The sequence below is a fragment of the Coregonus lavaretus genome (assembly GCF_964263955.1).
Source record: "Coregonus lavaretus genome assembly, chromosome: 11".
Lineage (NCBI taxonomy): Eukaryota > Metazoa > Chordata > Actinopteri > Salmoniformes > Salmonidae > Coregonus > Coregonus lavaretus.
This window is the reverse complement of record NC_139998.1, coordinates 35,074,402-35,188,755: the sequence shown is the minus strand read 5'-3', so window position 1 is coordinate 35,188,755 and position 114,354 is coordinate 35,074,402. Positions and strand designations below refer to the sequence as shown.

Genomic DNA, 114,354 nt, shown 5'->3' with positions numbered 1-114,354 from the left:
CTGGCCCCGCTGGCCGGAGCTGGACTGCACACTGATGGAGCGGATTGCTCTAGCTCCGGCGTAACGCATCTGACCGGTGCCGGACCAGGCACCAGTGGAACAGGCACGGGCCGTGCCGGACCGATGACGCACACCACTGGCTTGGTGTGGGGAACAGGTACGGGCCGTGCTGGACTGACGACGCACACCACTGGCTTGGTGTGGGGAGCAGGAGCGGGCCGGACAGGGCTGACGAAACGCACCACAGACTTGGTGCGGGGAGCAGGAACGGGCCGGACCGGGCTGGCGACGCGCACCACAGACTCGGCGCGGAGAGCAGGAACGGGCCGGACAGGGCTGACGAAACGCACCACAGACTTGGTGCGGGGAGCAGGAATGGGCCGAGCCGGGCTGACGAAACGCACCACAGACTTGGTGCGGGGAGCAGGAATGGGCCGAGCCGGGCTGACGAAGCGCACCACTGACTTGGAGCGGGGAGCAGGAACGGGCCGAGCCGGGCTGACGAGACGCACCACAGACTTGGTGCGGGGAGCAGGAACGGGCCGGACCGGGCTGGCGACGCGCACCACAGACCTGGTGCGGAGAGCAGGAACGGGCCGGACAGGGCTGACAAAACACACCACAGACTTGGTGCGGGGAGCAGGAACAGACCGGACCGTACTGGGGACACACACCACTGGCCCTACACCGGGATCTGGAACGGGCCGGACCGGACTGGTAACACACCCCAGTACCTCTCGCCGTGCCTCTCCACCTTCCATCCCCTCTTCGACCAGTGGCCCCCGTAACCTGGCGGCCTCCTCTGCCAACCCGCTGGACCGCTCTATCGCGGCCTCCTGCTGCCCCGACGTCGTGAGCCCCCCCCTAAAAAATTTCTGGGGGTCTCTCCTCCCCGTGGGCCAGGCCTCTATCGTTCTCGCCCAACTCTCGCTCCTCTGTCTCCAACTCCAGCCATTCTGCTCTTCATTAGGCTTGACCCAGTCGAAACTCTTCCTCCACTGTTCCCAAGTCCATCCACTCTGCTCTTTACAAGGCTGGACCCAGTCGAGGTTGCCACGGAGATCTGCAAGCGATTCCCCAGGCAATGGCTCCTGGACACGCTGCTTGGTCCAGTTTTGGTGGTTTCTTCTGTCACGATCGTCAGGGAGAGACCAATGCGCAGCGTTGAAGGTGAACATATTTATTCAATTAATGATCACACGTAACAAAACAACAAACGATAACGTGACGTCTACGGTTTAAACACAAACCAACACTAACAAGAAACCACAAACACAAAGTGAAAGACAGACAGTTAAATATGGCTCCCAATCAGAGACAACCAGCTGACACTCGTTGCCTCTGATTGGGAGTCACTCAGGCCAACATAGAAATACAAACATAGAATTACACACCCTGGCTCAACATAACAGCGTCCCCAGAGCCAGGGCGTGACAATGATCACAAGAACGGTGAGCAAAAATCCCAGAACCACACGGGGGGACCTAGTGAATGACCTGCAGAGAGCTGGGACCAAAGTAACTAAGCCTACCATCAGTAACACACTACGCCGCCAGGGACTCAAATCCTGCAGTGCCAGACGTGTCCCCCTGCTTAAGTCAGTACCTGTCCAGGCCCGTCTGAAGTTTGCTAGAGTGCATTTGGATGATCCAGAAGAGGATTGGGAGAATGTCATATGGTCAGATGAAACCAAAATAGAACTTTTTGGTAAAAACTCAACTCGTCGTGTTTGGAGGACAAAGAATGCTGAGTTGCATCCAAAGAACACCATACCTACTGTGAAGCATGGGGGTGGAAACATCATGCTTTGGGGCTGTTTTTCTGCAAAGGGACCAGGACGACTGATCCGTGTAAAGGAAAGAATGAATGGGGCCATGTATCGTGAGATTTTGAGTGAAAACCTCCTTCCATCAGCAAGGGCATTGAAGATGAAACGTGGCTGGGTCTTTCAGCATGACAATGATCCCAAACACACCGCCCGGGCAACGAAGGAGTGGCTTCGTAAGAAGCATTTCAAGGTCCTGGAGTGGCCTAGCCAGTCTGCAGATCTCAACCCCATAGAAAATCTTTGGAGGGAGTTGAAAGTCCGTGTTGCCCAGTGACAGCCCCAAAACATCACTGCTCTAGAGGAGATCTGCATGGAGGAATGGGCCAAAATACCAGCAACAGTGTGTGAAAACCTTGTGAAGACTTACAGAAAACGTTTGACCTGTGTCATTGCCAACAAAGGGTATATAACAAAGTATTGAGAAACTTATTGACCAAATACTTATTTTCCACCATATTTTGCAAATAAATTCATTAAAAATCCTACAATGTGATTTTCTGGATTTTTTTTCCTCATTTTGTCTGTCATAGTTGACGTGTACCTATGATGAAAATTACAGGCCTCTCTCATCTTTTTAAGTGGGAGAACTTGCACAATTGGTGGCTGACTAAATACTTTTTTTCCCCACTGTATGTTCTATGTTCACTATTTCTATGCTTAAAATACAATATTTTTGGTTATTGAAAATATATTTCACTGCGGTTTAGATGGTACAATGATTCCCTACACTATACATTTCTTGTTTTGTCACATAAACTGAAATTAGGTGAACTATTAGAATTTTAGCAACTAGGAGATGGTGGAGCGATTTCTGCATATTGCACCTTTAAGGTCTGAAAGGTACTTGCCCATTAGGCAAGTCAGGAGTATTTTGGGGTTGGCCAAAGATTGTTATCACTTGCCTGAAAATATTAAGTAGCTATTGTCACCTACATACAGGGGAGGAATCAGAAGAACAGCGACTAACATTCTTTGCATTTTGGTTGTTATCAGCAAGAAAAAAATCACCTGCCCAATGGGACAACCTCACAGCAGGCTCAACTTGTGCGACTGTTCAGGTCACTTTCCCCGGGCAATAGGACAACCCTTGATGTCAATCTCTGTACAATGATTCAAGATGATAACTCACAGTGACAACATTCCCACACATCATCAGGCTTAGATTCTTGGTAAAGGTTCCGACAATGTCGACCAGTGCAGGCCGAGAGCTGGGCAGAACACTGAGAACTAGACACTGAGATCTGAGTGGAGGGAAGCAAGAAGAGAGGGAATAAGAAGATTACATACAAAGTGAGACATTTTTATTTAGTTGTTACAGTAACAAAAGGTTGACATTGTTCTCATTAGGTCCTCCGCATAGGCTGTGCGTGAGTTTCAAGTTTGGAGAAGCTAATTTTCACCATAAAAATTCAACTTTATAATAAAGCATTCCATGCATCATCGCATGTGCAGACTTATGTAAGATAGCCTACTATTCGTAATGTGATGAGAAGATTGGATATTCATAATTTAGGCTATTAATATAACTCAATAAAGTACAACAGTATGAGTCATACTTCCCATAAAACCTAGCGGGCAAATAGGGAAATGGTTCCAGTCGTTTTTCCAGTAGTTTTCCCATAGGGGATTTCCGAAACCCTTAAAATAAGGGCTATGTTTCGTGTAGGCTTATCCTGGCGTGACATTTTCATAACCATGTAAATCTCTCTCGGACAAGGTGACTTTTATCACTATATTCGCCTGTATTTAGCCCAAACAAATGAAATGCTAATTAGCTGCTAATGTTGCTATCATAAAGAACTACAAATGCCATGATGATCTGGACGAGATTGCCAACTCGAAGTAAAGGTAAGAATCTCTGGATTAACTATCTAATGTTAGCTAAATGTAGTAATAAATAAATTGGCTACATTTCTTAAAATGTACCTGTTAGCAAAGGTGCCAGCTAGAGATGACGTGTAGGAGCTTGCAGGGATTTTTTGTCTTGCATGATGTCTACTTTGATGCTAATTAGCATTTTCAAATCTGAGAGTAAATAGAGCCAAATATATTGATAAAAGTCACCTTGTCCAAGAGAGATTTACATTTACATCATTTAGGGGGGGGGGGGGGGGGAGAAGGATTACTTTATACTATTCCAGGTATTCCTTAAAGAGGTAGGGTTTCAAGTGTCTCCGGAAGGTGGTCAGTGACTCCGCTGTCCTGGCGTCGTGGGGGAGCTTGTTCCACCATTGGGGTGCCAGAGCAGCAAATAGCTTTGACTGGGCTGAGCGGGAACTGTGAGGTAGGGGAGCTAGCAGGCCAGAGGTGGATGAACGTAGTGCCCTCGTTTGGGTGTAGGGTCTGATCAGAGCCTGAAGGTAAGGAGGTGCCGTTCCCCTCACAGCTCCGTAGGCAAGCACCATGGTCTTGTAGTAGATGCGAGCCTCAACTGGAAGCCAGTGGAGTGTGCGGAGGAGCGGGGTGACATGAGAGAACTTGGGAAGGTTGAACACCAGACGGGCTGCAGCGTTCTGGATTAGTTGTAGGGATTTAATGGCACAGGCAGGGAGCCCAGCCAACAGCGAGTTGCAGTAATCCAGACGGGAGATGACAAGTGCCTGGATTAGGATCTGTGCCGCTTTCTGTGTAAGGTAGGGCCGTACTCTGCGAATGTTGTAGAGCATGAACCTACAGGATCGGGTCACCGCTTTGATGTTAGCGGAGAACGACAGGGTGTTGTCCAGGGTCACGCCAAGGTTCTTTGCACTCTGGGAGGAGGACACAATGTAGTTGTCAACCGTGATAGCGAGATCATGGAGCGGGCAGTCCTTCCCCGGGAAGAAGAGCAGCTCCGTCTTGTCAAGGTTCAGCTTGAGGTGGTGATCCGACATCCACACTGATATGTCTGCCAGACATGCAGAGATGCGTTTCGCCACCTGGTTATCAGAAGGGGGAAAGGAGAAAATTAATTGTGTGTCGTCTGCGTAGCAATGATAGGAGAGACCATGTGAGGATATGACAGAGCCAAGTGACTTGGTGTATAGAGAGAATAGGAGAGGGCCTAGAACTGAGCCCTGGGGGACACCAGTGGTGAGAGCACGTGGTGCGGAGACAGATTCTCGCCACGCCACCTGGTAGAAGTGACCTGTCAGGTAGGACGCAATCCAAAAGTGAGCAGCGCCGGAGATGCCCAACTCGGAGAGGGTGGCGAGGAGGATCTGATGGTTCACAGTATCAAAGGCAGCGGATAGGTCTAGAAGGATAAGAGCAGAGGAGAGAGAGTTAGCTTTAGCAGTGCGGAGAGCCTCCGTGACACAGATAAGAGCAGTCTCAGTTGAATGACCAGTCTTGAAACCTGACTGGTTTGGATCAAGAAGGTCATTCTGAGAGAGATAGCAGGAGAGTTGGCTAGAGACGGCACGCTCAAGAGTTTTGGAGAGAAAAGAAAGAAGGGATACTGGTCTGTAGTTGTTGACATCGGACGGATCGAGTGTAGGTTTTTTGAAGAGGGGTGCAACTCTCGCTCTCTTGAAGACCAAAGGGACATGGCCAGCGGTCAAGGATGAGTTGATGAGCGAGGTGAGGTAAGGGAGAAGGTCTCCGGAAATGGTCTGGAGAAGAGAGGAGGGGATAGGGTCAAGCGGGCAGGTTGTTGGGCGGCCGGCCGTCACAAGTCGCAAGATTTCATCTGGAGAGAGAGGGAAGAAAGAAGTCAAAGCATAGGGTAGGGCAGTGTGAGCAGGACCAGCGGTGTCATTTGACTTAATAAATGAGGATCGGATGTCGTCAACCTTCTTATCAAAATGGTTGACGAAGTCATCCACAGACAGGGAGGAGGGAGGGGGAGGAGGAGGAGGATTCAGCAGGGAGGAGAAGGTGGCAAAGAGCTTCCTAGGGTTAGAGGCAGAGGCTTTAAATTTAGAGTTATAGAAAGTGGCTTTAGCAACGGAAACAGAGGAAGAGAATGTAGAGAGGAGGGAGTGAAAAGATGACAGGTCCGCAGGGAGTCTAGTTTTCCTCCATTTCTGCTCGGCTGCCCGGAGCCCTCTTCTGTGAGCTCGCAATGAGTCGTCAAGCCACGGAGCAGGAGGGGAGGACCGAGCCGGCCGGGAGGATAGGGGACATAGAGAGTCAAAAGATGCAGAAAGGGAGGAGAGGAGGGTTGAGGAGGCAGAATCAGGAGATCGGAGGGAGAAGGATTTAGCAGAGGGATCCTTCTCCCTCCGTCTTTTCACGGGACCTTCTGTGTTCACGCGCTTGCACGAACAGAATATAATTTTCAGGTACATTTTGTGAAACCCTTGGCGATCTCTCTCCCCACGTAAACCAGAGACTCTATTGATTTTATCTCTTGAAATCTGTGGACTATATACCAGAACATTCTATTCTGTGTACTTTTGATGTTACCAGTCTATATACTAAGATCCCCCATCAGGGCGGCCTAGAGGCCCTCAAGTTCTACCTCAATGAACGTCCCCCTAATGATCTTCCCAGAACCAATTGAATTGTGGACTTGGCTGAACTGGAATTAACCTCCAACTATTTTCTCTTCAGAGGTGTTAGATTAATTTATATTTTAAGAATAATGACTAAAGGATTTCACCCCAAATACAGTATAAATGTGTAAACTGTGTTAGAATTATAATGTAGTGTCAACCCACTAACAGAGGGGGGTGGGACTAAACATTCCAGGGTGAAGGAGAAAGGTGGAAACTGTTTAAGAAAGCCTCCTAAAGGTGGGCGGAGCAAAGTGCCTTTGTGTGTCAAGGGGTATAAAACAGGAGTGTATGGGTTTTGGCGCCAGAGCTCTCCATGAATAAAAATACAGATCATTCTTGCTGGTTGTGGACCTTGAATCATTTATGATTAAAACCAGAGCCTTACAACCTCTGGTAATGATTCAAGCTTAGGTTGAATTAGAGATATCAATTCTCGTGACAGAGGATAGCGATGGGGAGCACAATGGCTCCTAATTGTGCTAACCTATATCTAGGAATGTTTGAAAAACAGGTGGTGCTGAATCCAGACCTTAACCCCTTTCTCTCCAATATTCTCCTAATTCTGAGATATTTGGATGACATTTTCGTGATCTATACAGGGACCCAGGAAGAACTCTTGGAATTCCATGCCTATCTAAACTCTATGAATGAACACCTTCGTTTCACCATTAACTATGACCTATCCCAAATCAGTTTTCTTGATGTGATGGTTATTAAGGATAAAACCTCCCTCTCTATAGGAAACCTATGGACAGGAACACACTCCTTAGAGGTGACAGCTTTCATCCACGTCCACTTATTAAAAGTCTCCCTATAAGTCAATTCAGTCGCATCAGAAGAATATGCAGCTCTGATGCTTCTTATCAGAAACAGACCACGGACCTCATACAGAGGTTTAAGGAAAGGGGGTACAAAGACAATTGGGTAAAACATGCCAATGATCATTTTGAAGGGCTAACACAGCTGGAAAGCCTTCAACCAAAAGTTAAAGAAAAAGCAGAACATGTCCCCTCATGCTTTTCCCAATACTCACCATTGGGGAAGGCATTAAGGACATTATTAGAAAGCACTGGTACATTATTGATACTGACCCACAATTGAAACCCATCATTAAATATCCCCCACGTATGGTCTTTAAAAGACCCCCAAACGTGAGAGACATTGTGTTCAAATCTGATTATCCACCAGAGAAGAGGAAAACTTTCTTGGACAAGGTTCCGGAGGGTAATTACAAATGTGGCCAATGTGCTCAATGCAGTTTCACCCCCTCACACGCCTGATTACCTGCATGTCCACCAATGTTGTTTACATGTTGAAATGTCCTTGTGGTCTGTCTTACATAGGGAAACCCCGTAGAAGCCTTAAGACCCGGATCAGTGAGCACCGCAGCAATATACAGACAGCTGAGACCATTAAACCTGGTTGCTGTTCATTTTGTACAAGCTGGAAATCCTATTAGTTCTCTGAGATACATTGGAATAGAAATGGTCAAGATGTCACAGATGTCACAGATGTCACGCAGGGGGAGGGGACGCTGAGATGAAACTTCTTCAAAGGGAATCTTTCTGGATCCACAGGCTCAACACACTGTCTCCTCTTGTCCTTAATGAGGAGTTTGACTTAAAACCGTTTTTATAGTTTCAAAATGTCCAAATTATTGTGCTTTCTATCCTAATTGAATATTGTGTATATATATTACTGTAAATATTGATCACATTCCTTGTGTATGATCATATATTTTGATACATTGAATGTTAATATTGTGAACCTATGTTATATATTTGTACCTCCTGTTTCAAGAAGTAATGTCACTGAGTACTGCCCCTATATATAGGACCTTCCACCCCCACCTGGGATATGGATGCCAGATGAAGACCTAATGGTCGAAACGTTGTTATAAATAAATATCACCTGGGAGCATGAGCAGCAGTGTGCAGCGTTTTCCTTTCTGTTTTCCATGAATTTGCCTACAACTCCAGCACCTGCGGAAAGTACCTGGATGTGCGTTTGTTCTTCAGCTTTTGTACATGCTGTGGGCTGTCCTGATGTTGTTGATGTCAGAGCGGATGTAGGAATGAAAGGCTTGAGAGGACCAGTGGCTGAGGAGTTGTAAGGTGTGGTCTTGGATGCCGTGTCGGGATGCCATGGAGAAGGCTCTGATGCGGAAGGAGTGTCCGGAGAATTGGTCAGCAGGATAGCCGGACAGGGATAGTATTTGTCTGAGATGGGAATGGAACCATTAGCGAGAGGTGATGGAACCAGAATTGGTGATGAACAGTGGATCGAATGGAGAGGCATGTTGAGATTGTCTGAACTGCAGGAAGTAGGTGAGTGGTCCGTAAGGGCTGAGGGTAGATGGTAGTCGGAACAGGTAGACTGGTGTGGTTCTGCCAAATTGATAGGTTTGCTGTGTTTGATGGTGAAGATGAGGGTATCTTTGTTGAGGATGGTGACGTCTGCTGGGATGACGAGAAGGGTTGTAGATAGCATATGAGGATGTAAACTCCGAACATAGCAGGAATCCCAAAAACCCCAAAGAAACATTTAATCTAGTGTGGAAAAGACTGTGATGGAGATGTAACCAGACCACAGAGTCTGGATGCAGGCAGACAGGATGTCGAGTGTGATGGGCTGGCAGCGAGGGGGTGTCGGACTTCGGTGTGTTGGAGGCCCTTGAGGAGAAGGGAGACTTGCGGGTGAGAGGAGGAGGAACATAGAGACCCAGTAAGCAACTTGAGAAAGAAGTTGATCCCGGCCAGGTACGTCCGGATTGGAGGATGTCTACATGGAGAGGGATGAGCTGGCATGGGTGATGAAGGCAGACATGGTGACCAAGTTGTTGGAGGGAAAAGGCAGGTGATAGATGGTATGGAAACGCTGGAGATGCTGTCCAGCAACAGGACATGGTACTTGATGCAACGACTGATAGGATGGAATGGCGTGACTGGGAGATGAGGCGAAGTAGTGGATGGTTCACAGGAAGGTCATCATGGAATAAGGAGGAACTGGGGATGGTAGGGTTCTGTATACGAATAGGGTTCTGCATACTATTGTTGGGTCCTATTTTGTGTAGAGAAGGGGATGTTGAGGAAAATATATAATGACTAGTGAACAGTCAAACATTTGTTTTAATAAGCCTGATAAACAAATGCAGCATTTGAATTGAACATCCCATCTCCCTTTCATCCAGAGCCTCCCCTCCTAGAGTGAGGAGAAGATACAGTAGACATTCCTAGAGAGATCAGAGGAACCTGCCTTTAGGTCCCCAGAGATATTGGCTCCTGCCAGGATCTCTGTTGCTGAGGCGAAGAAGATGGAGAACAAGCCAAAGAATGGTCCCAACTATGTAATTAGCCAAGGGCACAAAGATGACAAATAAAAAGGGAACCTGGGACTGTAGTTGGTAAAGAACACTCACTTCAAACACAATGCACCACAAGACATAGCTAGAGACATAGTTAGAGGCTCACGAAAAACACCTCAAACAAATTGAATACAAAATACTTACATAATAAAATTGAAGTTAATTTAAATTACACCTCACTTCTCTATTTCTCCTACATATTGAAACCAGGCATGTACTGTAATTTATTTAGAAAGATTGCCCCCTAGTGGCAGGTTAAACTGACCTTGGACTCCCATTCCATCCCAGCCAATGAGATGGCCAGCAGACATGTGACAGTGATCACAGGTGGGAAGTTTGGGGGACAAATTAAAACAAGAGTACAGTTAAAAAATGTAACTCAATTTAAAAGGTTGACTATAAGGGATGTGGGTAAAGGCCTAAGTGATAACACACTGACTTGCCTTAGTGCTTGCACAGTCTCTGTGAAGCCCACTGTGTGCATGGCAACAGCCACAGCATTTGCAAAGGCAAAGATGAGTCTGATGGAGCTGTCCAGCTCTGGACCCAGGGAAGATCTCAATTGCACACTCATCGTGTCCTATCTCCTCGCTCCTCGTCTCCTTCTCAAAACCCATTGGAGGAGAAGGTCAGAGGGGAGGGACCTCTGACTTTCTCAGTCAATGGGTTTTGAGAAGGAGACAAGGAGAGAGGACGCAATTGAGATCTTCCCCCAGACTACGAGAAGTCAGGAAGTAGGTTCCACATGTAAGAGGGCCAGAAGACCTTTTAGATCTTTTGAATAAAGACTCTATAATAGTCTCGCCCGTTGCCTCTCATCCAGAACTCTCAGCAACTGCGTTTTTTATCAACGCTGTCCAGGATCCTGAACCTGTCAGAATACAGGTAAAACAGTTCAGTGCCAATTAGAGGCCAGTGCCTGAGATGATAAACAAATCTTATAAGCAAGCCTATAGCGCGCACTTTTGTTCAGGCAACGCCTCCACATATAAGCATTAGCCTATGAATGTCATCATGAGCGGACATATACCTTGACTAACCGGTGCCCCCACACATTGACTCTGTACCGGTACCTCACTACTGTTATTTTACTGCTTTTATTTTTTACTTAACACTTATTGTTCTTAAAACTGCATTGTTGGTTATGGGCTTGTAAGTAAGCATTTCACTGTAAGGTCTACACCTGTTGTATTCGGCGCATGTGACAAATAACATTTGATTTGATTTGATTTGACATATAGGAGCTTAGTATAGGCCTAAATATATGAGCTGAGGCTGTTCTGATTTAACAAGGGATTATCAGTGGGGAAGTCCACGAATCCCACGAAGACGCATTAAACCATATAGCTGCACCGTGTCCTATAGCTTACGGATGGTAAATCATTGGATCGATGAATTTGTTTCAATGCAATTTTGTTTAAGTATAGGCCTATAACAATTTGCAACAAAAATACATTGTCACAAAATAGCTTTACATGATTTAGCCCATCCAACGATGACATAGCCTATAGGCCTATGTGATCCATCTTTAGCGGGCATACACCCTAAATCAAAGTAGCATTTGAGTCCAGCCTCAAGTGGGCCAGATGCATAGTTGTCAATAGGCCTATGGACACATTACCGCTTGACCAACACCACTGGTATAGAGACGGACACCATGGACTACTGCATAAACCCCATCCTCAATCATTAATTTCACTAAATGGATTGTCTATACTTTTGGCCTATTCAATTGTACCATGTAAAGTGTTGGTACCATGTTTCATGAGTTGAAATAAAATATCCCAGAAATGTTCCATATGTACAAAAAGCTTATTTCTCTCAAATGTTCTGCATAAATGTGTTTACATCCCTGTTAGTGAGCATTTCTCCTTTGCCAAGATAATCCATCCACCTGACAGGTGTGGCATATCAAGAAGCTGATTAGACAGCATGATCATTACACAGGTGCACCTTGTGCTGGGGACAATAAAAGGCCACTCTAAAATGTGCAGTTTTGTCACACAGCACAATGCCACAGATGTTGTGCCATTCATCCTCCGCCATCACCTCATGTTTCAGCATGATAATGCACAGCCCCATGTCGCAATGATCTGTACACAATTCCTGGAAGCTGAAAATGTCCCAGTTCTTCCATGGCCTGCATACTCACCAGACATGTCACCCATTGAGCATGTCTGGGATGCTCTGGATCGACGTGTTACGACAGTGTGTTCCAGTTCCGCCAATATTCAGCATCTTCGCACAGCCATTGAAGAGGAGTGGGACAACATTCCACAGGCCCCAATCAACAGCCTGATCAACTCTATGTGAAGGAGATGTGTCGCGCTGCATGAGGCAAATGGTGGTCACACCAGATACTGACTGTTTTTCTGATCCACGCCCCTACCTTTTTTTTAATGCATCTGTGACCAACAGCTGCATATCTGTATTCCCAGTCATGTGAAATTCATAGATTAGGGCCCAATTCATTTATTTCAATTGACTGATTTCCTTATATGAACTGTATTGAAGAATGTTGTGTTTATATTATTGTTCAGTATATATACAGTAACTAGCCCTGTATTCTTCGTTTTTCTTTTTCTGATGACGTGTCCATCCCCAAGGACCTGGAGAAAACTCCCCACTAAGTTGCAGCGGGTTGGTCGGCTTATTGAGGGAGACACATGGTCGAGCAGTCTGAGTATCTCCTCTCGTGGGACCCTGTACTTCTGCCCCATCATTGTAAGTCTGCAATGGGCTCAGTATGTTGAGAATATGCGCGTTTAAATACACCAACCCGCGCCGCCGGTTATGTTGGAGAGCAACAATCTGCTGAATAGCAGCCATATGCTGTATTATTGTTGTTCTGCTGACGTCTGACAATGGCTTGGCATTTATAGTGTTCAAAGTCTTTCCAATTTGTACCGGATAAGATTCAGCCTAACCGTGCACTTTGGCTGCTCTGAGTGGTCTGGATCACTCGTAGATATGCAAGGGTTTTAAGAGCCACGTTACTAACGAAAGCTCTGGGAAACACCTCGGCTACTAAAGATGTAAGATGGTTCTAACGATGATTTTAACGCTATACGACGGCTCTGGAAAACGAGGCACAGGGCTCGGTTTGCCAAAAGCATCTTAAGGCTAAGTTAATCGTTAGAACCATTCTAACGATGAACCAAGATGATTTTGAGAAACCGGGCCCTGGTCTTTACGCACGGTTGCGCATCGGAGTTTCAAAGGACTATAGGTCCGTGGACAGAGCTGTTTTTGATATCTTACCTTATTATTGATGTAGTTTATAGGCTCATCACAAATGGCCAGATCCTGACATAGGCAACACTAAAAACAGTTCTCCATGGGTCATGACCACTGTATAGATCATTGGTCATGACGCGCGAATTTCACAGTACAGCGGCTGACTGCTCATGTGGTCATGTTGTCTAAATTCGTAGGCACTGAAGCTTGTGGTGATCGGTGGCATTTTATAGAGCCTATCCACAATTATGTAGGTTACAGGTTAGTCGTTAAGGTTGTAAAAGTTGTGGAAGTGACTGTCTCACTGACCTAGACCAATTTGGACTCAGGACTGGTCACATGACCCACTACAGTGACTGTCAACCATCAAATCATTGGAATGAGATTTTAAAAAAATATATATATATATATATAAATAACGTTTTTCTGTATTCGATTTCATATGCATATCAAAAACATAAAGAAAGACCCATTTATCATTTTATGTGTAGTCAGGAAGCCTAATTGGCCTAATTGGCCAAAACATACAGTGCAAATGTTGAACCAGAACCGATAATTAAAAACACAACATTTGAATAATCAAATCATTATTCCGTTTCTCTTTATTTAATATTTCCTTTAGACAATAAAAACAAAAAACTAAACCGTTTATGTGTTGTTTGATTTCGGATTTAAATCAAATTAATGAGGAACGACCCTTTACTCGTTTTTTATCTTGTCATCTAATAGGAAATATTAATTGGCCAAAAAGTACACGGACCGTTCACCCAATATACAGTACTGGTTGATGACTTTTTTCAAATCCTATGTATTTTCCACGTTGATTCCACATCACAATACGTTAACAAATTACGTTGAAACAATCAGTTGATTCAACCAATGTGTGCCCAGTGGGATGTTGTGCCAGCAGCCCTTTCATTGAGTTTCTCATTAACTTGCACATTTGAGCATACCACAATACAGCTGACCCTGCAGACAAGTCTTGGTACAGAAACCTCACTATTCAAAACTCTTGATCCCCCTGACTGCATTTGGGCCAGAATGTAACTTTGTTTTGTTTTATTAATTATATCCTGAAAACATTGCTTTATAACAAATGATCATTTACTTACCTCCTGGAATCCCAACAAGTATAGTGTTTTTGTCTCATTGGGGCATAATTGCATTTACATTTACATTTACGCATTGCTAAACCTGACACAAAATTAAGTAAAAACTCACAATATCATTAAACATGTTTAATCAAATGCTTGTACATGTCATTGAAATCAAAATCACAGCAGACATTTCATCAGGTGAATTGTAGGAACTCTAGCAGGTAATTTGATCTTCAGCTCCTCAAAGCTGCTTCTGTTGCTTGCCCTTGGCATCTCGTTGGCAGTGGTGTAGTGCCACCCTGGTGTTGTGAAATAGCCGGGTTATAGCGGGTGTGTGGCATCGGCCTGATTCACAACACCAGCTGCAGCACACACACCTTCGGGTGGATCCACCATGGCAGACAGGGAGCTCCGGGTCCATGTCTTCTCCATAGAGAGCTCCAGACTGATCTTCTGTAGAGCAGGGTGTGATGTGGTGCAAAGTAAAAGCACCATTTCAATAACAAAGGAAAGAGGACCATAGTCCGAGGAGGTAACTAACTCCAGCACAGATCCAATGATGGTAAGGGCTGTGAGTAAATAGTTAAAGCACTGCAGTAAAAGAGCATGCACAATCAAGTTTGATTCTCTCCATAATGAACACAAGTCCCCTGTGGTGACAATGGGTTAAGTTTGAGAGGAACGGCTTCAACAATCTAGTGCATCCAAGTGAAGCAAAGACTCCCTTCTGTGTTCTCTCAGGGCATTTCCTTCCCTTCTAACCATCTGTCAATAAGTGCAGCAGTGTCACACATGACAGGGCCCATCACAACGTTCTTTCAATTTAGTTGTTATTACCTACTCTGTGGCATTTCTTCAGCTGCTGTGATATTATCGTAGTCATAAAAAAGTATGTTATCCAAAGAAACATATTGGCCTTTCTCGATGACTAGTAGCAAAGATGCATATCATTATCATTTAATTCCTTATAGAAAGCCACCAGCAGGGATACATTTAGTCTCTATGTGCCGTTCCATCAACTTAAGAGTATACAGTGGATGTTGAATTTTCGTTCTAGCACCACAAAATCTCATTATCAATGATTTCTCAAAATACCTTTTTTTAAATCGACTGTGGAGGTGGATTTTAATGTAGAACACACATCTTGTGAATACATTAACTTTTTGCAAACTTTTGTTCTTCCTAGACCACTGGATTATGGCTCGTGCAAGGACTCCCAATTCCCTGTTGCTTCTTTGACTATAGGCAGCCATGGCTGAGGGATAGTTTGAGATTTTGGCAACCAAGCCCTTTTTTCTACTTACCCAGAGTCAGATTTTACATTTTAGTAATTTAGCAGACGCTCTTATCCAGAGCGATTTACAGTGAGTGCATACATTTTCAACTCAGGAATACGATTTTTATGTGTCTGCCTGCAGTTTGAGCACCATGAGTTTATCTGACTCTGGGTAAGTAAAAAAGGTCTTAATTACCAAAAGTTTTAACTATCCCTTTTACCATAAAATTATATGAAAAGGCACAATTCATTTTAAAATCAATAATTCCAAATTAATCTAAGAGTAAAAAAAATTCATTCAGTGTTTTCATTAAATCCAGGTAGTACTCATACCACTAATCATTTTATAGATGACCATGCATGATGCATAATAATGAAAAAACAATATAAGCAAACTGCAATACTAAATGCAAATGAATCAAATGATGGGTTTATAATTAAATGAATGCGTAAGAAATTAAATTGAACTGACATTTTATTTCAATTTATGAAAAAATACAAATATGGAGCAACATAAGGACAAAGAAATGGGAAAAATGGGGACAATGCCAAAAAAATCAAATAAATCAGACAGTTGATGAGAACGGTGGGTATGGCTGGGGGTTGGGGGTATTTTGGAGTCAGTTCATTAGGACCTCCATCTGCACCAGCCGGGCATTGGTGTCGCCTGCCATGCGGTATGGGATAATCCCAGCAAACGTGATCAGTGCTCGAGCCTGGCTGCGCAGTTGCTGTTGACAAACACAGAAAAAGGCCAAAAGGGCATGTTAACATCTTAGAGCTGACAGTGAAATCAACCATGCGTGTCAAAACAGATAAAAACAAGACAAGACGGCGCAGTACTCATTATTCAATGAAATATCACATAATAGAGCAGAGGCATGTCTTTACTGCCCAGTCCATCATAACACGTAGCCCCCAAAAGTCCCTCAAAGACTTAATAAAGTTCCTCCATTTTCATCCCATGGCCAGTATTGCCCTGAGAGGTCACCATCTCCTCACCGAGTCTCTGTCCTCCATGGATCTCTGTGGGCGACCAGGGGTTCCTGCTGCGGCGCCCTTCAGACGCTTGTACTGCATGAACAGGATGTTCATGGTGGCCAGGAGCACCTCCGACAAATTATGCCTGACCTGGAACAACATGCAAAGGACAATGCAGGTTAGACAGGGACCTTTGCCACCCAGAGCCCTGCGCTCCTTGGCCAGCTCATATACAGTGGGGGAAAAAAGTATTTAGTCAGCCACCAATTGTGCAAGTTCTCCCACTTAAAAAGATGAGAGAGGCCTGTAATTTTCATCATAGGTACACGTCAACTATGACAGACAAATTGAGAAAAAATAATCCAGAAAATCACATTGTAGGATTTTTAATGAATTTATTTGCAAATTATGGTGGAAAATAAGTATTTGGTCACCTACAAACAAGCAGGATTTCTGGCTCTCACAGACCTGTGACTTCTTCTTTAAGAGGCTCCTCTGTCCTCCACTCGTTACCTATATTAATGGCACCTGTTTGAACTTGTTATCAGTATAAAAGACACCTATCCACAACCTCAAACAGTCACACTCCAAACTCCACTATGGCCAAGACCAAAGAGCTGTCAAAGGACACCAGAAACAAAATTGTAGACCTGCACCAGGCTGGGAAGACTGAATCTGCAATAGTTAAGCAGCTTGGTTTGAAGAAATCAACTGTGGGAGCAATTATTAGGAAATGGAAGACATACAAGACCACTGATAATCTCCCTCGATCTGGGGCTCCACGCAAGATCTCACCCCGTGGGGTCAAAATGATCACAAGAACGGTGAGCGAAAATCCCAGAACCACACGGGGGGGACCTAGTGAATGACCTGCAGAGAGCTGGGACCAAAGTAACAAAGCCTACCATCAGTAACACACTACGCCGCCAGGGACTCAAATCCTGCAGTGCGAGACGTGTCCCCCTGCTTAAGCCAGTACATGTCCAGGCCGGTCTGAAGTTTGCTAGAGTGCATTTGGATGATCCAGAAGAGGATTGGGAGAATGTCATATGGTCAGATGAAACCAAAATATAACTTTTTGGTAAAAACTCAACTCGTCGTGTTTGGAGGACAAAGAATGCTGAGTTGCATCCAAAGAACACCATACCTACTGTGAAGCATGGGGGTGGAAACATCATGCTTTGGGGCTGTTTTTCTGCAAAGGGACCAGGACGACTGATCCGTGTAAAGGAAAGAATGAATGGGGCCATGTATCGTGAGATTCTGAGTGAAAACCTCCTTCCATCAGCAAGGGCATTGAAGATGAAACGTGGCTGGGTCTTTCAGCATGACAATGATCCCAAACACACCGCCCGGGCAACGAAGGAGTGGCTTCGTAAGAAGCATTTCAAGGTCCTGGAGTGGCCTAGCCAGTCTCCAGATCTCAACCCCATAGAAAATCTTTGGAGGGAGTTGAAAGTCTGTGTTGCCCAGCGACAGCCCCAAAACATCACTGCTCTAGAGGAGATCTGCATGGAGGAATGGGCCAAAATACCAGCAACAGTGTGTGAAAACCTTGTGAAGACTTACAGAAATCGTTTGACCTGTGTCATTGCCAACAAAGGGTATATAACAAAGTATTGAGAAACTTTTGTTATTGACCAAATACTTATTTTCCACCATAATTTGCAAATAAATTCATAAAAAATCCTACAATGTGATTTTCTGGATTTTTTTCCCTCATTTTGTCTGTCATAGTTGACGTGTACCTATGATGAAAATTACAGGCCTCTCATCTTTTTAAGTGGGATAACTTGCACAATTGGTGGCTGACTAAATGCTTTTTCCCCACTGTAGTTTCACTGCTTCCTCAAACAGGCCCTTGTCCTCAAAGTTATACAGCTGCACCATTGAGAGCACCTTGACTGGCTGCATCACCGCTTGGGTATGGCAACTGCTTGACATCCGACCTCAAGGCGCTATAGAGGGTAGGTGCTTACGGCCCAGTACATCACTGGCGCCGAGCTCCCTGCTATCCAGAACTTCTATAGCAGGCGATGTCTGAGGAAGGCCCTACAAATGGTCAAAGACTCCAGCCACCCATGTCAGACTGTTCCCTCTGCTACCGCACGGCAAGCAGTAAAGATGCACCAAGTCTGGAACCAACAGGAGGACCCTGAACAGCTTCTACCCACAAGCCATGAGACTGCTAAATAGTTTGTTAAATAGTTAACCAAATAGCTAACTGGACTATTGGCATTGACCCTTTTTGTACTAACTTTTTTGACTCATTACACACTGATGCTACTGTTTACTATCTGTCACATTTATTCCTAGTTATATGTACATATCTACCTAAATTACCTCGTACTCCTGCACATAGCATTTGTATCTATTACTTTTATTTATATTTTTTAAATTTCTATAATTTCTCTATTTTCTTTCTCTCTGCATTGTTGGGAAGGGCTGTTAATAAGCATTTCACTGCTAGTCAACACCTGTTGTTTACGAAGCATGTGACCAATAACATTAAATTAAATTTGACAGTAGAAAAAAAATGCTAAAAGATTACATGAACACTTTGGAAGTGTGGTGCTGCATACTGAGTGTAATTAGAGTGCAGTATCTCACCTCATCACTGAAATTACGGAATGCAGCAACCCTCTCCTCCACACTGTCCTGACTCAGAGGGACCAGCTTCAGTCTCTCCATCACCTGACATAAATGGAGAGAGAGAGAGAGAGATACAGGGGAGAAGTTAGGGACAGTTAAAGAAGAGGTCATCATAACTACTATCAGTTCCATCTGAATAAACAGCATAGTAAGCCATCAGGCAGGAAGCCCTGGGTGTCAGACTCACATCATAGGCCTGATCTATGTGACCAACATGGTACTCATCAAAGAAGGTCATGAGGTCCAGCAGCAGGTAGAAGGTGCTGTCCACAGACTTCTCTCCAGCAACACCCTGGGTCCGGTACCTGAGACAGAGAACAAGACCACACACTGAAGAACTGAGCCTCAATGGTCCACTCGTCTTTTCTAACACAATTGCTTTCAGTAAGCCTATATGATGCAGTCAAACAAGATCTCATTTCAGTGGTAATGCAGAATGTAGATCATGTACAGTAAGTATGTAAGTGAGAGTAGGTGGCCAGGACGTTACCGCTCAGCGATGGCAACAGCAGTGTTCTTCAGTCTCTCCTTATTGGACTGGGTGGAGCCCACTTGGGCAATAAGAGGACTCAGCAGCCTGTTCATCAGCTCTAGGACTTTGTCTGGATTCTACAGATCAGAGAAGGAAAATAGAGGAATGTGAGGTGACATTTCATTCTTTTCTACTCTTCCTCTCTATCAACCCGGCCCATACCTTCACCTAGAGTAAACCCACTGACACAGCTTGACCCCAACCTTTGCCGCCCAAAGCCTTGCTCACCTTGGCCAGCTCATACAGTTTGACTGCTTCCTCAAACAGGCCCTTATTCTCTGCCTCCAGCGCCACTTTTGTGATAATGGCTTGCGTGTCTCCGGCAAATTTATCAATCACTCCAGGCTGGGGGAGAAGCACATGGCACAATCAGCTCTTTGAACGGCCCGAATACACGTTCCGGAGTGCCGCGAGCACAATGGAAAAATCAGCAGCACCATGAATGCTTTCACAAACGGGATCATTATGAACTGTGAGTTAAATAACAATGAAGTGAATAACATTTAAAATATTCAAAGGATTTCAGATGGGTTTGAACTGAGAGTCTTCTCTGAAAACATACATTTATAATGAGTGAGAACAAAGGTGTGACCATTACCTTTCTGCTGCCATCTTTTTCCAGTCTTCCTAGAAGCATGTCAAACTCTCGACTCTCAATCACCAACTCGCTAACACAGCACATGAACATGTTCTCTCCTTGGCTGTTTTTTTCATTCCTGTGCCCAAAAGGAAGAGAGGATAGACAATCACATACAGTGCCTTACAAAAGTATTCATCCCCCTTGGTGTTTTTCCTATTTTGTTGCATTACAACCTGTAATTTAAATGGATTTTTATTTGGATTTCAAATTGGTGAAGTGAAACAAAATAAATAACGGAAAGGTGGTGCGTGCATATGTATTCACCCCCTTTGCTATGAAGCACATAAATAAGATCTGGTGCAACCAATTACCTTCAGAAGTCACATAATTAGTTAAATAAAGTCCACTTGTGTGCAATCTAAGTGCCACATTATCTCAGTACACCTGTTCTGAAAGGCCCCAGAATCTGCAACACCACTAAGCAAGGGGCACCACCAAGCAAGCGGCACCATGAAGACCAAGGAGCTCTCCAAACAGGTCAGGGACAAAGTTGTGGAGAAGTACAGATCAGGGTTGGGTTATTAAAAAATATCTGAAACTTTGAACATCCCACGGAGCACCATTAAATCCATTATTAAAAAATGGAAAGAATATGGCACTACATCAAACCTGCCAAGAGAGGGCCGCCCACCAAAACTCACGGACCAGGCAAGGAGGGCATTAATCAGAGAGGCAACAATGAGACCAAAGATAACCCTGAAGGAGCTGCAAAGCTCCACAGCGGAGATTGGAGTATCTGTCCATAGGACCACTTTAAGCCGAACACTCCACAGAGCTGGGCTTTACGGAAGAGTGGCCAGAAAAAATTAAGCAAACACATTTGGTGTTCGCCAAAAGGCATGTGGGAGACTCCCCCAAACATATGGAAGCCGGCACTCTGGTCAGATGAGACTAAAATTGAGCTTTTTGGCCATCAAGGAAAACGCTATGTCTGGCGCAAACCCAACACCTCTTATCACCCCGAGAACACCATCCCCACAGTGAAGCATGGTGGTGGCAGCATCATGCTGTGCGGATGTTTTTCCATCGGCAGGGACTGGGAAACTGGTCAGAATTGAAGGAATGATGGATGAAGCTAAATACAGGGAAATTCTTGAGGGAAACCGGTTTAAGTCTTCCAGAGTCTTATTTCTTGTTTGTTTCACAATAAAACATATTTTGCATCTTCAAAGTGGTAGGCATGTTGTGTAAATCAAATGATACAAACCCCCAAAAAGGTTGTAAGGCAACAAAAAAGGAAAAATGCCAAGGGGGTGAATACTTTCGCAAGCCACTGTATTTGATATTCAAACTAAATTATTTGATACACATTACAGCTTTTAAATAACGATAGAGGTCTGAAGGCTCTAATCAAAACTCTTTATTCAATTTAACCCCAAAATAAAGAGTAAATGACCCAACCAATGGCATGTGTGAAAGCCTCTGTATTATTCATGGTGAACTGGATTCATGGCCCACTGGCTTATACATAAGGCCTCATTTCTTCCATCACCCAGAAACCCCCTAACAGAGACTTCATTTTCCCTTTATACCGCCATGCCTCCAAGTGTTATTAGCACACAGTGGAGTGGTGGAGAGTTCTCCCCAACTGAGCGCAGCATCTCTTAGGAGGATGGCTGCAATGTAACTTAACATACCGTAGGAAGTAGAAGTACTGTAGAGCCTCCCGGGGGTCTGTGGACTCAAACTTTCGTGTGTAGAGCATGAGGAGACGGATGAAGTTGAGCCGTCGCACCATAGGGGGGTCCCCAGCCTCCTGACTCACTGAAATGTAGAAAAACATTCACTTATCAGTATCAGCTTCAAAACTACAAAAGGTGTGTGACTAGAAATTAAGCAAATGTAGAGGAAGTCAAACACGTAGCCTGACAGAGGGACTTACACAGTTGTGCGCTCTGTCCTGATGACTTGAGCAGCAGCCGTAACTCGTAGAGAACCAGAGCCACGTGAACAGCATGACTGCGTAGACGCTCTACCCGGAACAGGAAGGCCACAGCAGCCTCAAACTGGGCCGTTAGGAACAGCACCTGGAAGTACAGGAACGGCTGCTGGATGGCTGAGAAGTGAGACTCTCCTGCAGATAGGAGAGGCACAGAAATAAACTCAAAATCATTAGGATCACATTCACAACATGGGAAAGGGAATATAGAACATGCTAACTGAATATAGATGAATAGTCAGCAATGTATTTACTCAGCATTTCAAAGACCAAAATTATTCCACTTCTACTACTTAGTCATCAACATCAACTTGCATTAATCCCTCTCAATAAAGTTCATGTTCAACTAAGTAGGAAGTAAACATGAATACATCAGCCATTTTGAAAGGCAGCAGGCTTATCTATGAGTCACAGTCACCTTTTATTGCACTGTGTTGAAATGAGCAAGATAACAAGCCATGACTCATCCTCCAGGTGGGAGAGCTTTGCCTCCTTATGTCTGATAAAACTTAAGAAAAGTTTAAGTCTTAAGAGTGAACAGTGAAGCACTCTTATCTGAGCAGAGCAGTTCCCAGGAGGGACTGGGAAGTGGTGCTATTACACAACTCTACTTTAATAGAGTCCTCCAGTCCTAGACAGTCTTCTCTTTTAGAATTAGTATTTAAGGTCTATTTCTGTTCAATTTAGTAGTCTGGCTGTCATGTACCCAGCAGTGTTCTGAACTCACCATAGTCCTCTAGAAGCTGTTTCTGTAGCTGGGCCAGTGTCAGTCTGTCCTGAGGTGCACTGCTGCCGTCGTCATCGAAGCACACCTGGTTGAGCTGTGGGCATGGAGGAAGGGACAGGTCTACGTTAATGTGATGGTTCATTTACAACAGGCAACCCTATTTTACCTGATTCTCCCCAACTAGCACTATGAATCATGTACAGTGGTAAAATATTAATATCCTGACTCTACAGACTGGTCATCAGGCAAGCACCTTGAGCCACAGGTAGTCCTCGGTCTTGTCGGCCACCTCTCCATGGTTGTCTGCGATGTCACACTTCCCGATGTGGCAGTAGACGGCCCTCTTGTAGGGGTCAGCGCTGTTCCTCAGCACTCTGCGGTAGTGGAGACGCAGCTTGTTCTCTGTGGCAGGGGCCAAGCTGAGGAAAGGACACAGCACAGGTCAGACAGAGAGCAGTAGACAGAGAGCAGTAGACAGAGAGCAGTAGACAGAGAGCAGTAGACAGAGAGCAGTAGACAGAGAGCAGTAGACAGAGAGCAGTAGACAGAGAGCAGTAGACAGAGAGCAGTAGACATAGATGGAGGGAAAATAAGTACTAAGCAGATTAGATTCATATGAGCAAAGCAATCACACTGGTGCTTGGTGTTCTGAGCCATAGTGTTACAGCACGTCAAATTGCAGGAGAAAGTGAAATGGAAAGCTAATCTGTTTAGACCAGTTTACTACACACAGTGGAGGTACATTATGTATGAGGTTCCTACCGTCTGTCAGGGCTGTTCATATATTCCTGGAACCAGGTCTTGAAGTCTCCCAGCTGGTGCTGAGCCCGGTTCACCACCTGCATGGCTGCCCCCAGGTCCCCACAGCGCAGGCAGTAATAGATCAGAGCCCAGACTGGGTGACCCTCCACTTCACCATCCTGTTATAACACACACACACAGCTGAGTTTACCTGCATGTATCTACACTACACTTAGTAAAAATACCAACTGGAATAGTCCAGTGCTATGTAAGGCTGTGCACAGTGCTGATGTTGTCTCTAGCAGAATGGGCTGCAGTGTGGGGGCAGTAGTACCTGCATGCCTGGCAGAGGCCCTGGCAGTTTGATGTTGAGGAAGCTGCGGACCAGCTGGTAGGTGCCAGGGACTCCGCCCAGCTGGGCCTGGTGCAAGTTCCCAAACACCGTCACCATGGTGTAGTTCTTGTAGCTGCCGTTGAGGGAACACAAAGAGAAACGTTAGTGGAGGGGTAACTACAGGAGTGTAGTTTTGTAATCCATTTAGGAAGTGTTCTCATTCTAATTCTACGGTTCTCTCCTCCTCTGACCTGTTCTCCAGGAACTGCAGGGCCTGCGTGACGAAAGCCATCTGCATGTCCACGGCCGTGCGGCTCTTCAGCGTGTCTTTGGCTGGGACCAGCAGCACGTCTGTCATCTGCTTCACCATCAGCCACATGTCTGTCACGTTCTGTAGAGACAAGCATATACACTCTTTCAGATATACACACTCATTTCCCAAATGTCCACAATTGGCAATTGGAGAATTTACCAACCCAGCGGAAGACAAATGTAGACAGAGACAAAGGTATGTGGAATGGTTCCGTGGAGCTTACCTTGTCATCTAGGCTGTCTGCCACTGAGGCACAGAGGTCTCCCAGGTTGGGCTGGACATGTCCGTTCACTATCTTCTCATTGAAGACGTAGATCTGAGGCAGAACAAAAGCAGAGAAACACTTAGAGATGGGTCAGAGGACAGACAGGTACTGACAGACTGAATGCTGTCCGTTTCAGCACTAAGACCAGGAAGCCCTGATCCGTGCCCTAGTCCCAGTCGTCCCCAGGGAACACTATGGCCGCATAGTGAAGTGATGGATGATGAAAAACAAGACAAAAAGGATGAAAACGTTCAGGAGGTCATCAAAGAAGATCACAAAGACCAGCATGATGACACCGCAGGCGATATGGCGACACATTCTGTCCTCTTTAACCAGTGGACTAAAACTCTGGTGTATATCGAGTGACTGGGGAGGACGAGACAGAGACAGGCTGTCCTACCCCCGTGCAATGGGGCAGATAAATTACCCAGCATGCCCGGGCTCTGCCAGCTAATCAATTCTTTGATCTATTGCTGCCTTGCTTAGCATGACCCCATTACTACGACGTGAAGTGCACTACAGTGCAGCTGCATCCTGACTGAGGCTGTGCATCCATTCAGCCCAGGAGGTTCCAGGGCACTTAGCCCCAGGCTGACTGGATGTATTACAGCCTATTAAAGTCTAATATCTTCACATAGGGAAATGTATAAAATACACGAGAGAGAATGGCTTTGGTGACTCACATCTTTGAACATTTGAAATGAGACTAATTGTAGACTGAACTTCCCTTTTGGCCTATGTACTGTAGGTATCTCACGCTAAGTGGTGCTGCAGTGTAATCAGCGTCAGGCCAAATTACTAACCTGTCGTCCATAGGCTACCTCGACGCTGTCAAGAGCACTCCGCCCAGGAGTCCCTGCGTCACTCACAAAGCTGGGCTGCAACACAAACACACAGGGAGACGATACATGACAAGTGATTTTACTGAATCTCAAATAGAAAGCTGCCATGAGAGGAAAGGGTAAACCTAAAAAATGGTGAATAAAAGTGTGTAGCTATGTGATGGCAAGATAACCCAAGGGTTATCACAATCTTTGTTGCTCATAATTGTAGTCCAATGTCGCGTGGAAGCCATAGTGAACAAAGCTCATGGTTGAATGCACTCGCATTCTAAAATGCATGCACCTACACGCATAAACATTTATCCAGATCAACCATGTATTCTTGAGAACAAAAAGGGACACACCCATACAATGTATATTACATGTATAGGGCAGTATAAATGCTGTATGAGACATGGCATTATAAGAGAAGAGAGCATAGACAGCAACAACTGAACACAGTAGAGGGTGTGTTTCTGGCATAGGGGGTGAACAGCAGGTCAGAAATGTAAAATGTAACTGTTGGTTAATAATTCAATAAGCACAGAGAAGGACAAAATCCCTCCAAATCAACTCTAACACACACTCCACAGGACAATGTGTAAGAACTAAAGTTAGGAAATTGTGATTAGCACAGCAATTTTCCTACTATACTAAATAGCTGGAGCCCTGAAGGTTATCTAAACAAAGCTACATAAAACCAACCTTGCTTTGGTAAAGACTGATAACACTTATTAAAAACAGGAGTGCTTGCCATTTCTAAAAAATATTTTAAAAAAGAATGATACAAAAAAAAAAATCAGCAACATCCATGTGGGTTAGTACATTTTTTTGATGAGTGCATATTTATCTCAATGCGGTCAAGTCATATATTATACGTATATAGATTATATCTGGATGTGTGCTTTATGCACTGGAGTTAATAGGGTTTATAGGACAAAGATAGACATCAGATGGAGAGACACTGACCTCTACATCTTGGCTGAAGTCCAGAGCATCCTCCCCTGCTCCCAGCAAGGTGTGCAGTACTCTCTGCTTCACCTGCTCCCACTGAACCAGCATGGACTCACGGTGGTACTCCTCTGCCAGGAGGAACGTCTGACAGGGGACAAGAAAAGAGAACACGTAAGTACGAAGAGAGAGAGAACAAATTTAATTTGGACAGACCAATTTGAAAATAATTGAGAGAACCAGGCTAGGCTGCATAAATGGGTTAGAAACCATGTGATTGGTTTAAAATAGCCAACGCTGCAAAACCTCTCGCCATGGGAGATGCAGTGCCTTCAGAAAGTATTCACACCCCTCGATTTCTTCCACATTTTGTTGTGTTACAACCTGAATTTAAAATGAGTTAAATTGAGATTTTGTGTGACTGGCCAACACACAATACCCCACCCATAATGTCAAAGTGGAATTATGTTTTTAGATATTCATTTTTTATTAAATTTGTAAAAGCTGAAATGTCTTGAGTCAATAAGTATTCAACCCTTTTGTTATGGCAAGCCTAAATAAAATGTGCTTAACAAGTCACATAATAAGTTGCATGGACTCATTCTGTGTGCAATAGTGTTTAACATGATTTTTGAATGACTACCTCATCTCTGTACCCCACACATACAATTATCTGTAAGGTCCCTCGGTCGAGCAGTGAATTTCAAACACAGATTCAACCAAAGGCCAGGGAGGGTTTCCAATGCCTCGCAAAGGGTGGCATATATTGGTAGATGGGTAAAAATAAAAAAGCAGACATTCAATATCTCTTTGAGCATGTTTAAGTTATTAATTACACTTTGGATGGTGTATCAATACACCCAGTCACTACAAAGATACAGGCGTCCTAACTCAGTTGCAGGAGAGGAAGGAAACCGCTCAGCGATTTCACCATGAGGCCAATGGTGACATTAAAGAAAGGTTAGAGTTTAATGGCTGTGATAGGAGAAAACTGAGGATGGATCGACAACATTGTAGTTACTCCACAATACTAACCTAAATGACAGAGCGAAAAGAAGGAAGCCTGTATAGAATCAAAATATTCCAAAACATGCATCCTGTTTGCAATAAGGCACTAAAGTAAAAATGCAAAAAATTTGCCAAAGAAATTAACTTTATGTCCTTGGGGCAAATCCAACAACATATCACTGACTACCACTCTTCATATTTTCAAGCATGGTGGTGGCTGCATCATGTTATGGGTATGCTTGTCATTGGCAAGGACTAGGGAGTTTTTTAGGATAAAAAGAAACGGAATAGAGATAAGCACAGGCAAAATCCTAGAGGAAACCTGGTTCAGTCTGCTTTCCAAATTCACCTTTCTGCAGGTCAATAACCTACAACAAGGCCAAATATACACTGGAGTTGCTTTCCAAGACAACCTTAAAATGTTCCTGAGTGGCCTAGTTACAGTTTTGACTTAAATCAGCTTGAACATCTATGACAAGACTTGAAAATGGCTGTCTAGCAATGATCAACAACCAACTCGACAGAGTTTGAATAAAAAAAAATAAGAATAATGTGCAAATATATTAACCAAAAAGACTCACAGCTGTAATCGCTGCCAAAGGTGATTCTAACATGTATTGATTCAGGGGTGTGAATATTTATTTAAATTAGATATTTCTGTATTTCATTTGCAATAAATGTGCAAACATTTCTAAAAACATGTTTTCACTTTGTAATTATGGGGTATTGGGTGTAGATGGGTTTGAAAATAAACAAAATAAAAAAAAAAATTATTCAGGCTGTAACACAACAAAATGTGGAATAAGTCAAGGGGTATGAATACTTTCTGAATGCACTTTATCTGTGCACAATAAACATCTCCAATCACCACAGTCACCCATGCAGGTATCCTGGGACACAGTAAAAGTGAGATCTGGGACTATGGTGGCTCTTCAAACTGGGTCACGCCCTGTGATGCCAGGGTGTGTGGAGGGATGGGATTGTGACGCTAAAGTGGGTCTGCATATATGGCTGGTCCAGATTTAGCCAAGAACCGATTAGAATCCAGAGACCTTGTCTATCTCAATCCCACAGGGACAGCGGATGATAATTGGAACTGTTCCTAATTAAACCTGGTCTGAACTCATGCAGAGGAAACCATTTTAGAAAGATAATAGGCTAAGGGTTTATATTGGAACAAGGTGAGCAAGTCATGATTGACAACCCAGGGTATGGGTTTATTCTTTTTATTAAAAAGTGCGAGACAGATTGCAACTGTAGCCTATTCATGAGAAAATGTGGTATGTCAAGATGTCATAGAGGGAAACCATTGGCTATACAATAGCAAAGTGTGAGATTTATCAATATGAACGTTTGCTTGAGACTGTGCGTAAATTTAAACATAGCCATGACCATGTGTACGCACAGTGGCAAGTGGTGGAATAAGGGAACTGCTTGTCAAGTGTAGGATGTGGAAAATATACATGTTAGAGTTAATTGTATTTCCATTGTGACCACATCAGTGCATTTGTTACGATAATAATCCATATAAAAGTACAGTAATTTGCTGAATTAGAGGCACGTGTGAAAGTTAAACTATTGTTGAAATACTATAAAAGACTGAGATAATGGGAAATCGAATGAGAGATGGCTGATCTTGCTCGGTTGGAAGATTTGGCACACGCTGCATTTCGCAGAGCGCGCGTTTTTAGAGACAGGTGGGACTTTTTTTCAGAAACGACAGATTGGCTCATCAGATATCGTTTCCCAAAACCAATCTTATAGGATCCTTATAGGATTTAAAACCCATTTAGAAAGGCCATTCTGGTGCACATCAAAGTGCGATCCACCCTCAGGTTTTTGGCAACGGGCACTTTTCAGCCGGAGCTTGCCCATCGGCATCTCACATCCCTCGACGAACCAATGTTTTGTATGCAATAACATACATTTTGTAACATACCATTTCCATAAACCATAGCACAACAGGTTTTTTTTTGTGCCACCAATGGGTTCCCAAATACGAACGGCGCAATAGCCGGCACCCATATCGCCATAAAAGCACCATCCCAAAACGAGTTGAACTATGTAAACAGAAAAGGCTTCTACTCTTAATGTGCAGGTGATAGGTTATGTGATGCGCAATAAAACGCTGCTGAATGTGTTGGCAAGGTGGAACACACAACTCGTTCATTCTGCAAAACAGCAATGCTGGCCTATAAGCCTACAGGAGGGAGCTGTTGAGAATATATGGCTTATTGGTGCGCGTTGTCTACTCATTTGAAGTTTATTTGCCATTGCTAAAGCAACTTAGAATTGGCCTAATGGTCCTCTCTTTGCAGCGATGTTTAAATGTTGACTGGTCAAACCACAACTGGGTGAGCCAAACAAAATATTTTGGTTGTATTCCATCTCTGACACTAGCACCTCTATTTCAGTCTCGGAAATCTTTTTTTTTTTTTCTTAGCTTTTTGGGGTTGTGCCATTGTAGGCTATTTCATGGTACGGCGTTGTATATTCCCCATGATTGACTATATGGTTAATTAGCAGCGTTTCGAAATGCAAATAGCCAAGGTTGTGCACAAGCACTGAGGCTGAAAACAATTGGTATTTATCAACGGATCTCCTACCAGTGTGCGTATGATGCTCATAGGATTGTTTGATAAATCACACTTTTTCTATGTGTACGAACAATCTAAATTCCGTTCTTAAGTAGTATTTTAGAATAGTTTCAACGCAATATTGATAAATGAGGCCCCAGGTATGTTAAAGAAAATAATATTATATGTGAAATGTGAACATGGGGTGCAGAGAGGGTGTGGTCATGGCAACCAGTCAGCCAGGAGAGAGTGCCACTTACTCTGCGACGTGACTCCTCAATGGCAGAGAGCAGCGCATTGTCCCTCTCATTCTTCAGAAAGCCCTGGAAGGAGAGAAATGGCTGGAGGTTAGAATGGCTTTAACCAACATTCCACTTGACCACACAGTCAGGGCTCCTGCAACACACTAGCTGCAAGGGCTAGGCTAACTAAGGAGAATAACTATCATCATGATCGCTGTGCTAAAAAAATGGGAGACAAGAAATCAGGGCATAGCAACTTCATGTTCTTTGTAGCCGTAGAAGCCTCCTCCTGACCTGACATTCTAACCACTCAAAAATAACTCCTGTTACGCATCTTCAAGCGCTAAGCCATTTTCATGCTCGAACCCATCCCCACACTTCAACAGAGCAAACCCAGAGCCCATCTCAAGGCATTTTACAGTTAATTCAACGAAGCCTGACTGATGATGAGCACCAGTCGATTAGACGCACCGCACCTGGCCCTTTGTCCTCATATCATCCCATCTTCAATTTCCTACCTTAGGGAACAAACTCCACAGCGGGCCGAGATTCATCAGCATCTACATTCAACTGGCTAACATCATATACAAGAGATGGATAGATGCATCTTGAAGAGACTAAAATGTACAATGTCTGCTGTCTCACTCCTTTAAGGGGTCAAAATGGTGATATAGCAAGCCTACCTTTCAGTACCAAAATAAAAAATTCCAATACTATTGCTGTTGCAATACCTACATACAAGGACCTCAAATTGACAACTTGTTTTCTCATGTTAACGGCATAATCATGGGTTTAATTCAAGAGCAAATTTGCACACAGCTGTGTAGGCGCATGTAGACTGTGTTCACCCTCTCACATAGAGTAAGCTAATTAATGTACACTTTGGGACGCACAGAGAAACGTCAGCCTCCGCTCCTTCCGATGTCCGAAGAGAAAGAGAAAACATTTTGTTCCCAGAACAGGCAGAACCACCCTCGTAGTGGAGCTGTACATTGGCACCATGCAGCCAGCCAGCCGAGAGGGGAGGGAGGGGCGGGGGGGGAATCAAACTCACCCACCCACACATAAAGCAATGTAAGAGGGCGGTGGTTGAGGGGTCAACGCATCTAAACCAGGGTGGGGTTAGAGGCTAAGAATAAGATATAGCCTACTATATGCAAAATGGTTGTGCTGAATCGCCCATAGATCCATCGCGGATCGTTAGAAACCAAATCCCAGCCCATGAATGAATGGTACCACAGTGGTGACCGGCCTGCCACAATGACACAGATACCCCTGTAGCTCAGTTGGTAGAGCATGGCGCTTGCAACGCCAGGGTTGTGGGTTCATTTCCCACGGGGGGCCAGTATGAAAATGTATGCACTCACTAACTGTAAGTCGCTCTGGATAAGAGCGTCTGCTAAATGACTAAAATGTCAAATGATACCCTGATAAGACACCGACAGTCAGCGCAATGGATGTCACTCTCACTACGCCCATCATCTGTGATAGTGGACACTGGCTTTAACATCTAGGCTAAATGCGGCCACACCCTTTCACAATGTGAGGACATTTATTTGCCTTAAAAACCTGATAATTTAGCCTATCGTAGCCTTCCATATTCCATAAATCTGCTACAGAGGAAAAACAGATAATCTCATGCCTTTTAGAGTGGAATTCCCTTTTATGCAGACGTGACATTTTTAAAGCTGAAAAGGGTAATGTCATACTTGAGTCTGCGATTAAGGCCTGCAGATCACACTGGCACACAATTACACTTCCTCGCCCAACATTAGGAGATACTATAGAAATATGTAAAAATAAAAAAAGAGCAAATCGAAGCCTAATCGATTTGGTATTTTCCAGGTGTCAGTATGATATGAAATAAATAGTAGTCTATCCCTTCTCTCAGATAATGGGCCTTTTCCTGCAGACCGTCTCGGCGCCTGTCATCTCCAGGACGGACAGCGCAGCATCCCGTCCACCCCTTCCTACCACACGGCTGCCTCAGCCCCACAGCCCCTCCCCCCTCGCCACAGGCTCAAACCTTCCCCCTTCGCCACAGGCTCAAACCCTCGCCCCAGTCTGTCCACTCCATCACATCACCAGACCAGACGTCAGAGTGGCAGCCGTCCGCATCTTGACTGACAGCTATAAATTATCATTGACTTATTACTTCAGCAGCCGACCGTCAAATTAAAAGTGTAAATGAACAGTGCGGTGAGCGCTAAAGGAGGGGGAGGCTGAGGCTTTTCAGTATCGCAAGCAATAAGAGCAGTATCTATCCTCTATTCAATAGATAAATCAAAGGAAGATTTCCTGCTATATCTTGCCAATTACATTTCTTGCTCAGTCATTGCGCTCGGTCCTCCCATCCTCCCGTCGTCTGTGGCAGAGAGAAAGGAGCGCCCCCCTCAGGAGATTCTGCTCTCCAAATGAAACAGGTTCTACCCAGTTTGCACCCTAAGAGCTGACAATGGAGCTATTTATATACCAGGAGAGCTCAGGTCATGTCTCCAAACACAGCAAGACACACAAAGAGGATAGATCTGAATAAAATGTATACATTTCCTTGTGAACTGGCATTGTGTGGCAGAATATAACAGAGTACCAAGATTAGGCTATGCGTTTTATTCTATGGTTTCCAGAAAGTGAAGGGTCAAAAAGGGAGGGGGAACTTATCCGCATTCTTAAATTTAATTTAAAATCGTACACTTTAGGCTATCATTTCATATTTAGGCAACAAAATAAGCTCTAAACTCCCTGAGCAATGTACAAAGAAGCTGTAAACTCCCTGTATCTTTTATTCATGGCATATATCCAGCGAAATACACATATGCAGTATGTAACATATATAGCCAGCTGGTCTGACTCTAGAACCTTCTCCTACATAATTGCATTGTCCCTCACAATTTGTATGGCGTAAACTGCATACGATTTTGCAAGAACAGAAAACATTCACTATAGTTCACAAAAGTTGAACTCAAGAAAGAAAAATACAGCATAGAAACAAATGTACATGTAACACATACACCATATCACCGTGCTGAAACATGTCACATACATGCGCACATACAATTCTTCAAAGGAGCAGTCTAAAGGTTAAAAAATTATCAATTTTGAATTCACAAATTATAGTGATTTTACTGCGTCTGTACATAGTTACAACATCACACACAGAAAGCATTCGATAACATCTTAAAATCAATTCTCTATCATCTGGATTTAAATGTTCAATTCTATGTTTCATCCTTTTCCCTTAGTTCTGCATGTAATGTACTGATGCTGTGAAGGGTCAGTAGCTGAAAACCTGCATCTTCATTTACTCTGTGTTAATGAGCGGAGCAGGGGAGGTGAAACCCCACCCTTATGCCACCACTTCCTGTGTTGGAGAATAAGCATTCATATAACTGACCACCACCATCACCATCTTCATAGTCACAGACAGAGATAGTGACAGAGTGAGAAAGAGGAAAGAGAAGGTGACAGACAGATTGTCACACAGACAGAGCAGATGTATAAATGCAGTGTGTCTGTGTGTGGAGGCGATACTCACTCATGCTGTGGCTCAGCCTGCCAGGCAGGGAGAAAGAAGAGGAAAGGTGCAGGTAGCCAGGCGTAGACAGACCTATGCCTGTCACTAAACACACTGCCCTGTCTCCATCTGAAGAACTGAGCAGGCGCCATTCTGGGGCGTTTTTGGACCCTCCTCTGACAGGCCCGCATCGCAGACGCTGCACCTTCCTCACCCAATGTGGGCCACCAGTGTGAACCCAGAAATGTGCCACATGAAGGGTTACTGTAGGCTGTTTTATTGTTGGAGGACTGTACCAAGTCAACCCTCAGACGCAGGGGGGATCAAGGAGGAGTGATTGCTCAACCTCACAGGCCTTCTTCTCTCCATCAGCAGATCCTCCCCCGCCGCCTGCTTCTTTCCAGCATCCCTGCCGTCCTCTTCTCTCAGTGCCACTCATTTCTTCCTTTTTTATACATCTATGCATCTATGCATCCTTCCCTTTTTCCTCCTCCCCTAGCGCAATGCAATTATGGTAATGGATTTTCTCCCCTCTGCTGATGGCTTCCGACATCCTGTCCAGAAATTGGGCTAATAATCCTCTTAAGGAGTCATGTTTAGTTAATGAGAAGGGTGCAGTGGCTTCTCAGGGGGGCATACACAGAGTACACAGCTGCACAGACCAGACATACTGCACATGTGAAGCTATTTAACCAAAGTCTGCTGTAGCAGCAGCTGCGCTTATCAGACTGTCCAGAGAATACATGCCATCACTATAGCTCCTCTCAGAGAAAGATGGGGGAGGGAGAGAAAGAGGGGGAGGGAGAGAAAGCAGGAGCAGAAAAGGATGGAATAGAAAAACTGGGAAATGGAGAGAAAGACACTTCTCCTTTCCGCCATTTTATCGTTTGACTGTGCTCCAGCTCTCTTTCCATGTCTTTCTCGCCCCTATTCTATCTTCATCTCAGTTTTATTCTGTCCATCTTTTCTCTTCTTTCTCTGCATCTTTCCCTTGGTTATTTCTATCACCCCTTTCTCACTCTCATTCGTTCTTTATCTCCATCCTCACTGATGTGAGCCATGTCTCAACACATACAAATAACACATTAAAACATTTTTAAAAATACACAGTAGGTTATATACAAACCTTAAACGTAAATGCGGGAAATCATATGCATTACCAACCATATATACTACAGACATCATTCACACCCCAATTCCTCTCTGTGAGCCGCCCACATAGAGATAAGAGCGGCTACGCCTCATCAGCATCCAGCTTTTCCTTTGTCTTCTTAAGCTTCCCTTTGAGCATTTGAACATACAGTACTACACAGTGCAATCACAGTCAATGTAAAGAATACCACACAATATTATTACCAGTACCTAGGCTACTGAAAAGACTAAGCTATGAATGCAGTGCAGACAATAGGGAGGATAGCATTCAGTACCACTGACTACACATAGGCTACCACATACAAGTATCATCTCCTGGCCTAGCCTAATTGTCGTGACTAATAAATAGCTGAAAAGGGTGGCAATCCATAGGCTAGGTATAAAAGATTACTTAGCAATCAAGGCACACAGTTTGTAACATAGGCTATTTGAAGAAAAGTGAATTTCAATGTCCGCCAGTTTGATAATAGATCTTCAATAGATTTTTGTTGTACCTTGACTCAACTCTACAGAGGCTCCCTGCCCGTAAGGTTAACACGAGTCACCAGTAATGTGAGAGTAATACTGGCTTTATACAGCAAGGTCACACAGTTTTTCAAAAATATATTTAAACTGTCATGTGAAAAAATGGGCAGGAATGCAAAGGTATGCACAGTGGAGGGGGAGGATAAACAGTAGAAGGCCAGCCACTTCCCACCGTGTCTGGCACACGCACGCAACGAGTCCAGCTAAAAAGGCCTTGTTAAATCCTGCCAAGGGGCTAAGTGCACTTCCAGTAAAACCAAGGCTCCATCCGGCCGGCCCACCACGTCAGGTTGGGGATTATGAGTGGGAGAGGGAGCACTGGGGTCATCAGAAAATTAGGCGATCAATACAGAAATATAACACCCCACTCATTCACTGACTATCTGCTGCCTTCCCATCCCCCCAGACACAACCCCTGTGATAGGCCTAATTGGTATCATAATTTCCTAATGGTGTGGATGACAACCTCCTCTAGAATAGGCTAATCAATGCATTTGATACGCCAACAATATTATCACTGCTAAAATGAATATTGTAGTGTCAACCCAATTAAGAACAAAAGAGAACATTGTGTGTTACCGTTTGACGGTCCGGGTGTGGCCACAGGAATGTAGTCTGTCTTCAGGACTACATTTTCTCATGTGGGTTTTACATGTGACTACTAACACAATGGAATAACTGTATAGTAATGCTGCTAATCTTTTTTTTGTTATTTCAACATACTGACTGGAGGTTCTTCCCCCATTTCCCTTCCTCATCGGAGACAGTTCAGACTGTTCCCACTAAATGGCTTCAGATTTGCAGAAACATCATCCGTTGATGTAACAATTGGCAGAAAGTAAGGGCTACCATTAACTGATTAGCAGGCATTTCACATTTCATTGACTTCCATAGAAACCCAGGGAACATCATCCCAGCTGCAATTCATCAGCACACATGGAGTATGGGGAAAAGCCAGTGTGTAGACAAAAGAAAAACTAATAAAATGCGTCCATAGTGCCTTTTCTAAAACAGCCACAGATCATGGGTGGACACTGGACAGGATATGGAATAGTCATACATACAACTGTTCAAAGGTTTGGGGTCACTTACAGGGCCTCCTGTAGCTCAGTTGGTAGAGCATGGCACTTGCAACGCCAGGGTTGTGGGTTCGTTTCCCACAGGGGGCCAGTATGAAAAATGTATGCACTCACTAACTGTAAGTCGCTCTGGATAAGAGCGTCTGCTAAATGACAAAAAAAAAAAAAGTAAAACTTAGAAATGTCCTTGTTTTCGAAAGAAAAGCAATTTTTCTGTCCATTAAAATAACATCAAATTGATCATAAATACAGTGTAGACATTTTTAATGTTGTAAATGGCTATTGTAGCTGGAAACGGCTGATTTCTAACAGAATATCTACATAGGTGTACAGAGGCCCATTATCAGCAACCATCAGTCCTGTGTTCCAATGGCACGTTGTGTTTGCTAATCCAAGTTGATCATTTTAAAAGGTTAATTGTTCGATAGAAAACCCTCTTGCCATTATGTTAGCACAGCTGAAAACTGTTGTGCTGATTAAAGAAGCAATAAAACTGGCCTTCTTGAGACTAGTTGAGTATCTGGAGCATCAGCAATTGTGGGTTCGATTACAGGCTCAAAATGGCCAGAAACAAATAACTTTCTTCTGAAACGCGTCAGTTTATTCTTGTTCTGAGAAATTAAGGCAATTCCATGCGAGAAATTGCCAAGAAACTGAAGATCTCGTACAACGCTGTGTACTACTCCCTTCACAGAACAGCGCAAAGAAAAAGCAACATCTCAGACTGCCCATCTTAATATTTTATTTTTATTGGCCAGTCTGAGATAGGGCTTTTTCTTTGCAACTCTGCCTAGAAGGTCAGCATCCCGGAGTCGCCTCTTTACTGTTGACGTTGAGACTGGTGTTTTGCGGGTACTATTTAATGAAGCTGCCAGTTGAGGACCTGTGAGGCGTCTGTTTCTCAAACTAGACACTAATGTATTTGTCCTCTTGCTCAGTTGTGCACTGGGGCCTCCCACTCCTCTTTCTATTCTGGTTAGAGCCAGTTTGCGCTGTTCTGTGAAGGGAGTAGTACACAGCGTTGTACGAGATCTTCAGTTTCTTGGCAATTTCTCGCATGGAATAGCCTTCATTTCTCAGAACATGAATAGACTGACAACTTTCTTCTGAAACTTATTTGTTTCTGGCCATTTTGAGCCTGTAATCAAACCCACAATTGCTGGTGCTCCAGATACTCAACTAGTCTCAAGAAGGCCAGTTTTATTGCTTTAAATCAGCACGACAGTTTTCAGCTGTGCTAACATAATTGCAAAAGGGTTTTCTAATGATCAATTAGCCATTTAAAATGATAAACTTGGATTAGCAAACACAATGTGCCATTGGAACACAGGACTGATGGTTGCTGATAATGTGCCTCTGTACACCTATATAGATATTCCTTTTTTTTTTTTTTATCAGCCGTTTCCAGCTACAATAGCCATTTACAACATTAACAGTGTCTACACTGTATTTCTGATCAATTTGATGTTATTTTAAATGGACAAAATAATTGCTTTTCTTTCAAAAACAAGGACATTTCTAAGTGACCGCAAACTTTTGAATGGTAGTGTGTGTGTGTGTATATATATATATATATATATATATATATATATATATATATATATATATATATATATATATATATATATATATATATATATATATATATATATATATATATATATATATATATATATATATATATATATATATATATACACACACACATACAGTTGAAGTCGGAAGTTTACATAAACTTAGGTTGAAGTCATTAAAACTTGTTTTTCAACCACTCCACAAATTTCTTGTTAACAAACTATAGTTTTGGCAAGTCGGTTAGGACATCTACTTCGTGCATGACACAAGTCATTTTTCCAACAATTGTTTACAGACAGATTTTTTCACTGTATCACAATTCCAGTGGGGTCAGAAGTTTACATACAATAAGTTGACTGTGCCTTTAAACAGCTTGGAAAATTCCAGAAAATGATGTCATGGCTTTAGAAGCTTTTGATAGGCTAATTGACATCATATGAGTCAATTGGAGGTGTAACTGTGGATGTATTTCAAGGCCTACCTTCAAACTCAGTGCCTCTTTGCTTGACATCATGGGAAAATCAAAAGAAATCAGCCAAAACCTCAGGAAAAAAATGGTAGACCTCCACAAGTCTGGTTCATCCTTGGGAGCAATTTCCAAAACGCCTGAAGGTACCACGTTCATCTGTACAAACAATAGTACGCAAGTATAAACACCATGGGACCACGCAGCCATCATACCACTCAGGTATGAAAAAATAAAATAAAGAATAATGTATGCACTCACTAACTGTAAGTCTCTCTGGATAAGAGCATCTGCTAAATGACTAAAATGTAAATGTCAGGAAGGAGACGCGTTGTCTCCTAGAGATGAACGTACTTTGGTGCGAAAAGTGCAAATCAATCCCAGAACAACAGCAAAGGACCTTGTGAAGATGCTGGAGGAAACAGGTACAAAAGTATCTATATCCACAGTAAAACGAGTCCTATATCAAAATAACCTGAAAGGCCGCTCAGCAAGGAAGAAGCCACTGCTCCAAAACCACCATAAAAAAAGCCAGACTACGGTTTGCAACTGCACATGGGGACAAAGATTGTACTTTTTGGAAAATGTCCTCTGGTCTGATTAAACAAAAATAGAACTGTTTGGCCATAATTACCATCGTTATGTTTGGAGGAAAAAGGGGGTGGCTTGCAAGCCGAAGAACACCATCCCAACTGTGAAGCACGGGGTGGCAGCATCATCCTGTGGGGATGCTTTGCTGCAGGAGGGACTGGTGCACTTCACAAAATAGATGGCATCATGAGGAAGGAAAATGATGTGGATATATTGAAGCAACATCTCAAGACATCAGTCAGGAAGTTAAAGCTTGGTCGCAAATGGGTCTTCCAAATGGACAATGACCCCAAGCATACTTCCAAAGTTGTGGCAAAATGGCTTAGGGCCAACAAAGTCAAGGTATTAGAGTGGCCATCACAAAGCCCTGACCTCAATCCTATAGAACATTTGTGGGCAGAACTGAAAAAGCGTGTGCGAGCAAGGAGGCCTACAAACCTGACTCAGTTACACCAGCTCTGTCAAGAGGAATGGCCCAAAATTCACCCAACTTATTGTGGGAAGCTTGTGGAAGGCTACCCGAAACGTTTGACCCAAGTTAAACAATTTAAAGGCAATGCTACCAAATACTAATTGAGTGCATGTAAACTTCTGACCCACTGAGAATGTGATGAAATAAATAAAAGCTGAAATAAATCACTCTACTATTATTCTGACATTTCACATTCTTAAAATAAAGTGGTGATCCTAACTGACCTAAGACAGGGAATTTTTACTAGAATTAAAAGTCAGGAATTGTGAAAAACTGAGTTTAAATGTATTTGGCTAAGGTGTATGTAAACTTCACACTTCAACTGTGTGTGTGTGTGTGTGTGTGTGTGTGTGTGTATATATATATATATATATATATATATAAACTTCGATAGTTACATCACAATATTGCAACATTATATTTGCAGTAGTTGGCTGTACCTACATCAAAACTTCATAGCTAGTGATGAGCGATTAGTGCTTTTTCAGGTGGGTTCAGTTTCGGTTAGATTTTCTGTTTTTTTAATCACGGTTTTCCATTTCGATTACTTGCACTACGCCTTATGTGGGTTGAACGCTGTAACAACACAGAATAAAACAATTAATAAAAGTCCCATGATGGTAGTGACTGCCCATTACTGATTATCACTTATTAACCATCATTTATTCACCTTACTTTAATAAAATATTTCAGTTGTTGTGTATATTACATTTGTTTCATTTGATGACTTTATTATTTCATTCCAAGTCATCTCATCTCTATAGAGCTACTGCCTATGCTGTCTGACAAACTCACTATTTTGAAGTTCTTTAAAGTAAATAAGGAATAAGCATACATTCTTCCATACGTAAAAATGTATGCACGCATGACTAAGTCGCTTTGGATAAAAGTGTCTGCTAAATGGCATATTATTATTATTATTATTATTATTATTATTCTCTCTTCCATAGCAGGTGTAAAAAAAACAGACAAGTAGACGCGCAATGGATTACTTCTATGTTCGCATCGAGGCATGCAACACTGAAACATGCACGAGAGCATCAGCTGTTCCGGACGACTGTGTGATCATGCTCTCCATAGCCGATGTGAGTAAGACCTTTAAACAGGTCAACATTGACAAGGCCGCAGGGCCAGACGGATTACCAGGACGTGTACTCCGAGCATGCGCTGACCAACTGGCAAGTGTCTTCACTGACATTTTCAACCTGTCCCTGACTGAGTCTGTAATACCAACATGTTTCAAGCAGACCACCATAGTCCCTGTGCCCAAGAACAGTAAGGTAACCTAACTAAATAACTACCGACCCGTAGCACTCACGTCTGTAGCCATGAAGTGCTTTGAAAGGCTGGTCAAGGCTCACATCAACACCATTATCCCAGAAACCCTATACCCACTCCAATTTGCGACCGCCCCAACAGATCCACAGATGATGCAATCTCGATTGCACTCCACACTGCCCTTTCCCACCTGGACAAAAGGAACACCTACGTGAGAATGCTATTCATTGACTACAGCTCAGCGTTCCAACACCATAGTGCCCTCAAAGCTCATCACTAAGCTAAGGATCCTGTGACTAAACACCTCACTCTGCAACTGTATCCTGGATTTCCTGACAGGCCGCCCCAGGTGGTAAGGGTAGGTAACAACATCTGCCATGCTGATCCTCAACACGGGGGCCCCTCAGGGGTGATTGCTCACGACTCCAACACCATCATTAAGTTTGCTGACAACACAACAGTGGTAGGCCTGATCACCGACAACGATGAGACAGCCTATAGGGAGGAGGTCAGAGCCTTGGCCGTGTGGTGCCAGGATAACAAGCCCTCCCTCAACGTGATCAAGACAAAGGAGATGATTGTGGACTACAGGAAAAGGAGGACCGAGCACGCCCCCATTCTCATAGACGGGGCTGCAGTGGAGCAGGTTGAGAGCTTCAAGTTCCTTGGTGTCCACATCACCAACAAACTATCATGGTCCAAATACACCAAGACAGCCGTGAAGAGGGCACGACAATGCCTATTCCCCCTCAGGAGACTGAAAAGATTTGGCATGGGTCCTCAGATCCTCAAAAAGTTCTACAGCTGCACCATCGAGAGCATCCTGACTGGTTGCATCACCGCCTGGTATGGCAACTGCTCGGCCTCCGACCGCATGGCACTACAGAGGGTAGTGCGTACGGCCCAGTACATCACTGGGGCCAAGCTTCCTGCCATCCAGGACCTCTACACCAGGCGGTTTCAGAGGAAGGCCCTACAAATTGCCAAAGAATCCAGCCACCCTAGTCATAGACTGTTCTCTCTGCTACCGCACGGCAAGTGGTACCGGAGAGCCAAGTCTAGGTCCAAAAGGCTTCTTAACAGCTTCGACCCCCAAGCCATAAGACTCCTGAACAGCTAATCAAATGGCTACCCGGACTATTTGCATTGTCCCCCCACCCCACCCCCTCTTTTTACGCTGCTGCTACTCTCTGTTTATTATCTATGCATAGTCACTTTACCTCTACCCACATGTACATATTTCCTCGACTAACCTGTGCCCCTGCACATTAACTCTGTACCGGTACCCCCTGTATATAGCCTCGCTACTGTCATTTTACTGCTGCTCTTTAAATTTGTTCTTTTTCAAATTTCTCTTTTTTTTTTTTTTACTTAACACTTATTTTTCTTAAAACTGCATTGTTGGTTAAGGGCTTGTAAGTAAGCATTTCACTGTAAGGTCTACACCTGTTGTATTAGGCACATGTGACAAATACAATTTGATTTGATTGTAGTGAATTACCACGTTTTATGCGCTAAACTATCTAGAACATTGGCCTGTTGGAAACTACAACTCCCTACTACATCGCACAAGTCGGGTTGGATATGATTTATCTCTAGAGAAACTGTGCGATGTGCGCATTGAGCTCACAGAAAAATCCCTAACGAAATGGAATTCAAATAATTGAACTGATGTTGGTCAATGAGTTGTTTAAAAACGAAAAAGTTTTTGTTAATCGCTCAGCACTATTCATAGCTTGTTCTCCAACTTCTTTTGAAATAAGGAGCCAATTTGTTTTGAGCACTTTTATTTCCATGACTGATCAAAACAAATGTTCTCATGGCTCTCTCTTGTCCCTCTGCAGCAGACATGGTCAGCAATATGTTTGGAACATCGAATCGCAATACGAATCATATCGGCTCCAAAGTATTGTGATAATATCGTATCGTGAGCTACCTGGCAATTCCCAGCCCTAGTTTGAAACCCACTAATATGCCATTTATTTAGGTTTTGAACAGATTACAGCCCCACTTAATCATCAATGGGTTATTCCATAGCTAGTAAAAATACACTGAGTATACCAAACATTAGGAACACCATCCTAATATTGAGTTGCACACCCCCCGCCCTCAGAACAGCCTCAATTCGTCGAGCAAGGACTCGACAAGGTGTCGAAAGCGTTCGACAGGGATGCTGGCCCATATTGACTCCAATGCTTCCCACAGTTGTGTCAAGTTGGCTGGATGTCCTTTGGGTGGTGGACCATTCGTGATACATACGGGAAACAGTTGAGCGTGAAAAAACCAAGCAGCGCTGTTATTTACACAGATATGTATCATGTGATAGTCCTGATTCATATTTAGGCTCTATTTAATGAAGGCTATTTTTCATTGGTTAAGGCAGAGGAATTCCGCTAATTCTGACTGTAGCTAAATCATCTTCATTGTAATGCAATACCCCCCAATGTAAATCAAATAGACATCTACCAAAGATAGTTAAAATCGAATCAAAAGGACGTTGGATTAACTTTTGTGCATGCGTTTGAATAGCAAACTCTCAGCACTTCAGGCAGTGGGTTTGATATACAGAATGATGAGTAGAGATTTGGACACTATCCACATCAGCCATATTTTCCTAGACACACAACATTTCTAAACCTTCCAACAATAAGAAACTGCAATGATCCTCCAACAGAATCCGTCAGCCTTTTGCCTATTAGCATAAAAATCATTACGCAGTAAACCTCAGCTGTGACATGAACAGAACCAGATATGAAACTGCCAGTTTGACTAAAAGCATCATTACCAGCTCAAAAACATTCACTCCCATCACCTGCCTGGCTGCCTTTGCCTCTGAAAAACGCAAAAAATAAGGTTGTGACATACACAGGTGTGGATGTCAAAGCAGCCCAAAAGCTCAAACAGCCCCACAATCGTAAAGAGAGACAGTATGAAATGAATACCTGGATGTCAGTGTCCTTCACTGGCTCCAGAGGTTCAAAGGTAGTGGCAGCACTCAGGCTCTCCAGACGCTGGGAGATGTGGAAGATGTCCAGGCCTCTGGACCCCAGGAGGATGGAGCTACAGGGAACAGAGGAAACAGCAGATTGCATTCGTTTAGTATACTATCCTCTAGAGGGCGTGAGGAGCATGAAGTAAGTTGACTGCAATGCAGAACATAACACAGACACTGTTTCATATGCCAGTGAAATGTGGGGGGCAGCATAAACCCCAGTCTGCCATTGTAAATCCATTTTTATAGACATCTCTCATAATCTCTAACAGAACAGGATAGCTCCCATAAACTGGATGTCCAAGAGTACAAATACTGATTAAACATATCTGTCCTCTATTTCACACACAACAGTGACAAGATCACATAATTGCAAGTAGCCTAAACGCAGTCAGATGTATTGTTGTCTGAAAAATATCCAGTCATATAACGATGAGCTTTGTGCAGATGACTTCAAAATCTTACTACCATCAGCCTCATTCATTACAGGGGAAATCATGAGATATTAATGGGCCGTTTACTAGAAAAGGGAAATGGCCTACACGGCACATGTGATTTCAAACCATATCACAGCCCTGCCTGTGAGGATCATCTCTAAAACAAAAAAAATATCAGTGACTGACTGATACACAACAGAGAGCATACGCTTTTACGTCGGCAGCGTCTTGTGATGTTCGGGTTAGGGTGCGGGAACGTAGCCTCTCTCCAGCCTGCTGGATCTCCTGAAGGTTCCTCTCAACATGGGGAAGCTCAGACACGGCCTCAGTCTCCGCTGCAAGCTGCTCCGCCTGCTGCAGGAGCTCTCCAAAGCCCTCCACGTCCATGGCAACCACTGGAAATCAAGGGACAGAATGGCTGGATTAAAAACCAATGGCTATTCTGGATTAAATGACATGCAGTCTTTATGGCTGTCCCAGATTGAGTCACATGAGTGTGTGTGTTACAGTGCATTCGGAAAGTATTCAGACCCCTCAACTTTTTCCACATTGTGTTACGTTACAGCCTTATTCTAAAATGTATTAAATTGTTTTTTTCTTCTTCATCAACCTACACACAATAACAAACGCAAAAACAGTTTTTTATAATTTTTTGCAAATGTATAAAAAGTTCAAAACTGAAATATTCTATTTACATAAGTATTCAGACCCTTTACTCAGTACTTTGTTGAAGCACCTTTGGTAGCGATTACAGCCTCGAGTCTTCTTGGGTATGACGCTACAAGCTTGGCACACCTGTATTTGGGGAGTTTCTCCCATTCTTCTCTGCAGATCCTCTCAAGCTCTGTCAGGTTGGATGGGGAGCGTGGCTGCACAGCTATTTTCAGGTCTCTCCAGAGATGTTTGATCGGGTTGAAGTCCGGGCTCTGGCTGGGCCACTCATGGACATTCAGAGACTTGTCCCGAAGCCACTCCTGCATTGTCTTGGCTGTGTGCTTAGGGTCGTTGTCCTGTTGGAAGGTGAACCTTCGCCCCAGTCTGAGGTCCTGAGCAGGTTTTCATCTGTACTTTGCTCCGTTCATCTTTCGCTCGATCCTGACTAGTCTCCCAGTCTCTGCTGCTGAAAAACATCCTCACAGCATGATGCTGCCACCACCATGCTTCACCGTAGGGATGGTGCCAGGTTTCCACCAGACGTGACGCTTGGCATTCAGGCCAAAGAGTTCAATCTTGGTTTTGTCAGACCAGAGAATCTTGTTTCTCATGGTCTGAGAGTCCTAAAGATGCAACGACTAGGATTGTGCCTTTGGGTTCTGGACAACGAAAGAAAGTTGATATGAAAACCAATAGAACAGGAGAGAAATGGCATAGCGGTGGGTCGAATAGGGAAGTAAATGGAAATGAATTTGCCCAAATTATATAATACTCTACAGAAATGAATAAAATAATTCAAAATACTTCACCAGAAAGCATGACTTAGCCACAGAGGAATCGAGGATCATTATCTTCTTTTAAATAATTGCTGTGGACTGTTTGAAATCACAAGCTCGTAGGCCTATGCTTATTTGGGAAGCGCTCGTGGCAATAGGCCTAGGTGATTATTGAGTTGCGACTGTCAGTGAAAAGTATCTAACGTGTGTGAAGATAATGTGTTGAGTATAATTTAAAATGTTGAGACAAGAAGGGGAGGTGTGGCAAAGATATAGGCGAGTCTCTCTCCAGAAATAGCTCCGCTGTCTCCCGCCAATTCTTGCGCATTTGTTTTGACATTTTAGTCATTTAGCAGATGCTCTTATCCAGAGCGACTTACAATTAGTGAGTGCATACATTTTTCATACTGACTGCAGGAATGTCCACCAGAGCTGTTGCCAGAAAATTGAATGTTAATTTCTCTACCATAAGCCACCTCCAACGTCGTTTTAGATTATTTGGCAGTATGTCCAACCGGCCTCACAACCGCAGACCATGTGTAACCACGCCAGCCCAGGACCTCCACATCTGGCTTATTCACCTGCGGGATCATCTGAGACCAGCCACCCAGACAGCTGATGAAACGGAGGAGTATCTGTCTGTAATAAAGTCCTTTTGTGGGGAAAAACTCATTCTGATTGGCTGGACCTGGCTCCCCGGTGGGTGGGCCTATGCCCTCCGAAGCCCACCTATGGCTGCGCCCCTGCCCAGTCATGTGAAATCCATAGATTAGGGCCTAATTTATTTATTTCAATTTACTGATTTCCTTATATGAACTGTAACTCAGTAAAATCGTTAATTGTTGCGCCTATATTTTTGTTCAGTATAAATACCTGCTGACTTCAGTTAGTATGCATGCATGCATCTCTTGCAGACATGCGTTTGCTCATGACCAAATGCACGTGGACAAGACTGAAGTACATGCATGCATACTAACTGAAGTCAGCATGAATTTATATGATTTTGCACGTGCCAGAAATGTCTACTGCAGTACAGTGCTTGAAAAAGTCAACAATACTTTCATGTGGACATTTTATCTAAAATTTCGACCATTTGAAGTACCAACACCACGGACAACCTGTAGAGTAAGTTCAAATGTAATCCTATTAAACATTCTGGCTTGTAAGTAACATTTAGACGATTAGTTTCAGGCTGTATATACCAATTAATTGTGTATTACAGCCTAATTAATCAGACCTCAGCCAAATGTAACCCGATTGTCCTGTTGAGCTTCATGTGCTTCATTCCAAACGTCAATTTTATAAATAACATATGTTCATTATGTTGTCCATATGTAAAAAAAAAAATATATATATATATATATATATATATTCTGTCCCTCTCCTCGCCCCTACCTGGGCTTGAACCAGGGATCCTCTGCACACATCGACAACAGTCACCCTCGAAGCACCGTTACCCGTCGCTCCACAAAAGCCGCGGACCTTGCAAAGCAAGGGAAACAACTACTTCAAGGTCTCTTGCGAGTGACGTCACCGATTGAAACGCTACTACCGCGCACCACTAACTAGCTAATTAGCCCTTTCACACCGGTTACACAAACAAAGACTGTTCAGTGGATTGTTTCTATGGAAATCAGTGTTTATTATTCTGCCGTGGGCCATAGCATGTGAACTTTGGAGCCTTTTGCTCTGTTGTCCACAATGTCAGTGTAAATAACTTCACATTGCTACTACATATCTTTTAACCTAGTTGTTGTGACTTTTCTGCGAACTACCTGCGTCAAGATGCATGCAGCCACGCGATGACAGCTGAATCGAAACCAGCGCGCGCATGCCCCCTTGGCACGATTAGCTACTAGGCTAACTAACTAGCGTGGAAAGCCTCTAAGAACTGATTTTGATATGCCAACAACAACAACCTCGGGAGTCTGTGTATTAGACTCCCGATGTTGTGTCCCAAAGCTAACAACAACCCTAATAAGAATTACACATTTAAAGAATCCGTTCGTTTAGACAGGTACAAGGCACGTTAGCAAGCTAGCTAAGTAGAGCTAAGCGAGTGGCACGCAACGGCAGGCCGCGTACTGATTCATAACTAACGTTAGTTGTAACGCGTATTCGCTGGGTAACTTACGTGAAGCCTGGATAGCAAATTATCCTTTCCCTTGTTCCACAAATAGTAATTATGAAAGTTGTTTTCACTCTTTTGGGCGTATCTCATTTGTTTTCCAGTCGGACATACATTTTACCCGGCACTTCTGAGGTCTCCGCTGATTGGATGATGCCTCGTTTCCCCTCTCTTCTTCTTCTGCTTCTTCTTCTTCTTCAGTGGGGTTAATCGGCGATTGGCATCCAACGTTATGGTGCATTACCGCCACATACTGTACTGGAGTGTGGGCCAGAGACGAGAAACCAAATCCTACCTGCCAGCTCTTAAAAAAGATAACAAAATATTTGAGACTATATCTAATGACGTTCTACTCAATATACTCTTTCAACTAATTTCCTGTATCCCCTTCTCCCTCATACTAGATCTCATCCTCTCTCTTTCCTTCTGATACTGCCCACACTGTAGCAATACATGCTCCACGGTCTCTGTTTCCTGACAATAATCACACTTTCCTGTTGAATGCTTTCCTATCACATTTAATGTCTTATTCAACTGGCTGTGTCCCACCCTTAATCTTGTAAAAATAGCCTCCTCTCTTCTGTCCCTTCCTGCCGAGTGGTGAAACAGTGTCGTTGTCTAACAAAGTGATGTTAGGATATATAAGTTATCCTGTACGAGCTTTTGTTGTTACAGGTGTCAAGCTTATGGGCATGTGGCAGCAGTGTGTAGGAGGGAGGTTCCTAGGTGTGAGAAGTGTGCAGAAGGGCATGAGACAAAGAAATGTGTAGCATTGGGGAAAGTAGTGGTATGTGTTAATTGTAGGGGGGTGGCGCAAAATTGGCCCAGCGTCATCCAGGGTAGGGGAGGGAATGGCCGGCAGGGATGTAGCTCAGTTGGTAGAGCATGGTGTTTGCAATGCCAGGGTTGTGGGTTCGATTCCCACGGGGGGTCAGTATGAAAAATAAAATAAAATAATAATGTATGCACTCACTAACTGTAAGTCGCTCTGGATAAGAACGTATGCTAAATGACTGAAATGTAAATGTAATTATTTAAATCTATTTAATCCTACTTCAGGCCAACAGCCTGAAAGGATGGGACACCACCACTTAACACACCCTGTAACTCTTCTGATGTCAAGTCTCACACACCCAAATACCTCTCTGCAGCTGCCACCACAACTGCAATTTTCTGTGACGTACGTTCCATCCCTGCAGTACAGTTGACAACCATTGCTATAAATCCAATCTTACTGAAACATATATCACTTGTTGTCCTATCCCTCTGTACTGGTACAGACCTACTACTCTCACGACTCCTCTCAGGATCCCTCCCCCTTGACCCATCTTCCTCTACTTTCTCACTGCCTCAGCATATGACAACTTCTGCACTACTCTAACCCTGGAAACCTCAAACTGCCTCTCTCGCACCGGACATTTCTGATCCCCAGCCCCATGGGCACCCCTACAATTAACACATACCACTACTTTCACCGATGCTACACATTTCTTTGTCTCATGCCCTTCTGCACACTTCTCACACCTAGGAACTTCCCTCCTACACACTGCTGCCACATGCCCATAAGCTTGACACCTGTAACAACAAAAGCTCATACAGGATAATTTATATATCCTAACATCACTTTGTTGGGCAAAGACTCAACATCAAAACTCAAAACAACAGACAACGACTCTTCTGTTTCACCACTCACACCACCTTGTCTGCGTTGCATCAAATGACGAGCATCACAAACACCGGGAATCTTCCCCTTCAGTTGGTCAACTTTCACATTTACCGCTACCCCAGTAATCACTTCTTTCAATGGCGACCTTTCTTGAGCAAAAAATTCACATCTCTTGCCCCAATTCGATTAACACGGAGCGCCTGCTCCCTCTTACCAGCAGAAACAAACAATTATCACTAGACCAACAATTATCACAAGACCACTTCTGGTTACCCTCACCAAATCCACAGCACCCAACTCTGTTTTCACCCACCCTGAAACTACAAATGGATCAGCCAAAAGGCAAGGGTGCACTTTTTCCAAAGACTTCACACCTACTGTCACCGACTCAGCTTTATCCTGACCCTCGGTGCAAGCCTCGGGCTCCGAGAACTTCACCAAACCTACCACCTCCGATACTTCCCCCTCATTCACTTCCATTTCTCCTCCTGTCTTCACCTCACTCTGCTTACACTTTCTACCATTCTTCTTTAACAAACCATCTCCCTTTTTCCTGCCATTTTTTACAGACTAAAGCTCAACCTCTTCCTCTCTTAGACCTCCTCTGCCTCTCTTTTTCCCTACATTCCTCCTCTGTATTCCAAGTATAAGTCTCCTTATGATAATACTGCACTTCTCCTGACATACATCTTGTTCTTTCCTTCTCAAGGGATGCCATTTAACAGGCTGTCACAATCTCCATACAATCAGCACGAACCCCTCAGGATGTAGCGCTCAACAGTGCATCCCACTTGTACAGCATCTGCTTCATCTTAATGTTCTTATTCATCAATAGCTACCGCGACGCTTTTCCATTTCAAACAAGCGCACTTCTGGTTCCACCAAGGACTATGGTAATGCTCAGCAATCATGCCTCTTTTTCCCCACAAGACCTTGCACTTTGTACTTGTTGGCAGCTCTCTCACGCCACCTGCTGTGCTGGATGGTAATTAAGGTGATATATTTTGCAACCTTGTGCCTGAACTTGAACATATTTTAGTAAAATCAAAAACTGAGAGCTGATGGGGTTTCCCAGGAGCGAGCAATTGCTTGAATTGTTCCAGCTTGCTATTTATAACCCCTCTATACTATCTTGAGGGAGTGGGTGCTCAGCCTCCAGCCAGTCATTGGTCCAACCTCCCTTCTCGTTGAGTCTGCCTTATCCTCGTTTAGTGATGGGGACTAAATTCTAATTTATAGCAATGAATGTAATTTTCAATCCCTTCATGTGCTGGCATATGCCTTTCATAACCATGCTATGCCTAATTGCTAACTAAGCACCCTAAAAGTAAACACTCCTAATCAACTATTACATCTCAAAGCGCATTGTGGACATGGAGGTTTAGCTGTGTGTAGTATTTAGAGTTGCATTGAAGATTAGATACCAGACACTTGTTCAAGGACATCGTAATAAGAGCTTGCAGGATCCAGTCACTGAAAGTGACCTGCACAGCAGCACATTTACTCTAGTCCCCCAGCAGCAACCGAAGTTCGTAGGGGTCTTCCATCCAAATACTTCTCCCTTTGTTAGGGATACATCATACAGTCGTCCAGCTTTTAATTTGAGTGACCAGGACACATGTGGGTTACTAAAAAGCAACCAGACAGATTAAGACATTCCACCCAAAAACTATTTTCCCAGTTGTCTTGAACTTGATTGTTGAAAAAACATTTGTACTATTAACAATTGACTAATGCCACTTCAGTACAGCACTCTAAAAAGTCAGTTAAGCAATACTTTCCTGTGGATAGTCTCAGATGTCAACCATCTGAAGTACTAAACTAACGCCACAGACAACCGTTAGAGTAAGTTCAAGTGAAGTTTCTTTAAGTCAGTTTAATGTGGATAAAACATTCTGAACAAGCTTATTTCCAACAACTCCAGCAACCCAAGTTAAAGGCAAAAAAACATTAATAAGTTAGATGCAATTTATTGCCTTACATTTGACAAAGTACAAAGTGCAAAATCTATGCTCAAGATGGTACAACCACATGGGCAACTTCATAGTCATAGGGAATGGACTGCATTGTGATGTCATGGTCATGCACCAGGCCTCACTGACAACAGCTGGTATCACAGGTCTTGCCTTTGCACACGCAGCCTGAGGCACACTTACTGCAGCCGGAGGGACAGCAGTCGCAGCAACCTGATGGGACGAAAAAATCTATTAGTTATAACCAAAGACTATTGCACAGCCGACTAATGAGGTTAATTAGGCTAATCATAGGGAGTTAGTGCCACCTGCGATAAGAAAAACTCAGTTGGCCTAACACTACTAGTGGGATTTAGAACGTAACAGACCCACTTACTTGCTTTCTTACAACTGGTGCATGCGCAGTTGGAGCACTTGCAGGATCCACCGCAGTTGCAAGATCCAGCTACAAATAAAACGGCTCGAGTTAGGCTAATATAACCAATTACCTGTCATTAAGAGTTTTCTAAATAAATACGCTTAAGGCGTATCCATAGCCTTTATCCTTGATACATTGATCAATGTACATGAAAACTTACTTTTGGCGCATTCACAAGGATCCATTTTCCAGTTTTTGATCTCCCTTCTTTATTCGAATGGACCGCAGTATTTCGCCTTGGTATCAGTGGTGTGTCGTCAGCTTTGAATTTCTATCTGGCGAGGCACCGCCTTTATAGCGTCCGGGGCAGACAGGTGCGGTGTGCAAAACGGAGTCGCGCATTCACGCAGACAGATCATAAAAGGCTTGCTTGCACACGGTTTGTTCTCCAGCGCGAAAACATTCCCATCACGGGAAGAGTAGCCTATTGTTTGCATAGCCTACATAGACTAATTACCATGTTGTCATTTAGCAGACGCTCTTATCCAGAGCGACTTACAGTTAGTGAGTGCATACCTTTTTTTTTTTCCATACATAACTATGCAAATATTTGTTGGGATTTTTATGTACTTATGAATGCCTTCAAATAACCCACTGGGTCTGGACGTTTCGTTACCAGATATTGTTATTTTACAGGCTAGAATGAGGAAAATGTATGTAATTCTACATGTAGACTTGTCGAGAAGAATTAGAATGTATAGTGTTCATGAAAAATTGATTAAAACGACGATTTAGGCTACAGATCACTACATTGTTGACTGGTTTTCGGCTGGACAGTCATCGTTATTTTGCACAGTGCACACGGTACACAACAGTTGGGCAATGGTTCTTTTGTCACTTTTCCGGGGGAATTTGCTGTCATTGGTGCTCTATTGAGAGCTTCCATGTCCATGCTTCCCTTATTTGCACACGGGCAGCGCTCGTGAGCAACATTCGAATGAGAACGAATCACTGCGCTCGTCGACTGAGTGTTAGTATTTTTCCAGAATATCCTGCCTGAGTAATTGAGCTGTGTCATACCACGAAAATTGTGCAATGTTATACAAATAGTCACTGACAGTAGCAGCTACAATTAATTACAAACGACCGTTATGAAAACAGTGATTGCTGCCAGAACTGTCATAGGCCTACAACAAGGATAGTCTATCATAAAAAATATTTCATATTTCATCATATAAAATGACAATATTTGAACTTTTGTTAAAGTTAAGCATTTACTTTACCATAATACGAATCATATTCGATACAGAAACATAATATAATAGAATCGAATATAATAAATGTTTTCCCCGTGAGTAAACCTTTGTTTTTATTTATTGTTGAAAACCCCCAAATATTTTATTTAATGAAGCCTGTTTATTCAACGATGACTTCTAAGCACATCCTACGGTGGAGTGATGTGCTCGCAATAAAGTGAAGGAGTTATTTTACGCTGGCCCAGGTTTAACCGGGCAAAAGCCCATCACGTCATCGGGCGAAAGCAGGGAGGGAGGAGCGCCCATCTCAAATCGAACAGTAATCTTCTCCTTGCTCTGTCATTTTGTCAACAAAGCAGTATCGTCCAGAAACATAGCCTACAATATCGATTTTCTATAAAATAAATGTTTGAATTTTCTAACTTGTTTTAATTTGGAAGGTACTTTTGCATGTGAAACAGAATCCTACTCAGTACTCCACGTGCTCCTAAATCACTTTGTTTTGAGCTGACTTCGCTGTGGGCTTTTGCTGCGTTCACATCCTAGTCGGAACTAGGAAACGCGGACATTTTCGATTAGCTGATTCGTTAAACGCGGCACGTGTATAATTACAACCAGTTAGCATGTCGGACATTTCAGAGTTTCCTCGTTTTGGAACCGGAGGCAGCCCGGTTCCAAAACGAACGCAATCAACTTTCACCGGGTGCAGAACACGCTTACACGGCGCCCCGGGCGAGATTAATCTAATCCCCTCAGTGTCCCTGCGGGGCACCTGGCTCATGCCCGGGAGCCAGCCCGGTTGCAAGCAACTTTCAGGCGGTGCAAAACACGCCTACACGGGCGCCCGGGCGAGATTAATCGAGCCCCCTCAGTAACTTCAGAAGCTTTGAGTGACAAGTTACGTCATTTGCAAGAGGGAAAGCATCTTGTTGCCTTGTATTCGGACGTTAGCATAGCATGCTTGTAGCTAGCTAGCTAACCCAGAAAGATTGACAGTTAAAGACAGCTAAACATCGAGGACTTCGGTAAGATATAATCTCACCTTATCAAATGTGCCATTCATATGCAATGCTTTGTATGTTGTTGAAAAATCTCGTGTCTTGTTGCAGCTGGAAATGGTGGATAGCATGCTAACTAGTTAGCTAATGAGATACAATCAGTCTGTCTCGTGCCAGTCGTGGATGTCTTCATGATTTGGAAAGATAATTACTGAAATGTTGCACTCTAGTACTAACATTATTTTAATTAGTCATAGCTATGCTATCTTTGTAGTTGTCTGTTTATCTAATGTTGGCTGTTTTTGAAGATAATGAGGAGCCAATGAACATAGCTAACTAGAGAGCAAACTACAGGGATTAGCTAGATGAAAAGCTTTGACAAGCTGCAAAGTGTTGCTAGGGAACGGGACACCCAGCGGGCGACGAGTAATCTGTTTATAACATTAGGGTAGTTTGCAAATATCTGCTAGATTGAAAGAGAGATACAACATGCATGCTTCTCCAGCAGTGATGATTCGATTTTATACTAATCTCAAAACAAGCAACCAGCAGAACAGACACACCATATGTAGCATGATTGGTTATTTTTGTTGTAGGATTGTGCCACCATGTTGGTGCCTATATTCACCCTCAAACTGAACCATAAAATCAACCCTCGCATGGTTACAATGGGCAAGTTTGATGGGATCCACCCATGCCTCACTGCAGCCACACAAGCAGGGAAGGTATGGCCTCACTCAGTTCCCTTTGATAGTTTCCATTTACATGTATGCATGAAGCATTGAAGTATAGCACTGCAGTGAAAGTTATTCGATCTTCTCTCTTCCATCAGGTGTTCATCCATAACCCTCACACGCGTGGCCAGCGGCAGGCAGCCCATCGTCTGAGTCAGAGTGCCCAGGATTCGGACATCTCTCTGCTCAATATCAACCAGGCTGTGAGCTGCCTGACAGCTGGCACATTAGGACCCAACACCACTGGAGACACGCTCCTCGTGGGCACCCAGACAAACCTGCTGGCTTATGACGTACACGACAATGCTGACATCTTCTACAGAGAGGTGAGCTAAGGACAGTGCAAAGGACAGGACACAATGTTATAACATATCAATAGTCTCATGATTCTGTTGTAGCAGCAGTATTACATAAGCCATCTGCCTGCTGAATCATTAACTGAATACAAAGTTGCAAATAAAGATGTCATGTCCTTTTTCACATCATATTCTCTATAGGTGACAGATGGGGCCAATGCCATTGTTTTAGGGAAATTGGGGAACATTGAGTCCCCCCTCGCCATCATCGGAGGAAACTGCGCTTTACAAGGATTTGACTATGAGGGGAACGACCAGTTCTGGACGGTATTGTCTCGTGTTCCTCGTACTCTCTTGATCATGTGAATTGCTGTGCAAAAATGAGATTGAAATAAAAATCATTTTACCGCAATAGAAGAAGTGATAACTGTTGATGTCTGTTTCTATGGGTTCATTTTCAGGTCACGGGGGATAATGTGCGATCATTGGTGCTCTGTGATTTTACTGGTGATGGAAAAAATGAGGTGTTACAAATACTTTGCAATCTACAACTCAACTTCAAATGTTGCGTTATTACATAAATAGGCCTAAAATGGGTAATGTACTGTGTTTTTTTTGTCTGGTCTTTACAGCTTCTTGTCGGATCAGAGGACTTTGACATTAGGGTATTCAAAGAAGACGAACTTGTGTCTGAGATTGCTGAAAATGAGGTATTGCTCATTTTACGTAAAGCCATGTTTTTTCGAATGCTGTTTGATTATTACCTCCCGAGTGGCGCAGTGGTCTAAGGCACTGCATGGTTCGAATCCAGGCTATGTCGTAGCCGGCCGCGACCGGGAGACCCATGGGGCGGCGCACAATTGGCCCAGCGTCATCCAGGGTAGGGGAGGGAATGGCCGGCAGGGATGTAGCTCAGTTGGTAGAGCATGGCGTTTGCAACGCCAGGGTTGTGGGTTCGTTTCCTACGTGGGTATAAAAAAATTATGTATGCACTCACTAACTGTAAGTCGCTCTGGATAAGAGCGTCTGCTAAATGACTAAAATGTAAATGTAATTATGTTTTATGATTTGTATGTTTATAATACATTGTGTGTCAGCAAAGAAAGGATGTGTGCTGATTGCTCTCTCTTTGTGTCATTCAGACGGTTACCTCCCTCTGTCATATGCATGGCAGCAGGTTTGGTTATGCTCTGGCCAACGGCACTGTGGGTGTATATGACCGCACTGCCCGCTACTGGAGAATCAAGGTACTGCAGGTTTTGAATTGGCGGAATATTAGATAGTTTTCTGTCTAAATGCATCCCTGTCACTTTACACAAAACGTATTAAATTTGCACCAGCATTATGTTTAAAGATGTGCCAATAAAGGTTCCTCCTTCTCCCTGCAGTCTAAGAACCATGCAATGAGCATCCATGCATTTGACCTTAACGCTGACGGTGTTGTAGAACTCATCACAGGCTGGTCCAATGGAAAGGTAAACCACCTTGATGCGTCAGTCGATAATCAATTTAGCACCTATTTGTTAAAATGAGTACAGAACCAATCGAGAATCTTCCAAAGTTCTCTAATTCTTCACTTTGTCACATTGTCTGGAACTGGTTGGCACATGGCACCAGCCTTTCCTCCAAGTGTAAGGAATGTTGTAAGTTCCCTTGACTTCACCATAATTTACAGATTGATGCACGGAGCGATCGAACAGGTGAAGTCATCTTCAAAGACAACTTCTCGTCCTCTGTGGCTGGAGTGGTGGAGGGGGACTATCGCATGGATGGACAGATCCAGCTCATCTGTACCTCTGTGGAGGGAGAAGGTAAAGACATGAGGAACACTATAGCTATTGAATATTGTTAATTTGTGTGTGTGTTTTCAGTAAGTGACTCCATGAGTCTTGAATTTGCACCACCTTTCAACTTGGTGCTGCCATTGATATCCAATGTGTTGTGTGCTGGTTGTCAGTGCGTGGCTACCTGCCTGCCAGTAAGGAGATGAAGGGGAACCTGATGGACTCCAGTTTGGAGCAGGATCTGATCCGAGAGCTGAGTCAGCGCAGGCAGAACCTGCTACTGGAACTACGCAACTATGAGGAGAATGCCAAGGTTTCTAAGAACACACACTGACAAACACTTTCACAGAAACAACTATGAGGAGAATGCCTAGGTTTCTAAGAACACACACTGACAAACACTTTCACAGAAACAACTATGAGGAGAATGCCAAGGTTTCTAAGAACACACACTGACAAACACTTTCACAGAAACAACTATGAGGAGAATGCCAAGGTTTCTAAGAACACACACTGACAAACACTTTCACAGAAACAACTATGAGGAGAATGCCAAGGTTTCTAAGAACACACACTGACAAACACTTTCACAGAAACAACTATGAGGATAAAGCTACAACCAAACACTTTTACATTCATAGATGCGCTGAAACTCTCTGAAGTTACTATTATAAGAATTGAATGCTAAAGTCCACACGTACAGTTGAAGTCGGAAGTTTACATACACCTTAGCCAAATACATTTAAACTCAGTTTTTCACAATTCCTGACATTTAATCATAGTACAATTTCCCTGTCTTAGGTCAGTTAGGATCACCACTTTATTTTAAGAATGTGAAATGTCAGGATAATAGCAGAGAGAGTGATTTATTTCAGCTTTTTTTCTTTCTTCACATTCCCAGTGGGTCAGAAGTTTACATACACTCAATTAGTATTTGGTAGCATTACCTTTAAATTGTTTAACTTGGGTCAAACGTTTCGGGTAGCCTTCCACAAGCTTCCCACAATAAGTTGGGTGAATTTTGGGCCATTCCTCCTGACAGAGCTGGTGTAACTGAGTCAGGTTTGTAGGCCTCCTTGCTCGCACACGCTTTTTCAGTTCTGCCCACACATTTTCTATAGGTTTGAGATATGGGCTTTGTGATGGCCACTCCAATACCTTGACTTTGTTGTCCTTAAGCCATTTTGCCACAACTTTGGAAGTATGCTTGGGGTCATTGTTCATTTGGAAGACCAATTTGCGACCAAGCTTTAACTTCCTGACTGATGTCTTGAGATGTTGCTTCAATATATCCACATCATTTTCCTTCCTCATGATGCCATCTATTTTATGAAGCGCACCAGTCCCTCCTGCAGCAAAGCACCCCCACAGCATGATGCTGCCACCCCCGCGCTTCACGGTTGGGATGGTGTTCTTCGGCTTGCAAGTCCCCCTTTTTCCTCAAAACATAACGATGGTAATTATGGCCAAACAGTTCTATTTTTGTTTCATCAGACCAGAGGATATTTCTCCAAAAAGTACGATCTTTGTCCCCATGTGCAGTTGCAAACCGTAGTGTGGCTTTTTTATGGCGGTTTTGGAGCAGTGGCTTCTTCCTTACTGAGCGGCCTTTCAGGTTATGTCGATATATGACTAGTTTTACTGTGGATATAGATACGTTTGTACCTGTTTCCTCCAGCACAAGGTCCTTTGCTGTTGTTCTGGGATTGATTTGCACTTTTCGCACCAAAATACATTCATCTCTAGGAGACAGAATGTGTCTCCTTCCTGAGCGGTATGACGGCTGCGTGGTCCCATGGTGTTTATACTTGCGTACTATTGTTTGTACAGATGAACGTGGTACCTTCAGGCGTTTGGAAATTGCTCCCAAGGATGAACCAGACTTGTGGCGGTCTATAATTTTTTTTCTGAGGTCTTGGCTGATTTCTTTTGATTTTCCATGATGTCAAGCAAAGAGGCACTGAGTTTGAAGGTAGGCCTTGAAATACATCCACAGGTACACCTCCAATTGACTCAAATGATGTCAATTAGCCTATCAGAAGCTTCTAAAGCCATGACATCATTTTCTGGAATTTTATAAGCTGTTTAAAGGCACAGTCAACTTATTGTATGTAAACTTCTGACCCACTGGAATTGTGATACAGTGAATTATAAGTGAAATAATCTGTCTGTAAACAATTGTTGGAAAATTACTTGTGTCATGCACAAAGTAGATGTCCTAACCGACTTGCCAAAACTATAGTTTGTTAACAAGAATTTTGTGGAGTGGTTGAAAAACGAGTTTTAATGACTCCAACCTAAGTGTATGTAAACTTCCGACTTCAACTGTACAAACATACACCCACATCCCAGACCAACATTCAAAGACAAACTTTCTCAGACTTATCAGTTACTGTGCTGTGAGGAGAACACTACGATCCTCTCACTCCCACCTCTAACTATGTACAGACCTACACACTCATGGTGTTTGTGTCATAGTGGAAAATACCTCTGTGTGACTGTGTCTCTGTAGCAGGCTGTCCCAGGAGCTTCAGAAAGGGACACCCAGATGGGGGTGATACCAGCCAATACCCAGCTCCAGACTGCCCTCTCTGTCAGAGCTGCCACGGAGTCCCAGAGGTCACACATAGAGCTCAGCATCTCCACGCCCAATGGTAAAGACCATCACCCCACACAGATACCCTCCTTACGGACCACTAACACACTCACGCCCTAGACTCACACTGTCATCAAAACCCAGTAAGCAGCTCACTTACACAGCCCTAAAACCACACAGAAACTCACCAAGCTGACCAAACCTCAGCCTGTCCCACATTGAACCCAATGACTCTCACCATCCTGTAATTCCAGAATGCGCAGCCTCATGTATGTATTACTGCACTGTTGGAGCTAGGAACACAAGCATTTCGCTACACCTGCAATAACATCTTCTAAATATGTATATGCGACCAATAACATTTGATTTGAATTTGATTTGATGTGGCTTACTGTGGTAAGTGAGTGGGCTGGGTGCTGACCTCTTGGCATTCCCTCTACAGAGACCATCATTCGAGCCGTGCTGATTTTCGCTGAGGGAATTTTTGAGGGTGAAAGTCATGTGGTACACCCCAATGCCCAGAATCTGTCTGGTTCTATCCATGTTCCCATTATTCCTCCCAAAGATATCCCTGTGGATCTACACATCAAAGCTTTTGTTGGCGGCAAGAGCAGGTACACATATGTCAATTATGAAAGAGACATAGCGGAGTCCTCTGCATAGATGTGTTAATGTATTAATTTGCCAATGAAATTCACTTTATTATCCAAACTTTGTAGTTTCAGTGGAACTTTAGCTCTGTCCAATAAAACAAAGAAAACATTATTTTGTCATTTGAACGTGCTTCTTCTGTTCCCTTCCCTGCAGCAGTCAGTTCCACGTCTTTGAGATCACACGTCAGCTGCCTCGCTTCTCCATGTATGATCTTAATGTTGATCCTGAGGCCCCCCAACCTACTGGGAAAGTTACCTTCACCATCAATGACAGGCCACAGAGAGTAAGCACAAACTATCGCTCTCTCTCACTTACTCTTACACACACACACACTTTCATATCCTGTCACATGCTCCTGTGGAGACACTTCCAGAGTGCACGTCTGGCATTCTGTTCCATAGTAATGTTACTGTTACTATCGGATGGCTGTATTCTCTGTCTTTAGGTGGTCATGTGGCTGAACCAGAACTTCCTTCTACTGGAGGGCATTGATACCCCAGATGTGACGTTCACCTCTCTGCGTGCCAGGGGACTACTCACCATCAGCATGCTAAGCACCAGTGGAGAGGTATGTCTACATGTCCTAACACATATCGCTGTGCACAGGATATCTCTAGTATTTCAAAATGGACCCTTCACCTTGCCTTTTCTTTCCAATCAGATCACACTAAACACAGACGACATAGACCTGGCAGGGGATCTAGTCCAATCACTGGCCTCCTTCCTGGCCATAGAGGACCTACAGGCAGAGGCAGACTTCCCCACATACTTTGGGGAGCTGCGAACGACCCTAACTGAGGTAAACTCCCCACCTCAGCCTCCACACCAATAGTATTTATCTCATTACCAACCATTTCTCTCATTATTTTGTGTGGTAGGCCTAAAATATTTTTGTAATCTATTGTTTTAACAGGTAGATGACTATCACTCTGTCCACCAAAAGCTGACGGCGGCCATAGCAGATCATTCTAATCACATCCGCAACATGCTGGTGCAGGCAGAGGACGCACGGCTCATGGGTGACATGTGAGTGACATCACACCAACCACCACCTCCATGATTGTTCTGTAGGATTAAAGGTGATAATGACCTGTTTCTTTTCATCCCTTCATCTTTCTTTGTACCTGACAGAAGGAACATGAAGAAGCGCTACATTGAGCTCTATGACCTGAACAGAGACCTGATCAATGAGTATAAGATCCGATCCAACAATCACAATGCTCTCCTCGCCTGCCTTAAGTCTGTCAACCAGGCCATTCAGAGGGCAGGGAGACTGAGAGGTGAGTAGGGGTTGACAGGGAGATCAATGAAGCATAGCATTTGAAGATAATTTAATGTGTTTTTTTTAAGGTTTCAGTTCTCTGCTAACCTCTCTTCCTCTGTCTCTCTCAGTGGGAAAGCCAAAGAATCAGGTTATCACAGCCTGCCGAGATGCTATCAAAAACAACAATGTCAATGCCCTGTTCAAGATCATGAGAGCAGGCACAGCCTCTTCCTGAGGGCACCCCACTGTGGTTGCCTGAAATCCTGAAGGGATTGGAATCCCTGAGAGGGCAGCCTGGGGGGAGCAAGGGGAGGAGGCGTTTACAAGAGTGAAGAAAGACTAGTTCTCTAGTGGCAAGGCCAGAAGAAGGAACAGGCCACACCTGCAGCCCCAGGTGCCATTGGGCAGCAGTGATGTTTTAGAGGAGTCAGTGGGTGGGAGTAACTGTCAACTTGTAGATGTTGTTTTGTAGCCAAAGAACTATACTCCATGAATGTTAAATGGGACCAGCAGAGTGAGATACATGTTTACTTTTTGTAGATTGTAAATAGACAGGGAACTTTATTATGTGTGTGTGCAGAAATAAACTCAATTAAATTACTGTGTCTTATAACTTAATATTTCTGTGTTATGAGTTTTTCTTTGTAGTATTTGTATTCAAGTCTTGTTGGTTAAATAAATGTATTCCATGTCTGTCTTACCATGCTAAGTGAGTCCAGCTCCTAAATTACAGCCATTTAAGACAGCTAGGGGCTAGAAGAACATATGGTGCCATATTGCAAGGACATCAATCACCACGATAAAAGTACATTGTCAGACAAATAAGTCTGCTAGGTCCTCATCATTATGCTCCCTTCACCTTCCTCCAAATTCTTGGAGTCTGTCTCCGGTTGCTGCGCTGGCATCTGGAGCACTGCTGGACCAGCGACTCCCACACTTGTCACATGGCCAGTGAAAAGAACACCGTTAAAACGGTGTCTTGACAGTTTTGCACATTTCTCCTAAAGTTAACTCTTCCTTACTGAGCCTCCAAACCAAGTAGGTCTGTATTAATTTAATGTGTTTTTCTCTCAATTTTAATCTTCATTTTTGTTGGACCCAGGTTGGACCCCAGCTTGCCTACAGTCTGAGACTGCAGATTTCATACAGAAACCAGATGTTGCCGGGTTTGGCAGTGGCGCTATATAATTGCTTTGGTGATTTTAATCTGTCGTGGTAAGTATGATGACTGATGCGCAGGATACTTTGTACACATACTGATTACAATACAAACGCTGTTATTCAATATAGGGCTCCCTGTGAAATGCAAATATGCAACAGTCTGGCAATTACATGTAAATGTAATGCGTCATGGTAGGATATATATATGAAACAGTTATTCCTTTGAGGGTAAACGCACGTATGTCAGTTTTGCTGACGAAAAATATGTTTTGTTTTGTTAAAGATGCATTTTTGCAAGTTATAAACTGCATGGTTAACCAATAGTTATATTTATGAAGGAGATGAATATGAACATTACGTTAGGAACACTATGTTCTACTGGACACAGGACATGCTTTTCTATTTAGGAATCTTATGTACAGTTTAACATCAGATCCGACACGCCCCCCTCCTATAGCGAATTTACCAAATTTGGGGCTAGGTCCTAAATGGTGTCAATGAAGTCATTCTTCAAAATGTTTTGGAACATTTTGGTATGTTTTTTTACAGTGACTCCCTAAAAACACGCCACTTCGATGGAGTACAGCTACGGAAGTGACTTTTTGTAGCAGGTTAGGAGAGCGTTTTATCTAACCATACATTTACCCCCTTTCCTAACCTTAATCTAATTATCCTAACCTGCTACGTTTTTCTCCTAACCATCTTCATAAATTCTCCCAACCTGCTAAGAAAAAGCCACTTCCGGTGGTAGCTGTATCGAAAGTGGCATGTTTTTAGGGAATCACGTTTTTCCATTGCTTCTTCTGAGGTGTCATTTGAATGCTAGACAACTGGGAGATGGTCTGGGGCCGGTTTCCCAAACGCATTTTAAGGCTAAGTTAATCGTCAGAACTTTCGTAGGAGCATGGTCAAATCTGTTTCCCAAAACCATCCCTCAGTAAAGTTGCTCTTGAAAACGCTCGTTATTTAACGACTGCGTCATTGCGTTTTGGTACACCAGAAGTACATTCATTTCCAATGGAACACTGCGTTTGCCTTGCAGCATTGCGTTGCAGAGGTAGTTCGTTCTGTGTGGTGCATACATTGGATTTCAACCCCTTTACACATACAGTTTGACGCATACGTTTGATAAATCCAATGTATGCACCATACAGAACAACCAATGTATGCACAACACAGAACGCACTGCAACTGCCTCTGCAACGCAATGCTGCAAGGCAAACGCAGCGTTCAATTGGAAATTAATGTACTTGTGGTGTACCAAAACACAACAAAACAGTCAATGTGTTCCAAGAGTAAGGCTTTGAACACACCGACTTCATCATTGCACAAAATAGATGCAGCATCATCTAGATATGTGTGCAACAAAAGTTCAACATTCACTTTCTGCTACCATTTCTGTGAACCCCTTTACGCATACAGTTTGACGCATACATTCGATAAATCCAACATATGCACCACACAGAACGCACTGCAACTGCCTCTGCAACGCAATGCTGCAAGACAAACGCAGCGTTCCATTGGAAATGAATGTACTTCTGGTGTACCAAAACGCAGACACAGTCGGTGTGTTATAAGCGTAAATGTGTCATCTGTTAGATGCTTTTTTTGCCCTTCCGCCTCCCTTTATACACAGAAGACCTCCGTTAAACAAAATCCAGATGTTTATCTGTCTTTCTGTGACCACCGATAACTTCAGAACGACTTTGACTACAAATACAAAGTTGCCAATTTCTTTGCAATTGTTACTAAGAAGCGAAGTATAAAAATATGATTAAATGAAAACAGAAGTGACTGTATTAGAATACAGTAGGCTATAGGCTACATATACCAATATACAGTATTTCAATTATATTAAAGTCAATTTCATGTTTATTCAATGTAGTTTTATTTAGCTATTTGTATGCTACTGTGTAATTTTTGCCTCAATATATTTCATGATGTGGAACATGTGCGCAATGATGTGGCAAATCTTGATTTAGTGCATTATAATAGGGTAAGCATTACAATAAGCCGCCTCAATATTTGTAGCCATAGGTGATATCTCTCTAGGAGCTGATCTGCCGTCAGTATTGTGGAATAATTCTAATGTTAAGGTATGATTTGAAAGGCAGAATGCTGAACCGAGAGCAGAGCTGCCTTTCTTTCGAGCATATCAGTATCGACATATGCCTCAAATACACAGTTAGTGAATGTTCTCTCTGCATGGTGTTTTGGGAAACGCATGTTACAGCTTTGGCTGTTGTACAAAAGATGCATCATTAAAACACTCGTAAGCCTAAATTCAATCGCAATTGGGAAACCGTAGATTGATGAAGAACGTTCTTGCAAATAGTTCTGGGAACTTGGGGAAATGCGTTTGAACGATTGCAACTGCAGATATCACGGTATAAAGCCTGAGATATTTTTTTTATAATAACTTAAAAGAAAAACAGGAAACAAATTATACAAAGTAAGTAACTGTAAATATAAATATAAAAAGTTAAATATGAAATGTACTTTTGTAAAATATATTTTTGTTCCTTTCCTTGCATGTTTAATTCTCATGTGATTTATCTTCATATCTAGGAGCACAGCCTGCTGATGAGATGGGATGGAATGTGTGTCATGGAATAAAGGGAAAACCCCTCAGATACTGGAGGAGAAACATCAAGACTGCAGAGTGTTGGGTTACGGAGAATAATCAGGCAGGACCTCAGGGTCCTAACTGTTCCCTGTCATTATGTTGACTCAGTGAATGGAAACAATCCGGTTGGAAATAATCCATAAAACCTCCGCATGGATGATCAGTATTGTGAAATCCTCACAGGATGCTGTGTGGCGCTTTCTGATCTCTGAGATCCTGAGGGAGAGGAAAATAAAGATATATGGGAAAAGAGTGGTAAATAAAATCAGCCTTTGTAGACATCAGAGGGAAATAGGTTCAGTGGGACACAATGAGGAGAATTCATATAAAAGGAGATGTTCTGTGCACACTGCTCATGCTGGGGCTACTCTGTCTGATGTTGTATGCCCACCAAGGCTTCACTTCCACCTGGGACACCTGGCACTTAGAGCAGGGCTGTACAAGCTCCCGCGCTCTTTTAGGGGCCCCACCAGAGAGCCATGTAACTAAACGGGTCCCTTCTACGCCCCCAGACAAGACAAAGTGCCAGTCTGCGCCTCAGTCCCATTCTAAGTCTCAGACACATCCCAAGTCCAAACTTCAGTCTAAATCCAAACCTCAGGCCAAGACCAAATCTAAATCCAAGTCAAAGAAAGATGAGGGGACAAAGGCTGTTCTGGTTTTACCCACACAACCTCCTTTTGACTTTGAGGGTTACCTGAGGGATAAGGACAACCGGGACTTCAAACTGCTGATGGACCAGCCAGGGAAGTGCTCAGGCGAGCTCTACATGCTCATTGCTATCAAGTCAGTAGTGGCAGACTTTGAAAGGAGGCAGGTAGTGCGGCGCACCTGGGGAAGAGAGGGTGTGTTCCAGGATGGGCAGACAGTAAAGACTGTATTCCTCCTTGGTGTACCCAGGAACAAGTCCACCCTGCCTTTATGGGACCGGCTCCTTGCCTACGAGAGCCACACCTTTGGGGACATTCTCCTCTGGGACTTTGATGACTCATTTTTCAACTTGACACTTAAAGAGACCCACTTCCTCCAGTGGGTGAATGACAGCTGCTCCAATGTCCAGTTCATCTTCAAAGGTGACGCTGATGTCTATGTAAATATAGAGAACATTCTGGAGATGCTGAAGGGTCAGAAGCCTGATAAGGACCTCTTTGTGGGTGACATCATCCACCATGCCCACCCCATCCGCCGGCGCAGCAGCAAGTACTTTGTGCCTGAGTTTGTGTACGGCCAGACTATGTATCCGTCATATGCAGGAGGGGGAGGCTTTGTGATGTCTGGTCACACCGCCAGGCGGCTGAGTGGAGCGTGTCAGCAGGTAGAACTATTCCCCATTGACGATGTGTTCTTAGGTATGTGCTTACAGAGAATTGGAGTGAAACCGTCACACCATGAGGGTTTTCGTACATTTGGCATTGTGCGCCCCTCTGCTGCTCCCCACCTCCAGGTGTTTGACCCTTGTTTCTACAGGGAGCTGATGGTGGTACACAGCCTGACAGTGCCACAGATCTGGCTCATGTGGAACCTGCTGCATGACCCCCAACTGAGCTGTCACAGTAAACTGGCCCCCACCCTGTGGCCCTTCAAGTGGAGGGGCAAGGTACTCGGGACAACAGGACAGAAGGACTCAAAGACTACAGTGGAACAGGACTATGATGTTAAAGTGTTTGTAAAGCATTGAGGGGTTTGTGTTATGTTGATCAGAGGGACTACACTGTGAAAGCCATTGGGATATGGAAGCTGTGAATGAATGTTTGGTACAGTTATTTTTAGGCAATTCAGTGGTTTTTGCTTAAAAGTTTACAGCCATGATAAATGTACCCTTTTTCTAAGAAAAAAATCCTGTTACCTTTTTCTTCATAAACTTCCTGGATGTATAACCAGCAAAGCTCAATGCATCAACTGTAGCTGTGGCAGGAAGTCCCCAAGGGACCTCATTACATAGTTCCACACTCTGGGGGAACTTTCCTAGAAACGTTCCAGCAGAGGTATAAACCGTTATATAAAGAAACAGTTTACACCTTCATGAATGTTATGTGCACAGCACCTACTTTTTTAGTTCACAGATACACTGAAGACGACAATCACCAAGCAACAAACCAAAGGTCAGAGTAAATAAAGCCTGAACAGTTAAGATGGGTGGGTGGTGTGCTATCATTTACAATACTTCTGATAATCAGATATAATACATGCTGTTTCTTTTTCAACTTGTATGTTCAGCTATACCTCCAACTGTAGTCCAAATGCCTTCTTTACACTACATGCTGTTGATATCAAAATGGAAAGCAATCAGTTAACACAAATGTATTGTTCTTAATTAATAAATAAAACAATACTTTTTTTGGTCATATTTATTACATCCATTTTTTCATATCCTTTTTGTACACACGGTAACAGGATTTTTTATTTATTAACAGAATTCAGAATGAGCAGTGTTATAAAATTATAAATGTTGAGTTTCAGTAGATTTAATGAGGAGCTCATCTAAACTTATCACAGCAACCTTGCATCGTTTCAGTCGGAAGCATTGTGCAAGCTTTAAGCAGACCATTCTGATTCACCACAGTTATGGTTATTGCTTTCTATGACATGCTTGATAATGTTGATCTACATGTCTTTATTGTACAGAAGTAAAGGTATCCAAAATATAAAACACCACATTCCAATGAATTTGATTCACAAGTTTAATTAAGGATAATTCCCATTTCCAGAAATGGGTTAAATGTACTGAATCCACCAAAAAGTATTACTTTGGGGGAGGAGGATAACACACAATATAAAGGGAGACAATACATATAATTAGTATGAGTATTACACTGAACTGAAGTTGTCCATTTCTAATTACAATCTTAAGGACAACCATTCATTCATTCCAATGCAAAAATAGGATCTACTCAAGAGGAAATAAAATAGCTAAAACCAACTGATGAAAATTAAGCATTTACTTGCTCCTGGCATTAAAAAAATATCTGATATGTCCACCTGAGATTGGGCAAGCACAGCCCAGCACACTAGCTACTCACTCTCAGCAGTAACATTCCAGAAACATCACCACAACATTGGTTGTGTTGCATTTGTTTTCTCGCTGAAGGCTGAGTGTGCATTGTATTTGAATTCCAACACAACCAGTGTGTGTATCCATCTCAGGTCATGAAGGGCTGGCCTGTGGGTGCTCAAACTGATGTTATAACCATTGTCTTGCTGTGAGATGTTCAGAGTGATATACGTTTCTCTGTCCAGCAATGAGAACATAAGACAAAACAATGTATTGTGTACTGTGCAAATCTTCCAAATCAGAATACCAGGGGATATGTGATGAGGATGATAGTGATGCCCTTCATGACTGAGCTCAGGACCTCTATGACAAGGGCTCTATTCAATCCATATCGAGGAAGTTGAGTTACAGCATAATTGAAAATGAATTACCTTTACATTTATATCGTGCAAGCTGTAACACTTCAGCGATACAGATTGAATAGTGCCCCAAGTCTTTAATCTACTCCTTATTGTTATGTTTTCTGGAGCAACAGGACAATGATGACTATGGGTGACAGTCAGCCGACCATGTTAACTTTTCATGCTCAGTCATACACAATGCAGTTCAATAGCCTAGTTTAATTTACAGAGCGAAGTCAAGACAGGCTTGGTGGGAGATGAGGCACAACGTTAATAAGCCATTTTAGCTTTTTCTTTTCTTATACAACTTGCACAAAGCAAGGGATAAAATTAAAACAACAGTACAGTCTTTTTTCATCGCAACTCATGAAACAAGTCAATGTAACAAAATGAACAATGCCCATGTAATAAGCGCTGTAAAGCTGAGGCCTGGAGGGCTGGGCTGACATGATGGCATGTAGATACACAAGATGGGAGGAGGACACACACTTATGAGCTTCAGTCACACCTCTGATCTAGCACCAGTACATTATCAACCCACTGTAACAGGGCTACTGACCACACACACATCCTGGTGTTCTAAACATCATAGGCTGTACAGGGCTCCCTTCCCTATCCAACAGTAACCCCTCTTTGTCTCTGCTTTATCCCATCTTCAGCATCTGTCTCTAGTACTAATAGTGGTTAAAGCTGAGCTAGAGAGATGAATGAACCCTCCAGGCCCAGAGCTTAGGAGTGCCACTGTTCTCTCCACTAGGGGGAGAGAGACATCAAACAGAATTCCTAAGTAATACAAGTGTCACATCTGGAGTGTGCTCTGACCTTAAAACAATTCAGGCCCACACTGTACCATTAGCTTAAAATGACAAAAGAAAAGAGCACACTATTTACAAATCTGTACAAACACCAAAAGAGACTGCTGCTGCACATAGTCCCAAATCTACCTGCTACAAATAGGGAGAAGTCTCAGTAGAGTAAAAACGGAATAATAAAATATCTGCATTAAAAAGCACAAATAATAAAGATTATATACTCAAGAAGTACTTAAGATTATGGGTCAGGGGTCTGCAATAAAATATATATATTGTTTAGGAGGGAATGTCTGCTCTTTGGGCAAAAGGTCAAGTTTTGACAAACTAAAATGTTTGGATAACTTAAAACATGCTGAACCATCTTTGGCTACAATTTTGGCAATTTAACACTTTTTTAAAATTAAGAAAGAGCAATGATGAAGTACATCTGAGGGATTCATTTAGGTATCTCTTGTGAAGAGAAAGGGAGATAGAGAGGAGGGGGAAATAGAGAAAGAGAGTAATCATGAGCATTGGGAGGAAGGCTGTAAAGGACAGTGGTAGCAGTGGACAGTGGAGGGGATAGTGTACATGTGGAAGGGAAGGAAGGAAGTCAGTCATGGGATAGAGGAGCTGGAGCCTTTCCTCTGTCATCACTAATAGAAATAAAATACACAATCATCTTAATTGGATAGGAGACAATAATCAAGTAAATAGGGTGTATCTTAGTGCAAATGTTAAAACCAATGTTCCCATCGTTCCTTGCAAAAAAACACAAAACAAACTACAAATGCAGTTAGTGCTTCACAGCCTTGCAATAGGAGGTGACTTATGCTGTGGACTTGTTCATGGCATGAGTGTATGAATTTGTGTGTGGTGTATGTGGACCAGTATGCGTGTGTCTGTGTTTGATCATGTGCCAAGAAAGTTCCCATCAAAGCATGCAGAGCACTAGGCCACTCCACAGTGAGGCCAGTTTGTGCTTTTCATCTTTTACCCCTCTTAATTGTGTGTCTGTGTGCATGCATGGGTTTATGTCTATGTGCATTCATGTTTGTTTCTGTAACTGTCTGTGTATGTATGTAATGGTGTACTTGTTATGCAATTGTTAGTGCTGCAGATATGAGATGAGCCTGCATCCATATGCATGTGTTTTAATCGGTAACATGAACATATAGTGGAGAAAGGATTGAAATGCTTTTGGTGTCTGTGTGTGTCAGGCTTTTGGTATCTGTTTCTTATATATGTGTGTATGTCAAGCATGTATTAAGTCAATTTAAAAACTGCAGTATGCACGCAGGTGCTCATTTGTGTATGCAGGTGAGCATGTGTTTGTGCACGCCGGCATACAAATGTGCATTGATGAAACACCGCCAACACATCTAACGATGGCTAACGAGTGTTCTGATGATGAAGACCATTGGGACAGGGTGAGTCAGAGAGGGGAGGGGGGTGGGATGAAGGCTGCCGTAAGGCTCCTAGCAGGGCTCTGGATGATGTGCCCGTCACAGAGGGGCAGATGGGTCCAGAGGAGCTCCTCTCTGGTGTGAACATGGCAGTGGGTGAGAGATTGAGTGAGACAGAGTACACTGCTCTGATCAGCCTAGGGATGCTGTGGCGTGGAATGGAGGAGGGGAGAGACAGCCCTCAGGCTGTGCCTGGGTTGGCAGTAGGACGCTGTTCAGTGGGCGCTGGCCTCGGCTCGGGCCCGGCTGATGGGTCTGGGGGCGCCGTACAGAGTCACTGAAGCTATGTGGTTGTTCTGCATCACCTGGGACGACAAGTTAGCACAGTTAGGACACATAGTTTACATACAGGGCTTTGTTCTACTCAACCTAATACCATCATCACTCATGACACACACCAAGTTCTTACCTCAAAGATCATTCGCTGTAGTCCAAAACAGAACGTAGAGCCGAAGGGATTGGTATTATTTGCTGAGGATGACCTGTGAAACAGAAAACATGAACACCTTTTTGATAACTGCAGGGCCAGCAGTCAGTTGTCCATTGAAAACATTTAGGTCGGAATGTAGTCATGTAAATTCTAAATCAGGCATCTCTTACCTGTGGAGCACGACAGGCTTCTCCATGGGGTGTCCAAGAAGCTCCTGAATCTGATCCCACTAAGGGAGACACAACCCTAGTCAATCAGGAGAACACAAACCTTCTCTGAAGTCACAGATAGCTATAAAGTTAAAACATAGTTGCTTGTGTGGTGTTTTTCACAACTCTTTATCAATGTTATTTATGTTGTAGGAAAACATTCAGGTAGGCAAAGACTGAGCAGTGTAGGCATGTCTGACCTTGCTGTAGGTAGTGAGGATGCAGTCCTCCCACTGAGCATCGGCAGCTTCTGAAAGACACAGACATGGATACATGATGAGACTTGACAGAGGTCAGAGAGGAGACAGGCAGAGTTCAAAAGGAGCACCAAAAACCTCAGGAAATACAATACAAAAGCTGATTAGAAACTCACCTTTCTTGATGACAAGTGGAATCTTGAAATCGCATCGATGATATCTAGTGTTGAGAGAGATAGTTACATGTTACTGAGTGTAGTGCACAGCAGTCCTGCGACTACATTAATTAACCACTAAAGAGTTAATAGCCTCTTATGGCTCTACCGCAAATAATTAATTCAAATGAATCATGTCTGAAAATTGTATATTTGAGCCAAGGGCAAATAAGGTGCCAGTCTTAACTGAGGCAGAGAGACTTACATGTTGAAATTGTAATGACCAGGGAAGTTGGTGTGAAGGACAAACTTCTTCACCAGGTGTGTGGTGGAATCAAAGAGTATGTCCTGGAACGACACGAAGAGGGAACAATCAAACAGAGGTCAAAACTGTACATTGAGCTTTAATGTCAACATAAAAAAAGACAAGCCCTCTCTTTACCCACCCCCCACATAACACCAATACCTACCACCCCCAGGGTGAAGTAGTTGAAGAAGTAGTCATTGCATTTGGATGGGACCTGCTTGTGAGGTGACGGAGAGTGGATCTTCATCTGAAACAGGAAACCAAAACATGAAGAGAGCTTGTTTATAAACATAGAGAGGGTCATATCAACTGAGAGCAGCAAGTCAAGCCTGAGAAAAGGGGGTGAGGGTAAAAGAGGGAAAGGGGGAGACAGGGAGGAGAGTTAAGGGCCATACCTTGTCCTCAGACTTGTAGAAGACCTTGTGTGGCGAGCCCAGAGCACTCAGCACATCTTGACAGGAGTCTCCAAAGTAGATGTTCCTCTCCACAGCACGCACCTTGGCATCAGCCATCACCCCTGGCCCACAGCCTGAAAACAGGACACAAGTACACTCATTATCCAAGCTTAATATGACCTGATGTTGCAAAACTGTTGGAGCACATCTTCATTTACTATGAATGTATATAATACAACAAACCAGAGACAACAAAAACAGCTGGTCAAAAGAGACATGTCTAAACACTGGATGAGGGATTCCAAGAAGACTCTCAGCTGACTTGCATATTTTGACAGCCCTCTTCCCCATCTCCTAAAGGGCGTAGTGTACAAACTACATAGTGTACGTGGCTCCTCATGTAGGTTATTTGTTTAGCTCAGCCTCCCCAGGGGTGGGGCTTGTCAGAGGTGATGTCTGGTGATGAGATCAGCAGGGCTTTACATATGGACTGGAGAGAGCATGGAACGTGATGGAACTGAGGGACTGGCAGGAAAGCACTATTCTGTAGCTACAGACCAGGAGGCTCTATTACAGTCCTAACAACAGAGCTGGAGGAAGGAATTCATAAAAGGAAGGAAGAGAAGAGTAGCCTGATCCAATTAGAATCGTGGATGGATTGATCTACAGGAAGAGAATACCTACATCCTCCAGTTCCCGTCAGTGGCATGTGCTCAGAATGCCTCAAAATGAATATTAACCTGAACAGATTTAGCTAGAATTCCACAGTTCTGATGGTGTTGTACTCAGACATGAGTGGGTTGAGATGTCCCTTTGCTAAGTACCTGCAGTGAGGAGGCGAAGTCTCAGACCAAGTGGTCCCGCACCATTCTTCAGCACGTCCACACACTCTGCATACACGTTGCCAAGGAAACAGGCAAGGGGCATCACTGGAGCCCTGAGGAGCGACAGAGTGAATCACAGTCAGGTCATTACAAATTCATGTTTTTTTTTCTGCAATCCAAGATCACATATCTCGCAATACCTTTAAACCTAACCATATTCAAGGGAGAAGGTGGTGTTAGTAGAAGCATTTCCATTGGGGTAAATAAACTCACCAAACACACAGTACCTTCCCCTTCACCCTATACCCCACCTGCTTCCTCCATCTCCCCATAAACTTGTCATGCTCAACCATTATTCCAGGTGTGCTTGTGAATACATTGTGTTCTTACTTGGTGTCCTGTAGGTTGTTCCCAGTATAGATGTACATCCGTTTCACTGTGGCCCCATGCGGAATCTGCAGGGAGGCCAAGCCATGGGCAAAGTTAGGCTGTCAAAGCAAAACAACTGGGAGTAGATTGGCATGTGCATTTCAACAGCTCACATTCAACATATAGAGACACAAGTACTCACATCAACAGCTTTATACTTTAACAATGTATTTTCACAAAAACATACATACTGAGCCCTTTTTAGGCCGATTTGTTTTGTATTTCCAGCATTATCAAATGCTTAAAAACCAAATACTCATGCATCACACAGCTCTATTGGTAATGAAGCAATTAGTTTGTTAATTCCCATGGGGTCAAAATGAGGCACAGGGGTTTTCATTATCTAACAAATAATCTAAGCCAAAAAGACTAGTACTTTATCTGGTAAACAAGGTCTATTAGGGGTTGTCAGCCAGGTAAAGTAAATTAGAAAAAAATACTAAGGGTACAACAAGAAGAGCAAGTTATGGAATACATTTGCAGTGTGGCAGCTACTGTATGTCAAACATGGTTTATAAGGCAATTCTAAAGCCTGTCAGATAAAAACAGCATACTAGGGATAAATATAGCAGGGACAGGTAATAGTCTCACCTCATACTTGGGAGCTTCATTCCATGAGTCAAGCTGGAAGGAGAAGGAGAGACCCCGAAAGTTCAAGTGGAACAGTTGCTCTGCAGCATTGTATACTGTGGAGTGAGGAAAACATGGTCAAACACAACTAGCCTACCTTGCAGCATTCTACAATATTATCAATAAGAAACAAAGTTGTATCTGCTGATTGGTGAGAAGAGTGTCTTTCCCTTACCTCCAGGGTGTGTGGCGCCAAAGGACTGATCAATCTGCTCTATAGTGGGTGCTATAGCCTGAGTGTTGAAATGTACTCCACTGCAAGACAATGACACCATTTAGGCTTAGATACTATTACAGTACAGTACATGACCAAAAGTATGTGGACACCTGCTTGTCGAACATCTCATTCCAAAATCATGGGCATTAATATGGAGTTCGTCCCACCTTTGCTGCTATAACAGCCTCCACTCTTCTCGGAAGGCTTTCCACTAGATGTTGGAACATTGCTGCTGGGACTTGCTTCCATTCAGCCACAAGAGCATTAGTGAGGTCGGGCACTGATGTTGGATGATTAGGCCCGCAGTCGGCATTCCAATTCATCCCAAAGGTGTTCGATGGGGTTGAGGTCAGGGCTCTGTGCAGGCCAGTCAAGTTCTTCCACACCGATCTCGACAAACCATTTTTGCATGGACCTTGCTTTGTGCACGGGGGCATTGTCATGCTGAAACAGGAAAGGGCCTTCCCCAAACTGTTGCCACAAAGTTGGAAGCACAGAATCATCTAGAATGTCACTGTATGCTGTAGCATTAAGATTTCCCTTCACTGGAACTAAGGGCCCTAGCCTGAACCATGAAAAACTGCCCCAGACCATTATTCCTCCTCCACCAAACTTTACAGTTGGCACTATGCATATTGGGGTAGGTAGTGTTCTCCTGGCATCCGCCAAATCCAGATTTGGCCGTCAGACTGCCAGATGGTGAAGCATGATTCATCACTACAGAGAACGCGTTTCCACTGCTCCAGAGTCCAATGGCGGCGAGCTTTACACCACTCCAGCCGACGCTTGGCATTGCGCATGGTGATCTTAGGCTTGTGTGCGGCTGCTCAGCCATTGACACCCATTTCATGAAGCTCCTGACAAACAGTTATTGTGCCGACTTTGCTTCCAGAGGCAGTTTGGAACTCGGTAGTGAGTGTTGCAACCGAGGACCGATGATTTTTATGCACTATTTGCTTCAGCACTCGGCGGTCCCACTCTGTGAGCTTGTGTGGCCTACCACTTCGTGGCTGAGCCGTTCTTGCTCCTAGACATTTCCACTTCACAATAACGGCACTTACAGTTGACCGGGGCAGCTCTAGCAGGGCAGAAATCTGACAGACTGACTTATTGGAAAGGTGGCATCCTATGACGGTGCCACGTTGAAAGTCACTGAGCTCTTCAGTAAGGCCATTCTACTGCCAATGTTTGTGTATGGAGATTGCATGGCTGTGTGCTCGATTTAAAACACCCGTCAGCAGTGAGTGTGGCTGAAATAGCCGAATCAACTAATTTGAAGGGGTGTCCATATGCTTTTGTATATATAGTGTATATGTAGTAGCACAAAGTTCCATATCCAACATAAGCTGACCAATGTGCAAAACAAACTATTCTCACCAAGTAAAACAAACAATTCCAGTCAGACAAATTCCCACAATGCTCACATATACATTTGCTATGACTCACACAGTTATTCACACTAGGAACAGATGATCACTCACCAGTATTTCAATTTCACTTTGCTCAAGTCGTATACTTCAATCACCTAAACATTACAGCAACAAGAGACGTGATTAATGTTCAACATACAGTTTTTACTGAATGAAGTCTAAAGTCATGACCCTTCAGAGCACCTCTCCCTCACCTTCAGTCTCTGGTTACAGGAATCAAACAGCAGTTTAATTCCATCCTGAGTCAAGTTGAGTATGAGGTCATGACTGAGTGGCGTCTAGAAGCACAGAAAGATAACATTAACATGTAATTACAGGGCACAGTCAATCAATAATCTGTCACATTAATCTGACAGCCCACACCCTACATCATATACAAGAGCAGTCATCTCATCTCTTACTTGTTCACTGTAGAGAACCTGGACATTCTTGATGATGCGACAGTGTTTCTGTAAAATGGAAATGGCCTGGGCCAATGGCATCCCTGTGACAAAAAGATGGACAAGATTAGAGATAACTTTAGTCCTCATTTACAAATTACAAACAAGAAAAATAATGGACAGGGAAATATTAGTTTAGGGTGTGTGGTAGGTTGAAGCAGGGGCACAACTTTCACTGGGAATGGGGGACATGTCCCCCCCACATTCTGAAATTGCATTTTTGTCCCCCCCCCAGTTTTATCATTGGAATGTGATACAAAACGAGGCAACGGTTTGCTTTAGGACCATGCAGAGGCCTCCGAGCGGTCGGGTAGGCTGTTTGGAGTGTTTATCCGACTTCTAAAACCAAAGTTGTGCTCCTGGGTTGAAGAAATACCAAATAACCTATTGTCTTCACTTACCTAATGCGAATTCCCATTGCTCATGTCCTAAAGATCTTTCAGGAACAACTTCCAGATCCAGCATTGGCAAGTAGGGAGAAGGATTTTCAACGAGGTTCTGTGCCTGTGCCAGAACTGGACCTTTCTTTAATATTAGACTGCCTGATCGTTCTCTTCTTAATCACTCCTTTTCAATTGCACGGTTTCTATACAACATTAAGCGATTAACACAATAAAATACTACTTAATTCATAGGCATACACAATACGAGTTGACATAAAACAACCTGAAATATATTGACAATGGGACAAATTACACCTTTTCAGAGACCAAGACACTCTAAAACTTAGTTACGACACACTACTGTTACCATACTTTTGGACCAGTGATCCTTGCTGACACGTTAGCATACAGGAATTGCGCAACAAAGCTAACTGAGAATTACAGGTTGGTGGCTGACATGAAACTCTACCAACAGGTCGCAGTTGAGCTGACTGAGTGATGTGCAAATGACGATCACACCACAACTAGCTAGCTAGTCTGAAATCTTTCCACACTCGTCACTATCTAAACAGCTCTGCTGTCTCGCTTCTGATTAGACAACTCAGCAGCTTGACAACAATTTTCGGCGATTTGTAGCTATGCTAGCTAGCACTCCTGTAGAGTTATTGTAATCAAAATTCACGCACAATTATAAATACATATAAAACGATGTTCAAAAAGAAGAAACCAAATACTGCAGTTCTGTCTGACACAACAAAAACAAAGAACGTCTCAAACCCGTTGACTGACGTTGCGTTGCTGTTTTCTTTCTTCCCGAGGATTTAATATCAATCTAGCTAGCTATTAATTTAAATTGTAACAGTGAGTCACTTAGCTAATATTCATAACCTCACTAATAGCTCAATGTCAATCGAATTCCGTTTTTCGTTTGTTGTGTCTTTATCGTGAATTGAAGAGAACACTTCATAAACAACCGCAACTTCCAACAAAACACCACCACTATCAGCTGATTATTCAACTTCCTGTGCGTCGTGAAGAAACAGCCACTTCCTGGTCAGCTGACCAACTGGGAGGTTCTGCAGAATATTCTTAAAAATATGTTTTTTTCCTTTTCCATGTTTAAATTATAGGCTACAATATCTATGTGAACATGTCTATGTTTGCACATTTCTATAATTAGTGCAATTAACACTAATAATTTCGAATCAAACTGTATGCTAATCAAAAACTTTTCTGTGGCCAAGCTACAATTTAATTACTATTCATTAATATTCAGATACAGTATAAAACTCAACTATTTGACTTAAATACTTATTATTTCACTTCAATGAGCATACAGGTGTAGCCTAGCTGTAGTGCACTGGTAACATGCTTGCTGGTAGTACATGGTTGTAAGGTTGCCTGTAATGAGTGTCTGACTCAGGTGATGAGTCCTGTTTACCATCTCATGTGTTTACAAACTTCAGAGTCTCGTGACTAAACAATGCAATGGCTAGACCTGAGACTAGCAACTTGTTGACCATAGTAATTATTCATAGGACAAAATAACCTCAAAGAGAGGCAGACAGACTTTAAATTATAGTCAGTCATAAAGTCAGTAATAAATGAGTGTTTCTGCAATGGTGATTATTAAAAAAGGCACAAGACCCAGTACAAGGCTTGTTACAAGTTTACTATGAAACACGTCAAATTCAACACTTCAGATTTAAGTTTCCCCTTAACAAAACAAGCTAAACAAGCTAAACCATAAAACAGAAAGAAAGAAACCTAAATTCTTCAGTAAAATCTTAAAAGGTAGGCCATTAAACACAGAAATACACAGTTCTTCGTAGCGTAACCTGAACACAACAAAGGTAAACCTGTATCAATAACTTAAAACAAATAAGAAAATAAACAATGTATTTAAAAAAAAATTTGAGCAAACTAGGACACAGTCTCTGGTGTATAACTTGCCTTAATGCCAGCATTAAGTGAAGGGTGAAGCTCAGACAGGGGTACCAGCTAGCCGGGACTCTGGGGAGTAGGCCTACACATGAAGGGAAAGACGAGAGGAGGGCCTATTCTCCAGGTATTGTCATCAATTATGTTGGAAATCCAGGCTGGGATTTGTCATAACTGCAGTGTTTTTCGGACATTCCTGACCTCATGCAAACAGATCGTACTATCTAACCAACATTTCAATGAAATAAAGGTTCACAAAATAATAAGTAATAAATACCCAATATTTCTATTTGTTTTTGGTTGTAGCTGGAGGTAGGCCAGTTAGTTTCTGAGTGTCCAATACATTTTGTAATTATATTCAAGAGCACTGACATTTTTATCAGGTAATCTATACACTGGAGTAGATATCAAACAAACCATTTGAAATAGAGCTCCCAGAAAATTGTGAAATACTGTACACATTGCATAAACATCACTGTGGAGGAAGCGTAAACCTGTTAGTTCCTGCTAGCTACATTGGTATGCTAACTTGACAAATTACACGCTGAGCAAATCTTTGATACACTAAAGCAACAGACTAAGACCATACACAATGTTTTAATGAGATAGAAATGCAAAATAACTGCATCATTAGTGGGATGTAAAACATTATGCAAGTATGTGATATCATAGTATTTAGGATAAAAACCTAAGGACCTAATCCAAGGAAATACAATCACATGCAGTATGAAATTAGAACTTGATTCCCTAGCAAAGTGTGACAAACTCCTGCCTCTCCCACTGTCCACTAAACCCCATTATTTCTGACCTGCACATCCACATCTTACAACTTGCTGTCTACCATTCATCCCTTTACAAAACGTAGGCAACTTCCTCCACCTTTCCTCTTTATTCAAATTAAAGCAAATTAACTTTGAATAAAATACTGAGCTGATGCATTAGAACTGACTGGAAGAAAACCACTGGTGCATTACTGCTGCTAGACTTGACCTTAGCGTTCTCCTTTAATTTCATATATTGAGCCCCAGACTGTACAATCCCATCACTGTTCAAACTGAATAACATACATGCATGTATTTCTGTGATTTATCATACTTATTTTATCTCCTCACTGACTCTTGACCTATTTCCTCCCAATATTTCATGACTGGTTGAAACAGCGTTGGATTGCAAGCCTTCTATCTCTTTTAAAGATGTTGCTCTCGCTAATCTCCAGTACAAACAACTTGGTAACACTTTATTTGGGTAGTCCCAAGTAGTTGGTTTGTAGATGTTCCGTAGATGTTCAATAACTGTCAACAACATTTCAACTAACTATCCACTAACCCTAACCCTAGCCCTAACCCTTACCCTTATTTTAAATTCTAAACCTAACCCTAACCTTAACCATAACTTTAGCAAGCAATTGCTTATCATCAGATAGTTTGTTGAACGTATGACCATCTGTATATCATCTATATGGGACTATCCAAATAAAGTGTGACCGACAACTTTATATGAATAAACCGTTACAACTATTCCTGTAGGGGAAGAGAAAGAAACACTGAAAACAGCTAAATAATTGATCAAACTCAAGGATATACAGATAACCTGAAACATACCAAACAAAACTGCTGGGTATGTTAGTGAGACAATGTTGCTGTGCCTTTGCATCATTTTCAGGGAGAAAGTTACTGCTTAGACGTTATAAACCCTGATCTGGATGAAACGTGAAATAAAGAAACAATAAAAAAACAATGCAGAGGAGAAAGCCTATTTGCCTCAATTTACAGAGAGCGAGCTCAGCACTGACCTCATTGTGTGGTCTGTGCTGCTAGTCTCATGTTCAAAGACTGTTACAATAACATTAAAGAGGAGACAGGAAGACAGAAAGCGCCTCTTTGTAAAATTAACTTTTCTAGAACACAACTTTATATATTCTACTTATATCCCATACGAAAGCATAAAGACTGACAAATACAGTATGTATATATAGAGAAAAGAAATACAAAAAGTAAACATCCTGACTTTCAGACAAAACATGAATAAAATAATAAAAAATACAATTTCATTAAAATAGTGCTATAATAGGATAAGAAATAGCTTTTAGGCAATCTTTTACAGTCCTTTATAAATACAAAATAAATAGGTGATTGATTGGCAACTATTTGTCCTTGATGGTAGGCCTACTTCCAAACTACCTGGTGGAAGGTGACACAATAAATATTAATATACACTTAGAATTTAGAGTGAAATTAATTTATGCTCAGTGCTCCTCAGGTGCTCCTTGAATACATACCTTCTGGGAAATAATAAGGGAGATGGAAACAGACATTTGGAATTATTAGAAATACAGTATATCAATTTAGAAAATAAGTTATTATGAACAAATGTGTTAAATAATCACCCAGTCATTTCTTATTTATAAACCATTGTAAAGAAAGTGCCTCCGAAATAGTTTGCATAGGGGGACAAAAGAAAACATAGGTAGGTGCTCCATGCATACAGAAGGCGATGTGGGGACTAAACTGAATGTATCACATAGTGCAAAACCCCCCAGAAGACAAGGAGGTTTGGGTCGATCCCCTTACCCCACACTTTAAAACGAACACCCACCTCACCCCTTCTTAAAACTAAAAGGAACCCCACCCCACCCCACCCCCAAATCCCCAGCAATGTGGACTTTGGTCTCTCCAGTTAACAGCTTGGTGTCAGGGTGTGAGACTGGCATAGTACGATGGACAGATCACCCTGACCCACCCCATGCGTCTTGCTGGCCTCTAGCGCATCTTGTGATCATCAGCGTTGTTACCCATGTTGGTGCCAGGGCTGGGGTCCTGCTGTCGCCTGGGCTGTGTTGGGGGTGGGGGGTGGGGTGGGGTGGGGGGGGGGGGGGGGGGGGGGGGTGAGAGAACAGATTTGATACAGCCAAAAATAACATAATGAGTGTGTGTAATGTGTTGAAAGTGGCCTTAGATGGGGCACCAATGAGTGCAGTACATTCAGCAGAGGGCACCAGAGAGCTTCCAGCTGAGGCTAAACATGTATTTTCTTTCTTGGGCCAAGTAGCAGACAGTCATTAGTCGGGGGGAGTCTTCAACATTACACGCTTTAAAAATAAAAAATGACTTGTCTGCATGTCACAGATACATATGTTTATGCGTCTACTTCTAAATCTCTCCCAACATAGATATATGAAAGACAGGCGGACAGACAGGCAGACAGACAGACAGGCAGACAGAGGCAGTCTCTGAGCTGAAATGGCATGTAGTCATCATCCAAATGACTCACCATAATAGCTTCTTTTAAACCTGGTCTGGTTCAGTCTACTACTCTAACCCTAAATGAGACACTGATGCTCATCCATTCTTCCTCTTAAGAATCATAAACGTAAATAGTGTCTTCAAAACAATTAATAATATATATTATAGTTATTTATTACTGCAATATTGTCAATTAATGAAGATTTGTATGACTTAAGAAGATTTTATGAACTGGCCGATCATAGTGTTACTAGGTTGTTGGAGAGTGATTTCGAAATGCACACACACACACACGTACGCATGCACACGCACACACACGTGCGCTGCTCCCTTAGTTAAAAAAGGAAGGAAAATGAATCCTTTAAGTGTCCTTGAGTCAGAGGAAAGAACATCTATGTAAAGGTTACCCCTTTCAGCCAAAACACACCAGTTACGGTTGGGTAATGGTTGATGAAAAAAGGCTTTCTCATGCCACACACAATGTAATGTGAACTGGACCAACCTCCAAAATGAAAAATCAGGAAGGGTCACACTTTTTATAATGATTTGAAACATGGACTCAATACGTAATAATATACTGTATAAAGTGCAACTACAGACAAAGGAATATTATTTTGAGGATACAAATGACAGTAAGCCTCAACCCTGAGTGGAGTGCTATCGTAGTTACATGGGAGGGGTGGCCGGAGAGGAGGAGCACAAACATGGATCACGGAGAGCCAGCCGGCAGAGAACTAGCCTGTACCACAAGTCAATAGAGCTGAGATTAGGCAGGGCAGACAGGGATCCTAATAAAAATCAATACTAATGCTATATGAATACTTTCACCGCCAGCACATCATTCATCCTCTAATTCCACCTGCAGAATGGGGCCCTGGGCTAATAAAAAAAGTACTATTTATTCTTCATCCATCTCATCTTCATCAATCATCTAGATGGCCATCACTGTCCTGTCCTGAATCGCTCATACACACATGAGCACACATGCACGTACACGCACAAACACCAAGAAAAACATAAAACCCGAACAAAAAACCTGAACAAAACACGCAAAGGCCACACAACATGGGAATTACCCATATATGCTTTACTTAGACACATACTCAAAGCTGACACTGACAACCTTGCTAGAGAAGAGCTGTGATTTCTGAACTAAATGACAGGTTTCTAAACCCTTTAGAGGCCTCCCAGCTCCCACTTGATGGCAGACTGTCATTGTGCTGTTGGCCTTTATTGAGTTATGGTGGACTGAGTATAGGATCACAAGTTCAGACCACAGAAATGCAATGGTTGAATGTCCTCAAACATAAAAACAGGGTCCTGTGCTGTCCAAATGCAAATATGATCTTTTATCTAAAATAAAACCAACAATATCAGCTTCCTCCATCCTTGAGAGGACACCAGAGCAGGGGGATTCAACAATTAGAGAATTTGCTAAATGCTAGTCTAATCAGAAAATTCTGGATCAGAGCAGTTCAGGAGACGACATTCTGCTATTTCAACATAACTTGGATGGAAAAAAACATTTAAATGTGATGAAAATGATTATGGGGTTTCATTTTTCCACCACAGTCAGTTTTTGAGAATGAAACGCATGGAAAGTGTTTAGTTGGAAGATGTGTCATACATTGACTACATGCACACCTTCCACACACACAATTCTGTTTGAGATCTCCTCCAGGCTCGATGTCAGAGACGTCAGTTTTTTGGAAAGATTAATATTCTTTTTCTTTGACCAATAATATCTCCATAAAGAGCAATGGCTTATTGATTTTCAGAAGAAAGGAGTCCATTCTTCCTGAGGGAGCTTGAGGGTATGTTACTGAGGGAGGAAATACTAGACTTGAACATGAAAGCACTGCTTCAGATGCTCTCCCTTTCCCTTTCCCTCTCTCTCTCTCTCTTTCTCTCTCTCGCTCTCTTCAGAATCATGTGCTGCCAAGCTGTGGCAGATATGTCCCAGCAGGCCTTGCAGCGGACTCCTCCGGCAGCAGGGTGAGGGTGGGTGGTGCTTGTGTGTGTGTGTGTGTGAGGAGGTCTGTTCTCCATTAGGCACTGGGGGAGAGTGTGTGTGGGGGGTCTGTCTTCCAGCTTATACCCTGGTAGGGTTTTCTGGCCTGCACACATCCTACTATCATAAAATCATAAAATGCATTTAAAAAATCCATAAACCATATTCATATGACTGACCCTGAGATTTTAGGGAATGAGAGAACCCACATTATCATTAAGCATTCATTACACAGTGTGTTAACTCAACAAATACTGTTGACATGTAACTTTCTTCCTCTCTCTCTTCAATCACTCATTCACTCTCTCTCTTCACATGCAGGCACTAAAACAGGCAGACTCAGATACTTTAAATTGTTCACATACATGCACATGCTCTTGTGTTGATTCACAAACACACAGACACCTCACTACGCACACAAACACACTCACACAGACAAAACGCACATACCACACACACGGTTTAGTGCATGACAGAGTGATATTGAAAAGCAAAGAAGACAGACCCTGGTTCTTGAATGCCATCAGTCCCAGATTTTTGATGCCACAGGGTCCTAAAAAAACACAATTTGGTTTTCATCTTAGGGGGGGTGCATTTAGGATCAATCTGAGAATGAATGAATACGTTTCTTTGAGTTCTTATTATGAATAGACTCTTCATGCACTAAACCTACTGTAGATACCATAAGAAATACTTTTCAATAAAATACACAAACACACACATGACAACTCAGACAAACACACAATAAGTTCAAGATTTGTGTTAGAGGGTTGAATATCTAAAACAAAACGGGTTATTCACACAACTGTCAAGGTAAATTTACAGCTCCCTTAGGGAAAATTGGCAAGGGTTCTCATGGTAACAATCTCTCTATATATAGCACACAGGGGACACAAACAATCAGAATCTTCCAACATCACCATTTTTCGTTAGCACTAATCATGTGACTATGGGGACATTCAGAATCTGTCAAACCACTAGCCCACCCCATCCCCAGCCTGTCCAGTCTGTCTCACCTCCAGGTCCTCTCTGTGCGAGCGGTCCCTGTCCTCAAAGTCCCGGGTCCTCCTACGTGCCTCCTCAAAGGCTGCCTGCGCTAGGGCATCCTCATGCTGAACACACACAGAGTGGGAGAGACACACAGAGACACACAGTTTGTTTGGCCCAGTGAGTGGGTGTTTTGTTTGTATATGTAGGAGCAGGGGCACAACCTGTTTAGTTTAGTTCTAGTTAAGCAATTTAAAAGTATTGTATGTAAATGTTTGTATATATTGTAGCTAATTGTTCCATCTAGTTGTGTGTATTGTGTTGGTGGTGCTTGGGGACCAGTGGGTGTCATGAATTATGTGCTACAGTACCTGTGCTCTCTCCTCATCGAACTCCAGACATCCCATCCCATCCAGGCGCTGCATGTCTATCCAGCCCTTCCAGATCACACACACTCCATTCAGGATCATAGGGGCCTTCAGGTACACCTGCAGACAGACCACACAGACACAACACAGTTCTGGCTCAAACATCTAGGAAAACATACACTACAGAATGAATGCACAGATCTGGGTACATTATTCAACACAGTCGTTGTGGCTCACTTTCAACCACTCAGGTAAAGTAGTAAGGTTTTCTCAAATAACAAAATAGAGCAAAGGGTTACTCAGTTCACTAGGGACACGGCTGTCTCTGTCCTCTCCCATTCAGTCTAAGACTACGGGGGGAGGTGTAAGGGATGGGAGGGGTGGGGATTGGAAGATAAAATAGGAGAGACAGTAGTTTGGCTCCACCAACCCCCCCCCCCCCAGTAATTTAAATGAAAGAGAAAACCTCACTTGCGTCAGAGTGGCTCGTACAATAGGGAGGTAGAATTGTAAAACACATGCAACCCATTCTGAGCAAACAGAAAGAAAGGCCTATTGAAAATCCTCTCGAATCTAAACAAGGAAACGGTTCTCTAGTCCCACGTACAGGCATACATACACTAACATTCCACTTTTTCTCTCTTCCTGTCTCACCTCGGGCCCAGCCAAGGCCCAGCCTAGCTCACTGAGATGTTTGCTTCCTGCCATGTTGCTGTTTATTTATCAAGGCTGCTGTAGGATGGAGAGAGACAGAGAGACAGCAAACCAAGGCTCTCCTATGAGAGATCAGTAAATCCTGACTTTATTTATACAAATTAGTGTGTGTATATACATTAATGCCCTATCGCTAAGTATGTTTATATCCATATGAGACATGAGAGAAAGAGAGAGCGAGAGAGAGAGAGAGAGAGGGAGAGAGAGAGGGAGAGTATGTATAGGACTCCATGGCAGTGTGAGAAAGAGTAAGGGGTATAGTATATGGCTGGCTGTTTGGCTCAGGGCCATAGAAATAGCACATCCCTGAGGCTTTGGAATCCAGTCCCAGACAAAAGCGTGCAGTCTGTCAGTCTGTGGGTGATGTTTATTTCTGTAGCAGGGAGTATGGGGAAGGAGGAAGAGAGAGGGGACGGGGCTTTGGCTATAAACACGTATACCCTTTTTCAGACACGTACACACACACAAACCTAATCACTCTGAAACCCAAACACCAATCCTAGCCATAAACACACACACTTACACACATACTGTCTGAGAGGCCAAATACTGTCTGCAAAATGAACAACTTATTGATTTCACAGAACAGCCCAGTTCCCAGTTGTCAGGTGAGTCAGCACCTAGAACCATATCCTCTCTCCCTTTTCATTCTTCCAACTCTCTGTCATCACACCACTCTGACATCTATCCCAACTCTCCATCCAAACAATACTTATTCCTCCCTGGCAACTAACTCTCCTCCCCCATCTCTCTCTCAGGTCCACACCCCACACCTCAGGTTCTTTACTAGGGTTCCATTGCAATATGTATTCGCATTTCCACTTTACACCAGGGATAAAGAGAAAACTAAGCCCATTCCAACCGCCTCTGAAAGCACTGAATCAATTTACACAGGTTGGTAATTTAAATTGTTCAAAGCAAATATTCCATCTTTTCACTATCAACTGAATAGATCTAGTACACAAGCTGCACCTAATATGCACTACACTACACGCCACTAACCGACAATAACTACACTACACTAAACTACACTAAACGACACTACACTAAACTATATTAAACTTCACCACACTATAACACAGTGTTTGACAAAGACACATAGGCTACATGAATAATGCAGAAATGCATTGAGAACAATTAATGTGAAATCTGCACCACAGCACAGGCACATGGTTATGCATGAGATAAAACGACCAAGGACTTAAATGTGCACCATAAGTGGTTCTGAGAATCCATATACCATGGGGCAGTGAGTTTAAAATAAACAGATGAATGTCTGGTTACATATATTTTTATCATTTTGGACCTCTCCACCTTTTGTCCTCCACCGGCCAACTTAAACAGAGCTTCCCCCCAACCAATACAGGCGTTTTAGCCATCAACAACACATTTAAACAGTCTTTCTCAGGTCCTTCCAGAAGGAACATTCATAACTCCATCAGGCTAAACACACAGTTTTTATTGGGGGGACGCCAACAATGCAGACATGAGAAAAGCAGCTCTACTCAACAACCCCCCCCCCCCCCCATTCCCCCAGGCAGCATTGAAGGTCCGCAAGAACACAGTGGCCTCCATCATTCTTTAATGGAAGAAGTTTGGAACCACCAAGACTCTTCCTAGAGCTGCCCGCGCAGCCAAACTGAGCAATCGGGGGAGAAGGGAGGTGACCCGATGGTCACTCTGACAGAGCTCTAGAGTTCCTCTGTGGAGATGGGAGAACCTTCCAGAAGGATAACCCTCTCTGCAGCACTCCACCAATCAGGCCTTTATGGTAGAGTGACCAGACGGAAGTCACTCAGTAAAAGGCACATGACAGCCCGCTTGGAGTTTTCCAAAAGGCACCTAAAGACTCTCAGACCATGAGAAACAAGATTCTCTGGTCTGATGAAACCAAGATTGAACTCTTTGGCCTGAATGCCAAGCGTCACGTCTGGAGGAAACCTGGCACCATCCCAACGGTGAAGCACGGTGGTGGCAGCATCATGCTGTGGGGATGTTTTTCAGCGGCAGGGACTGGGAGACTAGTCAGGATCGAGTAAAAGATGAACGGAGCAAAGTACAGAGAGATCCTTGATGAAAACCTGCTCCAGAATGCTCAGGACTTCAGACCGGGGCGAAGGTTCACCTTCCAACAGGACAACGACCCTAAACACACAGCCAAGACAACGCAGGAGTGGCTTTGGGACAAGTCTCTGAATGTCCTTGAGTGGCCCAGCCAGAGCCCGCACTTGAACACGATAGAATATCTCTGGAGAGACCTGAAAATAGCTGTGCAGCAACGCTCCCCATCCAACCTGACAGAGCTTGAGAGGATCTGCAGAGAAGAATGGGAGAAACTCCCCAAATACAGGTGTGCCAAGCTTGTAGCGGCATACCCAAGAAGACTCGAGGCTGTAATCGCTACCGAAGGTGCTTCAGCAAAGTACTGAGTAAAGGGTCTGAATACTTATGTAAATGTTATTTCCATTTTTTATTTTTAATAAATTAGCAAAAATGTCTAAAAACCTGTTTTTGCTTTGTCATTATGGGGTATTGTGTGTAGATTGTTGAGATTTTTTAATTTTTAAAAATCCATTTTAGAATAAGGCTGTTGTCACGCCCTGGCTCTGGGGACTCTAGTATGTTGAGCCAGGGTGTGAGTTTTCATTTGTTTATGTTCTAGTTGTTGTAATTCTATGTTGGCCAGGGTGGCTCCCAATCAGAGACGGCTGTAGCTCGTTGTCTCTGATTGGGAGTCATACTTAGGTAGCCGTTAGGCATTCATTATTTTGTGGTTTCTTGTTCCGTGTTGGTTGGTGTATGTAACCAGGGACGTCACGGTTTCGTTTTGTTGTTTTGATCGTGTGATCATTTATTAAATAAAGAATATGTTTGCCTTCAACGCTGCGCCTTGGTCCTCCTCCTTAGACGATCGTGACAGAAGAAACCACCAGAACTGGACCAAGCAGCCTAGTGAGGAGCAGAGTGGGTGGACTTGGGAACAGTGGAGGAAGAGCTTCGACTGGGTCAAGCCGAATGAGGAGCTGAATGGCGGAGATTGGAAGCAGAAGAGCGAGAGTTGGGCGAGAATTATAGAGGCCTGGCCCACGGGGAAGAGAGACTCCCAGAAAATTTTTAGGGGGGGGGCTCACGACGTCGGGGCAGCAGGAGGCCGCGATAGAGCGGCCCAGCGGGTTGCCAGAGGAGGCCGCCAGGTTACGGGGGCCACTGGTCGAAGAGGGGATGGAAGGTGGAGAGGCACGGCGAGAGGTACTGGGGTGTGTTACCAGTCCGGTCCAGCCCGTTCCAGATCCCGGTGTAGGGCCAGTGGTGTGTGTCCCCAGTACGGTCCGGTCTGTTCCTGCTCCCCGCACCAAGTCTGTGGTGCGTTTCGTCAGCCCTGTCCGGCCCGTTCCTGCTCTCCGCACCAAGTCTGTGGTGCGCGTCGCCAGCCCAGTCCGGCCCATCCAAGCTCCCCGCACCAAGTCAGTGGTGCGCTTCGTCAGCCCGGTCCGGCCCGCTCCTGCTCCCCGCACCAAGTCAGTGGTGCGTTTCGTCAGCCCGGCTCGGTCCGCTCCTGCTCCCCACACCAAGCCAGTGGTGTGCGTCGTCAGTCCGGCACGGCCCGTGCCTGTTCCACCGGTGGCGGGTCCGGCACCGGTCAGGTGCTGCGTCACGCCGGAGCTAGAGCAATCCGCTCCACCAGTGTTCAGTTCAGCTCTGGTCAGCAGGGCCAGACCGGACCAGGGGTACTTTGGGGGGTTAGAGAAGGAGTGGGGGTCATGTCCGGAGCCGGATCCGCCGCCGAGGCGGAGTGCCCACCCGGTCCCTCCCCTGTTGTATTTGGTTGGCGCGGTCGGAGTCCGCGCCTTTAGGGGGGGTACTGTCACGCCCTGGCTCTGGGGACTCTAGTATGTTGAGCCAGGGTGTGAGTTTTCATTTGTTTATGTTCTAGTTGTTGTAATTCTATGTTGGCCAGGGTGGCTCCCAATCAGAGACGGCTGTAGCTCGTTGTCTCTGATTGGGAGTCATACTTAGGTAGCCGTTAGGCATTCATTATTTTGTGGTTTCTTGTTCCGTGTTGGTTGGTGTATGTAACCAGGGACGTCACGGTTTCGTTTTGTTGTTTTGATCGTGTGATCATTTATTAAATAAAGAATATGTTTGCCTTCAACGCTGCGCCTTGGTCCTCCTCCTTAGACGATCGTGACAGCTGTAACATAACAAAATGTGGAAAAAGTCAAGGGGTCTGAATACTTTCCGAAGGCACTATATACACCGGAGCAGCTCAATCCATCCACCCTCACAACTAACAGGGCACTGGGTTTATGAGGAAGGTCTTAGTGATATCAGAGAAAATCTGTTATAGCTATATCTATACATCTATTATTCATTATTTGATGTGTGTGAACAGAACTCTCTAACCCTGACCTACTGCCTCACACTAACCCTATTGGGTTTTATGTGGAGCCAGACCATGCAGCTTAGAGAAAGGAGAGTGAGGAGTCTGGTTGGGCAGATTGAGTCTGGTTGAGCGGAGGTGGTGTTGCAGTGATTTATGGCCTGTTGAGTGGTCACTGGTGTCCTGGAGAGATAATTGAGTCTGACTCCAGGGAGCGAAACACAGGGGGGGGTTATTGGTTGGGTAAGGTTATAGTTCATCTACTTTATCATATACATAATGGCCATAGACAGAAAGGGGGAGACAAGGTGGGGGAGGATGGAGACATGGGAAAGATAAATAAAAATAGCTACAATGATTTTTACAGTACCGAGTAAGATAGACACAGGCAGAGATGTGTGGCGCAACAAGTTTGGTGGAAGGCTGCTTGCTGCTCGCTGCCTGCTCAGAGGGAGGGGGTAGAAGCCTGTAGGTTGGGACTGGTTTAGGGGATAAGACACAAAGGATCAGTGTGTTTGTGAAGACGGGTGGGGGATTGTGGGTGCGGGAGTGTGTGTCTGTGTGTGTTTGTGTGCGTGTAAGTGTGTGTTTTTGTGTGGGTGTGTGTGTGTGTGAGTTCCTGAAAGAGAGAGGGCGAGAGAGAGAGGGTGGGGGTTAATACTGGGATTCAATTCATGGGAAGCTTTTGATTCCTACAACCAAAACAATCCTGATCTTCTCTTTGAGACACTATTTGCTCATAAATGCCCTAGGGGACCTGCCCTCATTTAGATGCATCTGCTCCTCTCAGTCTCCGTCTTTGAAAAATGCTTTGAATATGTGCAGTGAAGTGAATAAAATGCTTTGAATAAGTGTTCCATATATTCCCCACCAGCACAGCTTACAGGTGTATTTTACCTTGGCTCAGGACGTTATGTACGGTATGTGTTAATTTGTAGTCAAGACTACCCAGAGTCTGTAATACACAAGACTACTACAAACAAAAATAACAAATGAATGTGCTCATGAACAAATAACATGGGTACATTTTCAATACAAAGGCATATACGAGTAACAAGCTGAGACACACAGAGAATAAGACAAAGCTGAGACAGAGCGGTCTGAACAGGTTGGTCCCTGGGTCCTTATACGTATATGCAGAGGGGTGCTGAGAGACATGGTAGACATGCAGACTTAATGAGATACATTAACTCACACTCAAGGCAGTATGTCTGAGAAGAGAGAGAGGGGTGGGGCAGAGTAGTCATAATGGCACCTTCACACTAGAGAATGTAGCAATACACTTTCACAGTTAAGACGCCATGACTCTGTTAAGGCTAGATACTGTATATGTCCTTCCACAATCAACCACCCCCACAGTATAAAGAGCAGGAAGTAGAAGACAGACATGTGCCACCCAGTGTGACATCCTGTTTCCCACGAGGCAGTTCCCTACAGAGCAGAGCAGAGACAGACTCGAGGCAGATGTCATATCCTCAGGCAATGTGGAAGTGATCAATTATCAATTAATCCAATTACACACACCCTGGAGAGTGGGAGTTCCCCTCATCTGCAGTATCTATCTCAGAGACATTAAGGATGTGTGTGCGTGTGTGTGTGTGTGTGTGTATATATAGAAAAATATGTACATCCAACTTATCAGGTGCAGGACAGAAGAACGTATCAAAGAAAAAAGGAATGTCCGCAACTCTGGTATGTTCCCATGGTGATTTCATCAGACGCACAATAAATATATACCCTTGCCCACTGTATAGACACTGTCAGACATACATTGAGGGCAACACAGCGCCAGGTTTACAGCTGGGGAATGCAGTATTTTTATCTAGGTAAACAAATGGAATACATTTGAAAATGAAAACACAAACACACGCAATGTCAGATTGAATTGGTTTCTGTCAGATACATGCCCAGTCCCACAGAGGCTATTTCTAGACAGCCTGGAACAGGGACTTTATTTAGGAGAGGGCCAAGCCTAGACCTTCTCATGCTGCACTGGGGCGAGGCGGGGGAGCCTCTCTGCTCAGTGAGCGCAGCCCTCAGCCCAGACCCAGCAGTGTCTAAATGCAGAACAAAAACTCCTCCAGTCGTTACACAAGCACTGCTTAAATGACTTCCACATCTGTAAGAAACTGCATGGCTACATGGAGGGGAAAAAATGTGAACGGGAGCGCAGAAACGGTCTAACCACAAACTTCCTCTGCAGAAATAAATGTCAACCCCCACATCCCCCACACCCCCGTGACTGACACACGATCATGTGTGTGCAGGCACACACGCATACACACACACATGCACGCAAGCATGCACACACACACTCACACACACATAGCATACCACAGAGGTACATTGTGAATAAAAGTGGCAAAGAACTTGAATTGATGAAACACCCGTGTCTAAACAGGGCAGTGATTGAGTGTGCTGATCTGACACACTAAACACCTTCTCCAAGAGTCCTGAACCATGACATGAGAACAAAGATGGGAACACAAACACACAACCACTGGTTGGGCCCACAGGCTCCGGCCAGAGAGGTCCATTGTCCACACATCCACACAGGAAATGAGATGAAACCACCACAGCCATGATTTGTGAGATAAACCCAACTATGGGCCAAGTACCTCCATAAAGATGGCCGAAAACACTGGGAGGAGGGGAGCACCCCTGACCTCTAAAACACAAAATATACTATGCAAGACCAGGAATTGCATTTTAGTTACACATTTTAGTTATTTTTGTACTTGCTTGACATTTTACTGCATTGTTAGGAGCTAGGTAACATAAGCATTTCGCTGCACCCGCTATAACATCTGCTAAACTGTGTACGCGACCAATAAACTTTGATTTGAACTTTGACTGTACAGAAATGCCATAGACGGAGCCACAGGGAGGGAGGACACAGGATACTACTGTAAAGTCCCAAAGTTAAGTTTGGATTTGAGCAACATTCTGCTGTGGTCTAAGCAACAGTATATTATATTAGAAAAGCACACAATGAGTGGTGCTGTATACTGCCCTGTGGTCAATGTGGTGTCCCAGCCCCGGCCAGCCCTGGGAGACCCTGACCCCATCCCAGGTCAGCTCCACTCCACTGGGCCACTCCTCCCCTCCCTTCCCTCTACAGCCCAATCACAACTGAGGCTGAGCCACCCTCCCATCCCTATCCCATCCCAGCCACCCTCAGTATCTCTGTGAGACTACGTGCTTATAAAAGCAGTTGCACAACAATCATGCTCTTAGGGAATGCCTTTGATTTTAAAAGCAACAGATGCAGGAATGTAGGGACTGGAGATCAATCACTCAACATCACACAGTAGGACAGTATGAACGGGGCGAAAAAATCCCATATTTCTGAGGCCTTGTTTTGAATTTGTCAATAACAATCATGTTGGATGACAACAGGACGCTAGTATACTCAGAGGTGAGTGGAGATGAAGCGGTCTCTTTCAGGCTGTGCCTACGGTGTGTTGGCAGAGCCTTGGCACAGTGGCTGGCAGAGAGCGTGACGCAGCCGGTCATGTTGGCACAGGGCTCCTCATTTAGACACGTGCCAAAGGCTCGTCAGCAGATCTGGCTGCTCTCGGAGTAGAAGAAAAACAGAGAGAGCTTGAGAGAAAGGAGAAGAGCAGGGCTGCTGTCCCAGCCGCAAGGGGCAGAGGGCAGAGAGCCTGCACACAGAGGACCATTGTCCTCACACACCATAGGTGTTAATATGTGTGAATGTGAGTGTCTGTCTGTGTGTGTGTGTGTGTGTGTGTGTGTATGTGTGTGTGTGTGCATGTGTGTGTGTGTGTGTGTGAGTGAATGCATGTGTGAACGCTAAGAACCAACTGATATAACACAGTACTAATTATGATATTACCAGAAGGAATGCTACATCAATGAGTGTCTGGGACGTGTGTGGGTGTGTGAGTGTATTATTCACACTTGAACATGAGCGTGTGGGAGTGACTCAGATCCCACTCAGGGCCTGAGCTCTCTCTCTCACTCTCTCTCTCTCTTTATGTCTCTATCTGACTCTCTCTCTCTCTCGCTCTCTGACTATCCCTCCCTCCCTCTTTCTCTCTCTGTGTCTCAGGGTAAGTATAAGGTGGTTCCCCCTGTGGTAAGTGTGTATTTCCAGGCAGTCACCATGCTGTGTCATGGCTGTTCTGATTCCAGCCTCATGGCGCGACGCCCTCTGACCCCCATCCGCCCATGAGCCTCCACCACAACCTCACAATGCTGTGCTCTGGGCAGCAGGGCTACATCTGGGCTCGGAGTCTTCAGGTTCCGATCCACAGCCACACATAGACAGATGCCCCTGTTCCCCTCCCCTCTCCTCTCCTTTTGCCTCCAGGTCTGTGGAGCCATGCCAGCTGCCTCCCCCGCACCCCTCTCCCCCTCCCCCCTCACCTTGCCCCATGGCTGGGCTGTGACAGCTGCCTCTGTGCCCCCCTGGTGACTCAGCCACCCCCACTGGGCAAGACAGCAACCGGCAGGAAGTGACAAACACACTGGGGCCCAGTTCTGGTACCCTGCCACCTGCCACCTGCCCCCTGGCACCACCACCTCCTCACCCACAGCCCATTCACACTGTAAACTCCCACCCACCCAGCAAGCCTTAATAAGCAAAACAGGAAAGTAGTCACAAACCACCATATGAACTTAAACAAACTCACACTGATGAAAGGTCTTAAATAGGTAGAAGTGCCCACACAGTAATACTGGCAATGGTAACTAGAGAATAGAAAACCCATACATATAGGCTGTAATGGCATACTACACAGTGTGAGTGACGTCACCTCTGCCCCTGTGATGACTCGTGTGTGAATGTGTACATGTACACACACACACACACACACACACACACACACACACACACACACACACACACACACACACACACACACACACACACACACACACACACACACACACACACACATCAACACACACACACACAGAACAGATGTGACCAGGTGCAGGTGAGACATACATAGGGAAAGCAGGCTGAGATAGAGAACGCTTCTCTCTGTAATCAGAGGGCGGCTGAAGTTTAAGGTTGACACTATTGTTTTAGGCACATACAGTGGGGAAAAAAAGTATTTAGTCAGCCACCAATTGTGCAAGTTCTCCCACTTAAAAAGATGAGAGAGGCCTGTAATTTTCATCATAGGTACACATCAACTATGACAGACAAAATGAGAAAAGAAATTCTAGAAAATCACATTGTAGGATTTTTAATGCATTTATTTGCAAATTATGGTGGAAAATAAGTATTTGGTCAATAACAAAAAAGTTTCTCAATACTTTGTTATATACCCTTTGTTGGCAATGACACAGGTCAAACGTTTTCTGTAAGTCTTCACAAGGTTTTCACACACTGTTGCTGGTATTTTGGCCCATTCCTCCATGCAGATCTCCTCTAGAGCAGTGATGTTTTGGGGCTGTCGCTGGGCAACACGGATTTTCAACTCCCTCCAAAGATTTTCTATGGGGTTGAGATCTGGAGACTGGCTAGGCCACTCCAGGACCTTGAAATGCTTCTTACGAAGCCACTCCTTCGTTGCCCGGGCGGTGTGTTTGGGATCATTGTCATGCTGAAAGACCCAGCCACGTTTCATCTTCAATGCCCTTGCTGATGGAAGGAGGTTTTCACTCAAAATCTCACGATACATGGCCCCATTCATTCTTTCCTTTACACGGATCAGTCGTCCTGGTCCCTTTGCAGAAAAACAGCCCCAAAGCATGATGTTTCCACCCCCATGCTTCACAGTAGGTATGGTGTTCTTTGGATGCAACTCAGCATTCTTTGTACTCCAAACACGACGAGTTGAGTTTTTACCAAAAAGTTATATTTTGGTTTCATCTGACCATATGACATTCTCCCAATCCTCTTCTGGATCATCCAAATGCACTCTAGCAAACTTCAGACGGGCCTGGACATGTACTGGCTTAAGCAGGGGGACACAGCAGGATTTGAGTCCCTGGCGGCGTAGTGTGTTACTGATGGTAGGCTTTGTTACTTTGGTCCCAGCTCTCTGCAGGTCATTCACTAGGTCCCCCCGTGTGGTTCTGGGATTTTTGCTCACCGTTCTTGTGATCATTTTGACCCCACGGGGTGAGATCTTGCGTGGAGCCCCAGATCGAGGGAGATTATCAGTGGTGTTGTATGTCTTCCATTTCCTAATAATTGCTCCCACAGTTGATTTCTTCAAACCAAGCTGCTTACCTATTGCAGATTCAGTCTTCCCAGCCTGGTGCAGGTCTACAATTTTGTTTCTGGTGTCCTTTGACAGCTCTTTGGTCTTGGCCATAGTGGAGTTTGGAGTGTGACTGTTTGAGGTTGTGGACAGGTGTATTTTATACTGATAACAAGTTCAAACAGGTGCCATTAATACAGGAAACGAGGGGAGGACAGAGGAGCCTCTTAAAGAAGAAGTTGCAGGTCTGTGAGAGCCAGAAATCTTGCTTGTTTGTAGGTGACCAAATACTTATTTTCCACCATAATTTGCAAATAAATTCATTAAAAATCCTACAATGTGATTTTCTGGATTTTTTATTCTCAATTTGTCTGTCATAGTTGACGTGTACCTATGATGAAAATTACAGGCATCTCTCATCTTTTTAAGTGGGAGAACTTGCACAATTGGTGGCTGACTAAATACTTTTTTTCCCCACTGTATACCCACCCACACCCACACATATACCCACCCACACCCACACATATACCTACCCACACAAATGCTCAGACACACACACACCCTCAGACACAAGTCTCTGTTACTCCATCCACACCACCTGCCACAGAGACAAAGAGACGGAGGTATTAGCCTTGTTGTGCCCCGTGCACTCACCCGTTCTCCTGCCCCTTGTCCCTATAATTACCCCTAACTACCAAGTCACCACACCCCGGTTATAGCCCTCTTACTGACCCCCCCTCCCCCCAAACCCAGTTATAGCCCCCTAACTGCCCTGCATTCACCTGACACCATGCAAGCGCAGAACTCACAAACATACATACAAACAAACATAGACAGACAGGCAGACAGTCTGGCAGACAGACAGACAGCCTGGCAGACAGACTATTCCTCTGATATATGTTCCTAATCAGAGTATAACTGGGCCTGCTAAGCCTGATTATGTTACGCAGTAACACTGACTCATATTCAGTAAGGCTTCCTCTATGATGTCATGTTCCCAATTTGATTGTAAAAGTAATACAAATGTCTCTGATTGCTTTTAGCTTGCCAATCCAACCAGTGATATAGCTCTACTTGATCATTTATATAAAAAAAAGCGATCAAATTGAATAAAGACCAACCCAGTCTTAATGGTAAGAAAAACGTGATCTGTGTCACTTTGTCAGTCAGATTAGAAATCAATTTGGTTGTGATGCCACTTGATGGAAATAAACGTTTTTCTACCATTTATACTTTTATTGGGAATAAGGAATAGGGTAGTTGGGGACACTGTGTACACTATGTAAAATAATTTCTCACATGAACACCATACAAAGGATATCCATTTCTCTGTTTTTACAGATGGCTGTTTAACTTAAGTAAATATCATGCAAAGGCAAATCCAGCATTTGGATGAAGTTTCTAACCACAGGAGAATGGGAGAGCAGGGACATACTGCAGAGGCTGCAGGGGAGAAATAGCTGAGTCTACAAAACCCCAGAGGACTCTGAGAATTCACATCAGATAGTCACAGACACTAATATAAACATATATTTTGAATACGGAATTGTTATAATGTAAAAGTAATCAATCAACTACATTTATAACAATAAATGAACAAATGAATAATATAATGGTTAGAAATACACAAGAAGAATATTATCATTTCAAAAAAAAGTGATGGCGGGCTCAGTTTTCATGGGAAGAGGTGAGGACAGACAAAATAAAGAATCGGTAGGCTTGCCAAGAGCATCTTTAGGGACTTGAATTCTCAGGCACTCTAGAAATACTGGGACCCAAGTCCAGTTTCACATCTGCCATTTTCCCTTGGCCCCTCCCACTGAGGCACCCATCACAGTCAGGTTGGAGGCAGAGGGGCAAGAGGCGGCCATCCGGGCCAGGTGACCACTCATGTCCCCCCCCTGCGGCCGGGAGAGAACATAGTTCCTGGAATAGTGACCAGGAATGCAGTCGGCACATACATGCTGTATTTCTCACCTGTGTCCTGACGCTTCTGGAGAATCAAATCCCCAAGCAGGATGCTTACCTCTCCTCCCTCCTAGACAACACTGTCTGACTGCTCCCACTCAGTTGGATGAAGGCAGGGCGGGGAGTCTCAGACTTACTTCAGGACAAACACAGACACTGAAGTCTTTCATCTACTCCTCATCTGGGCTATCCATTCATTACATTTATGGAGGAACAATTTAGTGTAATTCATATTTAATCCGTTCATGAAATGGTGATTAAGTGATCTGCTCAGATGCAACATCACCATCCTGTTAGGTGATTTACCACAAGTCCCCATGAATCCGAATCAGTTGAGTAATTCCACAGCATCATGGAATGTTTATTACTCTGGAGGGCAAGGTGAAGGGAAAACAAATGAAATCAAATCTTTAAATTGGCAGGAGGAGAGAGAGAAGGAGAGGAACACCTCCATCTGCAGTGTCATCACTTTTGGTGGAAAAGAGTGACATCTGCATAAAGAAAACAAAAGAAATCAAGAAGTCTAGTAACTCTCGCTATTAGCTAACCCTCAAACTGAGAGATAGATGTTTGAAGACTTTATGCCTCCAACATCTTGCTGCTTTATGGGATGAGAGGCTGTTTTTTGCACATTAACAGCCCTCAGCTTTTATCAGTCTCACATTGTTAATAAAATATGAGCGTGGAAAAAAACTACTTCCTGGTGCAGAAAGACTCTTCCTCCAGTTATGAGTGAACACACTCTCTCGTTTCATTGTGAAATTAACACTGCTACTGTAGGTAGCAGAACAGTAAATCATAGTTAAATGTCATATTTATCTTTAGAAAGTAGCCAACCAGAGCTCCACTGTTTGGCCAACCAGAGCTCCACTGTTTCATTTGACTGTAAGATGAACATTTTTCATTCAGGAAGCCATGCGACATTCAGTATATTTGTACCCCACAATAAAGCGTGGGAGTGGTCATTGATCTGAGGCCTGGGTTAAAGGAAGTGGAAATTTGAGCTGGGAGCTATAACGAAAACCCTATGGCAAGAATAGTGCTGGGAAAAACAAAGCTTCTCTTTCCCCAGCAGAGACAGCTCTGTCCCAACAGAGAGTCAAAGGGGGAGCATTTCAGTACAAAAACCATTCAACAAAAGGACATGGCATAGCCAAGGACACAAAGAACCCCTCTTTTTAATAAACATCAAACAATCAACATCAGATGAGAGGAACACGGGGAGGGCTCAGTGAACAATGGGCATGACAGAGCAGCAGGAATCAATTAGTGGGCTCACTTTGATGATGTCATTGACAAGTCATCTGCCAGTGGAGTGGCTTCCGTTTGAGGGAGATGGAAACAACAGACCCCACCGCAGAACGAGCCGGACCACTGCGCTCCTCACAGAGACGCTCGTCCATCATCCTCCCTCTGCCCTGGCCTTCGCCCAGTCACCTCCTCATCAGTGTCAGGAGTGAGGGCTGATGCCTCCCTACCCCCTCCCCCATCATACACTCATTACTACCAGGTTCCCTTCAGCCAGATTTGAGTATAAATTACATTAACTAAATATGGAGTAACTATAGTAGCTTTATGACATTAAGGTCAAAACCTTTAAACTTAGCAACCAACCAATGTGTATTTGTGTGGCTCCCTGAGATAATTCAGAGCCCCTCCCAAACACCACACCCTGCTTCATGTTGGGGCTGAAGATGAGAGAGATTCATCTGCTCCTCATTTTTCCCTTCAATAACCACCGCCAGCAGCAGCAGCGAGCTGTTCCCCCCTATCTGGCTCTGTAACAGGGTTAACTGTCAAGCTGGCGCCATGCAGCTCAAAACCATGTTTTGTGGCACATGACCCATCATGAATATGGAGATTGGCTCTGTAAGTGCAGTGCTAAGAAGACAAACACACACACTCACACACAATACACAGACACACAAACACACACACTCACACACAATACACAGACACACAAACACACTGGCTGGTCTTGGGAACAAGCTTTAACACAAAACTATTAAAACTCAAATTCCTGTGGTGACGCCTCTAACTGAAGTCCCTTTCATAATGGAATCATTTACTGTGAATCTTCCCTGTGCTATCTGCCCCCGAGCGAACATTCTTACATCCAGAGACAGGCCGAAGATTTATAGAGTCTGCTGCCTCTGAGGCCCTGCCTCAGTATGGCTCCACGTTAAGGGCCCGCTCTCTGTCTCTCTCTCAGTTCTGGCTCCATGTCAGACAGCAACACACCTACACAATCCCACTATGCATTACCGCTGAAATACCTACAGAAGTGACTTTCACATTTACCAGGCTGTAGCTGAAAGGTTAAGGAGTCATTCTATGACCTTCTTAATGTATTTGTGCTCTTAGCACTTAACACAATATAATAGAGTAGCAGCACACTGTGGAGGGTCTGAGCCAGTAACAAGGGGACTATATCAGGAGCACTCCCCCAATCAGCCGGGGGTGGGGGGGGGCAAACCCAACCTTCTGGCATGGCCATGCAGACGGACCCAATTTCTGCTTTGCATAAAAGGAAACCACACACAAGCTCTACGGATGAACAGAGCAGAGAGGGAGAAAGGGGGATATGGAGAAGAGGCCAAACATCAGATCTACGGATGAACAGAGCAGAGAGGGAGAAAGGGGGATATGGAGAAGAGGCCAAACATCAGATCTCTTAAACCCTTACAGCTGAACCCCGTTCCAAAACCCTAAAAGTCTCAAATTTCAACAAGATTGAGTTAAAGTTGAGGAGAGTTCATATAAAATAGTCTGTATTTCCTTCTCTCTCTGTTACAGTAAAAATCATATTACATCAAATGGGCAGGACTTCAGTCCAGGTACTCACTGTACTCTGTGTAGAGGTTCTTGACAAAGAGATATCTTTCAATCCCACAGTGATTCATCAGTATCCATGGAGTTTCATTACAACAAAGCACCAATGGAGGATCTTCATCAGAGACCCACTACCTCTCTGAGCGCTTGTCTGAGCTAAGCTAACTTCACTTGGAGCAGATTAATAATTGACTAAGACACAATGAATCATCCCCTTCCTCCTGTCTGCTACTGTAGCAGTTCAAACGCTCTGCACTTCTGCTGCCTGTCACAGAAAGAAAACCTGAGTTAAGGACTCTACTCCACTGGCCTTCTCTCAATGTTCCTGTGGCAGTTATACAACTTCCTGTTCTGCTCTGTGAATTTTGAACAGTATGCTGCTGTGTATTCATTTCTGTCTGATGAGTTTCTAAAGGCACTGTTAGCTATCCTTTGGCCCTCCAATCTAATGAACTTAAGTTTGGACTTGTATGGCCATGACTCTGAGTCAGGGTCCATGGCCATTAGGGCAGTGTGGATGATTCATGGGACTGACCAGTGGCCCGGTACGAGGCAGTCCGCTACCGGGAGCCCCTGGCTGGGACAGGGTTAACTGCTCCTCCCCGGGCCCTGCTAGCTACCGCTAAAATTAACCTCCCACACAGCTGGTTCCCATTAGCCTGTAGTGACACTCGGAGCCTGTACTTAAGCTCTACTGCGGGGGCTCCAGTGGAGCAGGGCTCACCGCCCCACTCAGATAATACTACTGTCCCCCGCCAGCGGCCAAGTTTAAACTGGCCCTGTTCCGCTGGCACCGCCTGTGTTTTCAAATGAGGAGGGAGGAGGAGAACGAGGGGGTATGGGGGATGGATGGAGGAACGCAATGGTTTATTCACTCACGCACGAGAAAGAAATGAGAGAGATAGACCTAAAAAGCGAGTGAGAGAGAGACCAGAAGAGAGAGAGAGAGAGAGAGAGAGAGAGAGAGAGAGACAAGAAGAGAGAGAGAGAGTGAGAGTGTGTGAGAGAGAGAGAGAGAGAGAGAGAGAGAGAGAGAGAGAGAGAGAGAGAGAGACAAGAAGAAAGAGAGAGAGAGAGAGAGAGAGACAAGAAGAGAGAGTGAGAGTGTGTGTGAGAGAGAGAGTGAGAGTGTGTGTGAGAGAGAGAGAGAGAGAGAGAGAGAGAGAGAGAGAGAGAGAGAGAGAGAGAGAGAGAGAGAGGGGGGGGGGATCCCAGAGAAAGGAGACAGACAGAGACAGAGAGTCCCTGGGCTCACACTGAGCTGGGGTTGGTTCTGACTCCATCAATCAAAAACAGCAAGACCCATAAAATCACTCACTTTTCATGGAAAGATTATTATAACTGTTCCCTATTCATCTGTTACTCTGGACTGGCGTTGGGTGGCGGTGAGGAGAGAGCTGTATGCTATATGCTCTTTATGGACCTCACACTTAAACTGGGCATAGGGGGATCATGCCATAGTGAGACATGGCTGATGTATCTATAGGCTACACCTGGACAGTTCCCTCATGAAAACAGCTTGGCCAGGATGCTTTGCCAAATCATACAGTGCAGGTTCCACTAGCTAAAGGACTTAGCTTCAATATTTCACCTCAACAATTTTCTATTTTATTTCAGACTTTTTACAATTGATTCAATTCATACAGCAACAGACGCAGACCTGTTGACTTGGTATATTTCAGTAATATTTCACATTTCCTCTTCCGACCCCACGGCACACACTTTCACTTTTCACTGCAGACATTCTTTGGGGTTTTCATCCAGTCTATTAATGTGTCCTAGCCAGGCAGTGTGAGATGTGTTTGTGTAAAAGGTTAACAATCAGAGTAATTAAGAGCAGCGGTTGCAGCATACACAACATCTCTTCCAGCCTGACACCACTGGTCTGCAGGGAGTTAGAGAGAGGGAGATAGGGAGGGATGGGGATGGGGGGGGGGGGGGGGGGGGGGGTTAGAGACAGAGGGCAGGATGGTGGGAGAGAGGGAGGGATGGGATTGGGGGGGGGGTAGAGACAGACGGCAGGATGGTGGGAGAGAGGGAAGGATGGGGGGGGTTAGAGACAGAGGGCAGGATGGTGGGAGAGAGGGAGGGATGGGGGCGGTTAGAGACAGAGGGCAGGATGGTAGGAGAGAGGGAGGGATGGGGATGGGGGGGGGTTAGAGACAGAGGGCAGGATGGTGGGAGAGAGGGAGGGATGGGGGGGGTTAGAGACAGAGGGCAGGATGGTAGGAGAGAGGGAGGGATGGGGATGGGGGGGGTTAGAGACAGAGGGCAGGATGGTAGGAGAGAGGGAGGGATGGGGATGGGGGGGGGTAGAGACAGAGGGCAGGATGGTAGGAGAGAGGGAGGGATGGGGATGGGGGGGGTTAGAGACAGAGGGCAGGATGGTAGGAGAGAGGGAGGGATGGGGATGGGGGGGGGATTAGAGACAGAGGGCAGGATGGTGGGAGAGAGGGAGGGATGGGGATGGGGGGGGGTAGAGACAGAGGGCAGGATGGTAGGAGAGAGGGAGGGATGGGATTGGGGGGGGGGGGTAGAGACAGACGGCAGGATGGTGGGAGAGAGGGAGGGATGGGGATGGGGGTTAGAGACAGAGGGCAGGATGGTAGGAGAGAGGGAGGGATGGGGATGGGGGGGGGTTAGAGACAGAGGGCAGGATGGTGGGAGAGAGGGAGGGATGGGGATGGGGGGGTTAGAGACAGAGGGCAGGATGGTGGGAGAGAGGGAGGGATGGGGATGGGGGGGTAGAGACAGAGGGCAGGATGGTGGGAGAGAGGGAGGGATGGGGGGGTTAGAGACAGAGGGCAGGATGGTAGGAGAGAGGGAAGGATGGGGGGGTTAGAGACAGAGGGCAGGATGGTGGGAGAGAGGGAGGGATGGGATTGGGGGGGGTAGAGACAGAGGGCAGGATGGTGGGAGAGAGGGAGGGATGGGATTGGGGGGGGGGTAGAGACAGAGGGCAGGATGGTGGGAGAGAGGGAAGGATGGGGGGGTTAGAGACAGAGGGCAGGATGGTAGGAGAGAGGGAGGGATGGGGGGTTAGAGACAGAGGGCAGGATGGTGGGAGAGAGGGAGGGATGGGGGCGGTTAGAGACAGAGGGCAGGATGGTGGGAGAGAGGGAGGGATGGGGATGGGGGGGTTAGAGACAGAGGGCAGGATGGTGGGAGAGAGGGAGGGATGGGGATGGGGGGGTTAGAGACAGAGGGCAGGATGGTAGGAGAGAGGGAGGGATGGGGATGGGGGGTTAGAGACAGAGGGCAGGATGGTAGGAGAGAGGGAGGGATGGGGGGGGTTAGAGACAGAGGGCAGGATGGTAGGAGAGAGGGAGGGATGGGGATGGGGGGGTTAGAGACAGAGGGCAGGATGGTGGGAGAGAGGGAGGGATGGGGGGGGTTAGAGACAGAGGGCAGGATGGTAGGAGAGAGGGAGGGATGGGGATGGGGGGGTTAGAGACAGAGGGCAGGATGGTAGGAGAGAGGGAGGGATGGGGATGGGGGGTTAGAGACAGAGGGCAGGATGGTAGGAGAGAGGGAGGGATGGGGGGGGTTAGAGACAGAGGGCAGGATGGTAGGAGAGAGGGAGGGATGGGGATGGGGGGGTTAGAGACAGAGGGCAGGATGGTGGGAGAGAGGGAGGGATGGGGGGGGGTTAGAGACAGAGGGCAGGATGGTAGGAGAGAGGGAGGGATGGGATTGGGGGGGGGGTAGAGACAGACGGCAGGATGGTGGGAGAGAGGGAGGGATGGGGGGGGTTAGAGACAGAGGGCAGGATGGTAGGAGAGAGGGAGGGATGGGGGGGGTTAGAGACAGAGGGCAGGATGGTGGGAGAGAGGGAGGGATGGGGGGGGTTAGAGACAGAGGGCAGGATGGTGGGAGAGAGGGAAGGATGGGGGGGGTTAGAGACAGAGGGCAGGATGGTAGGAGAGAGGGAGGGATGGGGATGGGGGGGGGTTAGAGACAGAGGGCAGGATGGTGGGAGAGAGGGAGGGATGGGGGGGTTAGAGACAGAGGGCAGGATGGTGGGAGAGAGGGAGGGATGGGGGGGGTTAGAGACAGAGGGCAGGATGGTAGGAGAGAGGGAGGGATGGGGATGGGGGGGGGGTAGAGACAGAGGGCAGGATGGTAGGAGAGAGGGAGGGATAGGGATGGGGGGGGGGTAGAGACAGAGGGCAGGATGGTAGGAGAGAGGGAGGGATGGGGGGGGTTAGAGACAGAGGGCAGGATGGTAGGAGAGAGGGAGGGATGGGGATGGGGGGGTTAGAGACAGAGGGCAGGATGGTGGGAGAGAGGGAGGGATGGGGATGAGGGGTTAGAGACAGAGGGCAGGATGGTAGGAGAGAGGGAGGGATGGGGGGGGTTAGAGACAGAGGGCAGGATGGTAGGAGAGAGGGAGGGATGGGGATGGGGGGGTTAGAGACAGAGGGCAGGATGGTGGGAGAGAGGGAGGGATGGGGGGGGGTTAGAGACAGAGGGCAGGATGGTGGGAGAGAGGGAGGGATGGGGGGGTTAGAGACAGAGGGCAGGATGGTGGGAGAGAGGGAGGGAGGATGGGGAGCCCAGAGAAAAATCATACGTTCTCCAAATAAGTTCCACCTCAGTTCCTAAAGATAAGTACTTATGTCAATGTGCAGAGCAGTAGCACCCGTCTAGGGATTTACTACCTAAATGAATAAGCCTGATGACTACACTGTATTGTGGAAAGGGTCGAGAAGAAAACCAAGCTCATAATTGAGCCCTGTTCTCCAATGTTGCAACATGAGAATACGACACGTGTTGTATGCTGATAGTTCACTGCATACTGAAATGTTGATGGAGGTGCAAAGGATCAGCCCTGTGCTGTTGGGGGCAGGTGTGTGTGTGTGTTTGTGTGTATGTGTGTGTGCTTGTGTGCATGTGTGTGTATGGTGACAGTGCTGGTGTGACTGGGAGCTCCGTAGGGGTTTATTATGGATGCGGAGGGGCGGAGGGACGGAGGGCCCAGTGCTCATTAAAGCTGCATGGCCCTGAGCCTGCTAGAGGTGACAGGGGATAGGATTACTATCAGGCCCTGCACCGGACATCCAGCGCCTCATCTGTATAGTGCTCGGCATGCCTAACAACTCCCCGTCACGCCTTTTTAAATAATTAACGGGCAAAGATTAGTCCGTCAGCCTTGGGCCGAAAGGTCCATCGATTTCCCAAGGATGCATTTTTAATGAGCACATTTCAGCGAGGCACTGTCCGTGAACAGGGGCCTCTGGCACACCATACGTACAGCAACAGCTACGAGGTCTCCAGGGGAGCAAATGAATACACAAACAAAACAGTAACAAAAAATACAATCCTTCTAAACACTGCACCTTCATTACTGTGTGAAAACAAAGGTGTCAAGGGGGAATTCATGTTTTAAGAGTCCATATCTAAACTTTTGGTAAATTATATTTATCTAAAATGTTATCGCTTTGAGTCATCTTTATACAATGACTAGTAAAATCTTCAGGGCTAAAAGATTGAGCTTTTCCATTGTTTTATTGAGCTCTCCAGGGGAAATGGAAGGGACGTAATCAGTCAGTGGTGTTTAACGGTTCAGATCATCAATTTATGACCTACTTTATTTGGTTCTTTAGTGACACTCTAATAGAGTTGGCAAGACCTGGAGACAGTCCCATGGGCTCTCAGGTGTCATGGCTGTATCATCTTAACACGCCTATAGTAGTGTCTGAATCACAGGAGCAGCAAGTCTTTACTATATAATTACTATAAATATACTATACTATACTATTACTATTACTATAGGATTGGATTTCCATGGTTGGAACAGTTTCACCATCTTCAATTCCTATGGCTTTGAAGGAAACCACATACTGTAGTCGTGTGTTCATTGAGTTGGGGAAATGTGTTGGAATTACTGTGAGAAAAATGGGCATGTTAAAAAAAGAAACAAAAGGAGAAACAGTGAAATATTTCATTGAGGAGAAAGGTGGGTTTTTTAGTGGACGGCAGGGCAGTGTGATGTGAAGCGATAACATCTTACGGAAAGCCTAGGGTTTATCCCACCCAGAGTACATATCAATCTGAATCAACAGCCTGGATTCAATCAAACTGTTGTGAGATTCAACCTCAACTTTGAGTGAAAAATGCTAGGAATACCTCAATGCCCATACCAAGCTGTTTACAGATCATTAGTGTGTGGTTACATGAGTTTACAGAAATGCCAGGGAAATAAAAAGAGTGTCATGGATGAGTACGTCAGAGACAAATCGTTAAGAGGTTAACCTAAATCACCTCTCAGAAGAGATGAACAGATGAGATTAGAGAGAGGAGAAAAGAGAAGAGAGAGATGTCAGGATTACCTTTCCCGTCTCCCGATCAAAGTCCACATACTCTCGTGTGGGCGCCTGCCTCTGCTCCCCGTGCAAGTTGGCTGGGAAGAACTGCAGTGAGAGGTTGGTGCCCGTCGCCACAAAAGCCTTTTAGAGGGAAATCAATACAAACGGGATCAGAACGCTGGGCCCGAGCATAAATTATGCAGCCCGTCATTTATTTTTCACATCAGAGACGAGTGCCTGGAGCCAGGGCTAGCACTCCCAACACTCCGAGAAAAAAGGGAAAAAACACAAGAGTCATCATTTTCTCTATTTGAAGTATAGAATTACGCACATCTGATTCTATTTTACCAACACAATGTTGGAATACTGGGCTATAGGGAACTGACTTTAGGAAAGACAGAGAGACTGAAAGAGAGGGAGATGGAGTGAGTGAGAGATTGGAGGAATACAGTAAGAAAGACAGGAAAGGAAAATCGATAATAGTTTAAAAGCAGACCCTGCACTGACACTAATGACACATGGTCTATGATTTATTTTGATTTCATTTATTAAATCAGGCTTTTTATATTACTTGGCCTTCCAGTGATTCCAGGCTCCTTGAGCTTGGTTGATGTCATGGAATTTACCGGCTCATAGACAAAGACTTAAAACAACTGAGCTCCAAATATGGACACAATGTTTTGTATTGTTTTCATAGCATTACTTCAAACATAATATAGGAAGAAAAAAAAACAGGCTGAATGCACACAACATATACTAACACAAAATACAATGTTATTACCATGTAATTACTAAGGCTATAGGAACATAGCACATGTTCATAATAAAAGTAATAAAAGTATTGTGTATTCCTATTCCACCTTATTGAATTAACAAAGTCCTTTGCATTTATTGAATTTAGTACAATTTTAGGTACGGTGATGATCATTTAAAATGTATTTCTCGGTCAGAATAATTGTATTTTGAAATAGACACACTCGGGTGAATGGTAGGGTTAGGACAGACAGTGACAGTAACAAATCAAACAATTACCATAATGCTTCAAAATACTTCAATCACAGAAAATAATTAATTACAAGTAGGCCTAGTCACAATGTTATTATTGTGAATATCTTTTCGAATCTTTTTGTCTGAAAATGGAATTGAATTTGGATACACTGCATTGTCATTTTATTGTTTCATGCCATAAAGAAAATCCTTCATTTGAATAAGCTTACCAAAAAAATGAAACAATCTGACTCAACAAGAGTGTAATGTTAGGCTACTCTAAGAATAAAAGTATTAGGCCTACATAAAATAAATACTACATTTGACTTTATTACAGCACATAAAAGGAGTGAGAAGAGGAACCGTTTTAAGTAGCCACGGGCAGCCCCGCCAGCCCAGCTCTGTCCTGACTTCCCTCATTGTCAAATGCCCATGTCGGGTTTCTCTCCTCAAAAGGCTATTGAGACAGAGGCAGACCTTGTCTGTATGACACCTGATACACAGGCTTATGACATTTCTGGATAGTGAACTAATCATATTATAGTATAATTACATTTTAGTGAAATTAATGTTATGAGGATGTTTTTGTGTCGTTTGCCAGAGAATAAAGGATGTTTTGGCTGATGTAAAATGTCTAGTTCCGGGTGTCTATTTAGGCAAAATATTGACATAGACTCAAGGTTAGTGTAATGATGTCTGATTATAGTGTTATTATCTCAAGAGTTGCATGCTGAACAGAAATGGTTTACTCACTATTTCTGAACGACCGTCCCTACAAGCGGTGTGAAACCTGGCTTGCCTCTCCTCGTGCGGTCTGTCTCGGAACCCTGTGTATTTTATCTGAAAATAGGAAGGAACAAATGCATCAATAAAGTTAATCTCAAAGAAAAAAAACACATGGCCTAATTAACAAGAATATACTTCACTGTGAAGGGCATTGATCATGGCTCACTTTCATGATTTTTAATTTGAGACACCTTTCTTTTTATTAAGCCTTTAAATCCCAAGGTATCAAATAAAATTCATTCAAATTCCTCTCCATTTAGCCTATTGAAATGATAAATTATGGGAAATGATTGTAGCCTACATTAGCCATGAGTCAGTCAACCTGAATGTCAGAGCATCCGGCTGTGAGGTGATACGCGACTCAGATGAGTTGCCAGACTTACAACAAACCAAAACGAAACACAATTTCATAATTGTCTCCTTCCTCTTTTTTGAAAAGTGTATTTAGACATTAAAATATGAAATAACGTATCAGATAAAATCAACAGTGCTTTCATATTGATATTTGGAAAACATCACCATCTTTCAGTAAAAGGCTCTATCAGCGCAAATGTGCATTTCCACTTTATGAGCTACTTTGTTTCCGCCACCAGATACATGTATCCAATGAATAGACTTGCCTCGCACTCCCGACTGAGTTTCCTGAAGAACTCTTCGTTTTCAAACTTGCTCCTTTGATCCGGGACCACCCGAGGCATCTTGAAGCTTTGCTGATAAACTTTCCTTGATTTTAATTGTTTGTGAGAAAGAAAACCTTTGCAATCCCGCTTTTATTCTCTTCCGTCTTTTTTGATGGAGTGTGTAGCAATGTGCTAATGTGATATTTACCTTATTGTAAGCAGGGTGGTGATCTCTCCCTGCTCTCAAGTCGAAACTACTGAACGGTCAGACTCTGCCACTGCAATGGATTAGGCTCAATTTCGCAATTGGCTATAATTCCCTCTCACCATGAAACGTATGATCCCCGTCCACTGACAACAAACGCCCGCTCTCTCGACTTTATCGGTCGCGCTGCATGATTCTGAGTTACTTCCTGGCTCTCGGAGTCCGACTTATGACTGTACACCCAAAATACTCCCCCCATTCACAATTCTCCTCACTACTGATCCCTAGTGCGCAAGCGTATAACTCACCAACACTTCAGAGAGCAAGAAAGAGCTTTCCTACTATGTATGTGTCCATGTCTCATGTTCCTTAGCCCAGAGACAGACAAAATAAATGAAATCTCTGTTCTTAAATTATTTGGATTATAAGCCTACATCGTGAATAACTTTTTCCATAGGCATAAGACTTTTGGAAAAAGACAAATCTTCTGAAACTCTGCAATTATACAAGGCACATGTTTTGATGGGAGGCACATGAAGAGGAATATATGAGTGTAGCCTAATGTCTTAGAAAATGAGAATTCCTGGACAGTTGCTGCATGTAAAGCTTATGTTTTGAAAACTGTCCCCATCTCTTTCCTCTCCTCATATCAATCAAGGCCAAGGGCAGCACCCTCTTGTTGATAATTGGGACTGTTGAGACACTGTGATGTACAACCCCCCCCCACCCCCCCTGCTCTCTCTCTCTCTCTCTTTCTCTCTCTCTCCCTCTCTCTCTCTCACACACACACACACACACACACACACACACACAACACACACACACACATATTTTCGTGATCCTAAATACCATATTTGTTTTTACTGTACACTTAATGATGATTATGATTTATATTATCTTGTAGAACATATTGGCCAACTTAAGCCCTCCCATAGGAATGATTGCAAGATTATGCAATGGCTACAACGCATATAATAACTTGCCTGTGAAATGAAATGTAGCAAAACGTCATTCCAGTTACTAAACAGCACCAATCATGATTATTATACTGTAAACAAAACAATTAACTTAGAGGAGTTTATTACTATACTTAACCACATATACTAATTCAATACATTTCTGTAGATTATTCTGATAAAAAGAAACTCATCGAAAATAGATGACTAATGTTGTGAAATGTTTGGAGTATGTGTTTTTAACTAGAGTCTCCCTGAGGACAGAGGGAGGGGACAGGGAGTGGGAGAAAAACACTGAGAGAAAGCAAGAGCAACACATATACAGACGTCCTCGTCCTGTTCGAAGGATTGCAGTTATTACTTCACGCAATAATGTTTTCCACTGCTTTCAATGTTGTACAACATTAATTCTCTAACGCCTCGGACACACTTGCGGTTTTGAAAAACAATGTTTTCTCCAAGTGTGAGGATGAATTTGACCACTGACAAACAGTTTAGATGTTGTCCAGTGTGTTTGGTGTGACTTCTGCTGTGGTGTACAAATCTATGAGCACTATGTCCTTGAGCGGGATATGGGTTCAAAATAGACATATCAGGGGCGTAGGGAGAATGGCCCTTTCCATAATTCCAACTTTATAATCAATATAAATGATAAAACATTGAAGAAATATGAAGAAACATTTCATCACTTGGGTTTGTGATGTCTGTATACTTAGAACGTACGTAAAAGAAAACTCTTAACCAAGAGGGAAGCAGTTATGTGGCGGACAACTGGATTGACTATGATAGGGCAATCTGAACCAATCACATACAGTATGTGTTTTCTGGGCATTGCTGCTTTTATGAGCACTGTATCATTCATTTTAATTGCAGATTCATTTATTTGATGCACATTGGATTGAGATTCTGAGTGAGTAAATGTGTTAAAAGGAAAGGCTTCAGGCCAAATGGTGCTTGTGAGTATTTTAATAACACCACAAAACGCTCATTAAGTAATTAAATATTCTGGGGTCACCACTGTTGGAGAGCCATTCTGACAGATGGCTTCCCAGTCAGGAGCTGGGTGTCTGCTCCAATCCTCCTCAACAGGATGGACACAGAGGCAGAGCTCTGGTGGAGAGGGAGAGACAGACCCTCTCCTGAGCCAATGCATAGACTGGTCCTGCTAAAACATATCCTACTGCATTTGAAATGTTCTGATATGTATTAAAATGATTCACTATCATCATATTTTATTGCTAGTCAAGGCCATATTTACACCCTCTTTTCTTGTTTTGCTAAAAATATAGTTCAGGTTTAGTATTAAATATTAAAAAGCGTCAAGTGAAGCAAGCGGTTGTGCTGCACAGACAGAGCTGAGCTGACTAAATATATTCCCTTTACTAAACTAAAAAGCAGTATGTTATTTGTGTGGCTGTTAAATAATGATCATGTGAAATCTAGATATGAAATGAGGTGCTTTGAAGTATCTTGACTGCAAACATTCAAACTTGAATCTAAACTCAAAGGATCTAAACTCGGCTCTACATGTCTGAACACATTTTCTGCAGTCACTGCAAGGTAGACAGCAGAGAACAACTGAACGGAAAACAATGCTTGAAAAACTAGAACACCATAGATAGGCTTCAAAGTAATGTCTATCTGATAATTCTACAGAAACAATTTCACTATTTCTATTTCACTTGGCGCTGACTGCTGCAGTCAGAAAGGCAGATTGAGTTGAATAGTAGTATTGGCCCAGTTTTTAGGTCATATTCTACTTGATGAAACTACTGTTGTCATCATGCCTGATTGTTGATGCAGGACAAGATGGTAGATAGAGGATGGGAAATGAAGATAACATCTGAATATAGTGGCTGTTATTAACCTGAGCATCTTGAGCTACATCAGAGGCTGAGAATCACGCGGTCTCAGCGCCGGGGATAATTAATGATGTTACCGAATCTCCTTGGCTTCCCTGCCTCTCACACGCACCGCACAGAACAGTCGCGCAACTACAGCTGGAGCGATGCCGCGAGGAGCACCCTCTGAAACTGAAGGGAAGGGGTGTCTCGAGGTCAGACCGCTAGACTGGACGGGGTTTGGAGTGGTGCGCGGTGCCAGTCTGTTAGTCTGACGATCAGAAGGGGCTCTCCTCGTGAGAGCAAAAAATAACATCACACACTGATACAAAATATAGACTGGACTTCATGTCTTTGGACGGGAAATCTTTCATGCTAGGACAGGACACAGACTTTTAGACTATGTTGATAGATGTAGGCTATAATTGCTGAAAAATAAAGTTGGGAAGTTATTTGATTGGCCAGTCTAAATACACTATTTGCATGCCCTATGATATCATGATCAAACATATTTGGGAACTTATTAAATAACAAGAGGCATTAGTGATGCATAGCCTATTTCACATAAAGTAAACGTTATTATTTGTTTCATACACTCTTCTGAATTTCCATTAGAATTTAGGATAACTATATTTTCATTGTAAGGAATTGTAGTAGCATTTTTGTCCACCAGAGGGAACACAACCATACCATCAGTTATTTCCACTGTGCAATTAAAGACCTGTGGCCTGTGCTGCAAGAGAGAACTTCCCACCAAGATCTCAAGAGGAAACTATAGTCATTTTGGCTCATTAGCATAGCCCGGGGAAGTAGTTTGGGGGTGGGTGGGGGATGTTTTGTCTATTCACATTTTTTTATTCCGATTTTTCAGGGGGTGCTGCAGCCCCCACAGCACCCCTACTTCCCACAGCTATGCTTATCAGGTATATTGTTAGCTCAGCTTGACTGTTTATGTAAGCTAATGTCTATTCAAAGCAGGATTCAATGAGGATTCCACCCAGGAAATACAGCACAGACTGAGGGAGGGCAGGGAAGAAAGAGAGAGAGAGAGAGAGAGAGAGAGAGAGAGAGAGAGAGAGAGAGAGAGAGAGAGAGAGAGAGAGAGAGAGAGAGAGAGAGAGAGAGAGAGAGAGAGGGAGAGAGGCAGCACAAACATGAATCATGTTCACTGAATTTACCTTACTGAGGTATTATCAGGACACAGTCAAATATGCAGCAAGCAGCACAAACCAAGGACAATCATTCTGTTACTGAGCTTGGGATGAAGCAGAAATTCAGGTAGTTTCCCTAGCAACCACAGGTTGAGGGCCCTGACCCTT

General features: G+C 44.0%; 6 protein-coding genes across 13 annotated transcripts; 2 read left to right on the top strand and 4 right to left on the bottom strand.

The window, feature by feature from the left end:
* Nucleotides 1–15,740: 15,740 nt before the first annotated feature.
* On the bottom strand, nt 15,741–47,991 carry LOC311137307 (nuclear pore complex protein Nup93). Of its 3 annotated transcripts, none has more exons than XM_084171732.1 (21): nt 47,759–47,991; nt 44,295–44,481; nt 43,600–43,717; nt 30,024–30,086; nt 26,198–26,326; nt 25,211–25,285; nt 24,366–24,458; nt 24,081–24,220; nt 23,830–23,962; nt 23,517–23,674; nt 23,008–23,173; nt 22,755–22,848; nt 21,971–22,162; nt 21,726–21,852; nt 20,047–20,164; nt 19,677–19,793; nt 19,407–19,525; nt 19,104–19,221; nt 18,875–18,958; nt 16,286–16,414; nt 15,741–16,014 (listed from the first exon to the last, which is right to left on the bottom strand). In XM_084171732.1, the coding sequence occupies exons 1-21, from the start codon at nt 47,883–47,885 to the stop codon at nt 15,904–15,906; spliced, it is 2,598 nt and encodes an 865-aa protein (XP_084027858.1). In that variant the 5' UTR covers nt 47,886–47,991; the 3' UTR covers nt 15,741–15,903. The 3 variants fall into 3 exon arrangements, with proteins under 3 accessions (XP_084027858.1, XP_084027857.1, XP_084027856.1); XM_084171731.1 differs by having other exon boundaries at nt 47,651–47,796; XM_084171730.1 differs by lacking the exon at nt 47,759–47,991 and adding an exon at nt 44,823–45,399.
* Nucleotides 47,992–51,264: 3,273 nt separating this feature from the next.
* Nucleotides 51,265–51,982, bottom strand: LOC311137310 (metallothionein A). The gene is made up of 3 exons (XM_084171737.1): nt 51,862–51,982; nt 51,660–51,728; nt 51,265–51,496 (listed from the first exon to the last, which is right to left on the bottom strand). Exons 1-3 carry the CDS (start codon nt 51,884–51,886, stop codon nt 51,405–51,407), a joined length of 186 nt encoding a protein of 61 aa, XP_084027863.1. The 5' UTR covers nt 51,887–51,982; the 3' UTR covers nt 51,265–51,404.
* Nucleotides 51,983–53,454: 1,472 nt separating this feature from the next.
* Nucleotides 53,455–61,841, top strand: LOC311137803 (BBSome complex member BBS2). Of its 2 annotated transcripts, XM_084172394.1 has the most exons (18): nt 53,455–53,922; nt 54,492–54,620; nt 54,728–54,955; nt 55,127–55,252; nt 55,387–55,449; nt 55,558–55,635; nt 56,068–56,172; nt 56,314–56,400; nt 56,601–56,736; nt 56,883–57,022; nt 59,222–59,363; nt 59,748–59,919; nt 60,113–60,242; nt 60,405–60,527; nt 60,621–60,758; nt 60,873–60,985; nt 61,091–61,239; nt 61,352–61,841. In XM_084172394.1, the coding sequence occupies exons 2-18, from the start codon at nt 54,504–54,506 to the stop codon at nt 61,456–61,458; spliced, it is 2,154 nt and encodes a 717-aa protein (XP_084028520.1). In that variant the 5' UTR covers nt 53,455–53,922; nt 54,492–54,503; the 3' UTR covers nt 61,459–61,841. The 2 variants fall into 2 exon arrangements, with proteins under 2 accessions (XP_084028520.1, XP_084028521.1); XM_084172395.1 differs by lacking the exon at nt 55,387–55,449 and having other exon boundaries at nt 53,804–53,922.
* Nucleotides 61,842–65,320: 3,479 nt separating this feature from the next.
* On the top strand, nt 65,321–66,688 carry LOC311136910 (UDP-GlcNAc:betaGal beta-1,3-N-acetylglucosaminyltransferase 9-like; the record flags this gene model as incomplete). The annotated part of the gene is made up of 1 exon (XM_084171225.1): nt 65,321–66,688. The coding sequence occupies one exon, from the start codon at nt 65,321–65,323 to the stop codon at nt 66,686–66,688; it is 1,368 nt and encodes a 455-aa protein (XP_084027351.1).
* A 1,914-nt stretch (nt 66,689–68,602) lies between these two features.
* On the bottom strand, nt 68,603–77,710 carry LOC311137327 (phagosome assembly factor 1-like). Of its 3 annotated transcripts, none has more exons than XM_084171766.1 (16): nt 76,725–77,710; nt 76,285–76,367; nt 76,078–76,161; nt 75,935–75,978; nt 74,412–74,491; nt 74,198–74,292; nt 73,568–73,632; nt 73,178–73,290; nt 72,354–72,487; nt 72,122–72,205; nt 71,917–71,999; nt 71,673–71,716; nt 71,500–71,549; nt 71,261–71,319; nt 71,070–71,142; nt 68,603–70,965 (listed from the first exon to the last, which is right to left on the bottom strand). In XM_084171766.1, the coding sequence occupies exons 1-16, from the start codon at nt 76,786–76,788 to the stop codon at nt 70,876–70,878; spliced, it is 1,245 nt and encodes a 414-aa protein (XP_084027892.1). In that variant the 5' UTR covers nt 76,789–77,710; the 3' UTR covers nt 68,603–70,875. The 3 variants fall into 3 exon arrangements, with proteins under 3 accessions (XP_084027892.1, XP_084027893.1, XP_084027891.1); XM_084171767.1 differs by having other exon boundaries at nt 71,261–71,336; nt 73,568–73,665; nt 76,725–76,879; XM_084171765.1 differs by having other exon boundaries at nt 73,568–73,665; nt 76,725–76,879.
* A 3,613-nt stretch (nt 77,711–81,323) lies between these two features.
* Nucleotides 81,324–110,420, bottom strand: LOC311136790 (core-binding factor subunit beta-like). Of its 3 annotated transcripts, none has more exons than XM_084171069.1 (7): nt 110,242–110,420; nt 110,034–110,136; nt 109,381–109,467; nt 107,665–107,781; nt 85,259–85,375; nt 84,917–85,012; nt 81,324–81,478 (listed from the first exon to the last, which is right to left on the bottom strand). In XM_084171069.1, exons 2-7 carry the CDS (start codon nt 110,109–110,111, stop codon nt 81,407–81,409), a joined length of 567 nt encoding a protein of 188 aa, XP_084027195.1. In that variant the 5' UTR covers nt 110,112–110,136; nt 110,242–110,420; the 3' UTR covers nt 81,324–81,406. The 3 variants fall into 3 exon arrangements, with proteins under 3 accessions (XP_084027195.1, XP_084027194.1, XP_084027196.1); XM_084171070.1 differs by adding an exon at nt 84,406–84,453 and having other exon boundaries at nt 81,390–81,478; nt 110,034–110,420; XM_084171068.1 differs by having other exon boundaries at nt 110,034–110,420.
* Nucleotides 110,421–114,354: the final 3,934 nt, after the last annotated feature.

Bases quoted from the DNA above. Each gene is read 5' to 3' on its own strand.
- LOC311137327 (XM_084171765.1), bottom strand. From the start codon at position 76,788: ATGCTGGATCTGGAAGTTGTTCCTGAAAGATCTTTAGGACATGAGCAA. The intron at 74,293-74,411 runs GTAAGGGAAAGA...CTCACTCCACAG, and splicing joins TGGCGCCACACACCCTGGAG to TATACAATGCTGCAGAGCAA. The intron at 71,320-71,499 runs GTCAGACATGCC...TGTCTCCCTTAG, and splicing joins TCCTCACTACCTACAGCAAG to TGGGATCAGATTCAGGAGCT.
- LOC311137310 (XM_084171737.1), bottom strand. From the start codon at position 51,886: ATGGATCCTTGTGAATGCGCCAAAA. The intron at 51,729-51,861 runs GTAAGTTTTCAT...TTTTATTTGTAG, and splicing joins TCCTTGTGAATGCGCCAAAA to CTGGATCTTGCAACTGCGGT. The intron at 51,497-51,659 runs GTAAGTGGGTCT...TCGTCCCATCAG, and splicing joins CACCAGTTGTAAGAAAGCAA to GTTGCTGCGACTGCTGTCCC.
- LOC311137307 (XM_084171730.1), bottom strand. From the start codon at position 45,066: ATGCAGGAGTGGCTTCGGGACAAGTCTCTGAATGTCCATGAGTGGCCC. The intron at 30,087-43,599 runs GTATTCATTTCA...CTCTCCTTCCAG, and splicing joins TGAAGGACACTGACATCCAG to GGCTTTCTGAAGAATGAGAG. The intron at 23,174-23,516 runs GTAGGAACCTCA...TCCTTTCCTCAG, and splicing joins ATGAACAGCCCTGACAGACG to CTTGGCCCCTGCCACAGAGA.
- LOC311137803 (XM_084172394.1), top strand. From the start codon at position 54,504: ATGTTGGTGCCTATATTCACCCTCAAACTGAACCATAAAATCAACCCT. The intron at 55,253-55,386 runs GTATTGTCTCGT...GTTCATTTTCAG, and splicing joins GGAACGACCAGTTCTGGACG to GTCACGGGGGATAATGTGCG. The intron at 55,636-56,067 runs GTATTGCTCATT...TGTGTCATTCAG, and splicing joins CTGAGATTGCTGAAAATGAG to ACGGTTACCTCCCTCTGTCA.
- LOC311136790 (XM_084171068.1), bottom strand. From the start codon at position 110,111: ATGCCTCGGGTGGTCCCGGATCAAAGGAGCAAGTTTGAAAACGAAGAG. The intron at 109,468-110,033 runs GCAAGTCTATTC...TCCTATTTTCAG, and splicing joins AACTCAGTCGGGAGTGCGAG to ATAAAATACACAGGGTTCCG. The intron at 107,782-109,380 runs GTGAGTAAACCA...TCCCTCTAAAAG, and splicing joins GGGACGGTCGTTCAGAAATA to GCTTTTGTGGCGACGGGCAC.